Source organism: Coregonus lavaretus (assembly GCF_964263955.1).
Source record: "Coregonus lavaretus genome assembly, chromosome: 9".
Lineage (NCBI taxonomy): Eukaryota > Metazoa > Chordata > Actinopteri > Salmoniformes > Salmonidae > Coregonus > Coregonus lavaretus.
The window spans coordinates 14,159,916-14,303,284 of record NC_139996.1 but is presented as its reverse complement, the minus strand read 5'-3'; the positions used below and the strand labels follow the sequence as shown (position 1 = coordinate 14,303,284).

The following is a 143,369-nucleotide window of genomic DNA, read 5'->3' as shown; positions in this document are numbered from 1 at the left end:
CTCAAGCCTGTGATTTTCAGGGTACAGTCATTCTCCTTATTTCCAGGAATACGGTACTCCACACGACCCACATACTTTGGGTCCTGGCTCAGATCTTCAGGCTCCCCTCTAGGCCCCCATTTTTTTAGACCAGAATGCTTTATTGATCCGGGGGTCGTTGGGATATGTGTAAGTGCAGGAAATGTCCACTGATGTCCCCTTTAAGGCACACATATATCTATTGACGGTAGTGACACTGACAGTTGTGACCATGAACACACACTGCAGGAGAGTGGAGATTCTCATGGCCTTTTACAGCACAGGAGTTGCTGCCTGCATAATTACTGCTGACTAAGTATCGGTACCAGGGAAAGGTGTCTTCTTGTAGATATTGTCCGTTCATGTACCACATGTAGGTGGGGTTGTCACTCAGAGGGCAGGTGGTGCTACAGGTCAGTGTCAGTTTCTGACTCCCTGTCACCTTCACCTGCAAGTCTGTGACGGAAAGAGCTGTTCCCGGTAAGCTTTAACCCAACCCTGAAGTCTGTTTATGAAATGAGAAGGGATACTCGGCTGAGTCTTCCTCTCTCAGGTCTTTGATTCTCAGGGTGGAGTGACCACTTTCTGTTCCAGGGTACTTCACACGACCTGAATACCCTGGGTCTTCTGTTAGGTCCTCAGGTATCGACTTATCTCTCCACCTATCACTTTGTTTGGCACTAAACCAGAATGTTGATGTGACTAAATATCCACTGGGATATGTGTAAAAGCAGGTTAGGTCCACTGATGAACCTTTCAAGATACAGATTTGCTTCCGAGTGTAAGACACACTCCATCCATTGTAGGCCAGTATCACTGCAACACAATCAGACATCATAAGATATTGTGTTTATTTTTGTAAAAAAATTTGTAGATAACCTTGAAATGAGCATGGTCTAATTGACTCAACAACCAAAAACACAAGTTTAGCTTTCTTAGTGAACCAGAAAATCCATCGTTATTTCTGGTTGTTTATCAAAATTAGCTGGCTTACTCATTGAACCTGCTTTGTAGTATACCCCTATGCACATACTGTAAGCACAACAACATCCTAATTCTTCCAATGTGATGTCGACACTACTTTTTCTGTGTGCGTGTGGTTGAAAACAACAGATCAACATTACTCAGAGAAGAGTAAGGACAATGTAAGTGACACTGGGCACACTAGAAGAACATTTAGAAGCATCTTATTCTGATTGTTTTATGATATTTGTCTGTAGGTCACACAACAATACTGATAATAAGGAGAAATATAGTGCTATTATTTACCATACCTCCCACAGAGAAGAGAAAAGCCATGAACATACTTCCTTCTTTTGTTACAGCCATGTTTCACATCCTGCAATCAAAGAAATGAAATCAAAATAGACAATAAAACACACTTTATAAGTGTTGAATAACCTGACACCTAAATTGAGGGGAGAACCATCATTATGGTCTTCTTTTTTAATACAGAAATCAATAAAACTAAATATGTGAAACCACAGTCCATATATTTATTTATACTGTAGGCTAATGTTCCAGCAACACAAATTCACTCATTTTAAAAAGTACAGAGTAGTATTCCTATGCCCAGAAGGATGACTAGAAACAAATCATTTAGAAAATATATATCAGAAAGTATACTGTACTTACAGCGGGGGGAGTGACGTCCAGTCAATAAGCTAGTGAGCTGAGGTTAACGGGGCTACAGGTAATGCAGAGCTTATTTCCTGCCTATTTATGCAATTTCCTGCATGGCGACTTGTAATATGTCACTAAATGGCTTAACACTGTGTGTGCATCTGCATATGGCTGTTTATTCATATGTGGATGCAAAGTCTAAAAATACCCTTGTTGAAATCCCCCAAAATGTACACTTTCACCTTACCAGTTTGATTTTGTTGTAGAACTTCTCAGCTTCTCAGCAATCTTCTGCCACACGCAATTGCTAGAATTATAATACAACTTTCAAACTACACTCTTTAATGAGAAACACCAGGCTAGTTCCCATCAAGTCAATTGTGAGATTTGTGACAATTGTGAGATAAGATGTGTATTGACTGTTTAATTAATCCATGTTATTCATTTATTTATCTGAATCAAGATGCATATCAGGTAGATGGGAAATCCTGTGCTGGAACAGTCTGGAACAACTGGCAGCTGCAGCCTGGCAACCTTGGTCTGTGCTGAGGGCTGAGCCACTACTGAGTGTGCCCAGTGGGAGTCAGACCCAGTGGAAGTCAGACCCAGTGGAAGTCAGACCCAGTGGAAGTCAGACCCAGTGGGAGTCAGACCCAGTGGGAGTCAGACCCAGTGGGAGTCAGACCCAGTGGGAGTCAGACCCAGTGGGAGTCAGACCCAGTGGAAGTCAGACCCAGTGGGAGTCAGACCCAGTGGGAGTCAGACCCAGTGGGAGTCAGACCCAGTGGGAATCAGACCCAGTGGGAATCAGACCCAGTGGGAGTCAGACCCAGTGGGAGTCAGACCCAGTGGGAGTCAGACCCAGTGGGAGTCAGACCCCCCGGTAGGGTAAACAGGATCCACAGGCTCAGGGGCTTTAAGACAGTGGCACAGTGGGATGCCCTCATACTTTGTATCTGCTCTGTCATTTGTCATCTCCCGTCTGGATTACTGCAACTCGCTGTTGGCTGGGCTCCCTGCCTGTGCCATTAAACCCCTATAACTCATCCAGAACGCTGCAGCCCGTCTGGTGTTCAACCTTCCCAAGTTCTCTCATGTCACCCCGCTCCTCCGCACACTCCACTGGCTTCCAGTTGAAGCTCGCATCTGCTACAAGACCATGGTGCTTGCCTACGGAGCTGTGAGGGGAACGGCACCTCCTTACCTTCAGGCTTTGATCAGTCCCTACACCCAAACGAGAGCATTGCGTTCTTCCACCTCTGGCCTGCTGGTCCCCCTACCTCTGCGGAAGCACAGTTCGCTGCTCTGGCACCCAATTGTGGAACAAGCTCCCTCACGACGCCAGGACAGCGGAGTCACTGACCACCTTCCGGAGACACTTGAAACCCTACCTCTTTAAGGAATACCTGGGATAGTGTGTGTGCACACACACACACACACACACACACACACACTCTTTCAGCATAGATTTCCCTGCTGTGCATTCTAGGAGTAGCCTACAGTATGTTACAATATTAGTTCAGAGCAGATACACTTGTGCTGTACAAACTGGGTTTGTGTGAAAGTCCTCTGTATAAAGTACAGGACATTCTGTCACATTCCCAAAGGTTGCTTGTCCTATGACAGTCAACAGCTGACTGATGTTGTTGTCACTGATGTTCACTTGTGTCCTGACTATCAACCAGACTACTCCACTGCTCCTGGTAAGTAAACCCCCATTTACATCACACCAGGTCTATCACAACAGATTTAACTCCATATGTGGAATAATGTGTCAGTCTTGATGTGTGTAAAAGGTACTTCATTGTTTTCAACAGAAAATCATGGTTGATTTGAAATGTATTGTTTTGATGCCGTGTTTCCTCAACTGTACCAGTTCCCTGCCGGCCAAGCAAGTCCCATGTGTTCTTGGTTTTGGTATGCTTGAAATGTTGTGGCTGAAAGAGCATTGAGCAAACTTTAGAGCCTCTAGAATCACATGATTCATAAGATCCACCATAAGACCTCTCTATCACCTCAGCATCATAGAAGATTAATTTAGCATTCATCCAAAAAGGCAGAAGAGTTCACGAAGTCAAATGAATTGTTCCCATTTCCTGTGCCATGTCTCATAAACTCTGCTTCAAAGGTCAAGTTGACCATCATGAGAGGATGTCTTTGTCAATAGGCAGCAGTAAACTAGCCTGGAGCTCAATCAGCAAGGCACAACATTGTACAACGTACAGATAGACATATGTTATGTAGAACAACATGCCTCTCTGACATGTAGAATAAAATAACATGTCAGCTCTATTCGTTACATTTCTGTCTGCAATGTCCGATAACGTTTGCCTACTGAATGTGGCCCTGTTCCTCTCTAACTGTTTTCATGGCCCATTGATTGATAAGATGAAAATCAGCCTTTAAATCAAATCAAAGTTGGTCGCGTACACAGTTTGGCAGGTGTTATAACTGGTGCAGCAAAATGCTTATGTTACTAGCTCCTAACAATGCAGTAAAATGTCAAACAATTAAAATGTAAGGACAAGAAATCAAGAACGGTGGGACGAATCTGATGAACAACCCAAATAGCACTGGAGCAGTAATCAAATGCTTTCATCTCTTTTATTCTGTTTTTTTAGATCTATTTACGTTTTTCTATTTATGTCTATTCCCCAAGTCACTCCTCTCAGGTCTGCGGTTCCTTTAAAAGTTTGGACCTCTGAGGATTCTCAGCATTGTCCAGGGTGGTTTATGGATGTCTTGGCCCTCCTCTTTGGTTGATTTTATGGTCTTGTTTCGTCACAGACAGCGAGGAGCCACTGCTTACATTATACTGATCCTGCCCTAGATTTAAGACACTGACAGAATAGTTGGAAACTATCAGATTACAATACCATGGATCAGTTTCAATGCGGGTTCCATTGTTTAAAAAAAAAAGTCTGGCTGTGTTGGTCTCCCACTACAAATGACGGTTCACCAGAGATAGTTGTTGTCAAGCTCTGAGGGGGAGTCACCCTGAGCACTGTTGTCTGAGGCAGTATGCAAGTCTAGCGTGTTACTCTGTCTTCCTCACTATGACTCTAGCCGAGCTCTGTTCTTTACAGACGTCTGCAGTCTGGTTAACAAGGAACCCTACCCACATAGTTACCCCCCCCCCCCCCCACCATATAAACGCCCTTGTCTTAGCCAGCAAGACCCCAGTCAGGATGGGAGGTTCACGGGTGAAGACAACTGGGGTTCTACTCTGTCTGTGTTACTGTCTCAACACTGGCATTTCAGATGATCTCTCTGGTAAGTTATTAAATGTATACCAGTAATAGGTTAGCAGGGTACACAGATTCATAGATACATATATTGAATTTTGGAAATTTTACTTGAATGTCCAATATATATATATATAAAAAAGTATGTGGACACCCCTTCAAATTAGTGGATTCGGCTATTTCAGACATACCCGTTGCTGACAGGTGTATAAAATCGAGCACACCGCCATGCAATCTCCATAGACAAACATTGGCAGTACACTGGCCTTACTGAAGAGCTCAGTGACTTTTAACGTGGCACCGTCATAGGAACTGTTCGTCGGGAGCTTCATGAAATGGGTTTCCATGGCCGAGCAGCTGCACACAAGCCTAAGATCACCATGTGCAATGCCAAGCATCGGCTGGAGTAGTGCAAAGGTCGCCACCATTGGACTCTGGAGTGATAAATCATGCTTCACAATCTGGCAGTCCGACAGACGAATCTGGGTTTGGCAGATGCCAGGAGAATGCTACCTGCCCCAATGCATAGTGCCAACTGTAAAGTTTGGTGGAGGAGGAATAATGGTCTGGAGCTGTTTTTCATGGTTTGGGCTAGGCCCCTTAGTTCCAGTGAAGGGAAATCTTAACGCTACAGCATGCAATGACATTCTAGACAATTCTGTGCTTCCAACTTTGTGGCAACAGTTTGGGGAAGGCCCTTTCCTCTTTCAGCATGACAATGCCCCTGTGCACAAAGCGAGATCCATACAGAAATGGTTTGTCGAGATCGGTGTGGAAGAACTTGACTGGCCTGCACAGAGCCCTGACCTCAACCACATCGAACACCTTTCGGATGAATTGGAATGCCGACTGCGAGCCAGGCCTAATCGCCCAACATAAGTGCCTGACCTCACTAATGATCTTGTGGCTGAATGTAAGCAAGTCCTGCAGCAATGTTCCAACATCTAGTGGAAAGCCATCCCATAAGAGTGGAGGGTGTTATAGCAGCAAAGGAAGGACCAACTCCATATTAATGGCCATGATTTTGGAATGAGATGCTCAACGAGCAGGTGTCCACATACTTTTGGTCATGTAGTGTATTTTGTTGAAAAAGCCCTAGCTTTTTTTCCACCTACAGGTTCAAAGTGCGGTCTTCCACAGATCAGAAACCTCCTTGACGGCTCTTTGAGAATCGTTGGAGGGTTGGAGGCAAGATATGGATCCCACCCCTGGTTGGCAAGTGATTTCCTTTTACTGTACATGTAACACCCCCTTTTGAGAAATATGGCTATGAGGGTAACACAAATGCAGGCTTTATTTCAAGCTTTATTGAAGAGATAGCACTGTATGAAAGATGGGGTAGGGTGAATCAGAGGGCAATGGGCCAGATTCGAACCCATGCCGACTCTGGCATACATGTGTGCCGTGGTCAGGGGCTGTAACCGCTGGACCACACAGGCCACACAAATACAGGCTTACAGACATCACAATGACATGGAATTTGGGATGATTTGAAGGTTTCACTGAGGTTCAGGGGTTCTCATTTCTGTGGAGGGGCTATCCTGACTGAGCGCTGGATCCTGACTGCTGCCCACTGCTTCTCCATCGTCTCTACGTAAGTTCCATCCCATCTCAAGTCCAGGTAGTCCCTCCCCCTTTCAGTCTGACTTCTTCCATTTGGTGCATAACGAACATGCCCCTAATGTCTCCGATGTTTGTTTTCTTCCATAGAAACTTTCTGAGGAACGTTAATGTTGTGATTGGGGAGTACGACCAGAGGGTTCCTGATGAAGAAGAGCAGACCTTCACTGTGGACACCATCAAAATCCACGACAAGTACCAGCATGCCTCTCCTATGAGCTATGACATAGCTCTGCTGGAAATCAATGGACATATCCGATTGGGCAGGTTTCTTCTCCGTTATAGTGACAGGCGGTTGAGTATGTTTTTACGGGCCGTAATGTTCTGTACTGTAGATATAACACACCCTTTATGGACATTATAATGTCTATGTCATTGACTGAGTTTGGCCAGACATTATTCTTGTCGGTGTAGGAAATATTTTCTAAAGTATCTGTGCTTACATCGTCTGCAGGCCCCAGTGTTCAGCCCATTTGCTTGCCTCTGCCCAGTGAGAACTTCCCACCCAGGACCAGCTGCCTTGTGAGTGGATGGGGACGGACCAAAGAGCGTAAGGCCCAGACTAACTTTACATTCATTTCAAACTAGCACATCAACATGGACACTTTACTCTTCACTTGAATTTTCTGGATGTTTTGATGATGGAGACCTAGCCTGATCCCAGATCTGTTTGTGCTGTCTTATGACCATGGTTTGACCATAAGGAATTGGCAAGACAGCACAAACAGATCTGGGATCAGGCTAATGGAAACCCACTGTATTCACATTCAGGTGGTCGTCTACCTGCCATTCTAAGAGAGGTGCAGCTGGAGTTGGTGGAACCGGCTAAGTGCAAGTATGTTCTCCAGACCCTGAGACCCACACAGCAGGCCCTCACTGTGCTGTGTGCTGGGCCTGAGAGAGGAGGAAAGGATACCTGCCAGGTACACAAGATAGGCTACAACACAGTGCTGTCTGCATGTCAAAATCTATAACAGCGTTATTATGCTTCAGTGATCTCTGTCCAGTTTCTGGTGGAGGATCTCTGGACAAATGGGGTTATTTTCAATCATACAGTTCATCTGTCCATAGACTTCTCATCATTCCTTTGAGAGGTCCCTTATCAGATAATGTTGTGTTCTCCCATCTCCAGGGGGACTCTGGGGGTCCTCTGATCTGCCCCAGGGAGGATGGCCACTGGGCCGTGGTGGGGGTCACCTCCTGGGGGAAAGGTTGTGGCCGTAGCTGGATCAACAACAAGGCCAAGTCGCCGGCCAAGAGAGGATCCCCAGGGGTCTTCACTGACGTCAAGATGCTCCTGCCCTGGATCAAGATGAAACTCAGAGAAGGTTATCTAACACTTTTTGATCAGTGTAAGCCATGCAGGTCTAGATATGTATAACAGATGGTATAACAGATGGTCTAACAAATTATTTTGTTGTTGTGTTTTGTTCAACAGCAGATGCTAACCCAAAACAAAGGTCCAAGTCAAGTAAGTTGTATTTATTCTCATCAATTCCACAATGCTTATACTTGCATGTTTTGAAACTGCGCCCATGTCCTCTTTGTCATCTAAATAGCTACTTCAATTTTTACACAATAGCTCATTTATGCAATTTGTACAATTAACCTTTACTGTATGATGTTATCGTACTCTTTGGAGAGTGTATTTGATGGTGTGTGTTTGTGTGTGTGTACTGTGCTGCAGGACTGTGCAGTGTGAGGGATGGGCCTGTGAGCGGTAGTGAGGGTCTCATCAGAAACCCAAGCCTCCCAGGCCATCTCTACAACAACAATGAGTGGGTGTAATCCAGTGACAGTGCACAGGCCCGTTGCACAGGGGGAGTGAGGGAGAGCTGTGCTGAACTGAATGTGCTCATTGAATGCCCTTGAATTAAGTATGCTTTTAGGACTATTTATTTTCAGGCCAGTTTGCCCTCACCACTCCCCAGCTGGCACAGAACGTTCTAACAACCATATGTTTCTTAGAGCTTGGTGGAAGGGGGGTTGTCCTATGGTTATTTTCCTGACAACCTTCCCACAACTTGCTTGGCTTTGGAACATTCTCAGCACATTTTAAGGAATTTGACAAAAAAACATTATTTTCTTGGAATTTAAAGGGGGGGCCTACTAAGCTATATGGAATTGTTTTAAGAAGGTCTTACCAAGGATCATTTTGCTATTTGATTTTGTATTTTAAGAAGTATCAAAAAATAAAATACAAAATTATCTGATGAAAATGTATTTGGCCTTACTGCTATTAGCCCATACATTTACATTTACATTTACGTCATTTAGCAGACGCTCTTATCCAGAGCGACATACAAACGCATTGAATAACAGATTCACTACATGGAACAACAGATAGTCCACAAAAATAAATTTAAAGGAAGTGTCTATCCTATATCTGAGAGATATAAGAAAGATCAGGTTATTCTTTTTATTTTATTTTTTTACATGTATTTAACCCCTTATTTTTGGCACTAAACAGTCTCCATATATACAGTACTTTTCGACTGGGTCTTGTGAGGCCTGTGGGCATCTTTGCAAAACAACCGACATGTACTTGTTCTAGAGAGTCTCCTTTACATCAGAGTGGTCAGTGGGGGAAAAAAGTATTTAGTCAGCCACCAATTGTGCAAGTTCTCCCTCTTAAAAAGATGAGAGAGGCCTGTAATTTTCATCATAGGTACACGTCAACTATGACAGACAAAACGAGAGAAAAAAAATCCAGAAAATCACATTGTAGGATTTTTAATGAATTTATTTGCAAATTATGGTGGAAAATAAGTATTTGGTCACCTACAAACAAGCAAGATTTCTGGCTCTCACAGACCTGTAACTTCTTCTTTAAGAGGCTCCTCTGTCCTCCACTCGTTACCTGTATTAATGGCACCTGTTTGAACTTGTTATCAGTATAAAAGACACCTGTCCACAACCTCAAACAGTCACACCCCAATCTCCACTATGGCCAAGACCAAAGAGCTGTCAAAGGACACCAGAAACACAATTGTAGACCTGCACCAGGCTGGGAAGACTGAATCTGCAATAGGTAAGCAGCTTGGTTTGAAGAAATCAACTGTGGGAGCAATTATTAGGAAATGGAAGACATACAAGACCACTGATAATCTCCCTCAATCTGGGGCTCCACGCAAGATCTAACCCCGTGGGGTCAAAATGATCACAAGAACGGTGAGCAAAAATCCCAGAACCACACGGGGGGACCTAGTGAATGACCTGCAGAGAGCTGGGACCAAAGTAACAAAGCCTACCATCAGTAACACACTACGCCGCCAGAGACTCAAATCCTGCAGTGCCAGACGTGTCCCCCTGCTTAAGCCAGTACATGTCCAGGCCCGTCTGAAGTTTGCTAGAGTGCATTTGGATGATCCAGAAGAGGATTGGGAGAATGTCATATGGTCAGATGAAACCAAAATATAACTTTTTGGTAAAAACTCAACTCGTCGTGTTTGGAGGACAAAGAATACTGAGTTGCATCCAAAGAACACCATACCTACTGTGAAGCATGGGGTGGAAACATCATGCTTTGGGGCTGTTTTTCTGCAAAGGGACCAGGACGACTGATCCGTGTAAAGGAAAGAATGAATGGGGCCATGTATCGTGAGATGTTGAGTGAAAACCTCCTTCCATCAGCAAGGGCATTGAAGATGAAACGTGGCTGGGTCTTTCAGCATGACAATGATCCCAAACACACCGCCCGGGCAACGAAGGAGTGGCTTCGTAAGAAGCATTTCAAGGTCCTGGAGTGGCCTAGTCAGTCTCCAGATCTCAACCCCATAGAAAATCTTTGGAGGGAGTTGAAAGTCTGTGTTGCCCAGCGACAGCCCCAAAACATCACTGCTCTAGAGGAGATCTGCATGGAGGAATGGGCCAAAATACCAGCAATAGTGTGTGAAAACCTTGTGAATACTTACAGAAAACGTTTGACCTGTGTCATTGCCAACAAAGGGTATATAACAAAGTATTGAGAAACTTTTGTTATTGACCAAATACTTATTTTCCACCATCATTTGCAAATAAATTCATAAAAAATCCTACAATGTGATTTTCTGTAAAAAAAATATCTCATTTTGTCTGTCATAGTTGACGTGTACCTATGATGAAAATTACAGGCCTCTCTCATCTTTTTAAGTGGGAGAACTTGCACAATTGGTGGCTGACTAAATACTTTTTCCCCCACTGTAAGTGTTTAGCCCAAACTGTTCTGACGCTACAGACAGAAGTTGACAGATCGGCTGGACCGACTTCAGGGGGTCGTAGAGCAAAACGGGGGGTCGTAGAGAAAAATGAAGAAAACCATTGTGTTTCAATAGAGGGGTCATAATAGTTTGTAGGCCAAACTGTTCGGACGCTACAGACAATTTTGTGAGAAGACCAATTTTCGAAATGGCGTTTTTACATTGGATAAAAGTAAAGACTCCGAGCTTGAAAATGTTATACAATGCACTGCAGTTGAGGAGCAATGGGAGAGTAATTCTGATTTGAAAGTTGATAAACTTGTAACCCCACTTTTAAGAAAATGGCCCGTGAATATTTTGGTACACCTACTGGAGAGTTCTTCTTTGTCTACACCCATTCAGCATCGTTCACACCCTCTTAAGCCTTAGCCCCACACATCTCTTTAAGGATTCACAGTGTAGTAAACAACCAAAGATTTCAAGACTGAAAGTGGTGAAAGTAGTAGCAAAAAGTAGTAGTAAAAATACACTTTATCTAGTCCTTGGCCTATATCCTAATCTGACTTTGAAGCAGGTCATGTTGTTCTTAACATTACCATCTCTGGTAAACACACACTATATCAAATCAAATCTACGTTTATTTGTCACATGCACAGGATACAGAAGGTGTAAACGGTACAGTGAAATAGTTACTTGCATAGTGGAGTCTTTTGTTTAGACATGTAGCTAGCTAGCTAAACAATTAACCATAATTCCAACTCTAATGCTGTGTTCAAAACAACTGGGAACTCGAAAATCTCTGACTTCTGACTTCAGTGTGTTCAAAACAACTGGAAACTCTGGGAAAAAAACAAGCAGTCTGACTGGGACAAATCGATTTGAACAGTCATCCAACTCGGAATTCCAACTCGGGAACTCAGGCCTTTTTCTAGAGCTCTGACTTTCTGACCTGAAGATCACTGACGTCATGCTTTGACCTCGTATTTTTCTGAGTTCCCAGTTGTTTTGAACGCGGCAATACTACCATGGATGAATCTGCAGGTAGCTAAAGCTAACCAACTAGGTTCAATGTTAGCTAGCTAGCTAACATTAGGCTATAACTAGCAATGCAAACTGATTTCTGAGATACTCATAATATTAATACTGATCATACACATAACGTTAGCTAGCAAGCCAGCCAGCTAACAGTACACTTTAACTTGCAATGAAAACAACTTTCGGACTAGAAACGTACAGTGGGGAAAAAAAGTATTTAGTCAGCCACCAATTGTGCAAGTTCTCCCACTTAAAAAGATGAGAGACGCCTGTAATTTTCATCATAGGTACACGTCAACTATGACAGAGAAAATGAGAAAAATAATTCCAGAAAATCACATTGTAGGATTTTTATTGAATTTATTTGCAAATTATGGTGGAAAATAAGTATTTGGTCAATAACAAAAGTTTCTCAATACTTTGTTATATACCCTTTGTTGGCATTGACACAGGTCAAACGTTTTCTGTAAGTCTTCACAAGGTTTTCACACACTGTTGCTGGTATATTGGCCCATTCCTCCATGCAGATCTCCTCTAGAGCAGTGATGTTTTGGGGCTGTCGCTGGGCAACACAGACTTTCAACTCCCTCCAAAGATTTTCTATGGGGTTGAGATCTGGAGACTGGCTAGGCCACTCCAGGACCTTGAAATGCTTCTTACGAAGCCACTCCTTCGTTGCCCGGGCGGTGTGTTTGGGATCATTGTCATGCTTAAAGACCCAGCCACGTTTCATCTTCAATGCCCTTGCTGATGGAAGGAGGTTTTCACTCAAAATCTCACGATACATGGCCCCATTCATTCTTTCCTTTACACGGATCAGTCGTCCTAGTCCCTTTGCAGAAAAACAGCCCCAAAGCATGATGTTTCCACCCCCATGCTTCACAGTAGGTATGGTGTTCTTTGGATGAAACTCACCATTCTTTGTCCTCCAAACACAACAAGTTTAGTTTTTACCAAAAAGTTATATTTTGGTTTCATCTGACCATATGACATTCTCCCAATCCTCTTCTGGATCATCCAAATGCACTCTAGCAAACTTCAGATGGGCCTGGACATGTACTGGCTTAAGCAGGGGGACACGTCTGCCACTGCAGGATTTGAGTCCCTAGCGGCGTAGTGTGTTACTGATGGTAGGCTTTGTTACTTTGGTCCCAGCTCTCTGCAGGTCATTCACTAGGTCCCCCCGTGTGGTTCTGGGATTTTTGCTCACCGTTCTTGTGATCATTTTGACCCCACGGGGTGAGATCTTGCGTGGAGCCCCAGATCGAGGGAGATTATCAGTGGTCTTGTATGTCTTCCATTTCCTAATAATTGCTCCCACAGTTGATTTCTTCAAACCAAGCTGCTTACCTATTGCAGATTCAGTCTTCCCAGCCTGGTGCAGGTCTACCATTTTGTTTCTGGTGTCCTTTGACAGCTCTTTGGTCTTGGCCATAGTGGAGTTTGGAGTGTGACTGTTTGAGGTTGTGGACAGGTGTCATTTATACTGATAACAAGTTCAAACAGGTGCCATTAATACAGGTAACGCGTGGAGGACAGAGGAGCCTCTTAAAGAAGAAGTTACAGGTCTGTGAGAGCCAGAAATCTTGCATGTTTGTAGGTGACCAAATACTTATTTTCCACCATAATTTGCAAATAAATTCATAAAAAATCCTACAATGTGATTTTCTGGATTTTTTTTTCTCAATTTGTCTGTCCTAGTTGACGTGTACCTATGATGAAAATTACAGGCCTCTCTCATCTTTTTAAGTGGGAGAACTTGCACAATTGGTGGCTGACTAAATACTTTTTTTAGTCAGCCACCAATTGGCTGACTAACCGTATACATGGATGAATGCTTTTTCTTTTCTGTCACGGATGCCATGGTTGCTCTTAGTTTGAAGATGTAATCCGGAGACAGGTGTTCTATACAACAGCCTTCTTTCTGTGTTCTCTTTTTGGACTTTCTCCGCATTTGGCAATCATCGCTCTGCTTCCACCGTGCATTCCACTGATTCTTCCGTGACAATGACACCGTTTCTTCCCCACCATTGCCATCAGAAGACTCTACAATGTCTGGTTTCCTTTGAAATGCGGTCTGTTTGAATAGACTAAAATGAACAGCTTTGTATGCGTAAATAAACATGCCATGCTAGATCCATCCTGGTGGCTCAGTGGACTAATTCCATGTATAGAGAACAATACATCACAGGATCGAATCTTACTGATGCCGTGTCACAATAGAAAATAAATGTGTTTGCCTGATTAATGCCTAAACAAATGATTTTCGATGTGTCCTACCTGTGCTTGAAGTTCAAAAAAGTTTACCCAAAATAAGCTACCAGTGTTATTAAAAGTCGTATTAAAACAATCAGTGAAAGCTTTAAGGAAGTTATTCAAAAACTTCCAAATAACCTTTACATGTCGTTCTTAGTGTTTCACAACATTTAGAGAATGTTATTATTGTTAAATTACCTTCAAATTACCTATCATTTCCGTTCTCTGAGCATTAATAAAACCTTCCAGGAGAACTTTCAAGGAACCAGAGTAAAACGTTATCAGAACCTCCCTGCAACCTAAAAATAAAAGTTCCCAGAACAGGTCGGAATGGTCGCTTCTGTTCTCAGAATGTTAAAAAAACATTCAGTTTTACCGGTCAGGAAACTTAGGGATTCTGTAACCAATCTGAAACTAAAAACACACGTTCCCACAACTCCCAAGGAAGCAAATGTGCTAGCTGGGTCACCACTTGATTTCCAAATGTATGTAAAAACTGTTCATTTAGTTAAAAAGCGGAATACTTGTGATAGCTTTTTCACCAATGAAATTGTTCTTGGAACATCCAAAATGCATCCAATTAGATTTCCATATTGATTCTCTCTCTCTCTCTCTCTCTCTCTCTCTCTCTCTCTCTCTCTCTCTCTCTCTCTCTCTCTCTCTCTCTCTCTCTCTCTCTCTCTCTCTCTCTCTCTCTCTCTCATAGGATATGTTCCTGGTCCATCAACGTTCCTATAGGGAGGAGTATTCTGCTGGAATTCTTGGAATTCGACATGGAGAATGACACCCTCTGTCACAGTGACCAACTCACAGTATCTGTGGGTGCAGACTCAGGGAGGCCTATTGGTGAGAGATGAGGCTGCATTAACCCTATGTATGTCTCCCTAGTTTTCTCCTTCCCACCGGTTGATGAGGGGTTTGACTTTGTGATCTCCCATTGGCTGTTTCTTAGGGAGGTTCTGTGGCAGCGCCCCCCCGCCCCCAGTGCTCATCGACTACCACAGTGCTTCTCTCCACTTTGTGTCTGATGTCAGTGGAACAGGAAACGGATTTGTTGTTAGATTCCGAAGTGTCGAGGGAAATTCTGTGCCTGGTGAGTAACCGGTATGTCAACCCACGCCTCCTTGGCTCAGCAAGCCTAACCCCACCCAGCCCAGGGATAGAACAACTCTCAGACATTTTCACACCAGAACTTAGGTTAAACCAGTTTAGGGAGTAATATGTCATCATTACTGTGTGTGCATTGCAATTATAAAGACAAAGTCTGACACTAATTGATGGATCCTCATAGCATTTGTTTTCTGCTAAATAATTATCACGTTCTCTGTCTGTACTGCAAATAGCTGTGTATTGCATTCGTGACTTGACTTGATGACAGAATACGTTGTTTGGCCTTCAGGGCAGAGCTGTGTGCTGGGTCTGATGTTTCATCACTCTGCCTGCTGACAGGATGTGTCTTGTTGCTCTGAGATCCTGACAAATGATATAGGCTCCCTACTCTCTCTCTTTCAATCCCAGTAGAGCTCTCCACCATGTGAGCCACACACCCTCCAAATGCTGCTAGTCAGACACACACATGCACACACTTTCACTCACTCACTCACTCACTCACTCACTCACTCACTCACTCGCATGCACACACACACGCATGCACACACACACACACACACGCATGCACACACACACACACACACACACTCATGCTCATGGGGCTGACTCTCCCATAGTTACATTTTAGTCATTTAGCAGACGCTCTTATCCAGAGCGACTTACAATTAGTGAGTGCATAGATTTTCCATACTGGCCCCCCATGGCAATCGAACCCACATAGCAGCCAGGAAGGCACACAGTGGTCCCATGACCTGGTAATGAGGTGCAGAGGGTCTGTGATGAAAACACACACTGTAACTACACCACCACGTGGGTCAGAGACAGGAGCCAAGATGGCTGGCGGACAGTGTTTGTGTTGCACTGAGGCACATGTATTGTCAAGGGTTAAATGTGCGACAGTGTGAGTATGGAGCCACAGAGAGGGCAGGGCTTGTGGCTGATAATGTGTCCTTTGTGTTTGTGAAGCGTCGGGATGTGGTACCGTGGCTCTGGTCCAGGATCAGAAGGCCATACAGAGTCTCAACTACCCACAATCCTACAGCAACGACTCTGTCTGCCACTGGGTCATCTACGCCCCCAAGGGTCACATTGTCAAGGTGACACATGTTGACCTGTACCTCTTATGTTACTGTCCTCTCAATAAATCAAATGTTATTTGTCATATACACGTGTTTAGCAGTTGTTATTGCGGGTGTAGCGAAATGCTTGTGTAGCAAGGCCGTTGTGACCGAAGGGATACCCCAGGGACTGATCTCTCCCAGTGGAATCATGAATACATTCATGGTGGCACTCTGCCAACACAGTGATAGTTCAGTCTCTGGTGTGGATGGGATCAGTTTAGCTGTACTGGAAAGAATGTGATACTCACTTTGATTAAACAATAACAACAACAGACTGCAACACTGTAAATGCACTTGCCACATTCTTTGCTGAAATTAAGATAGTTTAAAATAGAGTTTACAGCTGAGTGCAAGGATGCTGTTTTCTTCATTTTTAAAATCTTATTTTATTCTCTTTTATCTTGCAGCTTGACTTTGATGACTTTGACCTGGAGCAGTCGGATGACTGTGAGTATGATTCGCTGACTGTACTTGGAGCTGTGGATACAAGAGAGGAGATAGGTACAGAATCTGACCCTAAGATCAATACACCAACAAACCTATCCAAATGGATTGGACTTTTATGCCACATTAATAATTGTAATAGACGCTGAAATATAAATGAACGAAACATTGACTCAAGCTGAAACAGATATCTCACACAGACACACACACACACACACACACACACACACACACACACACATTTCGAGTAGGGTAATGTTTGTGTCCTTGTGTAAGCGGTGCTGTGTGGTAGGAATGTGCCTCCCCCCATCCTGAGCTATGACAACGTGATGGTCCTCCAGTTCACCTCTGATAGCACGGTCACCTACCGAGGCTTCCACGCCACCGTGTCATTCATCAGTAAGATCGGTGAGTGTGACACCGACACACACAAACCACACATTCATATTACTCTCCATAAGAAGCCCACAGATCAGGTTATCATTAAACTTTCCATAATAGATCATGCGTTTACAATATTTTACATTTCATAACTGTTGCATGATAAGATAAATGCTTCAATATTTTATATTAATTTGGCTGTTATGTTTTGGCTGTTCTGTCATGCTAGCTGATCACAGACAATCTGACTCTTTACTCAGACCTGCTGGACGGGGAGTCAGAGGAGGACACTGTTCACTACCGCCACTCACTGCCAGGTTGGTTATGGGTTGTCCTGAGACCAAAAATTCTAAATCAAATAGCTAAATGATCCTTGGTATTACCATCTTAAAACAAGATTTACCTTTACTATGTTACGTCTAGTCTATGAGACCAGGCTGCCATATTAGCTAACATCATAGTCTACATAGCTAATAGAACTAACCCATTAGTAAACCCGCTAAAATCACGCAGTGTACAGCAAGCAGTTTAGCAGTTACACCGGCGGGCCCCTGTGGCAATAAATTAATAAAACCGAAAGCTTACCTTAACTTGGAAGAGTTCCAGTGTTGGATAGCCTTAGCCAGCTAGCTAACATAAATAGCATTCCTCTCTGTTTGAGCTGGGTGTTTGAGTAGGCTAAATTAGCTAGCTGCATAAGCTAGCTAAGTAAGTGAAAGTGAAAGTGAAAAAAATAAATCAAAATATAGCTAGCTCTCTCTCTCTGATGCTTTTCCTTCATTTTTAAGAAATGAATTAGTTAAAAACTGTTCCAACTATTGCCTTTCTCTTTCTTTGTGTCAACTACTGAACACATGTTATGCATTGCAGTGCTAGCTAGCTGTAGCTTATGCTTTCAGTACTAGATTCATTCTCTGATCCTTTGATTGGGTGGACAACATGTCAGTTCATGCTGCAAGAGCTCTGATAGGTTGGAGGACGTCCTCCGGAAGTCTTCATAATTACTGTGTAAGTCTATGGAAGGTTTTGTATTGAAGTCAATGTACCAAGAGGAGGACAGAAAATAGCTGTCCTCCGGCTAAACCATGGTGCTACCCCAGAGAGTGGTGTTGAGGCTACTGTAGACCTTCATTGTTTCACTATTTCTATTTTTATGAAATTTGCTGAGTAGGATGTCCTCCCCTTCCTCCTCTGAGGAGCCTCAACTGACTTTAAGTAACCCATTAGTCCATTTGGAGTAATACATTTACATTTTAGTCATTTAGCAGACGCTCTTATCCAGAGCGACTTACAGTTAGTGAGTGCATACATTTTTCATACTGGGTTGTCCTGAACAATGGGTGTTCATGCATTGTCTAAGAAGTACCTGTAACTACACTCCCCTCCGTATTTATTTGGACAGTGAAGCTAAAATGTTTAATTTGACTCTCTACTTCAGCATGAATGGTACAGTTGAAGTCGGAAGTTTACATACACTTAGGTTGGAGTCATTAAAACTTTTTCAACCACTCCACACATTTCTTGTTAACAAACTATAGTTTTGGCAAGTCGGTTAGGACATCTACTTCGAGCATGACACAAGTAATTTATCCAACAATTGTTTACAGACAGATTATTTCACTTATAATTCACTGTATCACAATTCCAGTGGGTCAGAAGTTTACATACACTAAATTGACTGTGCCTTTAAACAGCTTGGAAAATTCCAGAAAATGATGTCATGGCTTTAGAATCTTCTGATAGGCTAATTGACATAATTTGAGTCAATTGGAGGTGTACCTGTGGATGTATTTCAAGGCCTACCTTCAAACTCAGTGCCTCTTTGCTTGACATCATGGGAAAATCAAAAGAAATCAGCCAAGACCTCAGAAAAAAATGTGTAGACCTCCACAAGTCTGGTTCATCCTTGGTAGCAATTTCCAAACGCCTGAAGGTACCACGCTCATCTGTACAAACAATAGTACGCAAGTATAAACACCATGGGACGGCGCAGCCGTCATACCGCTCAGGAAGGAGACGCGTTCTGTCTCCTAGAGATGAACGTACTTTGGTGCGAAAAGTGCAACTCAATCCCAGGACAACAGCAAAGGACCTTGTGAAGATGCTGGAGGAAACAGGTACAAAAGTATCTATATCCACAGTAAAATGGGTCCTATATCGACATAACCTGAAAGGCTGCTCAGCAAGGAAGAAGCCACTGCTCCAAAACCGCCATAAATAAGCCAGACTACGGTTTGCAGCTGCAAATGGGGACAAAGATCGTACTTTTTGGAGAAATGTCCTCTGGTCTGATGAAACAAAAATAGAACTGTTTGGCCATAATGACCATCGTTATGTTTGAAGGAAAAAAGGGGGATGCTTGCAAGCCGAAGAACACCATCCCAACCGTGAAGCACGGGGGTGGCAGCATCATGCTGTGGGGGTGCTTTGCTGCAGGAGGGCCTGGTGCACTTCACAAAATAGATGGCATCATGAGGAAGGAAAATTATGTGGATATATTGAAGCAACATCTCAAGACATCAGTCAGGAAGTTAAAGCTTGGTCGCAAATGGGTCTTCCAAATGGACAATGACCTCAAGCATACTTCCAAAGTTGTGGCAAAATGGCTTAAGGACAACAAAGTCAAGGTATTGGAGTGACCATCACAAAGCCCTGACCTCAATCCTATAGAACATTTGTGGGCAGAACTGAAAAAGCGTGTGCGAGCAAGGAGGCCTACAAACCTGACTCAGTTACACAAGCTCTGTCAGGAGGAATGGGCCAAAATTCACCCAACTTATTGTGGGAAGCTTGTGGAAGGCTACCTGAAACGTTTGAACCAACTTAAACAATTTAAAGGCAATGCTACCAAATACTAATTGAGTGTATGTAAACTTCTGACCCACTGGGAATGTGATGAAATAAATAAAAGCTGAAATAAATCATTCTCTCTACTATTATTCTGACATTTCACATTTGTAAAATAAAGTGGTGATCCTAACTGACCTAAAACAGGGAATTTTTACAAGGATTAAATGTCAGGAATTGTGAAAACTGAGTTTAAATTTATTTGGCTAAGGTGTATGTAAACTTCCGACTTCAACTGTAAATAATGTATTTATTATAGATTGTTTGTGTCATTTTGGAGTAACATTTATTGTTAATAAGAAGATAAAATCTTTCTGAACACTTCTACATGAATGTGGATGCAACCATGATTACAGATAATCGTGAATGTGTGAATCTGTGAATGTGTGAATAATGATGCGTGAGAAAGTTAGAGGCTAACCCCCCCTGTTATTGGTAATGGTGAGAGTATGTTTTGGGGATATGATCTTTGTGCCTCATCATTATTAACGATTATTCATGAATCATTCATACATTATTTACCATTCATTTCTATTGGACACAACATAATCTGAAAAACACAACCAAAACAAACTGCAAATGCATTCAACAATTTGGTAGCGTCACACGCTTGATGTAATCATTGTGTGCTAGGAATATGGGACCAAATACTGAACTTGACTACTTTGACTTCTAATACACTATAAGTGAATTTGCCCAAATACTTATGACATCTTTAAAAGGGGGGACATCTGTAGATAGAGTACATAAAGTGCTTTCATTTCTAAACGGTAAAACAGATATGAATGAAAATACCCTCAAATAAAAGGGGAAATCTTCTGTACTGTCGCCTCATATAAACAATTTGATCTCAAACCCAAAATGCTGGAGTAGAGAGCCAAATTAAACGTTTTAGCTTCACTGTCCAAATAAATATGGAGGGGAGTGTAACTGTGTGAATGACCTCTCAGACTCGTGTGGAATGCCTCATGTCCGTGCTGCCTCGACCCCCAGTGAGTCTCTGGAAGGAGAGGGGGCGTCGCGACACGCCTGGCCCTGGGACGTGCGCCTCAGTGTGAACACTAAGAACATCTGCTATGGGGCAATCATCCAGCCTGCCTGGGTCCTCACTGCTGCACACTGCCTTCTAGGCCTGTGAGTGTCACACCAACACGCGCTCACATATCCTATACTTTTTCATAGATGAATAATGTTAATACAAATAATAATAACAGTGCAGATACACACTCATATCCTATAGTATTAAATATTAATTTAGTGAAAAATAAATGGTGTATTTGAACAGTTTGAAAACAATTTGAAAACTCCTGTTCTCTACTTTTTCATAGATGAAGATGTTATTCATAAAAACAGATCATAATAACACCAGCCTCTATTTTTATGTATTTATTATTTTCAAACTAACACAGGGAGGTGCAGTCATTAAGGTCACTATCAGTGGAGACGGGAGGCCCAAAGAACCAGGTAGGATGAAGCATCCTCAGTCAGTCTACCTATCTCTCACTCAGTGTGTCATTGTTCTCTCTCTCTCTCTCTCTCTCTCTCTCTCTCTCTCTCCTCTATGTCTCTGTGTTATTGTCTATATGGGTCCTATAGAGGGGCGGTGTGAGGAGGCTAGTGCTGCATCCTCAGTATGACCCCTCCTCCCAGGACTATGATGTGGCCCTGCTACAGCTGGACTCCCCGCTGCTCATCACTGAGCATGCCCAGTCCGTCTGTCTGCCCTGCTCGGGACAGGAAGTCCCACCCTCCCAGGTCTGCATGCTCTCATCGTGGGAGGGTCAGACAGGTATGTACAGTATCATGCCATACTGTGTTTGACCAACAACAAGACACCATGATGACAAAGCAAAAAGATCACTGTATCACGATGAGTGTCATTGTAAAAAGTTTGTTTATGTGGACACAGGGGTTATGTCTATGTACAAACATGACATTACCTCATTCAAAGTGTGTGTGGGTGTGTGTCAGTATTTCAGTGATTGTGCGTGTTTGTGTGTATGGGTGGACGTAGCATGTGTGTTAACAGTATGTGTTTGTAGTTTTCTGAGTGTAGCCTAACACAGAGACTGTGGTGTGTGCTGACTGTTAGGTGGACCATGGAACAGCACTGTTGAGCCGCTAGAGGTGCCACTTTTGAGTCATGCTGACTGTGAGCGTTATAACACTGGTAGACTGACCCCTAGAATGCTGTGTGCTGGGTCACCACAGCATCATGGACAGGACACCTGCACGGTGAGGAACACACAGGGCTCATAGCAACACTGTAAACACTGGAACACATCGGGGATGGATGGGTGGTGGCTATTAAAGTATAACAACAGTGGACCCAACTTTAGCAAAGGATTTGTGTTATCATACATCCCCCTCTGGTGGCAATGTTTGGAACTATGGTTTATAACCATATCAGAGAGCACATTAGGAGGGCCTTTTCTTAAACTTTGAAACACTCAGTACCAGTCCAAGACGAGAGAGTATAGTCACCCAAACTATGTAACTGTATATGATACAGTAGATGATAAAATATAATCTCATTGCGAGGGGTTTCATTTGTCAGAAACATTCAGTAAAATATCAAACTGTCTTCCTTTAGGGTCCAGGTGATTCTGGGGGAGCCCTGGTGTGTCAGACAGAGGACTCTGGTTACTTTGTCCTGGGAGTGAGCAGCCGAAGGGAAGGCTGTGGGAAGTTCCAGAGGCCAGGAGTCTACACCTCAGTCCCCATGCTAAGAGACTGGATCCAGGAACAACTCCACGGTGAGGGAGATTTGTCATGTGGATCTGTGGTGCTACTTCGCAAACTCTACTGTCTTGAAAGCAGTTCTTCATGCCTTTACATCATCTGGCTAATGGCACTCAAACAATTCTGCCTTATATTGTCCTGAGATGGGAAACACTCAAAAACACAACAATATCTGTGGGGTTAACTCAAGTACTGTGTGAATCATTAATTTCTTTTCACATTCCTACAATTTGCTCAAGAGTAACATATTATGTATTTTCTTAAGTGTGTTTCTCTGTGTCTCAGGCTTTCTCTCCACAGAAGATTCAGCTGACTCCTCTATGACCCTGCCAGGAGCAGCAGGAGGAGATTATGATAATAACTATGGAGCTGAGTCATCTGGAGAATCCTGTTAGCCTTGAGCCACCTAGCCTGAGGCTGGTGGACCATGTGGTTCTCTAGCAGAGCCAAGCTGCTTTTTGTTGCTTCATATACCACTCAGAAATGAAGCAGACATGATTTGAAAAAGGGAACATCCAATTAGCACGAATTCCATGGATTTGTGGGAAGGGCTATGGAACAATTGTATTGTCATACTGTCTGTCACACACACACACACACACACGCACGCACGCACACACACAAACTTTTTATTTGTAAACCAGTGCTCAACCCCTGAGTGATCTGACACTGGAGTGATAATATTAAATTAATAGCGTCATCAACTTGCCTGGAGATATTTTAATTGATTACACAGCGCGAATGCACACACACGCACACACACACACAAACACACAAACATTTTCTTTGTAAACCAGTGCTCAACCCCTGAGTGATCTGACACTGGAGTGATTTTGGACCATTCACCTCCTCATCTGGATCACTCAGCTGTGCTTCGTCATGGCTCTGTCATAGTGAGTTCCTCTCTCCTATTGGTCCGTCAGCCCTCCATTAACTCACCTTCCTCTAGGCAGCCTTGGTGCAAAGGTCTGACTCCAGGGCCTGGCTCTGTATGTTTGACACCCCTGTAACTAAACCATCTTTGGTTACAGCTCAACAGGAGTTGTTTTCAAGGATACAATGCTGAAGTCGACTGAAAGAAAACCTCCGCTGTCACCTAGGGGTGACAGGTAGCCTAGTGGTTAAGAGCATTGGTCCAGTACCTGAATGGTCATTGGTTTGAATCCCAGAGACAACTAGGTGAAAAATCTGTCAATGTGCCCTTAACCCTAGTTTCTCTGGATAAGTGTGTCTGCTAAATTATGTAAATGTCTGGTGGAAGTATGCTTTGTCATTCAAAATAGAGGTAACTTCCTGACACCAATAGTCAGATAAGTGGAAAGATGGCATGGAGAATATTACCTGATGAGACCAGTTCTATGCAATTCAGCTTTTGAGGGTTGTTTACCATATCACACACAGACAGATGGTACAATATCTCATTCAGAACAGACAGAAAGGACAAACACATTCAAACAAATGAAACCTGAGGGGTATACTACAAAGCAACATCAAGGAGTTAGCCAGCTAACTTGCCTAAATATTCTGAAATAACTTTTATATTTTGTAGAAAGATAAGCTTGAAATGGGCATGGTCTAATTGATTTAATATCTATGTTTAGTTTTTTTTTAAACCATAAAATCAATAGATATTTCTGGTTACTTATCAAAGTTAGCTGGCTAACTAGTGGATTATACTTTGCAGTATACCCCAGACATAAAGTGCATATGCCTTACATCCAGGATCATGTAGATACCATGTCTAGTTATTACTTTATTACTAAAGGTTACAGGAAGTGTTGTTTGCTGAAAGTACACAAACTCTATCAATGTACCAAAAACACATGGAAGTACTGGACTGGATACAGCTGGCATGCATGTCCTCAGGAAGAAATGAAAACTTTAGTCTTCTCCAGATAATGTGGCACCACCTGCTGGTAGGAACAAGGTCACTGTCTGTTGGAATCACTGAAATCAACCTGCAGAGGGCTAGCTTTATGGGGACAAAAGGCATCTTCTAAAACTATAAACAAAGATGAAGAAATCTATTCAGAGCCTGTGCCTGTTCAACAGTTGTCTGACCAATGCTCCTACTTATGAAATAACATTTTTTCATAAATACACTGAACAAAAAAATAAACACAACATGTAAAGTGTGTTACATGTTTCATGAGCTGAAATAAAATATCCCAGAAATGTTCCATATGTACAAAAAGCTTATTTCTCTCAAATGTTGTGCACAAATTTATTTACATCCCTGTTAATGAGCATTTCTCCCTTGCCAAGATAATCCATACACTTGACAGGTGTGGCATATCAAGAAGCTGATTAAACAGCTTGATCATTACACAGGTGCACCTTGTGCTGGGGACAATAAAAGGCCACTAAAATGTGCAGTTTTGTCACACAACACAATGCCACAGATATCTCAAGTTTTGAGGGAGCTAGCAATTGGCATGATGACTGCAGGAATGTCCACCAGAGCTGTTGCCAGATAATTGAATGTTCATTTCTCTACCATAAGCCGCCTCCAACGTCGTTTTAGAGAATTTGGCAGTACATCTGACCGGCCTCACAACCGCAGACAACGTGTAACCACGCCAGCCCAGGACCTCCACATCTGGCTTCTTCACCTGCGGGATCGTCAGAGACTAGCCACCCGGACAGCTGATGAAACTGTGGGTTTGCACAACTGAAGAATATCTGCACAAACTGTCGCTTTGGATAAAAGCGTCTGCTAAATGGCATGTTATTATTATTATTATTATTATTATTATCATTATTATGCGGGACAGGGCTTTGTTGACCTGGTGGTCAAGGTACTCTTATTCATCAGCCCTCTCAAACAGATCATTTGAGTTTGTTCAGACTTGTTACGATATAACAGCAGGGATCTGACACCATAGAGATGGATTTGGATGAATGTTTGGAATTGCATTTCAATCAGTTGAATTACTTGTAGGACTATTAGCACTGGAGACAAAATAGACTTCAGAGGACCTAACGGACTGCTTGTATACACAGGAAATGGTAAGTGTATGTGGGTATGTTTGTGTGCGTGCTTGCGTGTGATCTAGTCATTCTAGTAAGGTGTGTACCATGCTGTGCTTCATCATGGCATTATAATTGTGTGACCAATAGAGGGCAATGTAATACAATGCATCAACCCTTTCTCAACTTACTCAGCTCTTTTAAAACCTAATTTAAACACATTAATCAAAATGTTAAGGCAAATTTGCCATTCAACCTGATAAGAAGTCTGAGGCCAAGGTCCGCAAATTTAAACATATGGGAATGATCGCTGGTGGAACAGGTAGGAACCTCATGTTTTTTAAATGTATGTGTCAAGTATTTATTTAGAAATACGTGGGTAGCATAAATCCTTCTTCCTTCAGAGGAAAACATGATTTGTAAAAACTGTTTCTCTTAGCATAAGTCATGTGCTCTGAGTTGAAAACTGCAAATTGGCTTAAAAGTCTGGGTGCTTTTTCACGGATGCTGAAGCTGATTCGCAGTATTACAGCACACCCTACAGACGACACCAAGTGCTCCCTCATATTCGCTAACCAGGTCAGTCTCACCGGCGCACAGGGAAGAGTCACATCCCACACAGTATTAAACCATCACGGTGGATTGTCAATGAAGTGGACACAGAGCTTGTCCAATGAAAATCATCTGAAGGTAGACAACCAAGATCAATGTCTCACCTTTAGTATGGTTTAACAAGACTCAATAACATACTGTAGCAGTTGAAGCACTAGCAAATGTAAACATTTTTCTAATTATGTTCTCTTGTCCCCCAGACTAAGGATATTCTACTGCGGGAGGAACTAGAGGAGGTGCTGAAGAGTCACTCTGACCAACTCAACTTGTGGTTGACTCTAGACAAGCCTCCACAGAGTAAGACAATAGTATGCCATAATGAAAAAGATAAAGGTAGAGGGTTGTCATGGGCTAACACCATTGAATCATTTGTGTTGGACTGCAAGAAAGCAGTTTTACCATGCTGTCTTACCATATTATAACACCTTTTGTATGGACTGACTGACTGACTGACTGACTGACTGACTGACTGACTGACTGACTGCTGGAGAAGAACAAAAAAATCCCCAAAGGTACACCTGCAGCAACACTTTTTAACTGGTTTGTTACTGATGTAAGCTGTAAACTGATTGAATGGAAATCCTTCCCCCTCCAATCATATCCCAATATCACTATGATCTAAATGTTCTATTTGGATTATGTTTTGCCATGTGACCCGCCAGCTATACTGTAGTTTCCTCATATGGTACAGTATGCAAATGAGGCTCCAGCTAATTGTCTATCCTGGCACTCATCCGTTAGTTCCACATAAAAGAAACACGTCTTCGCTAACAGGGTGTGATCATTTAATTGGCCTGCAGGGCTGATCCTTATCTGTTGATTAAAAACGGTTGAATTCAGCTCGTGTTTTCCTCTGATTACAGACTGGAAGTACAGCTCAGGGTTTGTGAATGCTGATATGATGAAAGAGCACCTTCCCCCGGCATCCAACGATGTGCTCATTGTCATGTGTGGCCCACCCCCCATGATCCAGCACGCATGGCACTCCAACCTCTCCACTCTGGGCTACAAGACAGAGAACACATTCACATTCAGTTGAAGTCGGAAGTTTACATATACTTAGGTTGGAGTCATTAAAACTAGTTTTTCAACCACTCCACAAATTTACTATAGTTTTGGCAAGTCGGTTAGGACATCTACTTTGTGCATGACAAGTAATTTTTTCCAACAATTGTTTACAGACAGATTATTTCACTTATAATTCACTGTATCACAATTCCAGTGGGTGAGAGGTTTACATACACTAAGCTGACCGTGCCTTTAAACAGCTTGGAAAAATTCCAGAAAATGATGTCATGGCTTTAGAAGCTTCTGATAGGCTAATTGACATAATTTGAGTCAATTGGAGGTGTACCTGTGGATGTATTTCAAGGCCTACCTTCAAACTCAGTGCCTCTTTGCTTGACATCATGGGAAAATCAAAATAAATCAGCTTGACCTCAAAAAAATCAATTGTAGACCTCCACAAGTCTGGTTCATCCTTGGGAGCAATTTCCAAACGCCTGAAGGTACCACGTTCATCTGTACAAACAATAGTATGCAAGTATAAACACCATGGGACCACGCAGCCATCATACCGCTCAGGAAGGAGACGTGTTCTGTGTCCTAGAGATGAACGTACTTTGGTGCGAAAAGTGCAAATCAATCCCAGAACAACAGCAAAGGACCTTGTGAAGATACTGGAGGAAACCGGTACAAAAGTATCTACAGTGGGGGAAAAAAGTATTTAGTCAGCCACCAATTGTGCAAGTTCTCCCACTTAAAAAGATGAGAGAGGCCTGTAATTTTCATCATAGGTACACGTCAACTATGACAGACAAATGGAGAAAAAGAAATCCAGAAAATCACATTGTAGGATTTTTATTGAATTTATTTGCAAATTATGGTGGAAAATAAGTATTTGGTCACCTACAAACAAGCAAGATTTCTGGCTCTCACAGACCTGTAACTTCTTCTTTAAGAGGCTACTCTGTCCTCCACTCGTTACCTGTATTAATGGCACCTGTTTGAACTTGTTATCAGTATAAAAGACACCTGTCCACAACCTCAAACAGTCACACTCCAAACTCCACTATGGCCAAGACCAAAGAGCTGTCAAAGGACACCAGAAACAAAATTGTAGACCTGCACCAGGCTGGGAAGACTGAATCTGCAATAGGTAAGCAGCTTGGTTTGAAGAAATCAACTGTGGGAGCAATTATTAGGAAATGGAAGACATACAAGACCACTGATAATCTCCCTCGATCTGGGGCTCCACGCAAGATCTCACCCCGTGGGGTCAAAATGATCACAAGAACGGTGAGCAAATATCCCAGAACCACACGGGGGGACCTAGTGAATGACCTGCAGAGAGCTGGGACCAAAGTAACAAAGCCTACCATCAGTAACACACTACGCTGCCAGGGACTCAAATCCTGCAGTGCCAGACGTGTCCCCCTGCTTAAGCCAGTACATGTCCAGGCCCGTCTGAAGTTTGCTAGAGTGCATTTGGATGATCCAGAAGAGGATTGGGAGAATGTCATATGGTCAGATGAAACCAAAATATAACTTTTTGGTAAAAACTCAACTCGTCGTGTTTGGAGGACAAAGAATGCTGAGTTGCATCCAAAGAACACCGTACCTACTGTGAAGCATGGGGGTGGAAACATCATGCTTTGGGGCTGTTTTTCTGCAAAGGGACCAGGACGACTGATCCGTGTAAAGGAAAGAATGAATGGGGCCATGTATCGTGAGATTTTGAGTGAAAACCTCCTTCCATCAGCAAGGGCATTGAAGATGAAACGTGGCTGGGTCTTTCAGCATGACAATGATCCCAAACACACCGCCCGGGCAACGAAGGAGTGGCTTCGTAAGAAGCATTTCAAGGTCCTGGAGTGGCCTAGCCAGTCTCCAGATCTCAACCCCATAGAAAATCTTTGGAGGGAGTTGAAAGTCTGTGTTGCCCAGCGACAGCCCCAAAACATCACTGCTCTAGAGGAGATCTGCATGGAGGAATGGGCCAAAATACCAGCAAAAGTGTGTGAAAACCTTGTGAAGACTTACAGAAAACGTTTGACCTGTGTCATTGCCAACAAAGGGTATATAACAAAGTATTGAGAAACTTTTGTTATCGACCAAATACTTATTTTCCACCATAATTTGTAAATAAATTCATAAAAAATCCTACAATGTGATTTTCTGGATATTTTTTTCTCATTTTGTCTGTCATAGTTGACGTGTACCTATGATGAAAATTACAGGCCTCTCTCATCTTTTTAAGTGGGAGAACTTGCACATTTGGTGGCTGACTAAATACTTTTTTTCCCCACTGTATATCCACAGTAAAACGAGTCCTATATCGACATAACCTGAAAGGCCGCTCAGCAAGGAAGAAGTCACTGCTCCAAAACCGCAATAAAAAAGCCAGACCACGGTTTGCAACTGCACATGGGGACAAAGATCGTACGTTTTGGAGAAATGTCCTCTGGTCTGATGAAACAAAAATAGAACTGTTTGGCCATAATGACCATCGTTATGTTTGGAGGAAAAACGGGGTGGCTTGCAAGCCGAAGAACACCATCCCAACCGTGAAGCACGGGGGTGGCAGCATCATGCTGTTGGGGTGCTTTGTTGCAGGAGGGCCTGGTGCACTTCACAAATAGATGGCATCATGAGGAAGGAAAATGATGTGGATTTATTGAAGCAACATCTCAAGAAATCAGTCAGGAAGTTTAAAGCTTGGTCACAAATGGGTCTTCCAAATGGACAATGACCCCAAGCATACTTCCAAAGTTGTGGCAAAATGGCTTAAGGACAACAAAGTCAAGGTATTGGAGTGGCCATCACAAAGCCCTGACCTCAATCCTATAGGACATTTGTGGGCAGAACTGAAAAAGCGTGTGGAGCAAGGAGGCCTACAAACCTGCCTCAGTTACACCAGCTCTGTCAGGAGGAATGGGCCAAAATTCACCCAATTTATTGTGGGAAGCTTGTGGAAGGCTACCTGAAACGTTTGACCCAAGTTTTTAAAGGCATTGTTGCCAAAAACGAATTGAGTGAATGTAAACTTCTGACCCATTGGGAATGTGATGAAATAAATAAAAGCTATTATTCTGACATTTCACATTCTTAAAATAAAGTGGTGATCCTAACTGACCTAAGACAATGATTTTTTACTAGGATTAAATGTCAGGAATTGTGAAAAACAGAGTTTAAATGTATTTGGCTAAGGTGTATGTAAACTTCCGACTTCAACTGTACTAATAACTCCCAGGCCTCCAACTAGGCATAGATACATTAAAACACACCAGGACATTTAAGACAATATGTTCTATTGAATTCTGTGTTACACAATGTAACTGCCTACATTACAAGACCAACAGGATATTCTCTAGCGTTTTGAATAACAAATGTAATATTTGCATGTTGAACATTAACAAAACTTTGTTGTGTGAGATACTGTGAAAGGTTAGTTGGGTTTTAGAATTTTTTAACTGTTCCAGTAATAATTGTTGTAATTACAGTGGGGAAAAAAAGTATTTAGTCAGCCACCAATTGTGCAAGTTCTCCCACTTAAAAAGATGAGAGAGGCCTATAATTTTCATCATAGGTACACGTCAACTATGACAGACAAAATGAGAAAAAAAAATCTAGAAAATCACATTGTAGGATTTTTAATGAATTTATTAGCAAATTATGGTGGAAAATAAGTATTTGGTCAATAACAAAAGTTTCTCAATACTTTGTTATATACCCTTTGTTGGCAATGACACAGGTCAAATGTTTTCTGTAAGTCTTCACAAGGTTTTCACACACTGTTGCTGGTATTTTGGCCCATTCCTCCATGCAGATCTCCTCTAGAGCAGTGATGTTTTGGGGCTGTCGCTGGGCAACATGGACTTTCAACTCCCTCCAAAGATTTTCTATGGGGTTGAGATCTGGAGACTGGCTAGGCCACTCCAGGACCTTGAAATGCTTCTTACGAAGCCACTCCTTCGTTGCCCGGGCGGTGTGTTTGGGATCATTGTCATGCTGAAAGACCCAGCCACGTTTCATCTTCAATGCCCTTGCTGATGGAAGGAGGTTTTCACTCAAAATCTCACGATACATGGCCCCATTCATTCTTTCCTTTACACGGATCAGTCGTCCTGGTCCCTTTGCAGAAAAACAGCCCCAAAGCATGATGTTTCCACCCCCATGCTTCACAGTAGGTATGGTGTTCTTTGGATGCAACTCAGCATTCTTTGTCCTCCAAACACGACGAGTTGAGTTTTTACCAAAAAGTTATATTTTGGTTTCATCTGACCATATGACATTCTCCCAATCCTCTTCTGGATCATCCAAATGCACTCTAGCAAACTTCAGACGGGCCTGGACATGTACTGGCTTAAGCATGGGGACACGTCTGGCACTGCAGGATTTGAGTCCCTGGCAGCGTAGTGTGTTACTGATGGTAGGCTTTGTTACTTTGGTCCCAGCTCTCTGCAGGTCATTCACTAGGTCCCCCCGTGTGGTTCTGGGATTTTTGCTCACCGTTCTTGTGATCATTTTGACCCCACGGGGTGAGATCTTGCGTGGAGCCCCAGATCGAGGGAGATTATCAGCGGTCTTGTATGTCTTCCATTTCCTAATAATTGCTCCCACAGTTGATTTCTTCAAACCAAGCTGCTTACCTATTGCAGATTCAGTCTTCCCAGCCTGGTGCAGGTCTACAATTTTGTTTCTGGTGTCCTTTGACAGCTCTTTGGTCTTGGCCATAGTGGAGTTTGGAGTGTGACTGTTTGAGGTTGTGGACAGGTGTATTTTATACTGATAACAAGTTCAAACAGGTGCCATTAATACAGGTAACGAGTGGAGGACAGGGGAGCCTCTTAAAGAAGAAGTTACAGGTCTGTGAGAGCCAGAAATCTTGCTTGTTTGTAGGTGACCAAATACTTATTTTCCACCATAATTTGCAAATAAATTCATGAAAAATCCTACAATGTGATTTTCTGGATATTTTTTTCTCAATTTGTCTGTCATAGTTGACGTGTACCTATGATGAAAATTACAGGCCTCTCTCATCTTTCTAAGTGGGAGAACTTGCACAATTGGTGACTGACTAAATACTTTTTTTCCCCACTGTATGTACTGTATCTAAAGCATGTCTTTGTGGTATTGGGGAGAAAGAGTAGTATTATTGTCAGCACCACACTGTATAAACGGTATAACATGAGGCCTTAGCAAACCTGCATATTTAAACACAAATCCCTTAATTTACATTATGCTACTTACCACTGACATAATCCTCAACATAAATAATCCTCTTCTAAACAAGATAACTCAAGACAGCCAGAAATATATATTTAATTTATTTTCAAACTCCCCCTGTTATTTCCTACTTTGACTCAACTTTAAGAAAATAATCCACCTTAATCAAATGAACTTGGAATTAGGTTTTGGGTGAAGGTACCACAATGTGTTCAGTCATTAAGTCCATCCTAGAAAATACACAAATATTTTGTGGCAAATCATAGTTACCATGTCAATGTAAGCTGTAAAGAGGTTTTAATGTCAATGAGTAGTGATAGCAGGTAAGTAGTTTGTGTGAATTTCCACACCGGTGCAATGCCAGTGAACTGTTAAATCCATTAAGGCCTAGATTCAATCAGATCAAGCTTTAACTGGCGATAGCCGACACCTGCATAGCTGATGTTTTGGTGGTGTCAGAGGTGTACAGTGAGGGAAAAAAGTATTTGATCCCCTGCTGATTTTGTACGTTTGCTCACTGACAAAGAAATTATCAGTCTATAATTTTAATGGTAGGTTTACTTGAACAGTGCGAGACAGAATAACAGCAAAAAAATCCAGAAAAACGCATGTCAAAAATGTTATAAATTGATTTGCATTTTAATGAGGGAAATAAGTATTTGACCCCTCTGCAAAACATGACTTAGTACTTGGTGGCAAAACCCTTGTTGGCAATCACAGAGGTCAGACGTTTCTTGTAGTTGGCCACCAGGTTTGCACACATCTAAGGAGGGATTTTGTCCCACTCCTCTTTGCAGATCTTCTCCAAGTCATTAAGGTTTCGAGGCTGAAGTTTGGCAACTCGAACCTTCAGCTCCCTCCACAGATCTTCTATGGGATTAAGGTTTGGAGACTGGCTAGGCCACTCCAGGACCTTAATGTGCTTCTTCTTGAGCCACTCCTTTGTTGCCTTGGCCACGTGTTTTGGGTCATTGTCATGCTGGAATGCCCTGGCTGAGGGAAGGAGGTTCTCACCCAAGATTTGACGGTACATGGCCCCGTCCATCGTCCCTTTGATGCGGTGAAGTTGTCCTGTCCCCTTAGCAGAAAAACACCCCCAAAGCATAATGTTTCCACCTCCATGTTTGACAGTGGGGATGGTGTTCTTGGGGTCATTGGCAGCATTCCTCCTCCTCCAAACACGGCGAGTTGAGTTGATGCCAAAGAGCTCGATTTTGGTCTCATCTGACCACAACACTTTCACCCAGGTCTTCTCTGAATCATTCAGATGTTCATTGGCAAACTTCAGACAGGCCTGTATATGTGCTTTCTTGAGCAGGGGGACCTTGCGGGCGCTGCAGGATTTCAGTCCTTCACGGCGTAGTGTGTTACCAATTGTTTTCTTGGTCCCAGCTGCCTTGAGATCATTGACAAGATCCTCCCGTGTAGTTCTGGGCTGATTCCTCACCGTTCTCATGATCATTGCAACTCCACGAGGTGAGATCTTGCATGGAGCCCCAGGCCGAGGGAGATTGACAGTTATTTTGTGTTTCTTCCATTTGCGAATAATCGCACCAACTGTTGTCACCTTCTCACCAAGCTGCTTGGCGATGGTCTTGTAGCCCATTCCGGCCTTGTGTAGGTCTACAATCTTGTCCCTGACATCCTTGGAGAGCTCTTTGGTCTTGGCCATGGTGGAGAGTTTGGAATCTGATTGATTGATTGCTTCTGTGGACAGGTGTCTTTTATACAGGTAACAGGCTGAGATTAGGAGCACTCCCTTTAAGAGTGTGCTCCTAATCTCAGCTCGTTACCTGTATAAAAGACACCTGGGAGCCAGACATTTTTCTGATTGAGAGGGGGTCAAATACTTATTTCCCTCATTAAAATGCAAATCAATTTATAACATTTTTGACATGCGTTTTTCTGGATTTTTTTGTTGTTATTCTGTCTCTCACTGTTCAAATAAACCTGCCATGAAAAATATAGACTGATCATGTCTTTGTCAGTGGGCAAACGTACAAAATCAGCAGGGGATCAAATACTTTTTTCCCTCACTGTAACTGTGTTGGAGCTGTCAAATTGGTGAGCAGCTGCTCTATGTATTTGTATTTATTAAGGATCCTCATTAGCTGCTGCCAAGGCAGCAGCTACTCTTCCTGGGGTCCTATAACATTAAGGCAGTTATACAATTTAAAATATTACATTATATTTCATAACACTTTACCCAATACATTTAGTGTGTTCCCTCAGGCCACTACTCCACTATCACATATTTACAATACAACATCCATGTGTACGTGTGTGTAGAGTGAGTGTCTATATGTATGTGTGTATGTACCTGTGTGTGTGTCTCTTCACAGTCCCCGCTGTTCCACAAGGTGTGTTTTTACCTGTTTTTTAAATCTGAATCTACTGCTTGCATCAGTTACCTGATGTGGAATAGAGTTCCATGTAGTCATGGCTCTATGTAGTACTGTGAAGAGACGTCTGGTGGCATGTCTTGTGGGGTATGCATGGGTGTCTGAGCTATGTGCCAGTATTCCAAACAGACAGCTCGGTACATTCAGTTCGTCGACACCTCTCACATAAACAAGCAGTGATGAAGTCAATCTCTCTTCCACTCTGAGCCAGGAGAGACTGACATACAGTGGGGAAAAAAGTATTTAGTCAGCCACCAATTGTGCAAGTTCTCCCACTTAAAAAGCTGAGAGAGGCCTGTAATTTTCATCATAGGTACACGTCAACTATGACAGACAAAATGAGAAAGAAAAATCCAGAAAATCACATTGTAGGATTTTTAATGAATTTATTTGCAAATTATGGTGGAAAATAAGTATTTGGTCAATAACAAAAGTTTCTCAATACTTTGTTATATACCCTTTGTTGGCAATGACACAGCTCAAACGTTTTCTGTAAGTCTTCACATTCCTCCATGCAGATCTCCTCTAGAGCAGTGATGTTTTGGGGCTGTCGCTGGGCAACACGGACTTTCAACTCCCTCCAAATATTTTCTATGGGGTTGAGATCTGGAGACTGACTAGGCCACTCCAGGACCTTGAAATGCTTCTTACGAAGCCACTCCTTCGTTGCCCGGGCGGTGTGTTTGGGATCATTGTCATGCTGAAAGACCCAGCCACGTTTCATCTTCAATGCCCTTGCTGATGGAAGGAGGTTTTCACTCAAAATCTCACGATACATGGCCCCATTCATTCTTTCCTTTACACGGATCAGTCGTCCTGGTCCCTTTGCAGAAAAACAGCCCCAAAGCATGATGTTTCCATCCCCATGCTTCATAGTAGGTATGGTGTTCTTTGGATGCAACTCAGCATTCTTTGTCCTCCAAACACGACGAGTTGAGTTTTTACCATAAAGTTCTATTTTGGTTTCATCTGACCATATGACATTCTCCCAATCCTCTTCTGGATCATCCAAATGCACTCTAGCAAACTTCAGACGGGCCTGGACATGTACTGGCTTAAGCAGGGGGACATGTCTGGCACTGCAGGATTTGAGTCCCTGGCGGCGTAGTGTGTTACTGATGGTAGGCTTTGTTACTTTGGTCCCAGCTCTCTGCAGGTCATTCACTAGGTGGTTCTGGGATTTTTGCTCACCGTTCTTGTGATAATTTTGACCCCACAGGGTGAGATCTTGCGTGGAGCCCCAGATCGAGGGAGATTATCAGTGGTCTTGTATGTCTTCCATTTCCTAATAATTGCTCCCACAGTTGATTTCTTCAAACCAAGCTGCTTACCTATTGCAGATTCAGTCTTCCCAGCCTGGTGCAGGTCTACAATTTTGTTTCTGGTGTCCTTTGACAGCTCTTTTGTCTTGGCCATAGTGGAGATTGGGGTGTGACTGTTTGAGGTTGTGGACAGGTGTCTTTTATACTGATAACAAGTTCAAACAGGTGCCATTAATACAGGTAACGAGTGGAGGACAGAGGAGCCTCTTAAAGAAGAAGTTACAGGTCTGTGAGAGCCAGAAATCTTGCTTGTTTGTAGGTGACCAAATACTTATTTTCCACCATAATTTGCAAATAAATTCATTAAAAATCCTACTTTTTTTCCCCACTGTTCATGTCATCAATGTTAGCTCTCTGTGTACTTTTAAGGGCCAGCCATGCTGCCCTGTTCTGAGCCAACTGCAATTTTCCCAAGTTCCTCTTTGTGGCACCTGACCACACTACTGAACAGTAGTCTATGTGCGACAAAACTAGGGCCTGTATGACCTGCCTTGTTGATAGTGTTGTTAAGAAGGCAAAGCAGCGCTTAATTATAGACATACTTCTCCCCATCTTAGCTACTGTTGTATCAATATGCTTTGACCATGACAGTCTACAATCCAGGGTTACTCCAAGCAGTTTAGTCACCTCAACTTGCTCAATTTCCACATTATTCATTACGAGATGTAGTTGAGGTTTAGGGTTTAGTGAATGATTTAACCCAAATACAATGCTTTTAGTTTTGGAAATATTCAGTACTAACTTATTCCTTGCCACCCATTCCGAAACTAGCTGCAACTCTTTGTTAAGTGTTGCAGTTATTTCAGTTGCTGTAGTAGCTGACGTGTATAGTGTTGAGTCATCCACATACATAGACACACTGGCTTTACTCAAAGCTAGTGGCATGTCATTAGTAAAGATGGAAAAAAGCAAGGGGCCTAGACAGCTGCCCTGGGGAATTCCTGATTCTACCTGGATTATGTTTGAGAGGCTTCCATTAAAGAACACCCTCTGTGTTCTGTTAGACAAGTAACTCTTTATCCACATTATAGCAGGGGGTGTAAAGCCATAACACATACGTTTTTCCAGCAGCAGACTATGATCAATAATGTCAAAAGCTGCACTGAAGTCTAACAAAACAGCCCCCACAATATTTTTATCATCAATTTCTCTCAGCCAATCATCAGTCATTTGTGTAAGTGCTGTGCTTGTTGAATGTCCTTTTCTATAAGCATGCTGAAAGTTTGTTGTCAATTTGTTTACAGTAAAATAGCATTGTATCTGGTCAAACACAACTTTTTCCAATAGTTTACCAAGGGTTGGTAACAGGCTAATTGGTCGGCTGTTTGAGCCAGTAAAGGGGGCATTACTATTCTTAGGTAGCGGAATGACTTTTGCTTCCCTCCAAGCCTGGGGGCACACACATTCTAGTAGGCTTAAATTGAAAATATGGCAAATTGGAGTGGCAATATCGTCCGCTATTATCCTCAGCAATTTTCCATCCAAGTTGTCAGACCCCGGTGGCTTGTCATTGTTAATAGACAACAATAATTTGTTCACCTCTTCCACACTCACTTTACGGAATTCAAAATTACAATGCTTGTCTTTCATAATTTGGTCAGATATACTTGGATGTGTAGTGTCAGCAATTGTTGCTGGCATGTCATGCCTAAATTTGCTAATCTTGCCAATGAAGAAATTATTAAAGTAGTTGGCAATATCAGTTGGTTTTGTGATGAATGAGCCATCTGATTCAATGAATGATGGAGCTGAGTTTGCCTTTTTTCCAAAAATTTCATTTAAGGTGCTCCAAAGCTTTTTACTATCATTCTTTATGTCATTTATCCTTGTTTCATAGTGTTGTTTCTTCTTCTTTTTATTCAGTTTAATCACATGATTTCTCAATTTGTAGTACGTTTGCCAATCGGTTGTACAGCCAGACCTATTTGCCATCTCTTTTGCCTCATCCCTCTCAACCATACAATGTTTCAATTCCTCATCAATCCACAGGGATTTAACAGTTTTTACAGTCATTTTCTTAATGGGTGCATACTTATTAGTAACTGGAATAAGCAATTTCATAAATGTGTCAAGTGCAGTATCTGTTTGCTCCTCATTACACACCACGGACCAACATATATTCTTTACATCAACAACATAGGAATCACTACAAAACATATTGTATGACCTCTTATACACAATATTAGGCCCAGCCTTTGGAACTTTGGTTTTCCTAGATATGGCTACTATATTGTGATCACTACATCCAATGGATTTGGATACTGCTTTCAAACAAATCTCTGCAGCATTAGTAAAGATATGATCAATACATGTTGATGATTTAATTCCTGTACTGTTTGTAACCACCCTGGTAGGTTGACTGATGCCTGAACCAGGTTGCAAGCACTGGTTACAGTTTGAAGCTTTATCTTGAGTAGGCAGCCTGATGACAGCCAGTCAATATGTAAATCACCCAGAAAGTATACCTCTCTATTGATATCACATACATTATCAAGCATTTCACACATGTTATCCAGATACTGACTGTTAGCACTTGGTGGTCTATAGCAGCTTCCCACCAGAATTGGCTTTAGGTGAGGAAGATGAACCTGTAGCCATATTACTTCAACAGTATTTAACATGAGATCCTCTCTAATCTTCACAGGAATGTGGTTCTGTATATAAACAGCAACACCTCCACCATTGGCATTTCTATATTTTCTGCAAATGCTATAACCTTGTATTGCTACCACTGTATCATCAAAGGTAAGTGAGTTTCAGAGATAGTCAGAATATGAATGTCATCTGTTACTAGCAAATTATTGATCATTGTCATGAAGCCACACCCGTCCCACTCGCGTTAGAAGTTCAGAACGAGAAACTGTAGGCTATATAGAAATAATGATGCTCAAATTGAAAACCATTCAACAAAATAATGAGGATTTCTATCAGCCTACTCCAGGTGTAGATTACATCTCACATTCCAGTGTTAGAAGTTGTAAACAAGGTTGCATGGAATTTCTCTTAATGCGACTCTGTGCAGCCAATGGCAATGTCCGCTTTAGGTATAATGCCAGGAGCCGCTTTGGATTTGACAGTTCTAACGCAGTTCCACCTCCGACACTGCCAAAAGAACCGCTATGCGGATGTCGGTTAAAGCGGATCTGATTGAATAGAGCCCTAACAGAAATACTAACCATGGGGGTGTGAGCAGCTGTCAGCAGGCATGGGTCAGTAGTACACACATGAGACATGGACACGGGCCAATTTCAGCACACTGGGTCCCCGAGTCCCAGGCAAGCATAAACCCACCAATCACAACAGTCCTTCCCCCCATTTGAAACACTACAGTAAACACAGAGTCATCTGAAAGGTACCATATGGTTGTACTGTCATCGATCACACTGGTCAGGTAAACTTGATGAGCAGAGTTAAAGGGTCACAATCTCTCTTGGTGATGATAGCCTGTAGCATTCCAGTGGGCGTGTGTAAGTACCTGGACCCTTTAAAGAAATTCTCAATGAGTGCACGGTTGATCTTAGTCTTCCCTATAGCAGCGTGAAAGTTGTTGCTCAGCACCCCGTAGATGTTGCCCGGGTCGCCCTTGCGGCCGAAGAGGAGAAAGAGGGCGTAGCAGTCATTACCGATGGAGGCACAGAAATCCACCATCCTCTCTGCCTTGTTCCTATGAGCAGACTCCATCTTGGCCATCTGCATGGATTCAGTGTACACCTCCGGAGGGATGTCCTCGGCTGGCCCTCCCCCCCTCTCGGGCAGGTGCAGGATCTGCACGGCGATCTGGATGCGGGGGTTCTTGGTGGGCCTCTCCAGTACAGCCCACACCCAGTCAGCACCCAGGAGGATGCGCTGCTGCTTGGTCATGGTGGTGCAGTTGAAGGAGTCGGTCATGTGGAGGTGGCTGCTCTGGGTGATATAGGTCATTAGGAAAATATCGTTGAGGGCTGCCGGGCTGGGCTGGAACTTGTCCTCTGGGTCCAGGAATAGGAGATACTCCTGGGTCCTAGCTGCAGCTATCCCCACACAGTCGTTGAATAGAGGGACGAAATCATTGGGGTTGTTGGGGGTTCTCCACAAGGTGGAGAATATACTGGGTATGTCTGGGTCTGGTGGCTTGCTCTCTCTCCTCCCCCACAGGGTTGGGAAATTAAAGTTAATGTTTGGAATGGTCATGGTTGGGGCAGGTGGCTTCTTCTCTAGCGTCTCCCACCAGGTTGAGGTTATCTTGGGAATGTCTGGGGCTGGTTGCTTGCTCTCTATCTTCCCCATGCTTACAGGACTAGGTTAGAGGGTGGTTTCCCTTATAACCTGGAAATATGATAACAACAGCATAGTTTATTGTTGTAGAAATTTTAATTCAGATGAAAAAAGTTTCATAAATTATACTTGTGTAATAACAGGGGTTGAATGTACTCAACCCTAATGGAACCCAAACCTTAGAAGCTACAAACATATTTGGATTGTACTGTGTTTGCTCCAGAATGGTAAAAAAAGTAATAAGTAAATTACAACTCACCAGTATGGGTCTGCCTTTGATGTTTGGAACAGCTCCAGCCACTCTCTCCTCTCTGGAACCCTGGTGAGATATTAGGATGTGCTGGGTTGAAGCAGATGAACAACCAGCAGAAGGACCCTCATACAGGTTATGCCTGGGTTTGGACAGTTCACTGGGTTACCTAACTCCTAGAGAGCAGGCTTCCCTTAGTGTTTCCTCTCTTACAGAAGGGATCCTCTGGTCTTGTGACTTGTTAAAGGGACTTACCACAAGGACTACATCTGCCTATGCAAATATATGCCAATTATGTGTGGAAACATGGAAAAACCTGTTTCTTGTTAATCCAATAGAAATTAGCTGTATTAAGTGTTGGGTGTGTTTGTTTGCAGTATGACCTAGTGCCTTGTTTTTATCAGGGATGTGTCCAGGTAACCTCGAAAACATATACTGAACAAAAATATAAACACAACATATAAAGTGTTGGTCCCATGTTTCATGAGCTGAAATAAAAGATCCCAGAAATGTTCCATACACACAAAAAGCTTTCTCTAAAATGTTGTGCACAAATTTGTTTACATCCCTGTTAGTGAGCATTTCTCCTTTGCCAAGATAATCCATCCACCTGACAGGTGTGGCATATCAAGAAGCTGATTAAACAGCATGATCATTACACAGGTGCACCTTGTGCTGGGGACAATAAAAGACCACTCTAAAATATGCAGTTTTGTTTCACAACACAATGCGACAGATGTCTCATGTTTTGAGGGAGCATGCAATTGGCATGCTGACTGCAGGAATGTCCACCAGAGCTGTTGCCAGAGAATTTGAATGTTCATTTCTCCTCCATAAGCCGCCTCCAACGTTGTTTTAGAGAATTTGGCAGTACGTCCAACCGACCTCACAACCGCGGGCCACGTGAGCTGATGTCAACATTGTGAACAGAGTGCCCCATGGGGGCTGTGGGGTTATGGTATGAGCAGGCATAAGCTATAGACAACGAACACAATTGCATTTTATCGACTGCACAGAGATACCCTGACAAGATCCCGAGGCCCATTGTCGTGCCATTCATCCGCCACCATCACCTCATGTTTTAGCATGATAAGGTATATGTGACCAACAGATGCATATCTGCATTCCCAGTCATGTGAAATCCATAGATTAGGGCGTAATGAATGTATTTTAATAGACTGATTTCCTTATATGAACTGTAACTCAGTAAAATCTTTGAAATTGTTACATGTTGTGTTTATATTTTAGTTCAGTATACAAACGTAATAAACAAGTTGTAAAATATGATATATATATCGTACAAAATAATACAGTTTGGGCAATATTACAGGGTAAGAGATTACATAGAGAAAAAAGCACATTAATGAATGTTTAAGTGGCTTGTGGTAGGCCAATACTTTTCACAAAAAATACAAAGTACCTACATTTACATTTACGTCATTTAGCAGACGCTCTTATCCAGAGCGACTTACAAATTGGTGCATTCACCTTATAGCCAGTGGGATAACCACTTTACAATGTTTTTTAGAAGGATTACTTTATCCTATCCCAGGTATTCCTTAAAGAGGTGTAGTACATAGTATAGTACATACTATTTAGTTTGGTGAAGAGCTACACTCAAATGACACATGTAACACAGAATTGCTTCAACGTTCATTGTGTTTCTGTCACTAATACAGAAGTAGTGTTCATTATAGTCCTGTATTATGATGAGATAAGGGATATGGCCAGATGAGGTTGCTGTTAAAGCCCCCTGCGTTGAGGACTGGTTGGTATGAGGCTGCGCTTTCCCTTGGTTGATTGGCTGCGTTGGTTAGTGTGGGCAGCGTGGCATCCTCTCAGACTAGTGCCGTTTGAGGCCGTCTCATTTCCTTCAGAACCTCATCTCGGCTAAGCAAATACTGAAAGCAAGAAGGGCCAGGAACTGGGGTTAGCAGGGTGCGTTATGCTGCAATGTTTATTGTCAGTTAAAGGCTTAAGGCTAATGTCCCAACAAAGTAAGTTCAAAATCTATTTGTTGAAGCCTGTTTGTTCAGTTGCAACACCTGCTGTTAGCAAATATAAGAACAGCATAGTGCCACAGGAGAAATGCTAAACAAAACAGCTTAACAGGAAATACTTTGTTACCTGGTTATTTGATTATTTAATTAAACAGATTTAAAAAGCTTGTTGAACGAGACTGACCGAGGAGCTACTTACTGTGAGTTGGTTAATTCCCTCAGACAGAGCTTCTATCTGCAGCACGGTCCCCTCTGTCGCCGCCATCTGCAAAGTCAGGCCTTTCATCAAACACAACGCCTAGCGGCTCTATTCAAACTGTATCGCTGAAGTTCATTTCCGATTGAGCCGACATATGCAGCATTTCCTGTGAACGCAGTAATGCTAAACTTCCGCGATACGGATTGAATAGAGCTACTTGTACTACTGACAGGCCAGGACATCAATGACATAACACACAGTGCTTTGTTTAGTCCCATGCATGATGGATGGCAGGGTAGAAGGATCTAGCTGCTGAGCAAGCACCATTGTTCAAGTCATAGGTCGCGTTCCAGGCCGACTACATTGCAGTTGTTGCATTGCATAAGCCAATGATTGCGTGCCACATCATCAACTGTGCAGTCGGGTATCAGACTGCTATATGATGTGACTAGCTGATATGTAATTTAGATACATATCCAGGTGTTGTGAGATCTGGCAGGTGTCTGCAGTGTAATCAGCCTAGAACATGGCCATTATGGATTCATGATAAAGATGTACCTGCACATGGTTGAGCCCCGCCCCCACAATGTATTTCAATACAAGTGTCTCTTTGATTCAAGTTTCCTTAAAATCGACAAATTGGAAATATTGATAATGAACAGAGATCATTTAATTGTAAAACTGAGACAAGACTACGGTCTCCTTCTCTAATGAGAGAAGCATGCTTTGAATAAAGATTGAATACAATTTATCAGGAAGAATAAAACACTTATCACACTTATGATTTTTATTGATGATTTGGATAATGCTATTTACAATTGATGACAACAAGCGCGATTCCTTGATCGAAGCGTTATCTTTAACTATAAAAATATTATAACAGTCATATATGAAAATAACAGTGCATAATCACAATCTGGAATCCATCAAAATGTGCACAGCTATAAAATCTCATTGAACTTCTTTCAACGTATTTACCAACATAAATATATGAAATGTATTCCTCCATATGCAAATATTGCACAAGTTCGTTCCATAACTGTCTGACAAACAGCAACATTACTTTCTACTGGTTAGGAATATCTTTAAAAACAATGGATGAATACCATTAGGTGAATCTCAAATACAGGTGTTAAAATGATCATTAAAATAATGCACAATATTGTTTATAATATTGGCATTATCCTACTGCATTAAAGGGGTGAGGTGATATACCACAGCTGAACACTAGGCTTGTGAATCCACCGAGAACATAGGAGGGGTGAGCTCTCCCACTCACCATCCACTCTTAAGTGTCCAGAGTGCAGCTCATGCATGAGGCTAGGGTTGATTGTTAGATGATGGCACGTGAGGGGTGTGGAGGTGGGTGTGCTGGGGTGGGATATGGATGGGCATGGCAGGAAGAGGTGGGGTTATTGGCAGCAAGCTGAGTAGTGATGGGTAGGTAGGTACAGTAGTGTGACATCATCAGCAGTTTGGCCCCACCTGCTCCCGTCTGTCTGGGTCTCTGTCCAGGATGGGGCTGAGGCCCCTGAAGCCGGAGTAGGGCCGGTGGGCCCCGTTCACCACCGTCTGGACCTGGGCCTCCTCCAGGGGGCAAATATAGTCTGTTGACTCATCACACCTCTTCTTCCTCAGGTGGCCGAAGTTTGAGAAGCCCAACTTCTTTGGCTGAACAGGAGATGGCACAGAGAGGACATGGTTTATGAACAGACTGAGATAAAGCTGTGTATCACTTCTATTCTAGCCCTTTAACCATCATCAGTGAATAGATTTCTAAACACCGTACAATATGGGCAGTGTTGCTATAAAAGGTTACTTTAAGCCTAATTGTGCTGACTAAGTACATTATGCTATCGCAAAAAATTTTCCTCAGCACATTTTCTGCTAGCCTTAACAAAGCGGTGAGTCTTAGAGATGAGCTGGCGCTACAAAAGCCTGCTGCACGCAAAGCTGCTAGGTGGTCTTAGAGCTTTGCCAGGTCTGAGGTGTCACACTGAGGATTATGGTGTTGTCTGTCTCTCTAAAGAGATGAGGAAGGGGAGGAGGTGAGAGAGGAGAGAGAGAGAGATAGAGAGAGAGAGTGTTTGGGGGCAGAGAGAGAGAGAGAGAGAGAGAGAGCGAGAGAGAGCGCGAGAGCGAGAGAGAGCGAAGGGGGAGAGAAAGAGGAGAGAGAGGGGGGGGCAGAGAGAGGAGGGGGAGAGAGAGTGGGAGGAAGAACCAAAAAGAGGGCTCCTAACAGAGTGGTGGTTCAGCCCTGGACGTACTACAGTACTGTCATCTCTTACCCTGACTTTGGCTGTGGTGCTGAGGGGAGCGTAGCCCGACGACTCCATGAACTCCCTTTTCTCCTGCTGAGCCTGGGAGCCCACCAGCATGTTGAAGTTGGTGGCCAGGTGGCGTCGCAGCAGGGTCTTCTGAGGGGGGATGTTCAGCAGCATGGCCAGGGTATCCGAGTTAAAACGAGGCTCCAGAATCTAGGGGTCATTAGAGAAGATTCAGAGGAAGATACAGTCTACATACAGACAATTACACAGAACACTGGGATGGAATTAATTGGCAGAATAGGTTAATTCAAAATAAACTTTGCTTTAGGGAGTCTTGAATTGTATGTCTGACTGTATCCAAATGTGACCTGAGCTGATATGCAGTAGAAAGGTATAAGAAGGGGCTGATTCAGTCATGTGGCGTGTGTACTTACGATGAGGCCCCCGTGCACCCTGCTGCCCCTCAGGTTACTTACGATGAGGCCCCCGTGCACCCTGCTGCCCCTCAGGTTACGTACGATGAGGCCCCCGTGCACCCTGCTGCCCCTCAGGTTACTTACGATGAGGCCCCCGTGCACCCCGCTGCCCCTCACGTTACTTACGATGAGGCCCCCGTGCACCCCGCTGCCCCTCAGGTTACTTACGATGAGGCCCCCGTGCACCCTGCTACCCCTCAGGTTACTTACGATGAGGCCCCTGTGCACCCCGCTGCCCCTCAGGTTACTTACGATGAGGCCCCCGTGCACCCCGCTACCCCTCAGGTTACTTACGATGAGCCCCCCGTGCACCCCGCTGCCCTTCAGGTTACATAAAATGAGGCCCCCGTGCACCCTGCTACCCCTCAGGTTACTTACGATGAGGCCCCTGTGCACCCCGCTGCCCCTCAGGTTACTTACGATGAGGCCCCTGTGCACCCTGCTACCCCTCAGGTTACTTACGATGAGGCCCCTGTGCACCCTGCTGCCCCTCACGTTACTTACGATGAGGCCCCTGTGCACCCTGCTACCCCTCAGGTTACTTACGATGAGGCCCCCGTGCACCCCGCTGCCCCTCAGGTTGGGGGCGTATTCCGCCAGGTCCACTGAGCGAAGCCACTCCATCACCCTGTGGTTAGACCACTGAACCACCTCCGAGGGAGATGTCTTGTTCTAGCACAAAATATAAAACATGTATGAGCAAACACAACTACAGATGTAGGATCTTAATTTGACCTATATTGTCACAGCAAAACACATGTATGAGAAAACACAGCTACATACTGTGTAAACAGAAAACCTCCTATAAACGTGCACACACACATCTCACCTCATCTCCAGGTCTTCTCTTCAGGCAGTTGGGGTTGAACTTGTTGACGTGGAGGACGTGAATAGCACACTTCACACTGAGATGATGAAGCTGACTGGTCACTTTCAGGAACAAGAGGTCATTCTGAGGGAAACGCATCAAATACAAGTCTCATGTTTTCTTAATTTATATTTATTTATTTAAGCTGTATTTAACTAGGAGGTCCCTTGAGATCTCTTTTTTCGAGGGAGACCTGAAAGCCTTATAAACAATAATGCTGAGACACAACAGTGAAAACCAATGGATGTGCTTACCACTGTCAAGTACTGAAGCATTCTGCCATCCACCCTTCCCTCATGAAACTGACCCTTGTACTGAGGTAAACCAATGTCATCAAGCCAACCTTTGAGGACAAACCACATGACAACCAATTATACCGGATTGATTATATAGAATACAGCACCAAGTTTGCTGAATGTTGAGTGAATATGTTGATGACCTCTACTGTGTCCTGATACATACGTGTGACCCAGATGTGGTCCAGTTCAGACGATTTCTCAGTCATTTTGGTGCTGAAGGACTTGAGGGCCAACTGCAACTTCTTCCTGTGCAGTGGATTCTTAATCCCCATTTCCTGATACCAAGATTAAGATTAATCCAGGTTAAATTTTTACATTTTAGTCATTTAGCAGATGCTCCAATCCCTTTCTACAAGATGAGTGCTGAAAATGACAGTTTTGATAACTAGATTTGGAATCACTTGGCACACTATTTCACAACTGTGATCAAGAACCAAACAAATGGCCTGGGTATACAGAAGATAGCCCTATTTGGTAAAAGACCAAGTCCATATTATGGCAAGAACAGCTCAAATAAGCAAAGAGAAACGTCATTAGGTCAGTCAATATGGAACATTTCAAGAACTTTGAAAGTTTCTTCAAGTGCAGTCGCAAAAAAACCATCAAGCGCTTTGATGAAACTGGCTCTCATGAGGACCGCCACAGGAATGGAAGACCCAGAGTTACCTTTGGGCAGAGGATAAGTAAATTGGAGTTACCAGCCTCAGAAATTGCAGCCCAAATAAATGCTTCACAGAGTTCAAGTAACAGACACATCTTGACATCAACTGTTCAGAGGAGACTGTGTGAATCAGGCCTTCATGGTCGAATTGCTGCAAAGAAACCACTACTAAAGGACACCAATAATAAGAAGATACTTGCTTGGGCCAAGAAACACGAGCAATGGACATTAGACCAATGGAAATATGTCCTTTGGTCTGGAGTCCAAATTGGAGTTTTTGGTTCCAACCGCTGTGTCTTTGTGAGACGCGGTGTGGGTGAACGGATGATCTCCGCATGTGTATTTCCCACCGTAAAGCATGGAGGAGGTGGTGTTATGGTGTGGGGGTGCTTTGCTGGTGACACTGTCTGTAATTTATTTAGAATTCAAGGGACACTTAACCAGCATTGCTACCACAGCATTCTGCAGCGATACGCCATCCCATCTGGTTTGGGCTTATGGGACTATCATTTGTTTTTCAACAGGACAATGACCCAACACACCTCCAGGCTGAGTAAGGGCTATCTGACCAAGAAGGAGAGTGATGGAGTTCTGCATCAGATGACCTGGCCTCCACAATCTCCTGACCTCAACCTAATTGAGATGGTTTGAGTCGGAAGGAAAAAAAGCAGCCAACAAGTGCTCAGCATATGTGGGAACTCCTTCAAGACTGTTGGAAAAGCATTCCAGGTGAAGCTGGTTGAGAGGATGCCAAGAGTGTGCAAAGCTGTCATCAAGGCAAAGGGTGGCTATTTGAAGAATCTCAAATATAAAAATCATTTCGATTTGTTTAACACTTTTTTGGTTACTACATGATTCCATATGCATTATTTCATAGTTTTGATGTCTTCACTATTATTCTACAACGTAGAAAATAGTAATAATAAAGAAAAGCCCTTGAATGAGTAGGTGTTCTAAAACTTTGACCAGTAGTGTATATCTGAAATATACCTCTAAACTTGCTAAAAACAACGAAGACAAAAGTCCAGCAACATGATGACGTGAAAGGAGGAACGAAATGGCTTCTTGAGAACTAGACAGATAGAACTAGATGGTGATGAGAATGATGCATCCAAACAACCACATTCCCTGAAGGATCTCCTTTGCATCCAAACAACGACGTTCCCTGAAGAATCTCCTTTGCTTCCAAACAACGACGTTCCCTGAAAGACCTGCTTTGCGTCCAAACAACGACATTCCTTGAAGGATCTCCTTTGCGTCCAAACAACGATGTTCCCTGAAGGATCTCCTTTGCGTCCAAACAATGACGTTCCCTGAAGGATCTCCTTTGCGTCCAAACAATGACGTTCCATGAAGGATCTCCTTTGCGTCCAAACAACGTCGTTCCTTGAAGGATCTCCTTTGCGTCCAAATAATAACGTTCCCTGAAGGATCTCCTTTGCTTATTTGACAAATAACTTTCTAACAATGTTCTGTAAATCAAAATATGTAAGCTGGGTAATTTTTTTGACTATACCTTCTCTAAGTCATGTGGTGAGGCGGAGAGGAGGGTCTGCCCACTGTTGGCCCAATGTCGAGCCAGAATCACATACTGGTCCAGCCCATACTCCTCCAGCCAGCAACAGACCTGCTCCGGAGTCCACTTGGAGAAGGGTGTCTTCAAATCCCTGCAGGAGAGGAGAGACAATTGGAATGGAATATTTGTATTTCCCGCTCCTCTTATAAATACTAACTGTAAGTCGCAGACAACAGTAAATTGATTGGATCATCAAGACTGGAATATTTTCACTAACTGTAAGTCACTCTGGATAAGAGTGTCTGCTAAATGACTAAATGTAAATACTTTGGCTTTTTTGTATATTCTCTGTCACATGCACATGTTTAAGAGAATACACTGTATAAATGTATTTTGTGATACTGTCTGTCCCATACCACACAGAGGTCAATGTCTCTCCGGTCCGGGCCAGACGAGGGCCGGCGGTGGCTCTCAGTCCCCCCCTCTTAAACTCTCCAGGCTCAAGGTCCTCTCTCTGCAGGCTGCCAGACTGGGTCCTCCGAATCCTAGGTTAGAGGAGATAGAATACATCATTAGTCATTAACTTAGAATTATGCAGTACCTTTGCTAGGCCACCTCCTCTACCCAGGATGACTTGTATCAGATATCTCCCATTTATACCATTAGTCTCTGAATTAATATCTCTAAATATTTATTCAGCAGTGTGCCCTTCCTGTGTGTGTGTGTGTACATGTACATGTATGTGGGTGTGTGTCTGCTGTACAGGTACTCACTTCCCCCAGAGTTTCTTGATGCCCAGGTGGTTCTTCCTGTTCTCTGGGGAGACAGGAGACTGCTGTCCTGAGTCCACTCCAGACGACAGGGGGGACAGGTCCGACAGCGTGGACTCATCCAGTCTCTCCGATTTTCCTATGAGAGCAGGAGATGATGTTTAAGTACTGTACTACTAGACTGTTTCAATAATTTCCCTACTGTTCTCTGAATGAAAGTAAGTAATGCAAAGGTTAACGGACACTGTATTTCTTTCATTCTTTAGGGCCATAATTAAGGTCTATGCAGGACCCACCCATTTCAAATAAATCATGCTTTCCACGAGATCCTGCTGTGCCAAAGGTTAGCCCAGTGAGAAGTAAAACAGGAAAGCATTAACATTGTTAGTGTGCTCCGACATTTTCAGTATTTACATCAGCAGATGTCAAAGTGTTTCTACAGAGTGCTTAACGCAATTTAAACATTGTCTTAGCGGATGCCAATTAAAATCTGTGAAGACAAATTAGTATTTTGCATATTCAATAAAAATATTTCATACAGGGAAATTAAATTATAGCCTGAGGCGAATGGGTTGTCATGTTGCATCTATAGTGGTTTACAGTGGATGGTTAAGCCAGTTCAGACAAGGTCTATCCCTGTGCACACAACCCTCGCCGCACGTGACATCGCCTAAGTAGCCCTGCTTTTGAGGGTAGTCAGCTTTGGGAGGGGTGCACTGCAACACCACTCACTTATGCGAGATAAATAAAAAAAGAGTCAGGCATAATCCGAGACGCCTCCCTCTGACTCACTGAGGGTCTTACTCCCTCCTGCACAGGCTGGAGTTTAGTCACAACTTTAATCCATAGTGAAAACAGGGGCTTGGTGCTTTGACATGCATTGGGCTTCTGCTGGAGTAGTAGCACGGTACCTAAAGCTGGAGCGCTGGCACTCCTGCAGCGGTCTTCAGCCATAACACAAGCAGAAAGCCACGCAAAGCAAAAAAGAGGACAGGAGAAACAGAACAGCAGCACAACAAGTGGAAGATTAGTACAGAGTGAGAGAGAATGCAGAGAATAGCTGCCCCAATACAAACCAACCACAGTACGAGAGAAGAGTGAAACAGAGCCATTGTTGTAACAAGCCATAGAAGTGTATTTAAGCAATAAGGCCAGAGGGGGTGTGGTATATGGCCAAAATACCACGGCTAAGGGCTGTTCTTAGTCACGACGCTACACGGAGTGCCTGGACACAGCCCTTAGCCATGGTATATTGGCCATATATCACAAACCCCAGAGGTGCCTTATTGCTATTATGAACTGGTTACCAACGTAATTAGAGCAGTCAAAATAAATGGTATATGGTCTGATATACCACGGCTGTCAGCCAATCAGCATTCAGGGCTCGAACCACACAGTTTATAATTATTTATTTATAGTATACACCCTAGGAAGATTTTGTTGTTTGAAACATTCTAGTAGGCTGTTCGATAAAAACGACAAGTAGCAGTGTTTTAAGATGTAACTTACTTAGGTTCAACTCACTGTCCTCGCTATCATCAGGGGACAGCTGGACTTGTGTGGCATACTGCTCTTGATCCCCATTCATGTCAGGTCGACATAGCTTCCCTGGTAGGGTCTGATATTTGTTCATTTCCATGTGCCGATTCTGTGGGTTGGGGGGAGCCATGGTTACAGGCAAGTCACGAGTCTATTCAAAATTAAATTAAATGGCATCTGTTGACATTTGATTTCAGTTGAACTGCTGCTCCTGTACATTACACAGAACATAATACAAGATTCAGATTTATATTTTTTCCTTTCATGACAATATCATTGTTAATTCGATTGGACTGCCATTGGAGTCACAAGTGTTCAGGAGACAACAAACAAAAGGCTAGTTTCATAAGCCTTAGGGGCATCTAGAGTATGATGGCTATTACATTTGACAGTTTCAGGTGAACCCTTGGCTCTGTTCAGGTCAGCTAGGATAAAGTCAGATTGTGAGAGGTTAAGGGTTAAGGGTTAGTGGCTCTGGTGAGATCATGCAGTGGAAAATACCTCTGAAACCGCTTCAACTGGTTGACCAACTACATGCTACAGGAGGGGGGACCGTGCATGTAATGAAGAGAACACACACAGTGTTAGTAGAGTGATGTATTGACAGTATCAACTCAACAACAAGAGTGTGATATATATATTTGCGAGAAAGAAACAACATATGGGGATTGGAAGTGATGCAGACAATTACATTGATGGAAGTTACAATCTATCTGCAATATTAAAGCTGATCTACCCCACCAAAAATAAATAAAAATAGTATCAACTCAACAACAAGAGTGTGAGAATGCATGTATGTGTTTAGCAGTTTTTGTTAGGTTAACAGTCATCAGAAGCCTATTGGTTATGTATTGTTGTTAGAGCACGCATAGTGTTTCTAATGTGTTTGGTCAAATACAAATGAAGCACATGCTGTATGTCTAACATGGCTATAATATAGTCTTAGAAGTTCAATCAAAACACAGCAAAATCATGAAACCTTTGGTAACGATCCGCTTTGTAACTCCTCCAGGCTGCTTGAAAGCATCCGTGGTTGGGACCTATTGAGAAAAACAACAACATTGAAACCCAACTTGCACTACAACAGTAAAGTATTTCAACTTGGGTTACGGGTTCAGCGCAGTAGTCTTAAGAGTTGGCAACTCTTGGTTGGTGCTCTTTGTGGTCTGTGGCACTACCTTCCAGAAGGGATTGTGGGTAATGTGATGTGACAGGCTGGGCTCTACATGAGAAGGAGTCTGAGAGGGCTGTTTGTGCCAGACGGGGACATCCCAGTGACAGGGTCACTCACAGCCACTTTATTGGGTCCCTAATTAAAGACAACCAAAACAAAGAGCAGCCTGGCTGTCACACCCATGCAGCCTCAGTTCTACTTGCCATTGTCCGTTGTGGAAGCAGCCAACGTCGCTCGGGGAGACCATCACCATGGACGTCTCCAGGGAGGTCTGGATACTGTGGCAGAGGGACAGGTCCAATAGAACACAGTAAACCTGATGGAGTACGGCTGGAGCAAAAGGTGTGTGTGTGTGTGTGTGTGTGTGTGTGTGTGTGTGTGTGTGTGTGTGTGTATTTTGTTGCATTACAACCTGTAATTTAAATGGATTTTTATTTGGATTTCATGTAATGGACGTACACAAAATAGTCCAAATTGGTGAAGTGAAATTAAAAAAAGAACTTGTTACAAAACATTCTCAAAAATAAATAACGGAAAAGTGGTGCGTGCATATGTATTCACCCCCTTTGCTATGAAGCCCCTAAATAAGATCTGGTGCAACCAATTACCTTCAGAAGTCACATAATTAGTTAAATAAAGTCCACCTGTGTGCAATCTAAGTGTCACATGATCTCAGTATATATACACCTGTTATGAAAGGCCCCAGAGTCTGCAACACCACTAAGCAAGGGGCACCACCAAGCAAGCGGCACCATGAAGACCAAGGAGCTCTCCAAACAGGTCAGGACAAAGTTGTGGAGAAGTACAGATCAGGTTGGGTTCTAAAAAAATATCAGAAACTTTGAACATCCCACGGAGCACCAAATTGAAAGAATATGGCACCACAACAAACCTGCCAAGAGAGGGCCGCCCACCAAAACTCACAGACCAGGCAAGGAAGGCATTAATCAGAGAGGCAACAAAGAGACCAAAGATAACCCTGAAGGAGCTGCAAAGCTCCACAGCGGAGATTGGAGTATCTGTCCATAGGACCACTTTAAGCTGTACACTCCACAGATCTGAGCTTTACGGAAGAGTGTTTTTTAGTTTGTTTGTTTACCTAGAGTCCAGCTCTTTCTGGAAGGATGAGGAAGACACTAACAGAGGAGAGGAGCATCTGGAAGACATCTGGAAAGGGAGAGATCGCACAGAGGACACACTTCAGACCAAGAGACACTGAGTATGCACATTGGATGGTCTGCTAATACACTGACATGGTATGTGAGCACAGACGCATATAGTGTACTACTGCTACCCAGTGCTTTAGTTCTATTCTATGGAAATATGTAGGAGTGGGCAGGCACAAGCACTGAGTACTTGAGAAATGCAGGTTCTAGTTGTATTGTGTTTAGTGGTTCCCAGAGGAGGAGCAGATAGAGCTCTCTTACCTCTGACCGGATGATGTCTGAATGAGCTTTATGTGTGAGAGCTCTCATCTTCAGACTCCCGCTCAGTTCCTCCTCACTGCTCCCAACCAGGAGCTTCTCACTGGACACTACACACACACACACACACACACACACGGGTTAATGCAGTGTAATGACCCCCTAAGCATTATCATTCAATGCATACCATCTTCAATATTCTTGGAATTATTTACATAGCTTGTTTGAAAAATACTTGAATATATGAAAACAGTGAATGTGTATCACCTCTAAGTGTGAGTGTGTATAAAAGCAGTGAGTGTGTATAAGCAGTGAGTGTGTACAGTATATAAGCAGTGAGTGTATATAAGCAGTGAGTGTGTATAAGCAGTGAGTGTGTATAAGCAGTGAGTATGTACAGTATATAAGCAGTGAGTGTGTATAAGCAGTGAGTGTGTACAGTATATAAGCAGTGAGTGTGTATAAGCAATGAGTGTGTATATGCAGTGAGTTTGTACAGTATATAAGCAGTGAGTGTGTAAAGCAGTGAGTGTGTACAGTATATAAGCAGTGAGTGTGTATAAGCAGTGAGTGTGTATATGCAGTGAGTTTGTACAGTATATAAGCAGTGAGTGTGTAAAGCAGTGAGTGTGTACAGTATATAAGCAGTGAGTGTGTATAAGCAGTGAGTGTGTATATGCAGTGAGTTTGTACAGTATATAAGCAGTGAGTGTGTAAAGCAGTGAGTGTGTACAGTATATAAGCAGTGAGTGTGTATAAGCAGTGAGTGTGTATAAGCAGTGAGTATGTACAGTATATAAGCAGTGAGTGTGTATAAGCAGTGAGTGTGTACAGTATATAAGCAGTGAGTGTGTACAAGCAGTGAGTGTGTACAAGCAGTGAGTGTGTATAAGCAGTGAGTGTGTATAAGCAGTGAGTGTGTACAGTGTATAAGCAGTGCGTGTGTACAAGCAGTGAGTGTGTACAATATATAAGCAGTGAGTGTGTACAAGCAGTGAGTGTGTATAAGCAGTGAGTGTGTACATGCAGTGAGTGTGTACAGTATATAAGCAGTGAGTGTGTATAAGCAGTGAGTGTGTACAGTATATAAGCAGTGAGTGTGTAAAGCAGTGAGTGTGTACAGTATATAAGCAGTGAGTGTGTATAAGCAGTGAGTGTGTACAGTATAAAATCTGTGAGTGTGTGTATAAGCAGTGAGTGTGTGTATAAGCAGTGAGTGTGTACAGTATATAAGCAGTGAGTGTATCCAAGCAGTGAGTGTGTACAGTATATAAGCAGTGAGTGTGTATAAGCAGTGAGTGTGTACAGTATAAAATCAGTGAGTGTGTGTATAAGCAGTGAGTGTGTACAGTATATAAGCAGTGAGTGTGTACAAGCAGTGAGTGTGTATATGCAGTGAGTGTGTACAAGCAGTGAGTGTGTATATGCAGTGAGTGTGTATATGCAGTGAGTGTGTATATGCAGTGAGTGTGTACAGTATATAAGCAGTGAGTGTGTATAAGCAGTGAGTGTGTACAGTATATAAGCAGTGAGTGTGTATAAGCAGTGAGTGTGTACAGTATATAAGCAGTGAGTGTGTACAAGCAGTGAGTGTGTATATGCAGTGAGTGTGTATATGCAGTGAGTGTGTATATGCAGTGAGTGTGTATATGCAGTGAGTGTGTGTATAAGCAGTGAGTGTGTACAGTATATAAGCAGTGAGTGTGTATAAGCAGTGAGTGTGTACAGTATATAAGCATGAGTGTGTACAAGCAGTGAGTGTGTACAGTATATAAGCAGTGAGTGTGTACAAGCAGTGAGTGTGTATAAGCAATGAGTGTGTACAGTGTATAAGCAGTGAGTGTGTATATGCAGTGAGTGTGTACAGTATAAAATCAGTGAGTGTGTATAAGCAGTGAGTGTACAGTATATAAGCAGTGAGTGTGTATAAGCAGTGAGTGTGTACAGTATATAAGCAGTAGGTATGTATAAGCAGTGAATGTGTATTACCTTGAGCGAGGGCCATCACCTCCTTCATCTTCCTGTACTGTCTCAGGAGAACAGTGAGCTCCTCTATGTGACGGTCCTGACACAAACAGAAAGGACTTTAATAACATACCTTCACTTTGTATAACTTCAAGAAATTATAATATGATAACACATTATACACACTATACAACAGATATTTTTTAAACATACCTTTTCATCATTTGCCGCTAACAAAGTCTCCATCCCCATTTTCAACCTTTGGAATTCTTGGTCTGAAAACCAGAAGAAAAAAAAAAAGTAATAAGAGCAATAATTTATAAATATAAACTGTTCATAACTCTGATGGAAAGGGCGCAAGATGGCAGAGAGACAGAGGAGTGGACTGCAAACAACAGATGGGCTGGTCCATCTTTAGCCCAGAGGGCCAGTCTAAGTTTGGGTTTTTGCACAATATTATCTGGCTAATACTGGTGGCCTCAAGGAAAAAAAATGGCCCGGTGTGGGAGCCTCGAGGGAAAAAAATTAGCTAGTGTAAGGGCCTCAAGTCCACCCCTAAATCAAGTTGTAATCATGAGCTCATGAGGCATTTATAAGTTATATTCTTCAATGGGTATATCATTAACTGAGATGTAAATTGGCCAGCTTTAGCCGAAATATTGCAGATTGCACCTTTAAATTCTGAAATAAAACAGGTCTCATATGGTTGGCCTAGTGACCTTAGCGTCATAGACGACAAAACGAGAGCTAAATGAACAGCCCTATGGGAAAGAGGAGTGACTGTTCTCATGGGTGTGAGTATGAGGAGGATGTGTCAGAGCTTCCCTTCTCTCCTCTGTATCTGCCAGGGCTGATGGAATGGGTGTGACAGACATGACAGCATGCCAGCGTGGATTAGACAGCAGAACAGAGAGGCTGTGACGGCGGAGCAGAATTGCACAATGGCCACAACTACACGAGCTTAGTCAGACTAGGGCCTTACATTTGTCTGTCAGCAGTCTCCTAAAGACCTCCACTACAGCAGGGGGCAGCATAGCATAAAAAGACAACAGTGGAGGGGGCAGAGAGAGGACATTTGTTAGGTATTATTTGAATGAGGCACCATACCTGACGTCACACATGCAGATGACTAGCTTAATTTAAAATCCAATCACGAAACAACCATAACTTGGGTTCAATATGTATAATTAGTTATTATTATCAAATGTCAATGATCAAAGTTCCCCCTGCCCTGACAATAGAATAAGCATTAGTGGATGATATTTAGTTTGAGGTGGACCAGCTGAAGTAATGACATTATGCGTTAAAATGGTCAGTCACCTGGTGTTTGTTACTGTTGATGTATGATGTGTGTTTGACAGGTAAATTTACCTCTCTCTGGGTTCTCATTGGTCATTGGGCCTCTGGAGACTAGCTGTCTCTGTAGGCCCTCGATCTCAGAGTCTTTGGAAGCCAGTATCTGCTGTAGGTCTGATATCTCCGTCTGTAGAAAGAGGGTCACGGTCAATGGAGTGATACAAGTCAATCCTGCATGTTTACAACCACAGCCATCCAAGCCACGGCCTGTTCACCGCGCTACCATCTAGAAGGCGGAGACCATACAGGTGCGATCAAAGCTGGGACCGAGAGACTGAAAAACAGCTTCCATCTCCAGGCCATCAGACTGTTAAACAGTCACCACTGCCCTGAGCCTTAGTCACTGTTACTGTTACTAGCTGGCTACCACTCGGTACTCTACCCTGCGTCTTAGAGACTGCTGCCCTATGTACATAGTCATTGAACACTGGTCATTTTAATAAAGTTTAAATTCTATTTTACACACTTTATATGTATATACTGCATTCTAGTCATGGCTCATCCTATATAACTATTGCTATACATACCTTTTCTAAACATATACTGTCCATACCATCTATGCACACCACTATATGTATATATATTTATATTTATATTCCGGACTCTGACATTGCTCGTTCGGATATTTCTGAAATGTTTTTATTTAATTTGTATTATGTGTGTATTGTTATTTATTGCTAGGTATTACTGCACTATTGGGGCTAGAAACACAAGCATTTCGCTGCACCTGCGATAACATCTGCAAATCGGTGTACGCGACCAATAAACGTTGATTTGATTATGACATTAGGGGCTCTATTCAATCTGTAAAGCTGAAGCGTTACAGATTCCGCGATAGAAATGTAAAGGTCATTTCTGATTGAGACGACATATGCAGCGTTTACCCTGAATGCAGTCTATGCTAAAGCGGGAACATTGCCTTTAAATTTCAATCACGCTGTAAAGCTGAACTTCCGCGATGCAGATTGAATAGAGCCCTTGGTCTCATACACTATACAGTGGGGTCTGAAATGATTGACACCCTTGATAAATATGACCAATAATGACTGTGCAAAATAAATCATTCAAATACTGAGTTGTATATTGTAGGCAAATTTTTTTTTTGGGGGGGGGGGGGGGGGGGAATTACACTGAGTGTAAAAAACATTAGGAACATCTGCTCTTTCCATGACATAGACTGACCAGGTGAAAGCTATGATCCCTTATCTAAATCTGCACTGGTTTAAGTGTGTCAACAACTGCAACGCTACAGAGTTTTTCACACTCAACAGTTTCCCGTGTGTATCAAGAATGGTCCACCACCCAAAGGACATCCAGCCAACTTGACACAACTGTGGGAAGCATTGGAGTCAACATGGGCCAGCATCCCTGTGGAACGCTTTTGACACTTTGTAGAGTTCATGCCCCGACGAATTGAGGCTGTTCTGAGGGCAAAAGGGGGTGCAATTCAATATCAGGAAGGTGTTCTTAATGTTTTGTACACTCAGTGTATATTATTTTATACTAATACAACTGCTCAGCGAAAGAGAATGCTAACTTCTCACCATTACCAATAACAGGGGAGGTTAGTCTTGGGGGTATGATCTTTGACCTGCTATAACTTTCTCACTCATCCTTATTCACGATTCATTCCGAATTATCCGTAATCATGGTAGCATCCACATTAAAGTAGAAGTGTTTAAAAACATATTCCATTCTTATTTACAATAAAAGTGACACAATTATACATTATTTGCCATTAATTTCTACTGGGCACAAAATAATCTGAAACAAACCCAAAACGAACTGAAATATATCCAACAAGTTTGTAAAGTCACAAGATTGATGTAGTCATTGGGTGATAGGAATATGGGACCAAATACTAAACTTTTGACTACTTTATTTATACAACTCTTTAGGGATGTCAATAATTTTTACTCCTTCCTTTATGATATTTTTGATTATATGATTATTATTTTTTACTTGTTAAACAAAATCTCCTTCTCTGAGCAATTGTATTAGTATACAATAATATAATTTTCCCCCAATTTTTTTTTGCATACATTATAGAAAAGTATGTGGACACCCCTTCAAATTAGTGGATTCGGCTATTTCAGCCACACCCGTTGCTGACAGGTGTATAAAATCGAGCACACAGCCATGCAATCTCCATAGACAAACATTGGCAGTAGAATGGCCGTACTGAAGAGCTCCGTGACTTTCAACGTGGCACCGTCATAGGATGCCACCTTTCCAACAAGTCAGTTCGTCAAATTTCTGCCCTGCTAGAGCTGCCCCGGTCAACTGTAAGTGCTGTTATTGTGAAGTGGAAACGTCTAGGAGCAACAACTGCTCAGCTGCGAAGTGGTAGGCCACACAAGCTCACAGAATGGGACCGGCGAGTGCTGAAGCGCGTAGCGTGTAAAAATCGTCTGTCCTCGGTTGCAACACTCACTACCGAGTTCTAAATTGCCTCTGGAAGCAACGTCAGCACAATAACTGTTTATTGGGAGCTTCATGAAAAGGGTTTCCATGGCCGAGCAGCCGTACACAAGCTTAAGATCACCATGCGCAATGCCAAGCGTCGGCTGGAGTGCTGTAAAGCTCGCCGCCATTGGAATCTGGAGCAGTGGAAACGCATTCTCTGGAGTGATGAATCACGCTTCATCTGGCAGTCCGACGGACGAATCTGGGTTTGGCGGATGCCAGGAGAACGCTACCTGCCCCAATGCATAGTGCCAACTGTAAAGTTTGGTGGAGGAGGAATAATGGTCTGGGGCTGTTTTTCATGGTTCGGACTAGGCCCCTTAGTTCCAGTTCTTAACGCTACAGCATACAATGACATTCTACACGATTCTGTGCTTCCAACTTTGAGGCAACAGTTTGGGGAAGGCCCTTTCCTGTTTCAGCATGACAATGACCCTGTGCACAAAGCGAGGTCCATACAGAAATGGTTTGTCGAGATCGGTGTGGAAGAACTTGACTGGCCTGCACAGTGACCTGACCTAAACCCCATCGAACACCTTTGGGATGAATTGGAACGCCTGTGAGCCAGGCCTAATCGCCCAACATCAGTTCCTGACCTCAATAATGCTCTTGTGGCTGAATGGAAGCAAGTCCCCCCCAGCAATGTTCCAACATCTAGTGGAAAGCCTTCCCAGAAGAGTGGAGGCTGTTATAGCAGCAAAGGGGGGACCAACTCCATATTAATGCCCATGATTTTGGAATGAGATATTCGACGAGCAGGTGTCCACATACTTTTGGTCATGTAGTGTAGCTCAGTATTTGAATTATTTATTTTATACAGTCATTATTGCTCATCTTTATCAAGGGTGCCAATAATTTCGGACCCCACTGTAGGTCCAAGGTGACAGGGCAATGAAGTCTTCGTCAATGAGGAAAAGCATAAGAGGGGTGTCCTGATTAAGTCCTTAGTGTCGTAGGGAGGACAAACAAATACTGATCAATTCAGTTTGAAGTCAATAAAAAGTCAATAAAAAGCTCTGTATCTATTGTAGTCAAACACTTTAAACACAAGGGCAGCAATCCTTCTCTGGTAACACACAGGGTTAGGGTTGAGCAATGGGGTTTGGAATAAGGTTCAGTAGTAGACAGAACTGGAGAATGAGGCTGGATGAGAGCACAACAGTACACTTCACCACTGCAGTACAAACCAAGGGTTGGAACTGAAATTATATTTTTTGTTCCATTCCACTGTTTCGACCTGCAAAATAAAGTTTTGAAACCGGTTTGAACCCCCCAAAAAGTACAGATTTATATTGTTCCTTTATGTTCCTTTTTAAACCTCTGAAATTGACTTTTTTCTTTTCATTAGCTCGACATTAAATGACTTGTGGATGGAGCAGCTTGCTATGGAGCGGGCAAGCTATAGTTGTTTTAGACTAGGCAGCCGATCTATCAGCTGCCTAGGCTTTAGTTGTTTACATGCGCGATGGACAGACAAGTGTAGGAGGTGAAATTTTGCGTGTGGAGAGAGAGTTAGAGAGGTCTTGGTGCGCTGGGCATTGTTATGAAATGCATTATCTGAATTAGGCCCACAGAATAATATCTACAGAGGAGCGGCTTCTATGGAGGAACTTTTAATGTCTTTGAACATCCGAGCGTTGGCTTAAAGTTGGACCAGAGCTAGCTATCTAGCTAGCTAACAAGCTTGTGTGTGCAGAGCGGCACCAGAATTAAAAACACCTCTTACCTTTTTGTAGTTAATAAATCCAATGTGAAATGTGATATCCATAACTAGCATTGAAAAATGGAATCCATTCTTCTTGAAATAAAAATCTCTCCCTATTTTCTGAATCACGCTTGTAACGTCAGTAGGCTACAGTAGCTTAAGCTTTGGAGGGGGAGGGGCAGATTGCCTACACATGCACACACGCTGGCAAAGACTTCCAGCTAGCAGGCAGACACTGGAATACATTTCTGAGTGACAGAGTGAGGGCTTTGCATAGGCGCTTTGTTGTGTTTTTTGTGGGAACGTAAAATAACGTTATTATCCGGTTCCCATGCTTTTAAAATAACAGTTCTGTTCCGGAACAGTATAGATCACTTTCGTTCCCGGTTCTGATTCTGTTCCTCGAAAAAGTTCGTTATTTTCCGGTTTTCTGTTCTGTTCCCTGAACCGGTTCCAACCCCTGGTACAAACCCAATAGACCACATGCACATTAAAAAGGGTACCTCACTAATCCAATGATAGCCTATGGGGCAGCCTGGAGGTCAGCATGGTGATTGTTTGCCTGCCTGCCTACGACCATTCTGGCTTAACTGCCTGGAGCCTGTGTGGGTGGTAGTCAATGGCCACAGAGACTCCTATAGGGGGTCATGCACTTGGTCAGTGAACTTAATGGTCGGAAGTCTCAGAGTCGATCATCTACCATTCACGCCCACACAAACAAACACTTGTGAGTCGTCTCCTCTGGATGAGCACAGCGTATAGCCAGATAGATAGATCTTCTAAACATGGCAGTCTGTCTGCAGCCTAAGACATGCACGTATCGCCCCCTCGACCCCCTTCAGCTCGCTTCTGCAGAACCCGTACATTGAATAACAGATAGCAATTGAAGCATGCCAAGTTCTGTATTATTAGTTCTTGGTCGGGGAGGACGGGGGAGTAATATTGAGCTGTCGGAACGAGTCAATGTCAAAAGCATTGCTCGCTTGGTCTCTCTTCCCTTTTCTCTATTTGTTTGTTTCTCTTTTTCTCTCTCATTCTCCCCCGTAGATATAGAAAACAATGTACATATCCTTATTTTGGAGGAATATTTTATAAATACACAGAACAAAAATATAAACCCAACATGTAAAGTGTTGATCCCATGTTTCATGAGCTGAAATAAAAGTTCGCAGAAATGTTCCATATGCACAAAAAGCTTATTTCTCTCAAATATTCAGCACAAATTTGTTTACATCTCTGTTTGTGAGCATTTCTCCTTTGCCAAGATAATCCATCCACCTGACAGAACCCGATTAAACAGCATGATCATAGACAGGTGCACCTTGCGCTGGGGACAATAATAGGCCATTCTTAAATGTGCAGTTTTGTCACACAACACAATGACACAGATGTCTCAAGTTTTAAGGAAGTGTGCAATTGGCATGCTGGCTGCAGGAATGTCCACCAGAGCTGTTGCCAGAGATTTTGAATGTTAATTTCTCTACCATAAGCCGCCAACGTCATTTTAGAGAATTTGGCAGTACGTCAAACCGGCCTCACAACTGCAGACCACGTGTAACCACGCCAGCCCAGGACCTCCACATCCGGCTTCTTCACCACATCGTCTGAGACCAGCCACCCGGACAGTTGATGAAACTGAGGAGTATTTCTGTCTGTAATAAATCCCTTTTGTGGGGAAAAACTCATTCTGATTGACTGGGCCTGGCTCCCCAGGCCCACCCATGGCTGTGCCCCTGCCCAGTCATGTGAAATCCATAGATTAGGCCCTAATGATTTCCTTATATGAACTGTACCTCGTATAATCGTTGCATTTATATTTTTGTTCAGTATAATTCCCCATTATTTAACTAAAAGTAGAAAATGGTATGGAATCCATATTAGGAACATCATCAGAGGAATGTTCCTCATATGGATTCCGTACAGTGGCTAGTCATACAGATGACAATACTCCTAGTAAACTCTACCCACATGATCTCAGTAGAACTCCTGAGTGGCGCAGTGGTCTAAGGCACTGCATCGCAGTGCTAACTGTGCCACTAGAGATCCTGGTTCGAATCCAGGCTCTGTCGCAGCCGGCCGCGACCGGGAGACTCATGGGCGGCGCACAATTGGCCCAGCGTTGTCCAGGGTAGGGGAGGGAATGGCCGGCAGGGATGTAGCTCAGTTGATAGAGCATGGCGTTTGCAACGCCAGGGTTGTGGGTTCGATTCCCACGGGGGGCCAGCATAAAAAAATATCTATTCACTAACTGTAAGTCGCTCTGGATAAGAGCGTCTGCTAAATGACTAAAATGTAAATGTAAATGTAGAACCACCTGAACCTGTGAGGGATTGGGTGAATGAGATTCCACAACCATGGTGTTAACAAGAGGAAGGGAGGATGAGGAGGAGGAAGAGGGACAGGTGCAGAGTGAGGTGGAGGCGGAGAACAACAGGAGCAGAGGGGGAAGGAGAAGGAGTAGTCAGCATGAAAGAGGGATTAGGGTGAGGAAGAAGAAGAGGCACCTGAGCGGTCCGCCATCGCTCCTCCCAGTGCTGCTTCTCCACCTGAGTGTGCTCTACAGTGAGTTTCAGGCTAGAGAGCTTGGTCATGAGCGACTGGTAACACACATGGAGAGAGCAAGAGATAGACAGCTAGAGGGAGAGAAAGCCAGAATGGGTGGAAAGTAAGCTGGAAGATAGGAACAAAGTTTACCTCCAAAATTGGAGTTGCTAAGAGCAACAAAGTAAAATTGAAACAGTTATGTTTTTCAAAGGAAATAGGAATATTAATTTGCTAGAAAACCAACTAAAGTGGGTGTCACCTTAAAGTGCCATGTGAATAAACTAAACTGACAGATAGATAACTGTAAAGCAAAAAAGTGACAGAAATGAAGTTTTTTTTTACCTTTGTGGCCTTTAGTTTTCTCTCATACTGTGATTTCTCCACCTCCAGCACATCCACTTTACTCTTGAGGAGACGGAGTTCTTGCAGTAAGCCCTGTCAATAACACAGAACATATTGTAACATTTTAATTGAAAATAACTGTGTCCCTTTGATGTAAAATCTCCAGACCAAAAACACCATGCTCTTCACTGTGCCTTCCACACGAAAATGCCAATTTCTCCAGTCAAAAACCAATGTTGGATACAAACATGGTTCTCTCAGTTTATAAATGAACATGTTACACCAAAAAGTAGAACGGAAGTTTTCAAATGTTGACCCACGTAATTTGATCCCTTAACAGCCAGAACACCGTGCAGTTAATACATAAAAAGTTTAACCTCCACATCCCAGGAAAGGCAGCAGATGACCCTTTTAACATGTGACCAGTCAGTCAGCCCCTATACCCCTCAAACCCAACTCTGGACCTCGAAGCCAGTTCCACTGCCTTTGTTATTTATTGTTCCCCTCTAATCAGGGACTGATTTAGACATGGGACACCAGGTGGGTGCAATTAGTTATCAGGTAGAACAGAAAACCAGCAGGCTCCGGACCTCGTAGGGTAAGAGTTGAATACCCCTGCCCTATACTGTACTAAGTAGTGATGGCTCAGGCTCCTCAAAAGGACCAATGGTTATGGCCATTACCAGTCAGTTAGCTAGTCTGGTTGCCAGTTTGTTTCAGCATCCATTTGGTCCCTTTAAAAAAAGTTATGTCAAGGCTGAATATTGAAACAAACTGGCAACAAGGATATAATGTTTCTTGGACAATTTCATAAAATCATAAAAAACTTTGAAAAAGTGACTGAAGTAGATAGATTTGAATTTATCTCACATTTAGAGACAGGGTAGGAGCATAAGCCATCAACCAAGCCCAGTATTTGGACACAGTGACCAGTAAACCTTGGTTGCATTAATAAGGTGAACCACAGTCATGCAAACACACCACACCACACCACTTACAATGAGTTAACACCCGGATATTTTATATATCTATTTACAAAAAATATATATGGGGGATTGGAAATGATGCAGACAATTACATTGATGGAAGCCACAATCTGCAATATTAAAGCTGATCTACACCAAAAAAAACAAACTAAACCAAAAAACACCCGGATATGGAGGCAAACAGTACACAGGATTCCCACACACTGTAGTAGTAGAGGTAGAGACGTCGGTCACTGTAAGGAGAAAGGTTAAGTACTAGACCCAGTAGAGGATTCTAGAAGGTTAGGGAGGATGGTAGTTAGGAGAGAGGGGGGTAGCGTGTCCATGGGTACTGCCTACATTCTGTCCTCCACAGCGACAGCAAAACTCATCCACGTCAGAACCACCCAAGCCCACGTCGGGGTTCTGGTCGTGGGCCTCGCGGGCACCACTCTCCCCCTGGGCCTCCCCCTGGGCCTTCCCCTGGGCCTCCATGGCCCGTTTCTCCATGATGCGGGTATGGATCTCCTCCTGAAACCTACACATCTGCTCCTGGAGCTCGCTTATCAGATTTACCACACACTGAGAGAGGGAGAAGAAAATACAAAACACAAAATAAAAGAAAAGAAAAAAAAACATTCAAAATGATATGCACTGCTGTGGTTATTTTGTTTTTATGTTAAAAAAACAATAACATATATATATATATACACACATACATACACACACTGTATAAATGCAGTATATACAGTTGAAGTCAGAAGTTTACATACACTTAGGTTGGAGTCATTAAAACTCGTTTTTCAACCACTCCACAAATTTCTTTTTACCAAACTATAGTTTAACAAACTATAGTCGGTTAAGACATCTACTTTGTGCATGACACAAGTAATTGTTCCAACAATTGTTTACAGACAGATTATTTCACATATAATTCACTGTATCACAGTTCCAGTGGGTCAGAAGTTTAAATACACAATGTTGACTGTGCTTTTAAACAGCTTGGAAAATTCCAGAAAATTATGTCATGGCTTTAGAAGCTTCTGATAGGCTAATTGACATCATTTGAGTCAATTGGAGGTATTTGACCCCTTTCTAATTTTCTCTACTTTTGCATATTTGTGATACTGAATGTTATCAGATCTTCAACCAAAACCTAATATTAGATAAAGGGAACATAAGTGAACAAATAACATAACAATTACATATTTATTTCATAAACAAAGTTATGCAACACCCAATTCCCCTGTGTGAAAAAGTAATTGCCCCCTTACACACAATAACTGGCTGCAATGACTCCAACCAAATGCTTCCTGTAGTTGTTGATCAGTCTCTCACGTCGCTGTGGAGGAATTTTGGCCCACTCTTCCATGCAGAACTGCTTTAACTCAGTGACGTGTGGGTTTTCAAGCATGAACTGCTCATTTCAAGTCCTGCCACAACATCTCAATTGGGATTAGGTCTGGACTTTGACTAGGCCATTCCAAAACTTCCAATTTGTTGATTGTTAGCAATTTTCATATTGACTTGATTGTGTGTTTTGGATCATTGTCTTGCTGCATGACCCAGCTGCGCTTCAGCTCACAGACGGATGGTCTGACATTCTCCTGTAGAATTCTCTGATACAGAGCATAATTCATGGTTCCTTCTATTAAGGCAAGTCGTCCAGGTCCTGAGGCAGCAAAGCATCCCCAAACCATCACACCACCACCACCATGCTTGACCTTTGGTATGATGTTCTTACTGTGGAAAGCATAGTTTGGTTTTCGCCAGGCATTACTGGAACCATGTCGTTCAGTATCACAAATATGCAATAGTAGAGAAAATTAGTAAGGGGGCAAATACTTTTTCATAGCACTGTATTATACAGTACCAGTCAAAAGTTTGGACACACCTACTCATTCAAGGGTTTTTCTTTATTTTTACTATTTTCTACATTGTAGAATAATAGTGAAGACATCAAAACTATGAAATAACACATATGGAATCATGTAGTAACCATAAAAAAAAAAAAGTAACATTTGAGATTCTTCAAATAACCACCCCTTTGCCTTGATGACAGCTTTGCACACTCTTGGCATTCTCTCAACCAGCTTCACCTGTAATGCTTTTCCAACGGTCTTGAAGGAGTTCCCACATATGCTTAGCACTTGTTGGCTGCTTTTCCTTCACTCTGCCGTCCAATTCATCCCAAACCATCTCAATGGGGTTGAGGTCGGGGGATTGTGGAGGCCAGGTCATCTGATGCAGCACTCCATCACTCTCCTTCTTGGTAAAATAGCCCTTACACAGCCTGGAGGTGTGTTGGGTCATTGTCCTGTTGAAAAACAAATGATGGTCCCACTAAGCCCAGATGGGATGGCTTATCACTGCAGAATGCTGTTGTAGCCATGCTGGTTAAGTGTGCCTTGAATTCTAAATAAATCACAGACAGTGTCACCAGCAAAGCACCCCCACACCATAACACCTCTTCCATGCTTTACGGTGGGAACTACACATGTGGAGATCATCCGTTCAGCCACACCGCGTCTCACAAAGACACGGCGGTTGGAACCAAAAATCTCCAATATGGACTCCAGCCCAAAGGACACATTTCCACCGGTCTAATGTCCATTGCTTGTGTTTTCTTGGCCCAAGCAGGTCTCTTCCTCTCATTGGTGTCCTTTAGTAGTGGTTTCTTTGCAGCAATTCGACCATGAAGGCTTATATATATATATATATATATATATATATATACACACTACATTACCAAAAGTATGTGGACATCTGCTCGTCGAACATCTCATTCCAAAATCATGGGCATTAATATGGAGTTGGTCCCCCCTTTGCTGCTATAACAGCCTCCACTCTTCTGGGAAGGCTGTCCACTAGATGTTTGAAATTGCTGCGGGGACTTGCTTCCATTCAGCCACAATAGAATTAGTGAGGTCGGGCACTGATGTTGGGCAATTAGGCCTGGCTCGCAATCGGCATTCTAATTCATCCCAAAGGTGTTCGATGGGGTTGAGGTCAGGGCTCTGTGCTGGCCAGTCAAGTTCTTCCATACCGATCTCGACAAACCACTTCTGTTTGGACCTCGCTTTGTGAACGGGGGCATTGTCATGCTGAAAGAGGAAAGGGCCTTCCGCAAACTGTTACCACAAAGTTGGAAGCACAGAATCGTGTATAATGTCATTGTATGCTGTAGCGTTAAGATTTCACTTCACTGGAACTAAGGGGCCTAGCCCGAACCATGAAAAATAGCCCCAGACCATTATTCCCCCTCCAACAAACTTTACAGTTGGCACTATGCATTGGGGCAGGTAGCGTTCTCCTGGCATCCGCCAAACCCAGATTCGTCCATCGGACTGTCAGATGTTGAAGCGTGATTCATCACTCCAGATAACTTATTTCCACTGCTCCAGAGTCCAATGGCGGCGAGCTTTACAGCACTCCAGGCAACGCTTGTCATTGCGTATGGTGATCTTAGGCTTGTGTGCGCCTGCTCGGCCATGGAAACCCATTTCATGAAGCTCCCGACGAACAGTTATTGTGTTGACGTTGCTGCCAGAGGCAGTTTGGAACTCGGTGGTGAGTGTTGCAAACGAGGACAGACGATTTTTACGTGCTACACGCTTCAGCACTGGGTGGTCCCGTTCTGTGAGCTTATGTGGCCTACCACTTCACAATAACATCACTTACAGTTGACCGGGGCTGCTCTAGCAGGGCAGGAATTTGACGAACTGACTTGTTGGAAAGGTGGTATACTATGACAGTGCAACGTTGAAAGTCACTGAGCTCTTCAGTATGGGCCATTCTACTGCCAAGCCAATGTTTGTCTATGGAGATTGCATGGCTGTTTGCTTGATTTTATACACCTGTCAGCAACGGGAGTGGCTGAAACAGCCGAATCCACTAATTTGAAGGCATGTCAACATACTTTTGGCCATATATATATATATATATATATATAGATGTAACACATAACAGAAGTGGTTTTTACTAGGGTGAGGGTAAAGGGACCTCTGGGGGGCAGATCTGTACGGTGCCATGTTAAACACAGTTAAACTGTCACACTGCCAGGCACCGTAAACAAAGTTTCTGAGCTACTTTGCAAGTTCTCAAAGTGCAAATGTGAAGACTGCCTTATCTGGCTGCTGGCCAGAAGGTCCCTTTACTTCCCTGAGGAATTGGAAGGCTTCGAAGATTAAGGACAGCGAGTAAATTCCTAACTAGATTATTAACATTTTGGCCAACTAGAATTCAACCGAAGTGTTTGTTTGATAGAAACAAGTGAAACGGTAACAAACGTTTGATTTTATGTTTGGAATCTTTCACTAGAGTAGAAAAGTCCATTCCCTGAGAAGGGAGGGGCTGGGGTGGTGGTTTAATGTCCTAATCTTGGATACGCTGACAGAAATGCCTAGCTTGTGGACAGAGGAAGTTTCATATGAAAGTCCCAGTTTATGTTACACTGACAGTACAGCTGATGATAAGACACATTCCCCCTCTATATATAGCTGTATGTTCTGAGCTTGGTGGTCGAGGGGGGGTCTCTGGGGTGAACATGTTCGCACTTGTGGAGTGTTCCAAGTGAATTTCTGCCATTACCCCTTGGTGCATGAAGGCTAGCAGCTGTCTCTTCCAGGGACAGTGTTTGTGGATGAAACAAATGCAGACTGGTTTCAGGTTACCATGGCACCGCAACCGGCGTGGAGTCCCGCTCTGCCCGGATATCATGGATTTATGGGACGAGGTCAAAGACTCATGACCCGACAGGCTGTGTACATTACATGGTAAACCCACGAGCTTCCCTCTCTGTCAATAACACTTACAGTGAGGGAAAAAAGTATTTGATCCCCTGCTGATTTTGTATGTTTGCCCACTGACAAAGACATGATCAGTCTATAATTTTAATGGTAGGTTTATTTGAACAGTGAGAGACAGAATAACAACAAAAAAATCCAGAGAAATCCAGAGAAACACATGTTTTAATGAGGGAAATAAGTATTTGACCCCTCTGCAAAACATGACTTAGTACTTGGTGGCAAAACCCTTGTTGGCAATCACAGAGGTCAGACGTTTCTTGTAGTTGGCCACCAGGTTTACACACATCTCAGGAGGGATTTTGTTCCACCCCTCTTTGCAGATCTTCTCCAAGTCATTAAGGTTTCGAGGCTGACGTTTGGCAACTCGAACCTTCAGCTCCCTCCACAGATTTTCTATGGGATTAAGGTCTGGAGACTGGCTAGGCCACTCCAGGACCTTAATGTGCTTCTTCTTGAGCCACTCCTTTGTTGCCTTGGCCGTGTGTTTTGGGTCATTGTCATGCTGGAATACCCATCCACGACCCATTTTCAATGCCATGGCTGAGGGAAGGAGGTTCTCACCCAAGATTTGACGGTACATGGCCCCGTCCATCGTGCCTTTGATGCGGTGAAGTTGTGCTGTCCCCTTAGCAGAAAAACTCCTCCAAAGCATAATGTTTCCACCTCCATGTTTGACGGTGGGGATGGTGTTCTTGGGGTCATAGGCAGCATTCCTCCTCCTCCAAACACGGCGAGTTGAGTTTGATGCCAAAGAGCTCGATTTTGGTCTCATCTGACCACAACACTTTCACCCAGTTCTCCTCTGAATCAGTCAGATGTTCATTGGCAAACTTCAGACGGCCCTGTATATGTGCTTTCTTGAGCAGGGGGACCTTGCGGGCGCTGCAGGATTTCAGTCCTTCACGGCGTAGTGTGTTACCAATTGTTTTCTTGGTGACTATGGTCCCAGCAGCCTTGAGATCATTGACAAGATCCTCCCGTGTAGTTCTGGGCTGATTCCTCACCGTTTTCATGATCATTGCAACTTCACGAGGTGAGATATTGCATGGAGCCCCAGGCCGAGGGAGATTGACAATTATTTTGTTTCTTCCATTTGCGAATAATCATATCAACTGTTGTCACCTTCTCACCAAGCTGCTTGGCGATGGTCTTATAGCCCATTCCAGCCTTGTGTAGGTCTACAATCTTGTCCCTGACATCCTTGGAAAGCTCTTTGGTCTTGGCCATGGTGGAGAGTTTGGAATCTGATTGATTGATTGCTTCTGTGGACAGGTGTATTTTATACAGGTAACAAGCTGAGATTAGGAGCACTCCCTCTAAGAGTGTGCTCCTAATCTCAGCTCGTTACCTGTATAAAAGACACCTGGGAGCCAGAAATCTTTCTGATTGAGAGGGGGTCAAATACTTATTTCCCTCATTAAAATGCAAATCAATTTATAACATTTTTGACATGAGTTTTTCTGGATTTTTGTTGTTGTTATTCTGTCTCTCACTGTTCAAATATACCTACCATTAAAATTATAGACTGATCATTTCTTTGTCAGTGGGCAAACCTACAAAATCAGCAGGGGATCAAATACTTTTTTCCCTTCACTGTACTACTCTGTCCCCAAGACAATCCAGGCTCTGTCGTAGCTGGCCGCGACCGGGAGACCCATGGGGCGGCGCACAATTGGCCCAGCGTCGTCCAGGGTAAGGGAGGGAATGGCCGGCAGAGATGTAGCTCAGTTGGTAGAGCATGGCATTTGCAACGCCAGGGTTGTGGGTTCGATTCCAATATGGAAAAAATTAAAAAAATGTATGCACTCACTAACTGTAAGTCGCTCTGGATAAGAGCGTCTGCTAAATGACTAAAATGTAATGTAAATGTAACTCTGCATAATGTCACTGTTACCAACAGTTACAGAAGTTTGCTCATGTTATCGCAAGATTCTGAATCAGATAGCGATTTAATTTCGAATAAATGTGCCCCTCACGTCCAATCTGCTGTGTAAATGTGTTCAGCGTCTTTTTGCGCTCACCAGAATGTCTGGAGCACAGCCTGCCCTTCTCCACGCTGCCATTTCCCATCTGCCCACTGTCTGTCAGCGGCTCTCGTTTAGGCCCCGCCAAGATTTTGTGTCTCTGGCAATTTCCAGCCCTGCTTATCAATCTCTAAATCGCCGTTTGGGGCAGCCGGGGCGTTTGGGTTCCCTGGGCCTCAGCGGACGTCCACAACACTAAATTATGTTTATTTAACAAGGCCAGATCCTCTGGTGACAGACAGACTGGGGGTTGTTACTGGGCTGAGGCTCTGGTGACAGATAGACTGGGAGTTGTTACTGGGCTGAGGCTCTGGTGACAGACAGACAGAGAGACAGACAGAGAGATAAAACACTGCCAACATCACAGGCAAAGTCTGCCTCTCCTCCTCCCCTCTTTTTCAAGGTCTCATATTCGCATGCTGCAGCGCCATTTGAGAGCAGCTGGGTGTGATACAATGAACAAAGCAGCACAAAGGGCTCATTGAGGAGAGGCGGAGGTGCTGTTGCTGGTGAACTGGACTGGGGTGTTTGTTTGGAGTAGTTGGTCAGGTTGTTGGAGTTGAGCTGACTGCATGTGGTCGCACCTGCCCCTTCTCCAGAGGGATGACGCAACACATAACATGAGGTGGAATCCAGCAAGCACACGGACGTGTCTGACTTAGCTCTGGATACAGTCAGAGGAACTAAATGAATTAATGTCTGCAATCAAACAGTTGTATAAGCTCTTATAATGGACAAACGTCTTCCAGTTACTGTGAACAGTTACAATTGTACTTCTAATATTATTGTAACTGTTCACAGTAACTGGAAGACTCATGTCCTTTATTAGCCCAATACACTAGAGCAGAAAGCCACAGAGCTGGTCTGGTCATGGCAGTTCCTAATAAAGTTATAAAATGGTGACCAGTCAGTGGATGACCAGGGCTCTGACAGACCTACAGAGGAGGTGCTCCTGTGAGGGGAACTTTACAGCCTGTCTAGGGGGCCACCTGTCTGTCTAGGGAGAGTGTTTGATCTTCTTGGGGTGTCCCATTGGGGTGTCCCAGGCTCTGGAGACCACCTGTTTCTCTTTACTATAAACCTATAGGTTTGGAGTGGCCATATAAATGGGTCAAAGTGAACCTACAGACCTACATGTTTATGCCGTTTTAACTGAAATCCTTTGTTCACTACTCCTGTAGTCTCTTTTCCCCAGCCATGTAACTCTTCTAAGACTGAAAGTGAGGCTACTTGTGAATTGCTATTCTCAAGGTAATAGAGATTTCATTTTCTTCATGCCAAGTTTCTCCTGAAGTATCTGAAAGCTCTACATAGGCCTGCTGACACATTAGAGCACATTGTGGTCTGTGCAACATCAAATAAACATTCCACGTGTGGTTTCTACCCAGCCAGCCTCAAAGAGAACAACAGGTGGGTCATGAAGCTGGTAAAGGCACTGAGAGACCACACTGAGACCACACTTGCTACTGATGGAATTATGTTGTTTTTCACTTGGCATTCCAGTCCTGTTCGAACTAGAAAATATACTAAGTTGGCTCACTTCATAAGGCTTTGTGGGACTCTTGTTAACAGCTGCGGGTTAATGGTGCCACCATACAAAGCCCTGAGTGGAGTGCTTTTCATTTTCAGAATAGGCTGAGTTTAAGTCAAGTTTAAGTTATGTTTCATGGTTAACCAGCTCAGTGTGTGATTCTTACATGCCCATCCTCTCCCCTCCTGCCAGCCTGTACTACAGTACTCTACCTCAGCTTTGTTCTGTTGGTCCTCGCTGCTGTCGTTGTGGTTCTGTTCCTCGTCCATGCCGACCAGCTTCAGTTTCAGGTAGGAAACCTCATCCATCAGATCTAGTTTCTGGGTCTCCAATGAGGTTCGGCTCAGCAGCTCCTGTGCCGCACACAGCCACAGAGACACACACATTAACACTCCCCTACACACACACACACACAAAATGCATCCACTGACCAGGGTGACCAGAGTGCAGTACAAAGTCAGTCGCCGCTCCACTGGGCACAAAGTTTCCCCAAACCAACAGTTCAGCCTGGGAGCCAGGGCCCTGCTCCGCTAAATACACACAATGCTACGTGGCTCTATGTTGACCTCCTCTGTCTGACAGAGAGAGAGAGAGAGAGAGTTTTTGGGGGGGGGGGGGGGGGGGCGAGAGAGAGAGACAGACAGAGCGAGAGATCAAGAACAAGTGAGACACAGAATCCTAAGTGAGAAACAGTCTCTAAAAACTGTCAAAAGACCTAAGTGACATAGACTGTCACTGTGGATAGAATCAGAGAGAGAGAGTGTGTGTGTGTGTGTGTGTGTGTGTGTGTGTGTGTGTGAGCTGTGACTATAGATTTCACACACAGTAAACACATTTCCCTAACGCCCTTTGGATTTCCCAACACCCCTCATCACTAGAGGCTGATTTTGCTTCCTGTTCCAGCGAATGATACTACTTACTCTCTCTACTACAGACCAAGATTCACTATCACTTGTCATCAAAATAACTTCCCATCATACTTCTGAATTAGGTGTCCCTTACCAGGCAACTATACATAGGCCTAATGATCTGCAATAAGCTATTCTAAATATATGTGACATCACATGGAAAAGAACAACTACACACCACCAGATAGACACATAGACTGACTGTGTAAACCCCTATAATCACCACAGCTCAAGGGAAATACATTGAAAATGAAAGCTGTTTAATAAGTTATGGCACCCTGTGACATTTGCAACCCAACACCAGCATAACTTCGAGCGGGATCAGCTGAGAATTTAGAAGCAATTTGAAGGTATTTTCTGTGAAAGCCTATCAGCTAATGCTGCAGCTAACTAAGCCTGTTGAAATCCTTCTTTTGAGCTAATTATGAACTGAAACACATGCAGGCTGTGGCCTACTGATATCCAACTATTCAATTCAATTCAATTCAATGGGCTTTATTGGCATGGGAAACCAATGTTTACATTGCCAAAGCAAGTGAAATAGAACTAATCGTTTACCTAATGTAGGAACTAGAACTATCCGTTTATCTAGGCTTGATTGGACTCTGTTGTACTGGCATCCCTCAGTGGCATGTGGCTCTGAGTAAGTATAGGTCTGATGAGTCTATTGATGAAATAATCTGCCCAACACACTCAATCATTAGCTTTTACTGGAACTGGCAGCAGATACTGATAATCATTCTCTTGAGACTCAGAATAGCCATCTCCGTTCCAGGTTCAGAACAGCAGTGACAAAGAATAACCTATAAATTCACCAGGCCTAATAACACCCCACACAATGAGTATGGTTACATGCATGTGATTATTGTGATTATTGTGGATAGTCAGATTAAGATAATAGTTTGATTATGCTGTGCAAGAAGAACGATTTCCCTAATAATCCTGTTTACATGGACACATCTGAAATCAGGCTTCCTAATGGCACTCTGATAAATGCAGAAAATGACCAATCAAAAAAAACATTCTTCCAAAACAACCATGTTATTTTTGGGAAGCATATTTCATTCCGAGTTGAATGTGAAAACTACTTCTAAGACGCATACATACAGTTGTTCTGAAGTCAATTGACTCGCGCTAAAGAGGGAGGCTCGCTCGGCTGGTGCTAGAACATGCACAGATCATATACACCACTGGAACGCCGATTAAGGTGTTTACATGTCCTAATAATTTGAAAGATTGCTCAGAAAACCAGGTGTTTTAATCATTCTATGCTTACTTCGATTTTGACCGTACTCCGATTTAGATAAGCAGAGTCATAATCTGCCTACTGCCATAATCAGTTTAATATTGAATTATTACTGTGCATGTAAACATACTCATTGTTTGAACAGATCTCATTAAAACTTCAATGGGGCCAAACAATGTGAAGATCGACAATGTCTGGTTATCAATGGAGGTCTAACACTAGGGTCCAGCTGACAATTCCCAGTCACACCACAGAGCGCTGTAGACAGTAGATAGTGGCTGTGGTCTCTCCTATATAACCACATTAAGTATTTACAGTGGGGAAAAAAAGTATTTATTCAGCCACCAATTGTGCAAGTTCTCCCACTTAAAAAGATGAGAGAGGCCTGTAATTTTCATCATAGGTACACGTCAACTATGACAGACAAAATGAGAAAAAAATATCCAGAAAATCACATTATAGGATTTTTAATGAATTTATTTGCAAATTATGGTGGAAAATAAGTATTTGGTCAATAACAAAAGTTTCTCAATACTTTGTTATATACCCTTTGTTGGCAATGACACAGGTCAAACGTTTTCTGTAAGTCTTCACAAGGTTTTCACACACTGTTGCTGGTATTTTGGCCCATTCCTCCATGCAGATCTCCTCTAGAGCAGTGATGTTTTGGGGCTGTCGCTGGGCAACACGGACTTTCAACTCCCTCCAAAGATTTTCTATGGGGTTGAGATCTGGAGACTGGCTAGGCCGCTCCAGGACCTTGAAATGCTTCTTACGAAGCCACTCCTTCGTTGCCCGGGCGGTGTGTTTGGGATCATTGTCATGCTGAAAGACCCAGCCACGTTTCATCTTCAATGCCCTTGCTGATGGAAGGAGGTTTTCACTCAAAATCTCACGATACATGGCCCCATTCATTCTTTCCTTTACACGGATCAGTCGTCCTGGTCCCTTTGCAGAAAAACAGCCCCAAAGCATGATGTTTCCACCCCCATGCTTCACAGTAGGTATGGTGTTCTTTGGATGCAACTCAGCATTCTTTGTCCTCCAAACACGACGAGTTGAGTTTTTACCAAAAAGTTCTATTTTGGTTTCATCTGACCATATGACATTCTCCCAATCCTCTTCTGGATCATCCAAATGCACTCTAGCAAACTTCAGACGGGCCTGGACATGTACTGGCTTAAGCAGGGGGACACGTCTGGCACTGCAGGATTTGAGTCCCTGGCGGCGTAGTGTGTTACTGATGGTAGGGTTTGTTACTTTGGTCCCAGCTCTCTGCAGGCCATTCACTAGGTCCCCCCGTGTGGTTCTGGGATTTTTGCTCACCGTTCTTGTGATCATTTTGACCCCACGGGGTGAGATCTTGCGTGGAGCCCCAGATCGAGGGAGATTATCAGTGGTCTTGTATGTCTTCCATTTCCTAATAATTGCTCCCACAGTTGATTTCTTCAAACCAAGCTGCTTACCTATTGCAGATTCAGTCTTCCTAGCCTGGTGCAGGTCTACAATTGTGTTTCTGGTGTCCTTTGACAGCTCTTTGGTCTTGGCCATAGTGGAGTTTGGAGTGTGACTGTTTGAGGTTGTGGGCAGGTGTCTTTTATACTGATAACAAGTTCAAACAGGTGCCATTAATACAGGTAACGAGTGGAGGACAGAGGAGCCTCTTAAAGAAGAAGTTACAGGTCTGTGAGAGCCAGAAATCTTGCTTGTTTGTAGGTGACCAAATACTTATTTTCCACCATAATTTGCAAATAATTTAATTAAAAATCCTACAATGTGATTTTCTGGAGGAAAAAAATCTCAATTTGTCTGTCATAGTTGATGTGTACCTATGATGAAAATTACAGGCCTCTCTCATCTTTTTAAGTGGGAGAACTTGCACAATTGGTGGCTGACTAAATACTTTTTTTCCCCACTGTATATTCAGCATGACCTTGTGAGATAATGTAATAAAAGGAAATGGTATTTCTCAGGGGGAAGAAAGGTTTTCCCCTAGACCTGTGCCTATGTACAAAGGCAACAAAATCAAAGCAACACAATCTGCTTGGCATTTGAGGCCAATAAAACTGATAAAAAAACAAAATATTTTTTTATCACTGACATTTATGGGGAACTAAACAGGCTTTTTGATTCTTAAATTGGGTAGCTTTGTGTTCCAGTGTTTGGAATGCACGTAACAGCCTGATAAGAGATGTCAGCAGATGTAGCTCAAGCGATCCTTTCTCTCACACCCCCTCACTCCCGTCTCTGACAGTCAGAGCACAAACTGGACAACTCTCACCCTGTCTCCCTCCCTACCTTTCCACAACAAACATGGTGCACTGACTGACTTACTTCCTAGTGCCTTCTTCATACCTGCTGGTGCATAAGGCAGAGACAAGACCTCTACAATTTTGAAGATCCAAAGCCTGCTTGGCAGCCTGTCCTGGTACACACAGCTACATTTATTTTAGTATGGGTGCACCTAAACTGTGTGCATTGAGAGGAAATTGTGAGAAAGTCTTATTTTCCCTCCATTTTTATGTGCTGCTCTAGCTTCAGAAAGAATATGCTGTAATTATTGTAAGATTATGCAGTCTGCTCTTAGTGGAGGCCACTACAATAAATATCTCTGCTCTTATAATGCCATGGAGTCAGTCAGCCAGAGAAAGTAACCTTGTAAGATTGAAAGATAGTGAACTTTGAAAGCTATCCCTCCATCTTCTGAGTGACAAACGTTGTGCAATCGAGGTGAGTCACTCACAGGAAGCGACAGAATTCTATGTTAGTAAGAATGGCATGAATGAAACCACACCTCTTGTTACTAATTTACCACACACCTACTTCACACTAAAGGAAACAGAAAAAGAACAGGTTGTTGGTTCCATTTGTCACTAAGCTACAGAACATTGTAATCTTTAAATGTGCTATAAATCACACATTTACAAAATACAGTCAATTCAATTAATCTAAGACTAAAACAAGACTTAGTTATGTAGGAAACAAGTAGAGGTTGAAAACATCAATATTTAACTCCAAGCTAATATGCTGAGCACAGGTAAAGTAGTGGTAGTAGTGTCTCTCTCTTACCTGCTGTAGCATTTCCTCAGTGGAGTTGAGTTTGTGATGGTGCTCCTCCAGAGAGCTCTCCAGGTCTCTGATCTTCTCTCCTTGGGCCTCCACCTGGTCTGTGAGCACACTCACCTACAGTACAACCCACAGACAGGACACCTTACTCACATTGAGAAATACCTCCTCTCGCCTGCTCTGGACTGGAACTACCCGTATGCTAATAGCACTAATTCCTCTGACAACACACCGGTAGTTTCACTTCATTCCTCAGCCGGCGTAGAACTCTATGTCAACAGCCAATGTGAAATATCATGAAAGATAACCTACCCTTGACTTGACATGGTTCACTGAATTACAAAAACTGAGCTGAGTAAACTTAGCCTCTTTCTTTGTCTTGGTGGGTCAACTCTGGCCAGCCCACAAGGAAGCAGGTAAAGGGGAAAGCAAAGCAGTAAAGCACCTTGGGGGAGGTGGCAGCCAATCATTTTATCAGTCAACTGGCACAGGCCTGTTGGCCAATCAGCAGCGTTTGTCAGAGGGGCTTGAGGAATGTACTGGCGTGTGCGAAAGAAAGGGCTACTTTGGCACAAGGCTGAGATAAAGCTAGTTATGAGCAGCACACGTTGAGGCAGACAAGACATGACAGAGCCCGAGGAGGAACTACTGTAGAAAGAGAGAAAATATAAATATACACTGTGTAGCCTAGATTACAGATGTAGAAGCTACCAATTACACAGATGTAAAAAACATGGAGCATCGTGACAAATCACAGTACAACCAAAGACAGAGGCATTGTCCAGACACGTTTGTTTGGGAAAAACAAGAAACTAGGGGCGTACTGCGTGACTGAGCTCCTGTGCTACACACAACAGCCTCCAGCCCCATTGCCTGCCCTGGACAGTCTCACCTCTCTCTCTCTCTCTCTCTCAACAGGTCACACATCTTGCTGCTGTGATGGCACACTGTGGTATTTCTCCTACGGCGGAGTCTCTCAATAGCAAGGCTATGCTCACAGAGTCTGTACATAGTCAAAGCTTTCCTTAATTTTGGTTCAGTCACAGTTTTCAGGTTCTCTCTCTCTATGCCCACCCCACCCCCCTCTCTCGTCTCTCTAAAAGCGAAACGCTAATCCTGCAAGAGTCACGGTGGGGCTGAGAGATGACAGCAGCACCTTACCTGGAGAACCAGAGACTCTTTGTCCCCCTCTAAGCGAACCAGACGCTCCTGATAGCTCTCATTGTTCAACGGGGAGCGGAGGTTAACCTGCAAAAACACACAGAGAAAAGAGGAGTCAAGAATGGGCGGAGGGGGAGGAAGACTCACTGAACAGGTTCAACAACTTAACCAATCAACAATTCACCTGCACTGACCCCATAAAAGAGAATAAATAAGTATTGTGTTTTGTAATATCTTCCCATATGGTCTAGCGCAGGGATCATCAACTAGATTAATTTTTTCTTGAGCGGATGGTCAGGGTGCCAGAACATATTTACAAATAATTTGTAGACTGCAAATGTACCTTTATTTATTTTACCTTTATTTAACTAGGCAAGTCAGTTAAGAACAAATTCTTATTTACAATGACGGCCTACAACGGTCAAACCCGGACGACGCTGGGCCAATTGTGCGCCGCCCTATGGGACTCCCAATCACGGCCGGTTGTGATACAGCCTGGAATCGAACCAGGGGGTCTGTAGTGACGCCTCAAGCACTGAGATGCAGTGCCTTAGACCACTGCACCACTCGGGAGCCCATATATCTATCTATAATGCGTGGGAATACTTTGGAACAGATTTCCAATCACTTGGAGCGGATTTGCTGGTGTTTTTACAGTCTTTTATGTCCACCAATATTATTTTTTAAATCTCAGAATACTTGAGGTGACAAATAAAATCACCCGCAGGCCAAATTAGGCCCGTGAACCACCAGTTGGGGAACCCTGGTCTTGCAGTTAGGATTCCTTGTTTACACCTTGGCGGCCCAGGTTCGACTCCCGGTAGGGGAACACACTTTCTCCACTGCACTGTTGTCTGAACTTCATTCCGTGTCAGATACAGTATTACTGGCTGCAGCCAAAGCCAAGACAACTGCCTGCTGGAAGACTGCTCCATTTCAAACAAGGTTTCTAATATGAGGTAGCTGGTGGAAGACAAGAATAGTAGTAGACCTATGTTAACACCCAAATCTGAGCGCAGGTGAGAATCTTAACATGTTTAACATCACAACAATGTGACATGTTACCACGTGGCTCTGGTCACTAGAGACATGGCATTAACATACAAAAACACACCCTTTGGCCCCCAACATCAGATACAAGGAAATAATAGCGTTTTCACTGATTTGCATAAGAAAACATATAATTTCTCCTAATAATATATAGTTTGTTGTGTGAAACCTGTGACCTGTAAGAGCCCCTCTACAGAGGAATGCAGTTTTTCCTCTCTCTCTGGACTCAGTCAGCTGACATGGAGCATTAGGACGTCTCCTCAACCAACCACTACATCCATGCAAACACCCTGTTGGATACCGCTTGTCTTACTCAGCCCCTGAGAACTCCTCCAGAGATGTCTTAACAACATGGCCTTGACTTAAGCCTTCGAGCTGTACAAATGCCCCATGTGATCGTCTTGGGGACCTGTCATAAGGGTCTGTCACAGCAGGAGAAAATACATACCGTGACTTGTCAGCAGCGCTGAGCTGGCGGGGGTTCTGTGGGGTTTTGTCTCCCTGTACGGTTTCAGATAATCCTGTCTTTAATAGCGCTGCCTGGTCCTGGGGGCCACTGCCTCGGACTGTACTGGCAGCACACATATAAAGACCTGTTTCTCTGAGGTCATTTGAAAGGGCAGTCCCCTCAGAAAGAAGTTTCACAACTGACTTTCTAGGAGGTAGTGCAGGTCCATACCCACTCACTGTCCATTACTGCTTGAACTCTCTGAAACTCAAATGTAGTGTGTCCTGCCCTTCTATGTACTAGTAACCTAATGTAGCAGGCGTAAAATAAACGCCATAGCGGCGTTCCTTTCTTTCTGGTCCTGACGAGAAAAAAACTGTCGGGGGAGGTTATCTTCTGTGCTGTTCAACCAGTCCAGTAAATGTGGAGGAGGAGTTAAGATGGAGTGTCGCCTTGTTAAAGTCCAAAAGAGGAAGTCAGGTCACAGGCTCTCTTTCCATTTCCCCTGAGAACTGGGTGTTGAGAGGAAAGGTGTGAGGTGAGTGCATGTCAGTGTCATATTTCATAAAGTCTTAACTTAATACTTACTTTGCCCTTCTAGGTACCCCATGATTGATGTTGAACATGGTTACGTTAAACAATGCACCAAAGCAAAATCTATACCCAGGTTCCTGCTGTGCTGCTAGATGTCCAGAAGATGAAAGGGATTGGTTACAGCACTTCCTGAATCCTGTCAGAGTCCATATGGAGATTTCTAGCAGTGATTAGAGTCATTACACTGACTGTAAACACAAGCCAAGGCAGAGGTGAGCCAGCCCCGTTCTCTGTCACACAGACAAATGACCACTTCCCTTCCTTTTAAGTGATATTACACAAGCTACAGAGAACAGGGTCGTGTTCACTAGGCATCAAACGGATGAAAAGGGACTGAAACAGGGAGGGACTACCTGAACTTTTGCAATAGTAAACGCTTGTTGTGGTTTTCCATTGCAAAGCATTTTTCTAAGGTGTGCATTAATGAATACGACACCTAGCGCTGTAGTGTACTGGACACACATGGACAGAGAGCTCAAACAATTTGCTATGGAAACTATAGAGGCATCTTTCTCAGGCTAAGCCACAATGACATTTCCCTTAACCCCTCTCTTTTCCCATGAGCTAGTGGCTGTTTGATGCCTCTTAAAGGCACATTCTAGGCAGAAAGAGTAAGAGCCATGACCAAAATATTATCCCCCTTTCTAAGAATGCATGACGACTGTACAGTACAGTAAGCAAGAGGGTTACCGCGTACTCTAAACGGCCTTGAATGTTTCTGTTGCACTTTAGTTTTATGGTGACCAGCCCCCACAGTGTTATTGTAGGTAATACTCCTCTCTTTCTATAAAATAATGTTAGGAGTGGTTTACTATGGCTGCATGCTGCCCACTTTGGCTTCAGTGGTTCCACCTCTTGACATGCCCTAGCTCCATTCCACTACCTAATAACTCACAACAACCATAACCAGGCTTGTACAAGCCACTAAATTAACTCTCCTTTTGACAGTCACACCAAGACTGCAATAACATGTCCTACCTTTAAATTGAATTTCGAACCCTGGTATGTCTACCAAACAAAACACACCTTCTCAATCAAGTCTTCCTCAATGGTGATTTCATGGCAGCTTTATACCCTTACTGTATACCCAGAGACCATGATCAAGTCGCCATTGATTTTGGATTACACAGTGCTGTGATATCACATAATAACAAGACAGCATTATGAAGACATAAGAACAACAGTGCCAAGGCTCTCTTTGCAAAACAATCCTCAGCTGGTTGGTGTTGTAATGCCTGTCATCTGATAACAGGTTTCCAGCCAACACAACACAAAAGCTCAACAGGATTCACAACTCCACTCAACTTCAAACTAGTGGAAATGCATCAGGAAAAACTATTACCAGACTGGACAACAACATCTCATGGGAATACAGATCTCATGATATGGTCCCTTTCTAATTTTGTGCAGTTCATTCTTACAGTTCACTGTTATCTTCCTCCTCAAGTAACATACAGGTGTAGGATTGTAATTTGAGCCAGTTTGCTACAGCGGGAAAATAATCCTGCAGCAACAGGAAATATGATATATTATGTGGATTATAATTAATGGACATTTGTTTAGGGGTTGTAGTGTAAATTACAAACTTCAGAAGCCTTTTAAAACCTCAAATACCCTACAGGTTTGCATTGCAGGAATGTTCTCCTTCAACAGGGTGTTGAGAGAGAGAGAGAGAGAGAGAGAGAGAGAGAGAGAGAGAGAGAGAGAGAGAGAGAGAGAGAGAGAGAGAGAGAGAGAGAGAGAGAGAGAGAGAGAGAGAGAGAGAGAGAGAGAGAGAGAGAGAGAGAGAGAGAGAGAGAGAGAGAGAGAGAGAGAGAGAGAGAGAGAGAGAGAGAGAGAGAGAGAGATAAATATATGTCTGCTGCTGCAGCCAGGTCCCCAGCATCTGCTGTGACTGAGAAAGAGCACCCAGCCAGCACAAAGCAGAGCAACAGGCTTTAATGTCAGCCTAGACACAGACCATGCCAACTCTCTCTCTTTCACTTGCTTGCTTGGTTTCTCTCTCGCTCTCTTTTACTCTCTCTCTCCTCGATGCTCTCCTGAACTGTCTTTCCCGATGGTCTGTCCTGAACGGTCTTTCTCGATGGTCTCTCCTGAATGGTCTTTCTCGATGGTCTCTCCTGAACGGTCTTTCCTGATGGTCTCTCCTGAACGGTCTTTCCTGATGGTCTCTCCTGAACAGTCTTTCCTGATGGTCTCTCCTGAACAGTCTTTCCTGATGGTCTCTCCTGAACAGTCTTTCCCGATGGTCTCTCCTGAACAGTCTTTCCTGATGGTCTCTCCTGAACGGTCTTTCCTGATGGTCTCTCCTGAACAGTCTTTCCCGATGGTCTCTCCTGAACGGTCTTTCCTGATGGTCTCTCCTGAACGGTCTTTCCTGATGGTCTCTCTTGAACAGTCTTTCCTGATGGTCTCTCCTGAACGGTCTTTCCTGATGGTCTCTCCTGAACAGTCTTTCCCACCCTCTCCTCTTATTAACTTAAAGTCACAATACAAGCCTGAACTGAAACACTGTGGCTTAAGATGAGAGGGAGCACCATTTAAAGAAACATACACACATCTCTCTCTCATTCCCGCTCCATTTTAATCTACCTCTTCTTATCTCTTCAGACCAATGCAGCAACAGCCCTCCTACCATTTAGCTTCAGACTGGAATTCATTCTCTGGACGTCCCATTTCCTGTTTATGGGACCTTTCTTTAAAAGTCACTCAGCCCCCTCCCCACTGCACCATTTGGCTGCCTCTGACAGTTTTATGTACACACTTCACAGAGCACAGGGGGTGTGTGACATGTATGTAGGGCATTCTGCAACAGGCCTCTTCCATGCAGAGTGCAATTAATCATGGGTTACAGTCAGTGAGGCTCAGACTCATACTGTTTGTAAACTTACTGTGAGACAGATGGTCCTCCTTGCAGAGCTTGACTGCAGTAAAGTCAATTAGACTCAGAGCACAGTGTGACTGTGAGGCATGATGCCTTTAATACATTTACGTGATCCTACCTCTAAACACCCTACAGTGTATGTTACCATGGTCCAGATCACTCCTCTATCTCTCTCTCATTCTCCACCCTGGGCATTTCCTGCTTGACTCACATGGGAGAAACTAAGCCACTTGGACAGGGAGCGGGAGTGTGGGTGGCTGGGTATCAGAGACCACTGCATATGATACATGACATGTCCTCTCCTGAACCACAGAGGCTGCACAGAGAGACAACAATGCATACATACCATTGCCAGACATAAAAAGAAACCAGTTTGGTAATCCATCTTGTGTGGATGTGCTCTGATCATGTTCCCAGCCATGTTTTGGAACTGGAACAAGAAAGCAGAGTGCTCCAGTGACTCCATCGCTACAGTCACTGCTTGCATGGCTTGCTACAGTCACTGCTTGCATGGCTTGCTACAGTCACTGCTTGCATGGACTGTACACTCTGTCCTGCACCTGGCTATGTTGACAGCTGAGTTAGACAATCACCAGGATAACTCTCTCTCTTTCTCTCTTTTCCCCCTTCCCTGCCTCTATTGCCCTCCTCCCTACTCTATTGTCCCCCCTCTATTGCCCCCCTCCCTCTCTCTATTGCCCCTCTCCCGCTCTCTATTGCCCCCCTCTCTCTATTTCCCCTCTCCCGCTCTCTATTGCCCCTCTCTCTCTCTCCATTGCCCCCCTCTCTCTCTCTATTGCCCCTCTCCATCTCTCTATTTCCCCTCTCCATCTCTCTATTGCCCCCTCCCTCTTCCTATTGCCCCCTCCCTCTCTCTATTCCCCCCCTCCCTCTATTGCCCCTCTCCATCTCTCTATTGCCCCCGCCCTACTCTATTGACCCTCTCCTCCCTCTATTGCCCCTCTCCTCCCTCCTCTATTGCCCCCCTCCCTCTCTCTATTCACCCTCTCCATCTCTCTATTGCCCCCCCTCTGTCTATTGCCCCTCCCTCTCTCTATTTCCCCCTCCCTACTCTATTACCCCTCTCCATCTCTCTATTCACCCTCTCCATCTCTCTATTGCCCCCCCCCTCTGTCTATTGCCCCTCCCTCTCTCTATTGCCCCCTCCCTACTCTATTGCCCCTCCCTCTCTCTATTGCCCCCTCCCTCTCTCTATTGCCCCCTCCCTCTCTCTATTGCCCCCCTCCCTCTCTCTATTGCCCCCTCCCTCTCTCTATTGCCCCCCTCCCTCTCTCTATTGCCTCCTCCCTCTCTCTATTGCCACCCTCCCTCTCTCTATTGCCCCCGCCCTACTCTATTGACCCTCTCCTCCCTCTATTGCCCCTCTCCTCCCTCCTCTATTGCCCCCCTCCCTCTCTCTATTCACCCTCTCCATCTCTCTATTGCCCCCCCTCTGTCTATTGCCCCTCCCTCTCTCTATTGCCCCTCCCTCTCTCTATTGCCCCCTCCCTACTCTATTTCCCCCCTCCCTCTCTCTATTGCCCCCCCTACTCTATTGCCCCTCTCCATCTCTCTATTGCCCCCCTCCCTCTCTCTATTGCCCCCCTCCCTCTCTATTGCCCCCTCCCTCTCTCTATTGCCCCCTCCCCTCTTTATTGCCCCCTCTCCCTCACTCTTTTGCCCCCTCCCTCTCTCTATTGCACCCTCCCTTTCTCTATTGCCCCCTCCCTCTCTCTATTGCCCCCTCCCTCCCTCTTTCTCGCTTTCTCTCTCTCAAATAATCACTCCTTGTAGAAGTCAAGGCAACAACTTTCCCTTTAAAACACAATCTTCCGCCTCGTGCTTGACTTCTGCACCTGACCCCTCTCTTACAGTCTGACATTCTCTGATTGACAAACAATAGCTTCAGGTCAGCGATAACGAGCATCACATGGTCTCTCTCCTTCCTGCCAATAACGTACGGAGGGAGCTTTATCACATTCCCTCTGTGGAGGGGCTCAGCTCCTCAGAGAGCAGTGTGTTGGGAGTCATTGAGGAGTGTGTGTTTGATCTTGCTCCGGGCCAATAGAGAGGGGAGGGGAAGAGGGAGAGGGGGGTCTCAGTGAAGAGACCGTGTGGCGTGTGAGACCCCTGTTGTACAGAGAGAGCAGGGCCTCTCTGACTCAGACAGAGGGAAAAACAAGAGCCTTTCATTGGCCACTTAGCCCCGCCAACAGGTTGTTTACCGCAGCCTCAGCCAATGACACGACTGTGTATTCCATAACAACGCACATCAACAATCGGCTCTATGAACAGTGGCAGTTGCATCATGTGCTTATCATTTCCTAAATATGATCAAAATATGTTAAGTGCCTGCATACCCTCGTAAACCTAGTCATGAAACATTTCACAGACAGCCAACAAATAAAGAAAACAACGCAGAAACAAGCATGACATTCACAAAAAATCTATAGGCTAAGAGCTCGATGTGCTGATAGAGCTGAACAGACCACATAAAACAATACTAGTTTACTATAGAATACTACATTAGAGTAGCTGCCTTGGCAGCAGCTAATTGGGATCCTTAATAAATACAAATACAAATACTTACTATAGACTTCTGTAGTAAACTGTAGTATACTGTAGAATAGTATACTACACACTCTCCGTTCAGAACCCAGTTCTACCTACCTACCTACCTACCTACCTACCTACCTACCTACCTTCCTACCTACCTACCTACCTACCTACCTACCTACCTACAGGTTATGGAAAAGGAGAAAGCCCCCCACTTCTATGTCAAAGATAATAAAACAAAAACTCTTGAGTAAATACTACAGTAATGTCCCTAAAAACATTACAGTAAATACTACATTATACCTTACTACAGTCCGCAAAAATCCTACAGTAAATACTACAGTATACCACAGTCCGCAAAAACACTACAGTAAATATTACAGTATAGTACAGTCCGCAAAAACACTACTACTTTACTATAGTATATACTACTATTTTTTTACTAAGTATTTATACTATAGTAAACTGTAAATACTACAGTATACTACAGTAAATACTGTAGTGTTTTTACAGTGAATACTACAGTAAAGTCAGCAAAAACACTACAGTGAATACTATAGTAATCCTACCATAGTATACACTATAGTATTTTTTTAATGTGAGAGTGAACACATGAATAATTGATTCAGACTTACCCTCTAACACCCCAGAGTGCTTCAGGTGTGTTGAGGTGACCAGACAGACAGAACATAGCAAACAGAGTGAGTGTAGTGAGTAGAGAGAGCGGAACAGTGAGTGTGGAAAGTAGGAGGAAAAGAAGAGAGGAGTGATTAGAAAGAGGGAGAGAGGGGAGAAGTTATGAGTAAGGCGAATAGAGGGAGTAAGGCAGGAAGTTGACCTCAGCCCTATTAGGAGTCTCCGAGGAACAAATCTAGTCTTTAAAACATGGCCAGCCTTAGTTCCCAGAGAGAGACCCAGCCAGGGCCAAAATAAGACCTGTTCACAGTCCCAGTCCCAGTAAGACACAGTCACACACAGTCTGTCCCAGACACAGTCCCACACAGTCTGTCCCAGACACAGTCACACACAGTCTGTCCCAGACACAGTCACACACAGTCTGTCCCAGACACAGTCCCACACAGTCTGTCCCAGACACAGTCACACACAGTCTGTCCCAGACACAGTCACACACAGTCTGTCCCAGACACAGTCACACACAGTCTGTCCCAGACACAGTCACACACAGTCTGTCCCAGACACAGTCCCACACAGTCTGTCCCAGACACAGTCACACACAGTCTGTCCCAGACACAGTCACACACAGTCGTCCCAGCCACAGTCACACACAGTCTGTCCCAGACACAGTCACACACAGTCTGTCCCAGACACAGTCCCACACAGTCTGTCCCAGACACAGTCCCACACAGTCTGTCTCAGACACAGTCACACACAGTCTGTCCCAGACACAGTCACACACAGTCGTCCCAGCCACAGTCACACACAGTCTGTCCCAGACACAGTCCCACACAGTCTGTCCCAGACACAGTCCCACACAGTCTGTCCCAGACACAGTCCCACACAGTCTGTCTCAGACACAGTCACACACAGTCTGTCCCAGACACAGTCACACACAGTCTGTCCCAGACACAGTCACACACAGTCTGTCCCAGACACAGTCACACACAGTCTGTCCCAGACACAGTCACACACAGTCTGTCCCAGACACAGTCCCAGACACAGCCCTGCTAAGACCTAACAGCACCCAGGAATAGTTATAGGTCTGTTCAACACTCCTACACAGCTGCTGCAATGAATCAACCCTCTCTCCTTCAATGTGTTACAAAGAGAGAGGGAAAAGAATGAACCCAATTGTGTATAATGAAAAGTATTTTGACAGCATACGGCTGACTTTTCTACAAGTTTCTGGAAGTTTCTGCCACAGCTGTGAAATCCCAGAGATAACATGTCTCAAGTAGAAGTAAATCAGACCACATATTTACTGGCCTGTAAACAACCACAACACCACATGTGAATTGTGCACTATCGACATCATGCCACATCAATAAATAGTGCACTGCTAATGAGTAGGATTTTTTTTTTATTCTGAGCAAATAATGAACTAATGATAAAACTATATTATCTGTTTATAAACTATATTGTTAGACACAGAAAGATGACGATGGTTGCTAGTGATGGTTGACAAAAGTAATGGTTGCTGGAGATGGTTGGCAAAAGTAATGAAAAAATACAGTTTCCATAGATCCAGGTGTGCTCCCTGCTACTTACCGAGCCCCTGTCTGAGCCCCTGTCCACGTCCAGCCAGTCCATCAGCATGTGAGCGGTTCTGCTGGGGACGTGGGTCCTAAGGGTGTTCCTCTCCTCCTCTCTAGGCTGCAGCTCCAGGGCCAGCCTCAGGTCCTCAACCAGCTGCAGCACCTGCAGGGGCCCCGCGCTACCTGAGGAGCCCAGATCAAACAGGCCATTGGTGTACTCGGCTGCAGCCTTGGAGCCTGCCGGGGACAGAGGACAAAGAGTCATTATAGTGGACAAGATAGTATATCAGCACATATAAATATCTATCGCAGAATCAGACCCACTCAGCTCCATCTATTTTATACTATACATCCACGTGTCACCTGGATCGGCTCACTAAGCTAATGTCTGATCCAGCTTCATCATCATCTGGGAGCTGGAGAGCAAGTTAAGACTTCCTCCATAAACACTCAGACATCTGGAGCCAGTTGGCCTATCGTTACAGTATGCTGCAAGGAAACCATATGAACACGGATTCCACTGAAGAGGTCCAAAATCAATGAACTGGAAAGAAACCTGCCTGGAGAGCTACCATACTGTAGGTTTTTGCTTCAACCCTAATCTTGTGCGCCTGATTCTAATAATTAGCAGGTTGATTAGATTAATCAGAAGTTAAAACTGGGGTTAGAGCGAAAAACCTACAGAAGGGTAGCTCTCCAGGAACAGGGCTGGAATTAAAAACCTACAGGAGGGTAGCTCTCCAGGAATAGGGTTGGAATTAAAACCTACAGGCAGTGGTGGAAAAAGTACTCAATTGTCATACTTTAGTAAAAGTAAAGATACCTTCATAGAAAATGACTCAAGTAAAAGTGAAAGTTACCCAGTAAAATACTACTTGAGTAAATGTCTAAAAGTATACTTAAATAAATATACTTAAGTACCAAAAGTAAATGGAATTGCTAAAATGTACTTAAGTATCAAAAGTATAAGTAAAAGTATAAACCATTTAAATTCCTTATATTAAGCAAAACAGACGGCACCATTTTCTTGTTTTTGTTTTTATTGACAGATAGCCAGGGGCATACTCCAACACTCAGACATAATTTACAAACGAAGCATTTGTGTTTAGTGAGTCTACCAGATCAGAGGCAGTAGGGATGACAAGGGATGTTCTCTTGATAAGTGTGTGAATTGGACCATTTTCCTGTCAAAATGTAATCAGTACTTTTGGGTGTCAGGGAAAATGTATGGAGTAAAAAGTACATTTTTTCTTTAGGAATGTAGTGAAGTAAAAGTAAAAGTTGGCAAAAATATTAATAGTAAAGTACAGATACCCCAAAAAACAACTTAAGTAGTACTTTAAAGTATTATTACCTAAGTACTTTACACCACTGCCTACAGGACGGTAGCTCTCCAGGAACAGGTTTGAAGTTAAAACCTTGTCACACCCTGACGTATGGGACACTAGTATGTTGAGTCAGGGTGTGGAGTTCTACGTTGTATTTTCTATGTTCTCTTTCTAGGTTGTGTATTTCTATGTTTGGCCGGGTGTGATTCCCAATCAGAGGCAGCTGTCGCTCGTTGTCTCTGATTGGGGATCATACTTAAGTAGCCTGTTGGCACTCATTAGTTGTGGGTTCTTGTTCCGTGTTAGAGGCTTGAATTGTGTTTAGCCTTAGGACTTCATGTTACGTTGTTTTGTTCGTGTGTTTATCGTTGAAATAAACATGTATGCATTTCACGCTGCGCCTTGGTCTGACCCGTCCTTAAACGAACGTGACAGAAGAACCCACCAAAAATGGACCAAGCAGCGTGCCCAGGAGCAGACATCATGGACATGGGAGGAGATCCTGGACGGAAAGGGATCCTGGACATGGGAGGAGGTTCAGGCTGGGATGGATCGCCGTCCTTGGAAGGAGACAGTGGAGGCCCGGTTTAGAGAGGAGCAACGGCAACACAGAAGGCGTCGGCCGAGGAGGAAGCCCGAGAAGCAGCCCCAAGAGAATGTTTTGGGGGGGCACACGGGGTGGTTGGCGGAGCCTGGGTTCAGAGCAGAGCCAACTCCCCGTACTCACGCTAGGAAGCGTGTGACCATGCAGGCTCCGTGTTATGCGGAGCTACGTACTGTGTCGCCAGTGCGCCGGCACAGTCCTGTACGTCCTGTGCTAGCACTACGCATGTGCCGTGTGAAAATGGGCATCCAGCCAGGACGGGGTGTGCCGGCTCAACGCTCCTGGTCTCCAGTACGCCTCCTCGGTCCAGCATATCCTGCGCCGGTTCTACGTACTGTTTCGCCAGTGCGCGTGCACAGCCCAGTGCGTCCTGTGCTAATGCCACACACGTAATGTGCGGAAGTAGGCATCCAGCCAGGACGGGTCGTGCCAGCTCTCCGCTCCAGACCTCCAGTCCGCCTCCACAGTCCGGCCCGGCCCGTTCCTGTTCCTCGCACCAAGCTAGTGGTGCGTGTTCCCAGTCCGGCCTGGCCCGTTCCTGCTCCCCGCACCAAGCCAGTGGTGCGTGTTCCCAGTCCGGCCCGGCCCGTACCTGCTCCCCGCACCAAGCCAGTGGTGCGTATTCCCAGTCCGGCCCGGCCCATTCCTGTTCCTCGCACCAAGCCAGTGGTGCGTGTTCCCAGTCCGGCCCGGCCCGTTCCTCGCACCAAGCCAGTGGAGGTGTCGCCAGTCCGGCCCGGCCCGTTCCTGTTCCTCGCACCAAGCCAGTGGTGCGTGTCGCCAGTCCGGCCCGGCCCGTTCCTGCTCCTCGCACCAAGCCAGTGGTGCGTGTTCCTAGTCCGGTCCGGCCCGTGCCTGCTCCTCGCACCAGACCAGTGGTGCGTGTTCCCAGTCCGGCACGGCCCGTGCCCGTTCCACTGGTGCCTGGTCCGGCACCGGTCAGCTGCTCCACTCCGGAGCCAGAGCAGTCCGCTCCACCGGTGCCTGATCCAGCTCCGGTCAGCTGCTCCACTCCGGAACCAGAGCAGTCCGCTCCACCGGGGTTCAGTCCAGCTCCGGTCAGCAGCTTCACTCCGGAGCCAGAGCAGTCCGCTCCACCGGTACACAGTCCAGCTCCGGTCAGCAGCTTCACTCCGGAGCCAGAGCAGTCCGCTCCACCGGTGCCCGGTCCAGCTCCGGTCAGTGGCTCCAGTCCAGACCCAGACGTCAGCCCCTCTCCAGGTTCGGGGTCTCCCACACCAGGGTCCAGACAGGGCTTGGAGTATCGTGGGAGGAAGGAGAGGGGAAGCAGCGCGCCGAGGTCCAGACCAGACCAGGGGCGCAACGGGGAGGCTGAGAGAATGTGGTCGTCACGCCCGGAGCCGGATCCGCCTCCGAGGCGGAATGCCCACCCGAACCCTACCCTGTTATGTAAGGTTTGTGCGGTCGGAGTCCGCACCTTTGGGGGGGGGGGGGGCACTGTCACACCCTGACGTATGGGACACTAGTATGTTGAGTCAGGGTGTGGAGTTCTACGTTGTATTTTCTATGTTCTCTTTCTAGGTTGTGTATTTCTATGTTTGGCCGGGTGTGATTCCCAATCAGAGGCAGCTGTCGCTCATTGTCTCTGATTGGGGATCATACTTAAGTAGCCTGTTGGCATGCATTAGTTGTGGGTTCTTGTTCCGTGTTAGAGGCTTGTATTGTGTTTAGCCTTAGGACTTCACGGTTTGTTGTTTTGTTCGTGTGTTTATCGTTGAAATAAACATGTATGCATTTCACGCTGCGCTTTGGTCTGACCCGTCCTTAAACGAACGTGACAAACCTATAGGAGGGTAACTCTCCAGGAACAGGTTTGAAGTTAAAACCTACAGGAGGGTAGCTCTCCAGGAACAGGGTTGAAGTTAAAACCTATAGGAGGGTAACTCTCCAGGAACAGGGTTGGCGTTAAAACCTACAGGAGCGTAGCTCTCCAGGAACAGGGTTGGCGTTAAAACCTACAGGAGGGTAGCTCTCCAGGAACAGGGTTGGAGTTAAAGCCTACAGGAGGGTAGCTCTCCAGGAACAGGGTTGGAGTTAAAACCTACAGAAGGGTAGCTCTCCAGGAACAGGGTTGGAGTTAAAACCTACAGGAGGGTAGCTCTCCAGGAACAGGGTTGGAGTTAAAACCTACAGGAGGGTAGCTCTCCAGCAGGAATAGGGTTGGAGTTAAAACCTACAGGAGGGTAGCTCTCCAGGAACAGGGTTGAAGTTAAAACCTACAAGAGGGTAGCTCTACAGGAACAGGGTTGGAGAGCCCTGGGTTAGAGCAACAAGTGGAAAGTGTGGAACCTGAAAGAAGAGAGCTTACATTTGGCAGCTAATCCCAGATCATAGAGAGGATCAGAGCAGCAGTGTATTATCATGGCATCTTAATGCTCCAACACACTTCACCCTCCCTTTTCCTATTAGCCTACTTCACACTAGCATCAGATCGAGGCAGAACAGGCCAATATATCTCCTTTGTTTTTCCATTATGTAACTAGAGATGATGTGACCTACGGACAGTTCTGGAAATAGGACATTGATAAGGCCATGGTAAAATACTACATCTGGTTAAGACCAGGGAATGCCTATTTGCCCTAGAAGCCTGTGAGTGGGTATCTAAAATGATTTGAAACTGACCTATGATACTGGGGTGGGCCATAAGGTCACCTGGGCCTGTGGACAGAGGAGTCACACGTGTCAAACTCTTTCCACGGAGGGCCGAGTGTCTGCGGGTTTTCGCTCCTCCTTGTACATAATTGATGAATTAAGGTCACTGATTAGTAAAGAACTCCCCTCACCTGCTTGTCTAGGTCTTAATTGAAAGGAAAAACCAACAACCTGCAGACACTATAACCCTCCATGGAATGACTGACACTCCTGCCCTAATGCCTTCACACTCAGCTGACTGATGTAGCATGATATCATAATGATGATTTTTATTCCTATTATTATGTTGAAAAGCTAAATGCTAAAGGAAAGTAAATCAGGGGGAAAAACTGGTCGTCTTGGTAGGACTAGCCTGATCCCAGATCTGTGTGTGCCGTCTTGCCAACTCCTATGGTCAATGTCATGACATGCAGCACAAACAGATCTGGGACCAGTCCATATCCATGTATACAAACAGCCTTCTTTTCACTAAAAGAAAAACATGCAAAGAAACTATGGTACATTGAGTGCATGCTTTGGTTGGCTTGACTTTTGAGGAAAATTGAACAAGAACACGATGTAGAAAAAAAAACTAGATTTTCCGTAAATATGCCTGTGCCTGCCTGAGGGCCAGTGGGCATACGAACACAGAGAGGAATGGATTATTCACGCATGCTCAACTGCATCTCGCTAAAAATATCATAACTATGGGTATCTACAGCCAAATAGCCCTGTTTATTGTTCGTCTAATATCTAGTATATAATCTGCTTTATTCAGATCACAAGCCTGTTACAAAACACGTTTGTTCAATAAAACGCCCGAAACAACAAGTTACCAGGCCAGCTCAGTTCTACAGTAGTGTAGTATTTACTTCTCTTTGTGAGAGCATGGTTTGGAGTTGGTTGAGGTTTCCAACTACTATCCATATAACTAATTAGTATTATCCTAATATAAATTGACAATAAGTGAAAAACACAAAGAAACCAATTATTCAACTCAAGATGATAATAATAGTGTTTCTCTCATCTGATTCAGATGCTCCAGCAATAACCAGTAGGTGGCATATTTTCAAGTCCATCACCGCTGCAGCAACTCATTACCTGCATATTATATTAAATGTCAAGTGCCTTTCAGAGATGTTTCCAGCATATACTATTACGGAAAACGATGTCCTAATACTAAAATGTAATCAGACCAGTATCTCAAAATATGGCTGATGATTGGTACTAATGCCTTGTTGATGATTGGGATTCCTCGCAGTAATTACATTTTGATTCTATTCTATTTGTAGTCCTTGAGAATCAAGGCTGCATATGAGATAATGTTTGGCAACAGTAAAGTAATTAACTTGACTTGTTATTGAGCAGATCTTATTGTGGTAATTGCAATGATTAACTTGTGAAGATCCTGATTTAGACCTTGAGGTTAACTCGTTTTCACCTTGATCAGTCAAGCATACTTGACTGTTGATCCCGATCTCTTGTCATGGTGGCTTGACAGAAAGGGAAAGACCAATGGCATGAATCTCAGATGTATTTAGATTTACACAATAAAACACTGCTGTGACGAGGATTGCAAAGCTACTGGTAATTTACCAAAGTTACCAGAATCTTCAGTAATTTTGGTAATTAACAGAAAAACTATGGCAATCTATTGTAATTTTGGTAATTTATACTTGGATAACTTTTTTTAATATACTGTATAGTATTCATTTATTATACCTGTGTCCATATTGTCCATGAGTTTCTAGTAGATAGACCATATGTTTCAAGAGAAAATAGCCTAATTATTGAAAAAAGCATCTAATTAACAATGGGATTATTTTCAATTACCTCTGTAACTCTTCCAACTATTGACTTTTTTCTCAACTGCCACCAGTTTGACGCCAAAACATTGACAACAAATACATATTGACATAGTAAAATTAATACAAGTTTGTAAAAATAATTACGGATATTTCATGCTAAAACACTTATATAAAACACCAATGGTATTCACTAAATGTATGGTTTTATTTACGATAATGCTTTACCTTGTTGTCATTCTATTTTTGTTTTTAAATAATATTTAGTATTTTACATGTGATAAAGGCACACAGAGGGCCAGAGATTATTACAGACACCTGTGATAATCTGAAGCAACCAAAAGGGCCACTAGATGTTTTGTGATAGATTACATACAATCCTTGAAATATACAACAATTCTGGTAGTTTAATGGTAAACTTAGAAAGTTTCCAGTAATATACCCTCCCTTTGCAACCCTAGCAGTGACATTCCCCTACATACAGAATAGTGGTGCTCGGGTCAGCTGTTTGTTCACCTGCACCCTGCCCGCAATTGCTAATAACCCATCCGCAACCACCCGACTATTTTTATTTTTATTTCACCTTTATTTAACCAGGTAAGCCAGTTGAGAACAAGTTCTCATTTACAACTGCGACCTGGCCAAGATAAAGCAAGCAGTGCGATAAAAACAACACAGAGTTACATATGGGGTAAAAAAACATAAAGTCAAAAATACAACAGAAAATATATATACAGTGTGTGCAAATGTAGCAAGTTATGGAGGTAAGGCAATAAATAGGCTATAGTGCAAAATAATTACAATAGTATTAACACTGGAATGCTAGATGTGCAAGAGATTATGTGCAAATAGAGATACTGGGGTGCAAAAGAGCAAAATAAATAACAATATAGGGATGAGGTAGTTGGGTGGGCTAATTTCAGATGGGCTGTGTACAGGTGCAGTGATCGGTAAGGTGCTCTGACAACTGATGCTTAAAGTTAGTGAGGGAGATAAGAGTCTCCAGCTTCAGAGATTTTTGCAATTCGTTCCAGTCATTGGCAGCAGAGAACTGGAAGGAATGGCGGCCAAAGGAGGTGTTGGCTTTGGGAATGACCAGTGAGATATACCTGCTGGAGCGCAGACTACGGGTGGGTGCTGCTATGGTGACCAATGAGCTAAGATAAGGCGGGGATTTGCCTAGCAGTGATTTATAGATGGCCTGGAGCCAGTGGGTTTGGCGACAAACATGTAGTGAGGACCAGCCAACAAGAGCGTACAGGTCACAGTGGTGGGTAGTGTATGGGGCTTTGGAGACAAAACGGATGGCACTGTGATAGACTACATCCAATTTGCTGAGTAGAGTGTTGGAGGCTATTTTGTAAATGACATCGCCGAAGTCAAGGATCGGTAGGATAGTCAGTTTTACGAGGGCATGTTTGGCAGCATGAGTGAAGGAGGCTTTGTTGCGAAATAGGAAGCCGATTCTAGATTTAACTTTGGATTGGAGATTCTTTATGTGAGTCTGGAAGGAGAGTTTACAGTCTAACCAGACACCTAGGTATTTGTAGTTGTCCACATACTCTAGGTCAGACCCGTCGAGAGTGGTGATTCTAGTCGGGTGGGCGGGTGCCAGCAGCGTTCGATTGAAAAGCATGCATTTAGTTTTACTAGTGTTTAAGAGCAGTTGGAGGCTACTGAAGGAGTGTTGTATGGCATTGAAGCTCGTTTGGAGGTTTGTTAACACAGTGTCCAATGAAGGGCCAGATGTATACAAAATGGTGTCGTCTGCGTAGAGGTGGATCTGAGAGTCACCAGCAGCAAGAGCGACATCATTGATATACACGGAGAAAAGTGTCGGCCCAAGAATTGAACCCTGTGGCACCCCCATAGAGACTGCCATAGGTCCAGACAACAGGCCCTCCGATTTGACACACTGAACTCTATCTGAGAAGTAGTTGGTGAACCAGGCGAGGCAGTCATTTGAGAACTACAGTGGGGAAAAAAAGTATTTAGTCAGCCACCAATTGTGCAAGTTCTCCCACTTAAAAAGATGAGAGAGGCCTGTAATTTTCATCATAGGTACACGTCAACTATGACAGACAAAATGAGAAAAAAAAATCACATTGTAGGATTTTTAATGAATTTATTTGCAAATTATGGTGGAAAATAAGTATTTGATCAATAACAAAAGTTTCTCAATACTTTGTTATATACCCTTTGTTGGCAATGACACAGGTCAAACGTTTTCTGTAAGTCTTCACAAGGTTTTCACACACTGTTGCTGGTATTTTGGCCCATTCCTCCATGCAGATCTCCTCTAGAGCAGTGATGTTTTGGGGCTGTCGCTGGGCAACACAGACTTTCAAGTCCCTCCAAAGATGTTTTATGGGGTTGAGATCTGGAGACTGGCTAGACCACTCCAGGACCTTGAAATGCTTCTTACGAAGCCACTCCTTCGTTGCCCAGGCGGTGTGTTTGGGATCATTGTCATGCTGAACGTTTCATCTTCAATGCTCTTGCTGATGGAAGGAGGGTTTCACTCACTCTCACGATACATGGCCCCATTCATTCTTTCCTTTACACGGATCAGTCGTCCTGGTCCCTTTGAAGAAAAACAGCCCCAAAGCATGATGTTTCCACCCCCATGCTTCACAGTAGGTATGGTGTTCTTTGAATGCAACTCAGCATTCTTTGTCCTCCAAACACGACGAGTTGAGTTTTTACCAAAAAGTTCTATTTTGGTTTCATCTGACCATATGACATTCTCCCAATCCTCTTCTGGATCATCCAAATGCACTCTAGCAAACTTCAGACGGGCCTGGACATGTACTGGCTTAAGCAGGGGGACACGTCTGGCACTGCAGGATTTGAGTCCCTGGCGGCGTAGTGTGTTACTGATGGTAGGCTTTGTTACTTTGGTCCCAGCTCTCTGCAGGTCATTCACTAGGTCCCCCTGTGTGGTTCTGGGATTTTTGCTCACCGTTCTTGTGATCATTTTGACCCCACGGGGTGAGATCTTGCGTGGAGCCCCAGATCGAGGGAGATTATCAGTGGTCTTGTATGTCTTCCATTTCTTAATAATTGCTCCCACAGTTGATTTCTTCAAACCAAGCTGCTTACCTATTGCAGATTCAGTCTTCCCAGCCTGGTGCAGGTCTACAATTGTGTTTCTGGTGTCCTTTGACAGCTCTTTGGTCTTGGCCATAGTGGAGTTTGGAGTGTGACTGTTTGAGGTTGTGGACAGGTGTCTTTTATACTGATAACAAGTTCAAACAGGTGCCATTAATACAGGTAACGAGTGGAGGACAGAGGAGCCTCTTAAAGAAGAAGTTACAGGTCTGTGAGAGCCAGAAATCTTGCTTGTTTGTAGGTGACCAAATACTTATTTTCCACCATAATTTGCAAATAAATTCATTAAAAATCCTACAATGTGATTTTCTGGAATTTTTTTTCTCAATTTGTCTGTCATAGTTGACGTGTACCTATGATGAAAATTACAGGCCTCTCTCATCTTTTGAAGTGGGAGAACTTGCACAATTGGTGGCTGACTAAATACTTTTTTTCCCCACTGTATATGTGATAAAGTGAAAATCGGAGGCTTGCACCCAACCCTAACCCGCTAATATAGAAAATGTGTTGTAGGCTACAGTCACAGACAGCGGAATGATTTTTTCACAGGGGGTGCAGGATTTCTTTCTGCCTGATTTAGATATGTTTCTCCTTATAATTTCTGACATTTTTGTAAGCTATTTGTTACTCAACTTATCTTTAATTAGATACACGCAGTTTCTCTTCTGTCATTAGGCTATATGTTACCCTAGAACAGTGTTTCCCAACCCTGGTCCTTGAGTACCCCCAACAGTACACATTTTTATTGTAATGCTGGACAAGCAAACCTGATTCAACTTGTCAACTAATCATCAAGCCCTCAGTGAGCTGAAAGAGGTGCGCCTGTCCAGGGCTAAAATGAAAATGTGTACTGTTGGGGATACTCGAGGACCAGGGTTGGAAAACACTGTCCTAGAAGACTAAATAAACCCTTGTCACCAGAATAATGTCACATATCGATAGAATGAATGCTTCAATCTAGTTAACATCGGTAAAGTTCTATTTCATCTATGCTTCTTTCGTGGCGCAAAGATGTTTTGGGACCGGGATTAAATTCAATAACTCAACAACAAAACATTTACTGGAAAGATTTTCTGTGCAACATTTCCACATGGCATCAGGTTGACCAGTTGTAAGGAAATAGAAAGCTGTGAAAATGACCCAACATGTTTCTGGTAAGTTTTCAGTTCGGCTTGGTGCATAGCCTATTTTATGTGGTTGAAATACTGTCAGCTTTTATGATGCTGATAAAGATAGCACCACTACAGACGGTATGTAACTGAGCATTCACATTCTCACAAGATGCTGAAAGATAGAAATGATCCTGTTCCCATGTCAAAATGTAGCCTACATTTGGTGTATCATTTTACTGCAAGAAATGCTTAATTCTGCAGGAGTTAATATTAAAGCTATGTGAGAGGTTATAGACCTACTGTCAGTGTCCAGATTTTCCATTTCCATTTAACCCATCTGAACAGCAGCAGCGGTGCGTGGGTAAAATTACTGAGGAAGCCAGAAAAGAAAGCCATTTACAACCTATGTGTTGTGATAATTGCATTGTTTGCTCTATAACCTGTTAGTTCATATGCCTTGCCACCGTGAAATATAGGCCTAAGGCCAAGACAATAAGAAGACACAGTGGCAGAATAAATTCAACCACACCTTTGTTTCATCACAAAACCGGAGAGCAACCTTTGTCTGCATATTGCATGTAACAACCAGTAACATGACCTACAGCATGGTCAAGCAAGTTAATGTTTCCGACATTTCCAGACCACTAAACAACTATTGATTTAGAACCAAGGAGAGTTACCGCAAGTCGCAAAGAAAACAGGAGCTCCCTCCACTATTCCAGCACCACTTCAACTTCAACATTTCAGCATCATCAAATCACCTATGCTTAGTCTAATACAGTGACAACTAAAATATATAAAAAAACAATTTAGTCCAATCAACGTAAGCTAAATATTATGTGGCTGTCCATGTTTCTGATTTCTGTGTGTGTGTGTGTGTGTGTGCGTTCGTGCAAGTAGAATATAACATGTTGACTCACCCTACTTGTAGAGAAACACCAATGCCATCTTCCTCTCTTTCATGTTGACGAAATGATCTATCACTCTGTCATATAGTGCAGGTTTACATTTTTTGTTGTCTTAGCCTACCTGGCTAAAATGCTTGCTCGCTAGCCTAACTTCCTTTCATGGGCAACGTTAGCTACTTAACATTAGCCTTCTACATCTAGCTACATATTGAACTCTCAGGCCAGGGGCACAATATATAAATTAATGGTTGGATCAGAATCGTCGTTATAATCATTGGCCAGTACAGATAATTAAGTAAAACCACATGTCCAAATCCCTATCTCCATCCATGGCTAATTTAGGAAAGGGCCAATTTTAGCTAGCCACTGGAGGACAACAACGAGATGTAACAATTCAAGTTGTTTCTGTCAATGTATGCGCTCAATGCGATTTGTTAGGAGTGACGCCAAATCCAATCTGGCTTCCCTTGACACTTTTTTTTGGTGTGCCAGGACCATTCACAGTTTAACTCAATGCTGATTGGCTATTATTTTATACTTTTTTATCTAGGGAGGCCAAATGCTCGCTGGCTTCCCTTGCATTCAATGCTACGGGCGGCAACAATGTCATACTCTTTTGGACCAGACAGCATCAGATAGATGGTCTACACATACAGAGACAGAGGGGCGCTGTTTCGCCTGCTCGGGTGCTTTCTCCAGTGAGATACAGTACATTCAGCCTCTTGCGAATTGAAGGAAAATTATGAAATACAGAGAGACGAAAGATAAATTATATTCTGTTTTCTTATTTCTTTCTTGGTAAATTATTTGGGGAAGCCTGGCTTCCCTTGGCAGCCATGAATAAACGGCACTGCTGAACAGTAGGCTACAATTCCCTTGACCTGCCATAGGCCTATTTGAAGTCCCCGTCTTGTGACTGTCGAATTTGTATAACGCCTCACAATCATCACACATAACATAGCCGGCACTGCTATGATACTCTTTTACCACTTCACCAAATCTTTCCCAAACGTTCTGGCCCTCCCTTCTCTTTCTCTCCTTTCACAGCTTTTCTCTTATTGAACTCATTGTCCTTTTTGCCTCCGTGGATGACGCTAACTTTTTCTGCCCGTTCCCAAAATCATTTGGCGATTGACGTATAGGCTATTTGGCATGTGTACAGTTAGGCCCTAAAGTTTAGGCTTACACACTAATGCCTGATAGTCTAAAATAATTAAAGAAAAACCTCAAAGTACCCTATAGATATAAATTGCACAATAATGATACATTTATGGACTTTTATAGGTATTATTTTCTCTTTATTCAACCCACCCGCCACCCCCCCGCCCTTCATCCACACAATATTTCATGACCCTAAACCCACCCTAAACCCGCCCGCCCCGTGAATATAACTGCGAGGACTGCGGGTTATGAGTCAACCCACGCATCACTAATACAGCAAGCTAAGTCAAACTCCGTGGTCAATTCCAATGGCTGTCAGAGTAGCATGCCTTTCACTCTCCACAGAGGCTGATTGTAGCATTGAGTTGTCCTGTTGATCCCTTTAGTCACAAACTGGCATGTTGAGCTTCATCCCCCACACTCTAATTAGTTGACCGACTGCATTAAACATGAAACCTTTATTAGTTCAATCATGTTGGCTATAGTTGAGCTTGCTGCAGGGAATGTGACCCTCAGCCCAACCCCTTTCAAAGTCTTGCCCCTAATTTAACAGCCACACACACATACACTTGGATGTGGGCACACGCCCACACATACACACACACACACTACACACACACACACACACACACACACACACACACACTGTTCATGTTTGACTGTGCCTTTCCACCACACTAACACTGCACAGATCCCCTAAATAGGACTCATAGTGTACATGCAAGAAAGAGGAAAACACCATTAAAACACACTCATATTTTGAGAGCACATCATAACAGAACAGACTGATCTCATTTCACCTGTAAACAAGCCAAACATCCAATCATGCTCCGTCATTATCCCTGAGGATCTCCAGCAAGGCCCTCAGAAATAACATGGAGGTCTGACATACTGTAAGCCAATGTGGGATCCTCATTTGAATGCTATCTCTCTCACATATCATATTCAATCTTGGCATTTCCATACAGTTGTCTGTAGGTTAGAGTGTGTTCCGCTTGTTGGAATGAAAGGCATTAGCTGGAGATTTCCATCCACACTATGAATAATGTTTTTAAATATCTAATTAAAGCTCTCTCTGCCTGCTGGGTATCTTCAGTATGAGAAGAGATGCCCTGTCCTCCATGTCTCTGAACATCAAAGATTATACAGTATAAACATATCATGGTCCTCTCCAGCTCAGTTGGTAGAGCATGGCGCTTGCAACGCCACGACTGTGGATTCGATTCCCGCTGGGACCACCCATACGAAAATGTATGCACACATGAATGTGAGTCGCTTTGGATAATCTCTCTTTCATTACTTAATAGTTTCGACCCACTTTCATGTTGCCGAATATGTTTAAACTCATAGCTTAAAAGGGCAGTGCAGTCAAAAAATGATATTTCCAAACTATGAGGTCGAAATAAAACTCTGAAATTGTGAAAATGATGATAATGCCCTTTTTGGATAAAAGCGTCTGCTAAATGGCATATATTATCACATTATCACAGTGTGTATCATGTTAATGATTTTTCTGACCCTGCGGCTTGATCAGGAAATAGTCCTGTGTGTCTAGTATTCTGTTCACGGGGACTTGAGAATAAACTCTATTTTCTTACCCCTCAGAACGTAGGCTAATGTAGCCTACATGTTATAGAAATGATGTATAAATGGGAAAAATAACATTTTGCTACTATTTACTAAATTGTTATATTAATTACAATATTTACAAAAACGAGTAAATGTAATAACCTAATCTAATCTGATGTTTAGAATTGTACTTAAAAGTAAGAGTTCAAGAGATGGAGTTCAATGGAAATGGAAATGCATTCTGTCTAACGTGTTACAAACCCATCTTAGTTCAAGTCCATGGAGTCTATAGTAAACAGTCTGATGATGACAGGGGGAACTGTCCAGGCCCCCAGTGACCTGTCTGGAGCGTGAAGTCACGAGCTCTGCTGGTCTACTACTGTGTAACAACCTAGCGGTGCCGAAAGCTCTGGTCAGCCCTTGAAAGCCTACGTAAATTACCATAGTCAGAATGGCCCAAAAGTTTTGGGCTCTAAAATTAGTTTATTATGATCAAGTTTGATCCCCACTGTGAATTATTTTCAAGTTCGCTACAAATCGAGATATTTAATTAAATAGTGATTTATTCTGACTACTACATTTGTCATCACACAGGACCAAATGCTGACACAGACCAATCACCGGCCAGTAGGCTACGAGGAAGGAGGCTCTCTCAGGCAGGATAAAAACTACTACATCGACCATGATCCTTAGCAATTTTTTTGTACCATTCAGCCCTATTCAGCAATATGACCCACTTCAAATTCAAATACTTCCGTCTTCATGCGCCATGGGGAGTTTTCCATAGGAATACGTGGATGACGTCAGCGCTATCACTATGTACTGGTTTTAATGTCTATGGAACTGTCACAGCACAGGAGGTTGGTGGCACCTTAATTAGGAAGGACGGGCTTGTGGAAATGGCTGGAAAAGATAAAGTGGAATGGTATCAAATACATCAAACACACGATTTCCATGTGTTTGATCCCATTCCATTTGCTCCGTTCCGGCTATTATTATGAGCCGTAATCCCCTCAGTAGCCTCCTGTGTGTCACAGGCAGGGCTGATCTGATGTTTTATTCAGGACCTCATTTCTTTACAGGGTAGCTGTCACGATCGTTGACACATGATGAAGCGGACCAAGGCGCAGCGTTGAAGGTGAACATATTATTTATTTAGAATGATCACACGATCAAAACAACAACGATAACGTGACGTCTACGGTATAACACAAACCTAATCAGAACAAGATCCCACAAAGAATAGCTGAAAACAGCCTACCTAAGTATGGCTCCCAATCAGAGACAACGAGCAACAGCTGCCTCTGATTGGGAACCACCCTGACCAACATAGATCTATATGATCTAGAACAAAACCCAAAACATAGAAAACACAACATAGAAGCTACCCCGAGAAACTAAACATAGAAAATCCACACCCTGGCTCAACATTTCAGAGTCCCCAGAGCCAGGGCGTGACAGTACTCCCCCCCCCAAAGGCGCGGACTCCGACCGCGCCAACAGAACACCACAGGGGAGGGACCGGGTGGGCACTCCACCTTGGCGGCGGATCCGGCTCTGGGCATGATCCCCACTCCCTCTCTAACCCCCCACAGTACCCCTGGTCCGGTCTGGCCCTGCTGGCCGGAGCTGGACTGACCACTGGTGGAGCGGATTGCTCTAGCTCCGACGTGAAGCATCTGACCGGTGCCGGACCAGCCACCGGTGGAACAGGCACGGGCCGTGCCGGACTGACGACGCACACCACTGGCTTGGTGTGGGGAGCAGGAGCGGGCCGAGCCGGGCTGTCGAAGCGCACCCCTGACTTGGTGCGGGGAACAGGCACGGGCCGTGCCGGACTGACGACGCACACCACTGGCTTGGTGTGGGGAGCAGGAGCAGGCCGAGCCGGGCTGTCGAAGCGCACCCTTGACTTGGTGCGGGGAACAGGTACGGGCCGCGCCGGGCTGACGAAACGCACCACTGACTTGGTGCGAGTGGCAGGAACAGGCCGGACCGTACTGGGAACACACACCACTGGCCCTACGTGGGGATCAGGAACAGGCCGGACCGGACTGGCAACACACGCCAGTACCTCTCGCCGTGCCTCTACAACCTCCTTCCCCCTGGTGACCAGTGACTCCCGTAACCTGGCGTCCTCCTGCTGCCCCGTCGTCCACGGCGTTAGCCCCCCCCTAAAAAATGTATGGGCTTCACTCCTACCCGTGGCCAAGGCCTCCATCCCTCTTGCCAGACTCGCACTCATCTCCTCCCACGTCCATCCTCTCTCCTCGTCACGCTGCTTGATCCAGTCAAGGTGGGATCTTCTGTCACGATCGTTGACACATGATGAAGCGGACCAAGGCGCAGCGTTGAAGGTGAACATATTATTTATTTAGAATGATCACACGATCAAAACGATAACGTGACGTCTACGGTATAACACAAACCAAATCAGAACAAGATCCCACAAAGAATAGCTGAAAACAGCCTACCTAAGTATGGCTCCCAATCAGAGACAACGAGCAACAGCTGCCTCTGATTGGGAACCACCCTGACCAACATAGATCTATATGATCTAGAACAAAACCCAAAACATAGAAAACACAACATAGAAGCTACCCCGAGAAACTAAACATAGAAAATCCACACCCTGGCTCAACATTTCAGAGTCCCCAGAGCCAGGGCGTGACAGTAGCCTTGCTTAGCCTGCTCCGTTTCTCAACTTTTACCTGTGGCAGTGACACGGTGTGTTTCAAGCACACACATGCCAGCAGTTAAACCAGTTTGATATACAGTACCAATCACTGTGTACAAAGACGGTATAATGAGGCAAGGACCTTTCTTTCAAAAGAAGTGAACTAGTTTCTCAAGTTGGTTTTGTATTCCAAATTGATCTCAGTGCTGTGTGAAAATACACAAATCTTTTCAATGGTGAATCAAAAAAAGCATAATAAACTGTGGGAGAATAGATGTAATAGGAAGAGACAATGAATCACTTTTACCTGCAATGATGTCATCCATTTGCTCCAAGGCCGCCTCCAACATGTGACTTGCATCTGAGGCCATGGCGACAGACTACTGCATCAGCCTCTATGCTTGGTGTCCTGGAGGGAAATACAAACCTTGTTTCATTTTAAGAAAGAGGAATTCTAAATCTAATATAATTTAGCTTTGAACACTTTGTACAGTAAACATCAGTTAGAAAATAAATGTCATATGGTACAAATTACCCCCCCCCCCCGATGACTGTACAGCGGAGGACCCCTGTTCTAATGAGGCCTCCGAGCCACCCAGCAGGATCTCCTCCCTCTGTCATCCTGCCTTTCAGCCATCAGCATCTACCCTCTTAAACAGAGAGAACAGCACGTCCCCTGTCCAACCCCCCAGGTTACGGGATCTAAACACACTGTGAATGTCTTCCTTCTTTCAGCTGTTGATAGAGCTGACGGTTGGTGGGGTTGGGGTATATCTCCATTCCACACAACCATCGCTGAGTTGGGAGGCATTCACAAGGACCCAGGTCTGTTTTCATTACGGCTCAAAAGGGATCAGAGTGAGACGTGACTGATAATTTGATTGCTGTGCCAAAAAATACATGTCTCACACATCAACCTATGATGAGTTCCAATGACCAAAGTCAATAAAAGCATCTCGAACAGAGCTTTGACTGCTTAACTCTTTCATTCCCACCAACTAACTCCGTACTATCTATCATATGACAGAATGGAAACATAGCTATTCAAGTAATCTTCTCTGGAAAAATAATTAGATGTGACCATTGACTGTGATGCGTTGAGGACATGGCGACACACAGGCTTAGGCTTCCGTGACAAAAGGCAACTGTAGACGTCGGACAGGCAGGCAGGCAGCGCTTTGAAAGGAGCCAGGCGTCAACAGTGTTCATTATGTGGCTTTTCAGATTTAGCTGGACACGGCTGAGGGTGATGGCTCCATTCATTCAGAGCCTCTGTAGTACTGACAGCTTCTCTGTGTAACAGCAGCACAGTGGGCAGCAGACACTGGTATTCTAATAACTGGCCGGATCATACAAACCTAATTAAAGCCTGCAGATAAAGGCCATGAAGAGATCAGGGTACTGCAGAGCACTAATGGACAGGCCAAAGAGAATAATAGTCTAATGTCTGCTTCTGTGCAATCTAATGTAGCTATGTCTTGAAGACACGATCTTGGTAGAGCTATTGCCCTGCATTAGGATACCATTGTTGGAGTGTATCAAGTCCATTAGAACAAACTGTAACAAAATAACAGTGAAGTGGCAAAGAAATTAGAGCTTCATTATGATAACATTAGAACATAAGATATGCTATCTGTAATAAACCTATGATTTCCAGATATTCATAATCATAGTGAAACTATCTACTACTTGGCGAAAACCAAACACTGCATTTCACAGTAAGAACATCATACCAAAGGTCAAGCATGGTGGTGGTAGTATGGTTTGGGGATGCTTTGCTGCCTCAGGACCTGGACGACTTGCCTTAATAGAAGGAACCATGAATTCTGCTCTGTATCAGAGAATTCTACAAGAGAATGTCAGACCATCCGTCTGTGAGCTGAAGCTGAAGCGCAGCTGGGTCATGCAGCAAGACAATGATCCAAAACACACAATCAAGTCTACATGAAAATTGCTAAAAAGCAACAAATTGGAAGTTTTGGAATGGCCTGGTCAAAGTCCAGACCTAATTCCAATTGAGATGTTGTGGCAGGACTTGAAACGAGCAGTTCATGCTTGAAAACCCACACGTCACTGAGTTAAAGCAGTTCTGCATGGAAGAGTGGGCCAAAATTCCTCCACAGCGACGTGAGAGACTGATCAACAACTACAGGAAGCATTTGGTTGGAGTCATTGCAGCTAAAGGTGGCACAACCAGTTATTGAGTGTAAGGGGGAAATTACTTTTTCACACAGGGGAATTGGGTGTTGCATAACTTTGTTTAGGAAATAAATGAAATAAATATGTAATTGTTGTGTTATTTGTTCACATATGTTCCCTTTATCTAATATTAGGTTTTGGTTGAAGATCTGATAACATTCAGTATCACAAATATGCAAAAGTAGAGAAAATTAGAAAGGGGGCAAATACTTTTTCATAGCACTGTATTTCTCATTATTACTCATAGTTTCTGTAGAAACAGAACACCTTATTCTCACAGTTTCCCAGAAAAACAACTGCCAGCAAAACAAATGTGATCACCCTGTTGTTGCAGGAAATGTCCTGCACAGCTGAAATGCAAACATGCAGTGTATTTGAGGTTGAATTAAAAAGGCTTCTAAAGTTTGTAATTTCCATTTTAAAATTCCAGTTGTGAGAAACTGGTCAAATTAAGATCCTGCATCTGCACACATCCTGTCATGACAGCAGTTTGTTATAAGAACTACATTTTCTGCCAGGTCTTAATGATTTCTTGCTGTGCAAAGCATTGAGGTTGTACTTGGCAGTCACAAATATGACTAATATATAACCCAGCAAACAGACCCATCAATAACCTTACAGCACCTAAAGCCTTCTATTTAATTTAGCCCCAGTGCCACTAGTCAGCTATCACAGGCATTCTTCCCACAGAGAAGAGGAGTAGGCTGAGCCTGTTTGAAGAGGATAACATTAGCCAGCAGTGCTCAGGCTGTCCCTCTGTCTTCCCATTTCATCTGCTGCCCCTGACAGTGCAGTCTAGCAGTCTCTCACAATAATGTTCCATGGGTCAGCACCTTTCTCCGCCGCAAGGTGTATTTTCAATTCAAACACCTGGGCCTGCTCCTCACTGGATAAGCCATCGACTCGACAGAGAGTGAAATCCAGCTCGGTGCCGTCAAAGCACATTTCTGTCAAAAACTCAACACCTCAGCAATAGCCAACTTTGACAATGCAGAAAACAGCAGGTTTAGAACAATGTGTAGCTGTCTAGAAAAGACATAAAGAACTTTTACACTACTCCAAAGACCACATCAAATGCTACATAACCTGGAGGTTCCATGCTGAGCCAAATTGAGCTGCCGGGGCATTTATGTGGTGTGGCCAAAAACTCAGAAGGGTAAAACAACAAACCCCGTAAACAAACGGAATCCGAGCTGGTTTGGATAATCATAGATTACCTTAACAAACACAACCCCATTGAACTTCTCTGAGGTCAAGTAACATCTGTAGCCTAAATATAATCATATCCGTGTTATGCTGTTGAAATTATTAAATCTAGGCAACAAAAAAAAAGATTTACAAGAATACGATATGAAGATTGAATCATCCCTTTCCGCTGTCTTTAAAAATGTGTGAACTGTAACACTATATAACTTCCTCAAATCTTAAGACGTTCTTGGTCTGTACAAACAAATATACAAATCCACTGCACCTGTGTATAGTCCGTACAGTGCCAAACCGCTGTGTCTGCTAGGTCATTCCAGCCCTATTCTGTCCTGCTGCTCATTCAGTGACATGCATAAGTGCATTTCTGAGCCACCCACAGTTTGGAGAATCACCAAGCAGCCGAGTGCTTCTGCTGATATCAGTAAAATGATTAGTGACATCAGAAAACATCACATGCCGAACAGTGTCCTAAGTACATTACAGACATCCAGCTCTGTATCTGGTTTCTGCACATCATCCATTTGGAGAACTTTGATAAGCACTGCATGGGACCTGCTTAAAAAGGGAGAGAACTTTCCTCTAAGGGCCTAAATTATTCTAAACATTCCTACAAGGGAGAAGGTCTGAACCTCTAAACAGTGCTTTGCAATTTCCATGCCTTTACTTTATAATCCTGAAAAAATTAATGCCAGATTATTTCCAGTTGATTTTCCCTCCAGTCCTATCAAAGCACTATAAAAAGCAGCATCGTTAAGCTCCCAGCTTGATAAAAAGAAGCAGCATTTAATACTGGTCAGATCCTCATGGCCCTCTCTCTGTCCCCTGCCAGGGACTTTATGCTGTTGTAATTAGAGTGTTATTACGTTCCTTCATGCTGGCCAGGAAATAGCTGATTCTGGCTGAGCACTTGGGACTGGAGAGATGCTCTATCTCAGCCAGCGCTATCAGCACCATGTCAGGTCTAACGTACTGCTGCCATTCAAAAGTCTCTGGGAGATTACAACAACAACAACATATGACGCCTGTAAGATTGACAACACAGTCATTAATAAGTGTATTAACACAGTGATAATAAAGTTTGATCATTATCACTATCAAAATGTCAGGAGGGTTTTTAATTTATTAAAATGTTGTTTACCTGCTACATACAGTACTGCCGTCAATGGAACACAGGCCTAATGATTAACAAGAGAGTATCCACCTCAATGCAAAGTCCAACCGAGAAAAGACAAATACTTGTATGAGCAGGTGGGCTCAGTGCCCACTCAAGACCTCTGTCTGAGTCTTTGATAAAAGTCTGACACATCAAGATTGATGTAATAAAGATCATTTCTATGGAAATATATTTCTGGACGTTGTGTAGATGACAAATACTTTTTATCAGAACATATGATATCAACTGTGGTCCCTTGCAGTTAGGACATAGAATAATGAACGGTGAGCTTTGTTTGAGCCAGACAGTCACAGTAGTAACACTGGGAGGAAGATCTAGTTCCTGTTTTTGTCCAGGTCATCCCGGCCTGCAGTCCTTATGCTCTGCTGAAGACTGACACACTGAGCGCTGCTGGGTAGAGTTACAGTACAGACATCAGCGGTGTCCCATTCTTTCACAGGGACAAGAAAAGTCACACATCCACCAGACCAGAGGATGGCTTGTCTGTGTGTAAGGAAAATGGCCACAGTGTTCAAAGGTTCAAATAAGACTGGCAAAACACTGCAAAAAGGAAGTGCATTTGATTGCCATTTTAACATAATTCCTGAATGTTTGTTTAAGGAGGTCATCAAGGCTTTAACGTTTTGGGGGTGAAACTTTTCTGATTAATTCACATGACTGAAAATCTAGTGTTTATCACTAGTTACCAGAGGAAGACAGAAATTCCACTTCTATCTGTAGGAGAAACTCTCAGGCCTTCTGACACTAATGGCTGGGCCTAAGAAGTGGTCCTTCTACTTTGAACAATTAGTCTGGTGGGAAATGTGAACAGAAATGCCAGAGCATGTGAAACTGCACTTTTGTGAAGTGTGGTGAAGCACAGAGGTGTGTGAGTTTACTGTTTTCCCTCATTGACTCTGGCCTGTTTGGATTAGCAGAGCAAACTGCTGCTGAAGCCCAGAGAGAGAGAGAGAGAGAGCTCCAGAGGCCTGGCTGTCACAAACACAAATATAAGGGGTTGAGCAGGAAAATACCCAAGAATTTCAACCAAGAAGGCAGAAGAGATGAACAGACATATGGATGGGGATTTTCCCTACTCTGACCTTTACTCAAATATACCCTTGTATGCTAACTAATGCTTACAGAAAATTAAGTAATCTTCATCCTTTAAAATGTGTGAATATATAATCTAGAACAAGTCTTCACACATTATGAAATGCTAACAATTCACACATCACAAATTGAAAGAAGGCAGAAAATACCTGATATATGGAACTTTGCACGCCAACAGAAACATGCATCCACTTAGCAGATTTATTCCAAGCCATGAGTATTTAACGATCAAATCTCTCTAACAGCACCCTACAGAAACTCTACTTATGGGAGTCTGGCTGATGATTACAACATTCATCAACCAATAACTAACCAACCAAATAACTAAGCCCTCAGTTGACAGATTTGTTTTCAACACGTGGGAAACCCTGCTGTAACCTTGGGTTTGGTTTGCTTTACTTAGTCAGCCCTATATTAAGCCCATCCACCTCCCCTTGCTGGCGAAGCTTCGTTAGCTCTCCAAAATGTCAACATCAGGCGGCCCGAATGTAATCACCCTGGCAGTGGATGTTACGTGGCCCTGTCATACTCATATCAGCAATCAAGCCCAATCATAACTGAGAGCATGTCAAGCAAACATGAGATCACAGCGCCTCACAACTGCATTGCTCCATTCAGTGGCGGATAAAGGCTTCCAACATTATAAAATAAAAGTCAAGAAAACACAGTAGTCATAAGCACTACCTTATTATTACCATACATGTAAGAGGCCCTTGGAGAGAATGTGTGGACTAGTGTAAACATGCATGTTTGAGGTTTTACGTTTGAGGTTTAACTAGCTCAGGAAAGCAGGAAAACATTTTAAATCACAGGGTTTGCTTACAATTGCCTGCAGATAAAGTGGACATTTACTTTATGATCACACTAAACATCCAATTTTTTCTACAAAAAAAAACAAACATATTTTTGATGTGTTTGAAACTGAAGACGGTTTTTTTCTTCAAATCTCTCTCACCAACCTTCTGCCAACACGTAGCTAGAGGCTAGTAAAGCCAAAGGGATGCACAACATTTTCCACACCATTATTTAGACATGTAGAACTGTACAGTAGTTAACCCTGAGGCAGTGAAACTAACATGCACAAAGGCCAATGTCAGCAGTAGTAGGCAGACCAACAGAGCCATCATGTCAACACAGCTTAATATACAGTATAAGCATCAAAGCCAGAGCCCCACTGACAGCTCCAACATCCTTTCAGGGCCTCATTCTGCCACTTACATGTGTTCATGTGCTAGTTGACAAGATGACACATTGGAGGGGTCTAGCTGCCTGCAGGCCTTTTGTTCATACAGCCTTCCATTTCAGCTGGGCGCTTGAGAGGTAGCCATCTAAACAGAAGTGGACTCGACTCGTGTCTGTGGCACTGGGCACCTGCGTGAGAAAGGTGATCTGTTGCATAATAGACAAGGTTTCATTGTAACAGTGTTGGCAGGGGGCCTAACACATAGCATTGACAGATGACGAGTTTGTGTGTGCTGTGCTTCTGCCTTGGAACCGTGTTGGAACCACCAAAAAATCTACAGCAGCTCATTCAAAATGGCTGGTAGACCAGACTCCTACAGTATTTGCAGTACATGACTCCTGATGCACAGGACAGAGTAAGGTTACATGGTGTCAACATCTTAACCCACAAGCCAGCTCAACCAGAACAAACCCAGTTCAAATGACAGGATAACGTTATAGTCACACTATGCAAAGTGTGTCGCATAACCAATGGGCAACACGTGCTCAGACCACTGGACTGACAGATGAAATCAGCACATCCAATGTGGGGCCATTGTTGGAGTGAGATACTTCGCTTTCAAACTCATACCGTTGGTGCATGCATGCATAGTACTGTATAGGTAAGGAATCAAACAAACTTCAACAGTCTATCATTGCATCGGTATGGAGGGTATTCTATGGAAGACAAGTATGAAGTCATATCAGTAGCTGTAGTGGGGTTAGGACAGGACAGATGACCCGGACCCGGTTGACTTTCTGCCAGCTTACCGGGCCGATCATCGCTCCGCTCACCTGGCAGCTGTAACGCGAGGGAGTGCAGGTTGCAGGAGCAGAGAAATGTCATCCACGAGCAGGTGCACTCCAATATGTCACAAACATCAGACAAAAGGCCAGGAAGAAACTCAACTCTGGAAATTCCAGCCAATAAGGACTGTCCACAACATGACCTTCCCTCTCTTGGCTCAGTTGGCTCATCAAATCCATCATACTTTGTTTGTTCAAAAAAAAAAATTATTCCAATCCTTTTACCAGGTTCTGTAGGCCTATTTCTTACAACATGGTAGTGTCTGTCATCATCCTGTAACACTAAGCACATATTTCACCTGAGTTACCTTTTACAACAGTGGGCTAAATCAGGGTCACATACTGTTTCTCAAAATTGAATACATAAGTATTCACCTCACACACGGTTATGGGCTTAAAAAAAAGAAGACACCTTTACCATGTCAAATATAGAGTTGAAATATATTCAATTTTGAGTTTGCATCCCAATATTATACTTTATATACAGTACCAGTCAAAAGTTTGGACATACCTACTAATTTAAGTGTTTTTCTTTATTTCTACTATTTTCTACATTGTAGAATAATAGTGAAGACATCAAAACTATGAAACAACACATATGGAATCATGTAATAAACCAAAAGAGTGTTAAACAAATCAAAATATATTTTATATTTGAGATTTTTCAAAGTACCACCCTTTGCCTTGATGACAGCTTTGCACACTCTTGGCATTCTCTCAACCAGCTTCATGAGGAATGCTTTTCCAACAGTCTTGAAGGAGTTCCCACATATGCTGAGCACTTGTTGGCTGCTTTTCCTTCACTCTGAGGTCCAACTCATCCCAAACCATCTCAATTGGGTTGAGGTCGGGTGATTGTGGAGGCCAGGTCATCTGATGCAGCACTCCATCACTCTCCTTCTTGGTCAAATAGCCCTTACACAGCCTGGAGGTGTGTTGGGTCATTGTCCTGTTGAAAAACAAATGATAGTCCTACTAAGCACAAACCAGATGGGATGGCGTATCGCTGCAGAATGCTGTGGTAGCCATGCTGGTTAAGTGTGCCTTGAATTCTAAATAAATCACTGACAGTGTCAATAGCAAAGCACCCCCACACCATCACACCTCCTCCTCCATGCTTCACGGTGGGAACCACACATGCAGAGATCATCCGTTCACCTACTCTGCGTCCTACAAAGACACGGCGGTTGGAACCAAAAACCTCAAATTTTGACTCATCAGACCAAAGGACAGATTTCCACATGTCTAATGTCCATTGCTCGTGTTTCTTAGCCCAAGCAAGTCTCTTTTTCTTATTGGTGTCCTTTAGTAGTGGTTTCTTTGTAGCAATTCGACCATGAAGGCCTGATTCACGCAGTCTCCTCTGAACAGTTGATGTTGAGATGTGTCTGTTACTTGAACTCTGTGAAGCATTTATTTGGGCTGCAATTTCTGAGGCTGGTAACTTGAATGAACTTATCCTCTGCAGCAGAGGGTCTTCCTTTCCTGTAGCGGTCCTCATGAGAGCCAGTTTCGTCCTAGCTCTTGATGTTTTCTGCGACTGCACTTAATGAAACTTTCAAAGTTCTTGAAATGTTCCGGATTGACTGACCTTCATGTCTTAAAGTAATCATGGAGTGTCGTTTCTCTTTGCTTATTTGAGTTGTTCTTGCCATTATATGGACTTGGTCTTTTACCAAATAGGGCTACGTCTGTTAACAGAAAGAAAAACCCTGGAATGAGTAGGTGTGTCCAAACTTTTGACTGGTACTGTACATCACAGAAGACTGAAATATAACAAAACCGTTTGACATAGAAACACCGGATTTTCGGCTGGTTTTTATTCCACCCATGAGGCCACTAGGTCATTTGACTTCAGGAAAGGGCTACGTCTGTTAACAGAATGTAGTTACAGTGTTGTGCCATCCTTTAATATCTGTAGAAGAACCATCTAGTGAGATAGAGACTCTAAATCCTTGACATAGATAAATGGGCCAAGACAAACACAGAACTAAGTGCAGTGTTTTCAAATCCAAATGTTTTAACAGCTCATCGTTCAGGCAGAACCCCCATCTGAGCTGGGAGTGAAGCACTAGTTGTTTTAGGGATCATATTCCTAGAGAACACAGGGATACCTGATTAGCTCAGGAACTCCAACTGTAACTGGAAAACAACCAACCTGCATGAAAAAACGTCAAACTATGTCCCACAGTATTTTTTCCCTCCTGCAATCACTCACCACTCAACACTTCCCTGCTCTGCTGAAGGCTTTAGCTTGATTTGCCTTGACAGGTGATGGTCATATACAGTGGGGAAAAAAAGTATTTAGTCAGCCACCAATTGTGCAAGTTCTCCCACTTAAAAAGATGAGAGAGGCCTGTAATTTTCATCATAGGTACACGTCAACTATGACAGACAAAATGAGAAAAAAAATCCAGAAAAATCACATTGCAGGATTTTTAATGAATTTATTTGCAAATTATGGTGGAAAATAAGTATTTGGTCAATAACAAACGTTTCTCAATACTTTGTTATATACCCTTTGTTGGCAATGACACAGGTCAAACGTTTTCTGTAAGTCTTCACAAGGTTTTCACACACTGTTGCTGGTATTTTGGCCCATTCCTCCATGCAGATCTCCTCTAGAGCAGTGATGTTTTGGGGCTGTCGCTGGGCAAAACAGACTTTCAACTCCCTCCAAAGATTTTCTATGGGGTTGAGATCTGGAGACTGGCTAGGCCACTCCAGGACCTTGAAATGCTTCTTACGAAGCCACTCCTTCGTTGCCCGGGCGGTGTGTTTGGGATCATTGTCATGCTGAAAGACCTAGCCACGTTTCATCTTCAATGCCCTTGCTGATGGAAGGAGGTTTTCACTCAAAATCTCACGATACATGGCCCCATTCATTCTTTCCTTTACACGGATCAGTCATCCTGGTCCCTTTGCAGAAAAACAGCTCCAAAGCATGATGTTTCCACCCCCATGCTTCACAGTAGGTATGGTGTTCTTTGGATGCAACTCAGCATTCTTTGTCCTCCAAACACGACGAGTTGAGTTTTAACCAAAAAGTTATATTTTGGTTTCATCTGACATTCTCCCAATCCTCTTCTGGATCATCCAAATGCATTTTAGCAAACTTCAGATGGGCCTGGACATGTACTGGCTTAAGCAGGGGGACACGTCTGTCACTGCAGGATTTGAGTCCCTGGCGGCGTAGTGTGTTACTGATGGTAGGCTTTGTTACTTTGGTCCCAGCTCTCTGCAGGTCATTCACTAGGTCCCCCCGTGTGGTTCTGGGATTTTTGCTCACCATTCTTGTGATAATTTTGACCCCACGGGGTGAGATCTTGCGTGGAGCCCCAGATCGAGGGAGATTATCAGTGGTATTGTATGTCTTCCATTTCCTAATAATTGCTCCCACAGTTGATTTCTTCAAACCAAGCTGCTTACCTATTGCAGATTCAGTCTTCCCAGCCTGGTGCAGGTCTACAATTTTGTTTCTGGTGTCCTTTGACAGCTCTTTGGTCTTGGCCATAGTGGAGTTTGGAGTGTGACTGTTTGAGGTTGTGGACAGGTGTCTTTTATACTGATAACAAGTTCAAACAGGTGCCATTAATACAGGTAACGAGTGGAGGACAGAGGAGCCTCTTAAAGAAAAAGTTACAGGTCTGTGAGAGCCAGAAATCTTGCTTGTTTGTAGGTGACCAAATACTTATTTTCCACCATAATTTGAAAATAAATTAATAAAAAATCCTACAATGTGATTTTCTGGATTTTTTTTCTCAATTTGTCTGTCATAGTTGACGTGTACCTATGATGAAAATTACAGGCCTCTCTCATCTTTTTAAGTGGGAGAACTTGCACAATTGGTGGCTGACTAAATACTTTTTTTCCCCACTGTAACTCTGTCAGATTAAAACAATGTTCACTTCAACCTCTCTTTTTCGCTTCCGGCTAACTCTGGGCTGCCTGTTTACCATGGAACTTTAAATATTTTGTCAAGTAGGGAGAGAGTAAATGTCCTGGCCTGGTAGAGGTCACTCACCTTTGTCTGATGAACTCTCATCACAGTTAGGGGGAAAGCACACAGGTTGAAGAATGTCACTGGTGGACCCCAGGATCAATAACTTAGGGTTAGGGTTAGGGTTGTTATTAAAAAGATTAGACATTTCAGCATAGGACTCAGGTTTACTTGTAACTAAAGCATGGATGTCCAACGATTTCCATACAGAACATATCCAAGCAATTCATAGCAGTCCAAATGCCATGAAACATAAAATCCTACAGAAATAAAACAGCATTTACAGTCATCCTGAGGGGGAAGTTGCTAAACAATTGCAATATCTGTTTATGCATTTGGCCTGGGTCCTGGGAGGGTATGTCATCTCAAAGACATACAATCGCATACTGTTTCACATGGAGCTGGGGAGCGGCACAAAGCAGAGCTGAGGACAAATAATGGGCTTTATCCATCTGAGCACATGATCCTCAGAGCACAGCCCCGCTGACTGCTGCCCAACACACTCATTACCAAGGGAAATTTACACTCAGGAGCTGTGGGACTATCAATGTGTTGTCTTGACTTTCTACACATATATTAAATGGCCAATCTGCAGTTGCTACCTCAATTTTTGGACTTATAAATTAATGATGTGTACCCAATGATTCTTGAAGAATAACTGCCTCATGATTAGTTCAACAGTCGTACCCCATCAGAACCCACAATATAAACTTGTTTTACTTTAATGTAAACAAAGTAAATGTAAACAAACCCTATATAGCCTTAAAACATGGTTAAAACTATAATTGTGATGTCATGGATGACCAGTCCTTGCATCCATAGCTCTGTCTATGAATTTGAGAGTGGCTCCATTTCTCTAGCCCCATCCCTCAGCTTTGTAGCGAAACAGTGCTTTGTTATTGTTTCAACTGTTGATTGCCGCTTTAAGTGTGTTTTTTTATATGTAATAACACAGCAGATCCCTATCACTAGCTTTTCTGTTTCTTTATCTCCACCACCTCAAAACAGAAGTGTTCAGCACCATACATAGGCTACCAGAGGTCTGTCCAAGAGTATCAGTCATTGACTGAACTCTGGTAGAACATTCCTTAAAGGAGATCTAAGCAGAGCAGCAACAGCTGCTTTTCTTTGCTAGAAGTAGGAAAATGATATATAATAAATTGATTATGTGGTGCTAAATCAACTAGAGCCCGACTGATGTATCAGTTCACCGATATTATCGGCCGATATTGGCCTTTTAACTCCATATCGGTCGATAACCGATATTCAATTAATAGGATGAAAAAAGGGAATCTCATGCTTATCTGAACACTTGTGGCCATTCTCATGGTGTGTCATTATTGTCACAATGTATGAAATCAACATCTGAAGCATAGTTATTGGACAATTGCTCTTTTGGATGGCAATTTATGAGAACTCAGTGTGGAAAAATGACACTTTTTAATTTCCCTGCGTTACAACAGTATATCGGCAGATACATCGGTATTGGTACGTTTTGCCCTCCCAAATAAATCGGAATCCGTATCGGTTGGCCTCTAAAATCAACACAAGAAATCCTCTTCCCTGTGATTTTTCAAGCCCTCCTGGGAGTAGTAAGCTTTCTCCTCTCTCTGACATCCAGTATCTGACTGAGGATTACGTCCTGTAGACGACTCACAGAGCCATAGCCGTGTGAGTTGACAGAATAATAATCCAAACCTAGGACTGGAAGGAGGACTAGTCCTGTTGGTATTAAACACACTGTTTGATCCTCAGAGTATAGTGCCCTGATCTGCTACTATGGTTATGTATTTTCTTCCTCATTCTGTGACTTAGTGCAGGACATAAGCTTATACTGTAAATGCAAACTCCTCTTTGAACATTGCTCGTATGTTGGAAAGAATTTGTACTTCCTCACATTCATTTTAACTCCAAATAGAAAAAAATAATTATTCACTGTACAATTGTAAGGCAACCAGCTGCAACAGGCTGGTGAGTTTGCTCAACATTTGGTCATATACTGTAGCTGAATCAACATATATTCTCAAGTTGAATTGTATGGTCTCTCAACTTTGAATTTAAGGTTAAGTGAACATACAATTCAACTTGAGAATTTATTCTACCTTATTTGCATATTTCTTAGTGTAACATTAATCTCTTTATGACAATACATTACATAAATCAAAAGGCCTTTCTTTGAGGGCCTAGTTACACCCTAACGCTGTGGTCTGAAACTCTTGGTTTACAGGCCACATCAAGCCTGCAAGTCACATTATGCTGGCTTGCAAAGTGATGTGTAATTCCTATTGGAATCCAGCCAGAGTGACGATATCCAATAATTGAAACTTTTAATCACCCACAACCTACATTGAGAATGACTGCCAGGGTAGGGAATATTGATTATTGAGACTACCTAAATCATATCAACTGGAACAGCTATCTCAGTAACAGGTGCAAAAAGTCCAACTACAAACAAATTGGATTAGTTTAGAAAAATGTATGTTATTTATGTTTGTGTAGCATAAGATTAATAAACCAATCAATGTACAAGCAAAAACACAGGTATTTAAGCAAACAATTCTGAAAACCATCCTGCAATAGAGCACCCTGGGAAATATGATAATGATGGGGGTGGTTTTTAGTGGTTTTGAGCAAACATTAATTTGTAATTTTACTTAACAAGCTTTTTCAAATTCAGCTCACATTAGCGCAAATTCTTGTCCTTTTGAAGTCCATTCAACTCACAGAATAACACTGATTAAACAATTTGTTAAGTAGCTTCTTTTTTTTTTTTTTTTTTTTTTTACAGTGCAGGGTTTCACAATCAAATAAGTTATTGATGAATCAAGGTATCTTCAAATCAAATCAAATCAAATGTTATTTGTCACATGCGCCGAATACAACAGGTGTAGACCTTACCATGAAATGCTTACTTACAAGTCCTTAACCAACAATGTAGTTTAAAAAAATAGAGTTAAGAAAATAGATTAAGAATGTAACAGGCACCCTCTCTCTGAGATATCAACAGCACTGTGAATGATACTGAACAAAAATATAAACGCAACATGTAAAGTGCTGGTCCCATGAGCTGAAATAAAAGATCACAGACATTTTCCATACGCACAAAAAGCTTATTTATCTTCAGTTTTGTGCACAAATTTGTTTACATCCCTGTAAGTGAGCATTTCTCCTTTGCCAAGATAATCCATCCACCTGACAGATGTGGCATATCAAGAAGCTGATGAAACAACATGATCATTACACAGGCGCACCTTGTGCTGGGGACAATAAAAGGCCACTCTAAAATGTGCAGTTTTGTCACACAACACAATGCCACAGATGTCTCAAGTTTTGAGGGAGGGTGCAATTGGCGTGCTGACTGCAGGAATGTCCACCAGAGCTGTTGCCAGAGAATTGAATGTTAATTTCTCTACCATAAGCCGCCTTCAACGTTGTTTTAGAGAATTTGGCAGTATGTCCAACCGGCCTCACAACCGCAGACCACGTGTATGTCGTCGTGTGGACGAGCGGTTTACTGATGTCAACGTTGTGAACAGAGTGCCCCATGGTGGCGGTGGGGTTATGGTATGGGCAGGCATAAGCTATGGACAACGAACACAATTGCATTTTATCGATGGCAATTTGCATGCACAGAGATACTGTGAAGAGATCCTGAAGGCCATTGTCGTGCCATTCATCTGCCGCCATCGCCTCATTTTTCAGCATGATAATGCACTGCTACATGTCGCAAGGATCTGTACACAATTCCTGGAAGCTGAAAATGTCCCAGTTCTTCCATGGCCTGTATACTCACCAGACATGTCACCTTTTGAGCATGTTTGGGATGCTCTGGATTGACGTGTACGACAGCGTGTTCCAGTTCCCGCCAATATCCAGCAACTTCGCACAGCCATTGAAGAGGAGTGGGACAACATTCCACAGGCCACAATCAACAGCCTGATCAACTCTATGTGAAGGAGATGTGTCGTGCTGCATGAGGCAAATACTGACTGGTTTTCTGATCCACGCCCCTACTTTTTTTTTAAAGGTATCTGTGACCAACAGATGCATATCTGTATTCCAAGTCATGTGAAATCCATAAATTAGGGCCTAATGAATTTATTTAAATTGACTGATTTCCTTATATGAACTGTAACACAGTAAAATCTTTGAAATTGTTGCATGTTGAGTTCATATTTTTGTTCAGTATAGTTTGGAGACCAATGAACCACTGTTGTTTAGGAGCAATTCTAGTCAGATTAATGCGACCTGGGCCACTTCGGATGAGCATGGCAACAGAATACATTGTATCCTGGGTGCATGTCCCCTCCAACTCTTCGTCCATATTCAAGACACTCAAGCATTTCTGGTCTGTGAATCATCTTCGCTGTTTGATGGCAAGCACACACAGCTGGGTGTGCTACACCCTTGATACTCACGAATTACCATATCATTCACAGCAAGTAATATTTAGCTGCTTGTCATGCAGTCCATAATTGATAGTCTGCTATTAAACTCTGGTGAGTAGGCTGCAACATCATTTAACACAACATAGGCTACTATAGCGTACTCTGAAAACAACAAAACTGCATTTCATCAACAGAGGCCACACATTACAAACCAATACAAACCAGGGAATTGCTTTGTGTGCATTAAATGTAGCCTAGCCTTCTCCTCAATTCTTCCATATATTGTGTACATACATAAAAAACAGAAAACCATATAATTTTACTACTGCAACTAAAACAAATTGAGAAAAACAACCACTTTATTTAAATAAAGCTACATGCCAAGTGCTTAGATACTTAAGTAGCCTATGTGGAATGCTGAGTACACAACTGCATTGTCATGTTCAGACAAGTTTTATTCTATCACTTTCCCAACGCTCATCCACCTGTTCCGTAAGCAAATCAGTATATTGAACATACTGGAAGAAAAACTAGTATAGTTAAAATAGTGTTTATTCACAAAGTCGTCGTACATTCGGCTATAGATAGGCTTTAAATCTTATCTACTTCTATTATGAATACATGCGAGTAGAATACAAACTTTACTAAGTAAGTAATAAGAAGAAAACAAGTGTCTCTGGCATTACCTACAATATCCTCGACTTCGGAGACTTGCTCTCCAGCGCGTATTCCTCCCCTGCAACTTGCAGAATACACTATTGACCACTTTTGATTTAAAACGTCCTTGGCACTGAAAGTGGTGTTTTCAACGATGGGATGATCCGCGCCCTGGCCGACTGTGCCTTCGCGCTGCCAATGCCATAAGTGTGTTCATCATAAAGCCTCTCCACCAATCACCTGTCATGTGATTCTAGGGGCGTGCCATTCCATCAAACTACACAGTCCACGTGCTCTAGCTACTTTTACTTTTCAATACACTAACAAGACTGCCTCACATGTAAATTCTTCTTCTTCTTCTTCAGTGGGGTTTATCGGCGGTTGGCATCCAACGTTATGGTGCATTACATGTAAACTCAAATCTGAAACAAGTTATTGTAATCATGTGTAATAAATATAATATTGTGCACAACGCATCACATATTGTGTATGCTATTTGTATACACACAAATATACGTATTTTTTTTGCCCACTTACCTGTGCGAACATGTTTTTTTATTATCTCACCTGGTTGAGTCTGCCATGGCCCAGCACGTGCAAAGTATTATATACCCTACGACTGTAGGACTAAAACGTATAGGCTATAATTTGGACGCTTGGCTCACTGGTGTTCGTGCTGAAGTTCTTGACAACAGTGCCATCTGCTGATTATAAGTGAGACAACCATAGTTACATAAAAAAAACATAAAATATCTCAGGTTAGACAGACTCCCACAGTATGAGTCATAATACCCATAAAACCTAGCGGTCAAACAAGGAAATGGTTCCATTTGTTTTTCCACCATACATTTTTCCCATAGGGGATTTTAGAAACACTTAAAATAAGGGCTGTGTTTTAAGTAGGCTTACCCTGGCGTGACGTTTTGATAACCGTGTAAATCTCTCTAGGACAAGGTGACTTATCAATATAGTCACCTGCATCTACCCCCCAAAAATGAAATGCTAATTAGCTGCTAATGTGGCTATCATAAAGAACTACAAATGCCATGATGATTTGGACGAGACTTCCGAATTGAGGCAAAGGTAAATATCTCTGGATTAACTATCCAATGTTAGCTACATTTAGTAATGAATAAATTGGCTACATTTCTTTAAACTTACATTTCTTTGAACCTTCTTGTATAAGATTTAAATTGACACAATACCTGTTTTGCAAAGGTGTCAACTAGAGATGACGTGCAGGAGCTTGTGGGGATTTGTAGTCTTGCATGATGTCTACTTTGATGCTAGTTAGCATTTTTGAATCTGATAGTAAATAGAGCCGAATATATTGATAAAAGTCACCTTGTCTGAGAGAGATTTACATGGTTATCAAAACATCACGCCAGGGTAAGCCTACACAAAACACAGCCCTTATTTTAAGTGTTTCTAAAATTCCCTATAGGAAAAATGAATGGTAGAAAAACTATTGGAACCATTTCCCTGTTTGACCGCTAGGTTTTATGGGTATTATGATACCTCCACTGTGGGGCTCTATTACTAGCTACCTAATCTCATTTGCCTACACTTCTGCCCATGCTCAATTAGCCTGGTGACGTGGTTACTATGCCATATACATACACCATAATAACATGTCATGTGCTGCCTTTCAAAGTTACCACAAAGAACAACAGAAGCTCATATCAAAATTATTATAGGAACAGGAATAGGAAAATGTGGTTTGTCTGTTAATAGAATAAACTAAAGTGCCATCCGTTTGTGGAAATGTCAGATTTTGTTGTTTTCCATCAGTTTACAGGCACATCCAATCTTTACAGAGCTCTAATGTGTTCATCATGACTATGCAAAAAGCTACTGTTTTGGAAGAGAGTGTGTGTAGCTCTCTCACCTCATTCCGTTCAACAGTGCCATATTGGCAAAAACCTATTTTCAGTCACTGTACCTCCAAGAAGCATCTGACTACATTGTACCAAGAAGCATCTGACCACTACATTGCTCTCAGAAAAACAACTTTTTAAATGCAGTTTATTATAATCTTGCAGAAAGTCACATGCAAATATGGGCCTCGAGCAAACTGTGTATTGTGTTACCTCAACTTAAATTGATATATTGTTGGCTATACTTTTTATTATGATAATAGATTATGGACATTGTTCATTAGTTATGTTTTGAATTTAATACACCTGTGGTTCTATGACTGATAATGAGGGGTTATAGATTTTAAAAAATCAGGACTGCATTGATTTGACTATCTGCCAAGAACATCCTATGCAACCATCAGGACAAAGAGGACGTGTCCTTGCTTAACTTTTGCACACACACTGCTTTTAATGTAGATTTGTGTCAGACTTCAGCCTTGCTCTTGAGGTCCACTTTGTAGATGGTCTGGTAGCCGTCGTCCCAGGCATAGAGCTGCTTGTCCTTGGGGTGGTAATGCATACTGTAGTGGTTGGTGTAGCGCTTAGGAAAGAACAGCACAGGGCTCTGCTCACTGTGGATGGTGTCGTGGATATCGTACAGGCACTGGATGCTGGAGCGCCCTCCGTAGCGGGAGTTGTACACCACATACAGCGTTCCACAGATCATGAACGCTGACTCTGCGTTGTGGCTCTTACAGGTGGTGTCCCAGATGTGCTCCACAGCAAGGCTGCTCTTGTCCAGCTTGGTGATCACCAGGTTGCCCCCAAACTCTGGGTCAGAGTAGATGACCCACAGGCCCAGCTCGTCCACAGCCAGGTCCAGGAAGGTGTGTGTGGTGAGGGCGTAGGTCGGCAGGCGGCCAGCTCCGGGCAGCAGCATACTGTCGGCCACAGTGCGGTTGAGGAGATGCACCTTTAAGATCTGGTTGGGTGTGTCTGCCCTGTGATAGTACAGAAAGCCATTGTAGACCACATGGCCAGTTCCCTGCCAGGGAAAGGGGAGCTGAATTGGATGAGCCTGGGCGAGCCTTCCCTCAGTGAAGGTCTTCAGGGATTTAAACTCTAGTAGGGTGTTGTTCTTATTCCCACTGAAGAAATAGATTTTGGCAGAGCCCTTAGTAGGGTCTTTCAGCCAGGATCCATAGACGTCCCCTGCTTTCTTCACTATCTTCAGAGACTTCACACCAGTGAGAGCTATGTCGCAGTCTATACATGAAAGGACAAGAGTAAGATTGAATGTATCCTAATTGATTTCTCAATATATGTAATGTACAACACACACACATATATTACATTGTTTTCTAGTTAACATCAGTTTCCTATGTACCTGTCCCCAGTGTGATCTTTACTTTTTTCTTCTGGGCGTCTTTCATCTGCTGTTCCATCAGGACCTCCTCCACCTCAATGTGGGGCTGGTTAGGGGTCTTATTCTCCAGGTACTCCACGTCCCTCTCCACCCGCTCCACCCGCATGGCCACACTATCCACCTGGGTCTTTACTTCCGTCCGGTGCACCTCCATGTTAGCCAGCTGGCCACGCACCTCTGTAGACAGGTCATAGATCTTCTGGTCCACCCGCTGGGTGTTCTGCTCACATTTGATTAGACGCTCCTGGGCAAGAGAGGTGAGCAAGCAGATGCTGTCTAAGAAGTGGCACAATGTGATTGTAAGATAGTGGACCCTAGGCGGTCTTGTCAGGGGGTGTGAAGCATAAGGATTCAGACAAAATCAGGTGCAAAATTGAGGTATTTATTTACAGGTGCAGAAGGTGAAATGGAACCATGGATGTTTACAAGACATTGAGGAACTCTGACATATAAACGTAAACTTTCAAAATGACAAACAATCATCTAAATAGCCAATAACTGAAGCAACAACTGGCTTCTAAGGCAGAGTGCCTATAACATCAATAATTACTCATACTGCTGAATACATAAAAAACTGGGACAAAATGTCACACCAGCTCAAGCTCTCCTGAAATTATCCAGAATAGTTCCAACCTGAGATCCCTACAGATCGTAAACGCTTGGCTGCCCTAATCTGGGCAAGAGTGGAGCAGGCGCGGGATATGGCTCGAAAACGTACCTCAATCCAGTTATAGAAGATGTCGCTGTACTCCTAATTATCCCATTATCCCAACTGACAAATCGAGAAAATTGAAATACTGCTAGTTTTGAATGAAACTGCCTTTTTCGTACTGGGCGTCACCGGCTCGCCCCTCCAAATCAGTCCAATATTTTTTGGTGCGATGGTGAGTACAGGTCGATAAATCGAAACAATGTAACTTAAATTCTTCATAAACATTGTTAACAAATTCTACTTGCGTGTGATCATTTGTATAATAACTTTGGGACATGTTCAGCGGTACACGCTAGCCACATGAACAAACCAAAACATTAGCAAACTGTGTTTGGTGGCAAATGAGTTTGGTATATGCATTGGAGTCCATAGTTCGCATAGTCACAGTGATTGAACAGGAGTTTTTGATATTTGCTGTTAACTTTGGTTTTAGTTTAGTGTTACTGTAATGTTATCAATACAGACTAAACAACGAGGTAGAGTAATCTGAAATATAAGATATTCGTTTTTTTATTTGACCATAAGACAATGCATTCATATTGTGTGCGTAATGAAGGAAACATGTAGTTTATGTCTCTTACCTCAAGTTGGGCAATCCTCCTCTCAAAATACTGCATTATGAAGGCTTCCTGGGTGGACCTCTGAGCATGCCCCAACCCCAGGCTCAGGACGAGCAGTGTCAACACACAGGTATACATCAAACACACTTTTCTGACTTATTTCAACTACTCTCAAACACAACCAGAAAAGTATATTCAAAAAAAAAAGAAAAGAGCATTTAGTTCTGAACTAACCTAAAAATAAGTCTCCCTGGTGAGTTGTGTGTTTGAATTCCAGAGTCATCTGGCTGTATGTTTGTTTTTCGTTGATGTGAGAGACAGTTCCGGGAGGTTCTGAATCCTTCTTCTGAGAGACAGTTCCAGGAGTTTCTGGATCCTTCTTCTGAGAGAGAGTTTTGCTCAGGCTGCTGCGTCTTTAGAACTTCTAATATTATCCAGATGGGCCCTTGGCACATCCCCAGTGCTGAAAAAATACGAAACTATGCAGGATCAAAGTCTAATGAGTTTTTATAGTGAACTCATGCAGGCATTGATCTATTATTTTCTGGATTATAGTTTTTCTCCCATTGTATAAAGATTTCCCCAAAATGTTGAGGCATGTTGTCTATTTTGGATATTGTAATCATATAATGTATTTATGGAAAAATGTAGGTTTTGGTTTTTATTTCATTATTTTAGAAGTTGGAGCATTGGTCAGTCAGCTGTTGAACAGGAACAGGCTCTGAATAGATTTCTTCATCTTTGTTTATAGTTTTAGAAGATGCCTTTTGGCCCCATAAAGCTAGCCCTCTGCAGGTTGATTTCAGTGATTCCAACAAGCAGTGACCTTGTTCCTACCAGCAGGTGGTGCCACATTATCTGGAGAAGACTAGTTTTCATTTCCTCCTGAGGACATGCATGACAGCTGTATCCAGTCCAGTACTTCCATGGGTTTTTGGTACATTGATTGTTTGTGTACTTTCAGCAATCAACACTTCCTGTAACCTTTCATTGCCAGTTTGTTTTGCTACTTCAATACAGTTTTGTTATTGAGAATTTGATATAGGCTACAATCATTTGTGAAATCCTCATCCAGATAGTTTTTGAATGTCACTCCTGATCAGTTCCTCTTAACAGTTAATGTAGTGGTACAGTATGCATTATGAATGCAAAAGGCACAATTTATTTTCAAATCCTAATGATGAATTATGTATGCTGTTGGATAATGCAATTGGTGGGATGTGTTTTTAACTTGAACAGTGATAACTAGACATGGTCTCTACATGAAACTGGATGTAAGGCATAAGCACTTTATGTCTGGGGTGGAGATCAGAGGGGTATACTACAAAGTATAATTCATTAGTAACCAGAAATAACTATTGATTTTATGGTTCACAAAAAAGCGAAACATAGATATTAAATCAAGCATATCTTTCTACAAAATTAGTTAGCTGGCTAACTCCTTGATCCTGCTTTGTAGTATACCCCTCAGGTTTCATTTGTTTGAATGTGTTTGTCCTTTCTGTCTGTTCTGAATGAGATATTGTACCATCTGTCTGTGTGTGATATGGTAAACAACCCTCAAAAGTTGAATTGCATAGAACTGGTCTCATCAGGTAATACTCTCCATGCCATCTTTCCACTTATCTGACTATCCTTTCAGTGTCAGGAAGTTGCCTCTATTTGAAATGTCAAAGCATACTTCCACTAGACACTCTTATCCAGAGCGACTTACAGGAGCAATTAGGGCACATCAAAATATTTTTGAAGTAGTCTGCTCGGGGATTCAAACCAGTGATCTTTCAGTTACTGGACCAACGCTCTTAACCGCTAGGCTACCTGTCATCCCTAGGTGACAGCAGAGGTTTTCTTTCAGCCGACTTCAGCATCGTAGCCTTGAAAACAACTCCTGTTGCTCTGTAACTAAAGATGGTTTAGTTACAGGGGTGTCAAACATACGGATCCGGCCCTCGAGGGGTCCAATCCGGCCCATGGGGGAGACGAACTCAATATACTTTAAAATTACTTAAACCAAATCAAAACTGTGTAGAAATGATAATGAACCTACATTCATACAGTTTCTTGACTGTGTCCAGTCAGGGATTATCGGAAATTCCCCAAACAATGGATAAAGGACTACATTTTGCTCATTTTGAAGGTTAAGAAATAACACATTGGCTCGAATCTAGGTTGTGCTTTTAGATTTCTAGAAACTTTTATTTTTTATTGACTTCTCAAACCACAAACCCCGATCTGATCTGCCGAGTCTGCTTCGCACGCTTTCCCGGAAGTCTTGCGATGTTGGGCCTCTGGGTTTGAAAACTCTGTGCTGTAACTGTTCATTGCCAATTGAAGGAATGTGACCATTCATGGATTTCCAGTTGTTATACAGTGGCTTGCGAAAGTATTCACCCCCCTTGGCATTTTTCCTATTTTGTTGCCTTACAACCTGGAATTAAAATTGATTTTTGAGGGGTTTGTATCATTTGATTTACACCACCTGCCAACCTCTTTGAAGATGCAATTTTTTTTTTTTTGAGAAACAAATAATACAAAAAAACTGAAAACTTGAGCGTGCATAACTAATCACCCCCCCAAAGTCAATACTTTGTAGAGCCGCCTTTTGCAGCAATGACAGCTGCAAGTCTCTTGGGGTATGTCTCTACAAGCTTGGCACATCTAGCCACTGGGATTTTTGTCCATTCTTCAAGGCAAAACAGCTCCAGCTCCTTCAAGTTGAATGTGTTCCGCTGGTGTACAGCAATCTTTAAGTCATACCACAGATTCTCAATTGGATTGAGGTCTGGGCTTTGACTAGGCCATTCCAAGACATTTAAATGTTTCCCTTTAAACCACTCAAGTGTTGCTTTAGCAGTATGCTTAGGGTCATTGTCCTGCTGGAAGGTGCCATCCATCATTCCTTCAATTCTGACCAGTTTCCCAGTCCCTGCCGATGAAAAACATCCCCACAGCATGATGCTGCCACCACCATGCTTCACTGTGGAGATGGTGTTCTCAGGGTTATGAGAGGAGTTGGGTTTGCGTCAGACATAGCGTTTTCCTTGATGGCCAAAAAGCTCAATTTTAGTCTCATATGACCAGAGTGCCTTCTTCCATATGTTTGGGGAGTCACCCACATGCCTTTTGGCGAACACCAAATGTGTTTGCTTATTTTTTTCTTTAAGCAATGGCTTTTTTCTGGCCACTCTTCCGTAAAGCCCAGCTCTGTGGAGTGTACGGCTTAAAGTGGTCCTATGGACAGATACTCCAATCTCCGCTGTGGAGCTGTGGGGATGGTGTTCTCGGGGTGACGAGAGGTGTTGGGTTTGCGCCAGACATAACGTTTTCCTTGATGGCCAAAAAGCTTTGGTCTATTTGTTGCCTCTCTGATTAATGCCCTCCTTGCCTGGTCCGTGAGTTTTGGTGGGCGGCCCTCTCTTGGCAGGTTTGTTGTGGTGCCATGTTCTTTCCATTTTTTTATAATGGATTTAATGGTGCTCCGTGGGATGTTCAAAGTTTCTGATATTTTTATACAACCCAACCCTGATCTGTACTTCTCCACAACTTTGACCCTGACCTGTTTGGAGAGCTCCTTGGTCTTCAAGGCGCAGCTTGCTTGGTGGTGCCCCTTGCTTAGTGGTGTTGCAGACTCTGGAGCTTTTCAGAACAGGTGTATATATACTGAGATCATGTGACAGATCATGTGACACATAGATTGCACACATGTGCACTTTATGTAACTAATTATGTGACTTCTGAAGGTAATTGGTTGCACCAGATCTTATTTAGGGGCTTCATAGCAAAGGGGGTGAATACATATGCACGCACCACTTTTCCGTTATTTATTTTTCATAATCTTTTGAAACAAGTTATTTTTTTTCATATCACTTCACCAATTTGGACTATTTTGTGTATGGCCATTACATGAAATCCAAATAAAAAATCTATTTAAATTACAGGTTGTAATGCAACAAAATAGGAAAAACGCCAAGGGGGATGAATACTTTTGCAAGGCACTGTATTTAAGTGTCCACTTATGTTGAGATTTCAGCATGCAAAATAAAAATTACTAATGCCATGATCACAAATTGATATTCAATGTATCTGGTGTAAGGCTAGCCCACCCAACAACATACAGTGCCTTCAGAAAGTATTCACACCCCTTGACTTTTTCTAGATTTTGTTGTGTTACAGCCTGAATTTAAAATTGATAAAATTGCGATGTTTGGTCAATGGCGTGTGGAATTATATTTTTAGACATTTTTACAAATTAATAAAAATGAAAAGCTGAACTGTATTCAACCCCTTTGTTATGGCAAGCCTAAATAAGTTCAGGAGTAAAAAATGTACTTAACAAGTCACATAATAAGTTGCATGGACTCACACTGTGTGCTGTTACAGGTTTTGGTTTTTCTATTTATGTTTTGAAGTTGGACTTTTAGCACGTATAGCACGTTAGCATGTAGGGCGCACCGATTGGCGTCACCTCGTTAGTCAGTATGGGTTACACCTGTGCTGGCTTGTCAATCTCGTTAGTCGGAAGGTGTTTCGCCTGTGCTGGCCCAGGTGATATTTAAGAGTGGCTGGCCGAGTACTCCAGTTGTCTTAAGAGATGTGGAGGGTCAACACCTTTAGTTGGCACTCCCTATTAGATTTCTAGAAAAACATTTCTTTGTCTGATCTTCCCTGTTTTTGTTTAGCTGAACTTTTTGGTTTGCTTCCTATCTTTAAGTTTGCTGAGGGTTTTTCTTTTGTTTGCCTCTTAGTGGGCACATTTAGTGGGCGCATTTTAGGTTCAAGTTGTTGTTGCTATCAACTTTCAGTGGACCCGTCTTGAAACCCCACCTGTTTGGTTTTGGTTGTCAGTGACTCTTTGGTTGTTTGTTAGTTCCCCATTCTGTTTGAGCGACAACTTTTGGTTTGTTGCTGCTGAACGTAACAGTGCAATAATAGTGTTTAACATTATTTTTGAATGACTACCTCATCTCTGTACCCCACACATACAATGCTCTGTAAGGTCCCTCAGTCGAGCAGTGAATTTCAAACACAGATTCAACCACAAAGACCAGGGAGGTTTTCCAATGCCTCGAAAAGAAGGGCACCTATTGGTAGATGGGTAAAAAAAAAAAAAAAGCAGACATTGAATATCCCTTTGAGCATGGTGAAGTTATTAATTACACTTTGGATGGTGTATCAATACACCCATTCACTACAAAGATACAGGCATCCTTCCTAACTCAGTTTCTGGAGAGGAAGGAAACCGCTCAGGGATTTCACCATGAGGCCAATGGTGACTTTAAAATAGTTACAAGCGTTAAATGGCTGTGATAGGAGAAAACTGAGGATGGATCAACATTGTAGTTACTCCACAATACTAACCTAACTGACAGAGTGAAAAGAAGGAAGCCTGTACAGAATACAAATATTCCAAAACATGTATCCTGTTTGCAGTAAGGCACTAAAGTAATACTGCAAAAAATGTGGCAAAGCACTTAAACTTTTGTCCTGAATACAAAGTGTTATGTTTGGGGCAAATCCAATACAACAGATTACTGAGTACCAATGCCCATATTTTCAAGCATAGTGGTGGCTGCATCATGTTATGGGTATGCTTGTAATCGTTAAGAACTGGGGAGTTTTTTCAGGATAAAAAATAAACTGAAAGGAGCTAAGCACAGGCAAAATTGTAGAGGAAAGCCTGGTTCAGTCTGCTTTCCACCAGACACTGGGAGATTAATTAACCTTTCAGCAGGACAATAACCTACAAAACAAGGCCAAATGTATAATGGAGTTGCTTACCAAGAAGACAGTGAGTGTTCCTGAGTGGCTGAGTTACAGTTTTGACTTAAATCTGCTTGAAAATCTATGGCAATACTTGAAAATGGTTGTCTTTGACAGAGCTTAAACCATTTCTAAAAGAATAAAGCGCAAATATTGTACAATCCAGGTGTGGAAAGCTCCTAGAGACTTACCCAGAAAGACTCACTGCTGTAATAGCTGCCCAAGGTGATTGTAACATGTATTGACTCAGGAGTGTGAATACTTATGTAAATAAGATATTTCTGTATTTCATTTTCCATAAATAAATAAAAAATGTCTAAACCTGTTTTCATTTTGTCATTATGGGGGCAGAGCCCCACCTGCCGGACAGCCCCTGTTACGGTCCGGCACTGTTGGTCCTGTTCCTGCTGGTTTTCCTTTCCCTTTTTTCCCCTGTGTGTGTTGTTTGTGTCTGTCTCCCCCTGCTGTGCAGTCAGAGGATCTAGGTCAGGGGGCGTGGCCATTCTCTCACAAGATCAGTTACATCAAGCTGCAGCTCATTGTCACCAATCAAGCAGCAGTTATCTACCCGGGCTGGACACCTCTCCAGCGCCAGTTCGTTCCTACACTACCTGTGGTAACTTGGCCCGTACAGCACTCTCAGTTTAGTTGTACTCTCTCAGTATTATTGTTGTTCCTGCCACGTTTGTAACCTGTCTCTCCTTCGACCAGATCCCGTCTGTTCCTGCTGCCTGCCTGCCTGCCATTCCCACGCCGCAACCTGCTCCTCTGTTGCCTGATATCCTCGTCATCCAGCTCTCAGGACTACTGGCTCTCTACCCCACTCAGCTCCTACCCCGGCCTGAAGCTACTCCACCCAGAACTGCTTCTCTCTGCCAAAACACGTTGAATAAACTACATCCTAATTCACTCTCTTTGTCCGTGTGTCCGTCTCTGCACCTGAGTCCCCCACCCAACCTAATAGCCCCACCTGTTTTGAGCCCCACCTGTTGCCTGTTTGCATGTTATTTTGGCATTAATACAGTGAGGGGAAAAAGTATTTGATCTGCTGTTGATTTTGTTTGTTTGCCCACTGACAAAGAAATTATCAGTCTATAATTTTAATGGTAGGTTTATTTGAACAGTGAGAGACAGAATAACAACAACAAAATCCAGAAAAACGCATGTCAAAAATGTTATAAATTGATTTGCATTTTAATGAGGGAAATAAGTATTTGACCCCTCTGCAAAACATGACTTAGTACTTGGTGGCAAAACCCTTGTTGGCAATCAGAGGTCAGACGTTTCTTGTAGTTGGCCACCAGGTTTGCACACATCTCAGGAGGGATTTTGTTCCACTCCTCTTTGCAGATCTTCTCCAAGTCATTAAGGTTTCAAGGCTGACGTTTGGCAACTCGAACCTTCAGCTCCCTCCACAGATTTTCTATGGGATTAAGGTCTGGAGACTGGCTAGGCCACTCCAGGACCTTAATGTGCTTCTTCTTGAGCCACTCCTTTGTTGCCTTGGCCGTGTGTTTTAGGTCATTGTCATGCTGGAATACCCATCCACGACCCATTTTCAATGCCCTGGCTGAGGGAAGGAGGTTCTCACCCAAGATTTGACGGTACATGGCCCCGTCCATCGTCCCTTTGATGCAGTGAAGTTGTCCTGTTCCCTTAGCAGAAAAACACCCCCAAAGCATAATGTTTCCACCTCCATGTTTGACGGTGGGGATGGTGTTCTTGGGGTCATAGGCAGCATTCCTCCTCCTCCAAACACGGCGAGTTGAGTTGATGCCAAATAGCTCGTCTTTGGTCTTGGCCATGGTGGAGAGTTTGGAATCTGATTGATTGCTTCCCTTTAAGAGTGTGCTCCTAATCTCAGCTCGTTACCTGTATACAAGACACCTGGGAGCCAGAAATCTTTCTGATTGAGAGGGGGTCAAATACTTATTTCCCTCATTAAAATGCAAATCAATTTATAACATTTTTGACATGCGTTGTTCTGGATTTTTTTGTTGTTATTCTGTCTCTCACTGTTCAAATAAACCTACCATTAAAATGATAGACTGATCATTTCTTTGTCAGTGGGCAAACGTACAAAATCAGCAGGGGATCAAATACTTTTTTCCCTCACTGTACATGTCACATATCAGTTTGCAAACAATGTAAAAAATAATAATAATTGAGTTAATAACAAACATGGTCTCTTTTTTGCTTTCTTGAGTAAGGCAGCTCCAAAATGCAGGTGTTTCAGCCTAGCTCAGTGCTTTCTGTGGTAGTGGGGCAGCCAGTGGAAAATACGGAGTGTAGGGGTTGGCAATGTTCTCTAGTTGCGCCGTGATTGGCTCAGTGTTCTGTCACTCATGGGGATACTACGTTACTGCAAAATCTACGGGTAGAGCTAAAAAATTCAAGCCCCTTCGGTGCCCCTTACAGTGCCTTCGGAAAGTATTCAGACCCCTTGACTTTTTCCACATTTTGTTAGGTTACAGCCTTATTCTAAAAGGGAATAAACTGTTTTTTCCCCTCATCAATCTACACACAATACCCCATGATGACAAAGCAAAAATAGGTTTTTAGAAATGTTGGCTAATTTATCAAATAAAATGGAAATAATACATTTACATAAGTATTCAGACCCTTTACTCAGTATTTTGTTGAAGCGCTCTGGAGCAGGTTTCCATCAAGGATCTCTCTGTACTTTTCTCCGTTCATCTTTGCCTCGATCCTGACTAGTCTCTCAGTCCATGCCGCTGAAAAACATCCCCACAACATGATTCTGCCACCACCATGCTTCACCGTAGGGATGGTGCCAGTTTTCCTCTTGATGTGATGCTTGGCATTCAGGCCAAAGAGTTCAATCTTGGTTTCATCACACCAGAGAATTTGTTTTTCATGGTCTGAGAGTCTTTAGGTGCCTTTTGGCAAACTCCAAGTGGGCTGTCATGTGCCTTTTACTGAGGAGTGCTGCAGAGATGATTGTCCTTCTGGAAGGTTCTCCCATCTCCACAGTGGAACTCTAGAACTCTGTCAGAGTGGCCATTGGGTTCTTGGTCACCTCCCTGACCAAGGCCCTTCTCCCCCGATTGCTCAGTTTGGCCAGGCGGCAGCTCTAGGAAGAGTCTTTGTGTTTCCAAACTTCTTCTATTTTAAGAATGATGGAGGCCACTGTGTTCTTGGGGACCTTAAATGCTGCAGAAATGTGTTGGTACCCATCCCCAGATCTGTGTCTTGACACAATCCTGTCTCGGAGCTCTACGTTCAATTTCTTCGACCTCATGGCTTGGTTTTTGCTTTGACATGCACTGTCAACTGTGGGACCTTATATAGACAGGTGTGTGCCTTTCCAAATAGTTTCCAATCAATTGAATTTACCACAGGTGGACTCCAATCAAGTTGAAGAAACCTCTCAAGGATGATCAATGGAAACAGGATGTACCTGACCTCAATTTCAAGTCTCATAGCAAAGGGTCTGAATACCTATCTAAATAAGGTATTTCTGTTTTTAGTTTTTTTATGAATTTGAAAACATTTCTAAAAACCTGTTTTCGCTTTGTCATTATGGGGTATTGTGTGTAGATTGCTGAGGATTATTTTTTCTTTAATCAATTTTAGAATAAAGCTTTAAAGTAACAAAATGTGGAAAAAGTCAAGGGGTCTGAATACCTTCCAAATGCACTGTATCCCATGCAAATACAAACTCACACCAGCATTCAGTCCATATTCAATCCCAAGTAAATGGTGAATGTTTCCAACGCGTTTCTCTCTAGCTGATGTGTTCCCCACAGAGAGTAAAGAAAAATAAGCATTTTTGAGTTTGATGCTTTTTCTCCCTGCCAGTAATGTTCCTGTCTATCTCTCTAAGGGTCCCAAGAGGTTTGTAATGGTTACAGTCAATACACAGTCCTAAACCTTAATCAAAGACAGTGCTGCTTGGGAAGGTTTTGCCTTGAATCATGTTCTGCTTTCCCACATTGGATTTACTTTAGACATAGATCTTAGAAGTCTTACCAGGTCCTTGTTAAAGCTTGTTGTGGCCCCGTGTAGCTCAGTTGGTAGAGCATGGCGTTTGCAACGCCAGAGTTGTGGGTTCGATTCCCACGGGGGGCCAGTATGAACTTGTATGCACTCACTAACTGTAAGTCGCTTTGGATAAGAGCGTCTGCTAAATGACTAAAATGTAAATGTTGTTACCTAATTAACCATGATGTATCCAGCTGTAGATTGCACTGACCTGTCTGTTCCATTGTTATTTATAGATTTTCTCTAGTGACTCTTTTGCTGTTGCACAGTTGATCCTGTGATCGTGTAGGTAGTTTAACAGCAGAGGGACATATTCTCCCTAAAGTATTGTGAAACTGTCTGCAACAGTGATGGCCAGCGAGCAGCGTCTCCTTCAGCTACCAAATTAAGGCATTAGCAATTCCCCACTAAGTCCTCTGAACCCGCACAACCCTCTCTCCCATTTCCATAATTCCCTCGCATCTTTCTTTTTCACACTCACCAACTATCTCTCTCCCATCAGTGTAGATCAGAATACTAAACTATGACATTCTCGGGAACTTCAAAGGACATTATCCCAAATTCCGTATGGAGAGATGACCCTTTGCTCAGTGCTTTGTGAGACATACTTTGGCCGGGAGAGTCGGGCTTGTAACAGTGTGGACCGTGAGAGGACACTGTGCGTGTGTGTGTGTGTGCATGTCTGTGCCTGTACATTCTCTTAACTGTACATCTTTATAGCGAATGTGAGAATGATTTGCTCAACTAAGGAATTTCCACAATATGATGCTGCTTGGTATGCATCCGTCAGTGAATAGCTAATGAGAAACAGAAATGACTTGTGCATATGCATCATATTCTCTCATGTTTTTATCTGCACAATCTACACAATGAATAGAACATGGCAACCCAAATAGATCTCTGAAAATGTTATTTAGGAAAAAAAGGTACTATCTAGAACCTAAAAGGGTTCTTCAGCTTTCCCCATAGGAGAACCCTTTGAAGAAACCTTTTTGGCTCCAGGTCGAACCCTTTTGGTTCCAGGTAGAACCCTTTTGAGTTCCTTGTAGAACCTTTTACACAGAGGGTTCTACAGGGAACCCAAAATAGTTATTTCTACCTGGAACCAAAAAGGGTTCTACCTGGAATCTAAAAGGGTTCTCCTATGGGACAGCCAAAGAACCCTTTTTTCTAAGAGTGTCCATTACATTAGAGAGAGAGTGATATCCAATGTATTTTTGCATTCCTAAGTTATGTACATGTACTCTACTGTATGTACCCCTGAATCTGATGATCCCTCGTAAAGCTTGTGATTCTGCTTTACTTTGTTTAAAGCAAATTCTCCTCCATCGGATGCTGTCTGTTTAGTGGTGGGAATGTTGTGGTTAAATATAACAGCCACAATATCTTGATCCCCTGAATGTGTCCCTCTGAAAGACAATTGGAAGATCAGGACAAATGCGCTGCTATGTGTCCATTTCCAGGCCCAATGTGCTCAATAACAAGAAGAGAGCCTTTTATGTGGGAAAATTGCCTTGATAGGAAAAAGTTTGTTGATATTGTTTTGTGTTTCGAAATCAAGTTTCTTCTGTTTGATATCTACAATGAAATGGTAAATAGAAGAGAGTGAACAAGAGATCAACTGCAGGGAGTGATAAGTCATTTTGTGATCCAAAATAAAGAGATGAGAGCCATGCTGGGAGCTGAGATTAGCGTGGGTGTATCCCTTTAATGGGGATGGATGGAGTAAACACTGGCAGACTGACTCTGAAGTGCTCTGAAGTGCTTGTCTGTTCCCTGGATGCCAGTCCCCACAGTCATCAAAAGCAGATGCCTGCTTTGGTATCTGATTCCATAGTCTGTTCTGGTCAACATCTGGGCTGTATGTGGATGATGCATTAAGACCAGCTTCAGAATCAACTCTTACATTTTAGTCATTTAGCAGACGCTCTTATCCAGAGCGACTTACAGTTAGTGAGTACATACATTATTTTTTTCTTTTTCATACTGGCCCCCTGTGGGAATCAAACCCACAACCCTGGCGTTGCAAACACCATGCTCTATCAACTGAGCTACATCCCTACCGGCCACTCCCCTACCCGACGCTGGGCCAATTGTGCGCCGCCCCATGTCGCGGCCGGCTACGACAGAGTCTGGATTCGAACCAGGATCTCTAGTGGCACAGCTAGCACTGCGATGCAGACCACTGCGCCACTCGGGAGGCTCTTGACTCTTATAGACTGATTCCTGTAGAGGAGACCATACTCAGATTATGTGTAGCTGGTTCTTATTAAGAATAGATAAGATGTTCCAAAACCTGCTGAGAGTAAAACAAAATGGAACAAGTAAGACATGGAACAAGTAAGACAGTCCTACAAGAAAGCTAATAAACACTGATAAAGTGATGAAATAGTTATTTTCACTTAGAAGAACAATAGACATGTTTTCAGCTTCTTAACATGAATGAAGGATCAATTATTTTATATAGGCAAACATTGTTTTTCATCAGCAATGCTAAGAACCAGCTGCAACTGGCCCCATAAACCAGTGTGCCCTGTTCAGCCCAGAGTGGTTTTCATGGTATAGTATGCTAGCTAAGTGAACAGGGGTCCCAGGGGAGGTCCTGTAGCTGTTCTCCCCCACCGCAGTGTGCTCTCCGTCAGTCCCTGGGCTCTGGAGGAGCTCTGTGGCCCTCCCAGTTCCTCACTGAGGATCCATCCAGAATTATTTACATGACCCATTTTAGTGGGAGCTCCATTTTAACACCTATTATGAGAGTGCTGAAATGCTTTGCCTAATTAGAATTTATTGGAGGGAAATCTATCTCGATCCACCAATGTTTTTATCATTCTCAACTCCAATAGATCCCAAACAAGCGTATAGTTCAATGAGCAACGGGTCAGACGACAGCAAGACATTATTGTGCTGTGATATAGGCAGGGCAATTATCTGCTAATAGTCAAGGTGTGAATCCCTCGATGATACAGTGACCTCATTTGTTGCTCTTTCAACTAAGTGCTGCTCGCTGGTGGAATAATCGAAATGTTGCCCCTGATCCAGGCTGGCTGTAAATCACAGCACTGTAGATAGCAGAAGCTCCATACGGCCGCTCCTCTGATTGCTGTCGATTTAGATGAGAACATGAAAGTGGGCCACACTTCCTCTTCCTGCCGTAATGAGCTGAGTCAGACTGGCTGATGAGGAACCATAAAGATCAGAGCACTCCATAGAGTAAACCAGGTCTAATGGGGTATGGTAGTAATTATTTAAGTAATTAGTTCATCTTTGTTTATCTAAGTTTAATTGTATGTATTGTTCTTAAGTTATTCAAACAAATAGTGGCCAACTTATTTAAGGAAGGATCTGTAGCACAATTCACCCTTCCCAATCTAAAATGTGTTTCTCCCACAATCCTGGTGTGTGGAGCCGGTTGTTGTTAATAACTTGCAAATTTAATGAAGAGAGAGAAATCACAGAAAACGGTGTGATTCCTGGGGCTCTATTGTTAACCAGTTTAATTTGAGGGCAGAAGAGGAGAAAAACAAAAGAAATTACCCTGGGAGTCTAGACTAGTCCACCGAACATTATGAGTCTGCGCTTTCTAGGGACCCCAGATCATTACATTTTAGTCCAGGGAAGGGTCTTGAGTTTGACAATCGAGACCATAATTATTTTGAAGTTGAGCCTTTGTAGCCCAGTAGTTATCAATTAAAACAGTTTTTATATCAATCAGTAACAGTTTGTCTGTATAGACACATGTAGTGTGCTAGCAGTTGGAGTATCACTTAGATATGTAGAGGGGAAGTAGTGGATGTTCAGGTGTTGTTTCTTTTTTGAAAGGACCTAGCTAAGAAGCACAGATATGCACAGATATGCACAGGGAATGTGGTCAAAGAGATTAGATTAAGTAGTGTGTAAGAGAGAGTTCATACTTAAAAGCCTTTGGCAGTGTTGTGGATTGGAATCTAAGTACCATTTAGGTCAAGCTTTACCAAGGGGATGGTGTGTGTGAAGCACATCAGAGGACCACATCAGAACATACAGTACGGTGGTCAGCTGCTCAGCTATGCAATGTGTGAGAGGTGTATTTGTGTGTTTTTGTGTGTGGGTGTGCGTGCAAATGTGTCACATATTTGTAAAGACAATACTTTTTCACGGCACTGTCCAGTTGTGTAGGAGGAGGACAATCAGCTAATTTAAATACACTCCCACACACTGTACTGTTGCTGTTGACAATGTATCTTTTAAAAATAAATCAAATCACTAAGGATACCACATTTTCAGCCTTCAGCTGAAAACATATATTGCCCTAGAGAGGATATTGACTTGTCCAACAGTAACAGATTGTTGGTGTGGTGAAAGTGGTCCAACTGAAAATCAACATTCTGCACCCATTGCATCATTGCAGTAAGGACTCATCTGTCAAATCCTCATCATGGATGGCTTTTATACATGATTGTTTGTCATCTGCACCTAAAGGACAGGTAGACATTTACTGAGCTGGTGGGGGGGGGGGTTGTCTTTTTTTATTGGGCACAGGGGAGGGTAGTGCGTTTTTCCCCCCGATTTACCGTTTTGCAGGTTTTACTATATAATGTCTTCCATATAGCCACATTGTCACGCCCTGACGTATGGAACTCTTGTTTGTTGAGTCACGGTGTGGAAATCTATGTTATATATTCTATGTTTAGTTCTAGTTGTTCTATTTCTATGTTTGGCCGGGTGTGATTCCCAATCAGAGGCAGCTGTCGCTCATTGTCTCTGATTGGGGATCATACTTAGGTAGCCTATTGCCTACTGTGTATTGTGGGATCTTGTTCCTGTTAGGCTGGTATGTGTATAGCCATTTGGACTTCACGTTACGTTGTTTCGTTGAATGTTTATTTAGTTAATAAACATGTACGCTTTTCACGCTGCACCTTGGTCCGACCCATCTCTCAGCACCAGCCCGGTACGCCCCGTACCTGCTCCCCGCACCAAACCAGTGGTGCGTGTATCCAGTCCAGTACGGCCCGTACCTGCTCCCCGCACCAAACCAGTGGTGCGTGTCCCCAGTCCGGTCCGGCCCGTTCCTGCTCCTCGCACCAGACCTGTGGTGCGTGTCTCCAGTCCGGCCCAGCCCGTTCCTGCACCTCGCACCAGACCAGTGGTGCGTGTCCCCAGTCCGGCCCGTTCCTGCTCCTCGCACCAGACCTGTGGTGCGTGTTCCCAGTCCGGCCCGGCCCGTTCCTGCTCCTCGCACCAGACCTGTGGTGCGTGTCTCCAGTCCGGCCCGGCCCGTTCCTGCTCCACGCACCAGACCAGTGGTGCGTGTCCCGAGTCCGGCCCGGCCCGTTCCACCGGTGCCTGGTCCAGCACCGGTCAGTGGCTCCACTCCGGAGCCAGAGCTGTCTGCTCCACCGGTGCCCAGTCCAGCTCCGGTCAGCGGCTCCACTCCGGAGCCAGCGCAGTCCGCTCCACCAGGGTCCAGTTCAGCTCCGGTCAGCGGCTGACCTGTAGAACTCTTGTTTGTTGAGTCAGGGTGTGGAAATCTATGTTATATATTTCTATGTTGCAGTTCTAGGTTGTGTTTTCTATGTTTGGCCGGGTGTGATTCCCAATCAGAGACAGCTGTGGCTCGTTGTCTCTGATTGGGGATCATACTTAAGTAGCCTGGTTGCCTACCTTAGTTGTGGGATCTTGTTCCTGTTAGTCTGGTATGTGTATAGCCCTTT

General features: G+C 43.3%; 4 protein-coding genes and 1 long non-coding RNA gene across 14 annotated transcripts; 2 read left to right on the top strand and 3 right to left on the bottom strand.

Moving 5' to 3' along the window:
- Positions 1 to 25,383: 25,383 nt before the first annotated feature.
- On the top strand, positions 25,384 to 27,241 carry LOC311134869 (NADH-cytochrome b5 reductase 2-like; the record flags this gene model as incomplete). The annotated part of the gene is made up of 6 exons (XM_084168640.1): positions 25,384 to 25,418; positions 25,562 to 25,629; positions 25,829 to 25,947; positions 26,104 to 26,169; positions 26,403 to 26,499; positions 27,066 to 27,241. The coding sequence occupies 6 exons, from the start codon at positions 25,384 to 25,386 to the stop codon at positions 27,239 to 27,241; spliced, it is 561 nt and encodes a 186-aa protein (XP_084024766.1).
- A 10,814-nt stretch (positions 27,242 to 38,055) lies between these two features.
- On the bottom strand, positions 38,056 to 40,777 carry rep15 (RAB15 effector protein). The gene is made up of 2 exons (XM_084169085.1): positions 40,668 to 40,777; positions 38,056 to 40,459 (listed from the first exon to the last, which is right to left on the bottom strand). The coding sequence occupies exon 2, from the start codon at positions 40,418 to 40,420 to the stop codon at positions 39,542 to 39,544; it is 879 nt and encodes a 292-aa protein (XP_084025211.1). The 5' UTR covers positions 40,421 to 40,459; positions 40,668 to 40,777; the 3' UTR covers positions 38,056 to 39,541.
- A 2,730-nt stretch (positions 40,778 to 43,507) lies between these two features.
- On the bottom strand, positions 43,508 to 123,551 carry ppfibp2b (PPFIA binding protein 2b). 10 transcript variants are annotated; one of them, XM_084169077.1, is made up of 26 exons: positions 123,384 to 123,538; positions 106,918 to 107,019; positions 89,697 to 89,920; positions 79,939 to 80,025; positions 78,781 to 78,894; positions 73,770 to 73,910; positions 65,555 to 65,776; positions 64,230 to 64,322; positions 57,188 to 57,299; positions 56,030 to 56,091; positions 55,841 to 55,916; positions 53,855 to 53,961; positions 53,527 to 53,594; positions 52,631 to 52,705; positions 52,233 to 52,293; positions 51,755 to 51,790; positions 51,224 to 51,362; positions 49,718 to 49,853; positions 49,361 to 49,489; positions 48,945 to 49,095; positions 46,931 to 47,042; positions 46,723 to 46,811; positions 46,430 to 46,552; positions 46,147 to 46,272; positions 45,146 to 45,334; positions 43,508 to 44,528 (listed from the first exon to the last, which is right to left on the bottom strand). In XM_084169077.1, exons 2-26 carry the CDS (start codon positions 106,979 to 106,981, stop codon positions 44,325 to 44,327), a joined length of 2,940 nt encoding a protein of 979 aa, XP_084025203.1. In that variant the 5' UTR covers positions 106,982 to 107,019; positions 123,384 to 123,538; the 3' UTR covers positions 43,508 to 44,324. The 10 variants fall into 10 exon arrangements, with proteins under 10 accessions (XP_084025203.1, XP_084025206.1, XP_084025207.1 ...); XM_084169080.1 differs by having other exon boundaries at positions 123,388 to 123,538; XM_084169081.1 differs by lacking the exon at positions 123,384 to 123,538 and adding an exon at positions 113,500 to 113,520.
- A 1,801-nt stretch (positions 123,552 to 125,352) lies between these two features.
- On the bottom strand, positions 125,353 to 128,340 carry olfml1 (olfactomedin-like 1). Its single transcript, XM_084169182.1, has 3 exons — positions 127,933 to 128,340; positions 126,601 to 126,883; positions 125,353 to 126,479 (listed from the first exon to the last, which is right to left on the bottom strand). Exons 1-3 carry the CDS (start codon positions 128,047 to 128,049, stop codon positions 125,698 to 125,700), a joined length of 1,182 nt encoding a protein of 393 aa, XP_084025308.1. The 5' UTR covers positions 128,050 to 128,340; the 3' UTR covers positions 125,353 to 125,697.
- A 5,180-nt stretch (positions 128,341 to 133,520) lies between these two features.
- LOC311134901 lies at positions 133,521 to 134,580 on the top strand. Its single transcript, XR_014613721.1, has 2 exons — positions 133,521 to 134,287; positions 134,383 to 134,580. It is a non-coding gene; the product is annotated as an uncharacterized lncRNA (long non-coding RNA).
- Positions 134,581 to 143,369: the final 8,789 nt, after the last annotated feature.

Bases quoted from the DNA above. Each gene is read 5' to 3' on its own strand.
- rep15 (XM_084169085.1), bottom strand. From the start codon at position 40,420: ATGGGGAAGATAGAGAGCAAGCAACCAGCCCCAGACATTCCCAAGATA.
- ppfibp2b (XM_084169077.1), bottom strand. From the start codon at position 106,981: ATGGCCTCAGATGCAAGTCACATGTTGGAGGCGGCCTTGGAGCAAATG. The intron at 56,092-57,187 runs GTAAATTTACCT...TCTGGTTTTCAG, and splicing joins CAATGAGAACCCAGAGAGAG to ACCAAGAATTCCAAAGGTTG. The intron at 53,962-55,840 runs GTAATACACATT...GTGTGTGTGTAG, and splicing joins GGTGATGGCCCTCGCTCAAG to TGTCCAGTGAGAAGCTCCTG.
- olfml1 (XM_084169182.1), bottom strand. From the start codon at position 128,049: ATGTATACCTGTGTGTTGACACTGCTCGTCCTGAGCCTGGGGTTGGGG. The intron at 126,884-127,932 runs GTAAGAGACATA...TCTCTTGCCCAG, and splicing joins GGAGGATTGCCCAACTTGAG to GAGCGTCTAATCAAATGTGA. The intron at 126,480-126,600 runs GTACATAGGAAA...TTTCATGTATAG, and splicing joins AAAGATCACACTGGGGACAG to ACTGCGACATAGCTCTCACT.